At 52.0% G+C, this 142,114-nt stretch overlaps 1 protein-coding gene across 3 annotated transcripts; it reads left to right on the top strand.

The window, feature by feature from the left end:
* The first annotated feature begins 17,256 nt into the window (after positions 1-17,256).
* Positions 17,257-115,491, top strand: PAX7 (paired box 7). Of its 3 annotated transcripts, none has more exons than XM_073233298.1 (9): positions 17,257-17,746; positions 20,248-20,483; positions 21,061-21,190; positions 22,128-22,262; positions 69,367-69,566; positions 75,591-75,756; positions 75,919-76,121; positions 104,586-104,832; positions 111,531-115,491. In XM_073233298.1, exons 1-9 carry the CDS (start codon positions 17,662-17,664, stop codon positions 111,644-111,646), a joined length of 1,518 nt encoding a protein of 505 aa, XP_073089399.1. In that variant the 5' UTR covers positions 17,257-17,661; the 3' UTR covers positions 111,647-115,491. The 3 variants fall into 3 exon arrangements, with proteins under 3 accessions (XP_073089399.1, XP_017498426.1, XP_073089400.1); XM_017642937.3 differs by having other exon boundaries at positions 22,134-22,262; XM_073233299.1 differs by having other exon boundaries at positions 21,064-21,190.
* Positions 115,492-142,114: the final 26,623 nt, after the last annotated feature.

A 142,114-nucleotide genomic window follows, 5' to 3' on the forward strand; every position in this document is an offset into this window, starting at 1 on the left:
AGCTCCTGGGATTATGATAAGGGCGCACAGGCCGTTTGGTATGCCAGCCCAGGCCACGCGCTCTACCTTCCATATTGGGGTGATAAAGATGATTTTCCATGCTGGTCCCTATCTCCTATCAAGACCAAACATTCAAATGCAGCCCTACGCTTTAAATCCCCCTCCTCCTGCAAGATAATACCTCCTCCAAAGGAAACTGTACCTTATGATTTGAAAGGAAAAAAAAAATTAATTGAAGTAGCCAGGTCATTCCCTCCCTATGACTCGGATTTAATGAAAAAATGGAGCCGGTTTTGAAGCCAGGTGTGCTTCTGGGGTGTGGAGAGAGAGAAGGGGCCAGGGGGCATTTACTTGCCGGTTCTGGGGAGGCCCCACTCCATCAGGAGGGTCCCAGACAAGGGCACCCCATCCTGACCCACTTGCCTGGTGGGGTGACGTCAAAGTTGTGAAATCGGAGATGAGTTCTCAGCACAGGAGGGGGATCAGGACCCAAGAAGAAGGGCCGGGGGTGGGGAGGTGGCGGGCGGGCAGGGGGCATGGCTTCCCTTCTCATCTCCATAAAATTTTACCAAAGGAGAGAGAGACTTCAGGAAGGTTTGGGTTCTTTTTCTTTATTATTATTTTTTAGGGTTTTGGAATTGTTTCCCGGGTTTGGAGTCTGTCAGCAGAATATTTATTGTACCTTATGGTGCATTAGTAAGGAGATTGTCTTCCCCTTCCACAGCCGACTTTAATACCCCCCCCACCTTCAGTCTACCTGGAAGGAGAGTGTATTCAGTGGGAGGATTTCCTTTTTGCCAAAGTCAGCAGCCCTGGCAGACCTGCCCCAGCTCCCGGAACTGGGCTGCGGTGGCATCGCCCACAGGGCCTTGGGGAGGCGGAGGCACCCTGGCTGGACCTGGCACCCGTCGCTGCCCCGGTTCCTCCCAGCTAGTGGCCCCCCATCCCAACACCCCACCCTGCACTGCCCTAATTCTTCAGGTGGCCCCTGAGAGCCTCTGCCCCTCAATGCCTCCCACCTCCACAGCAGGGCACCACACCCCAGAACAGCCGCAGCACCAGCCACAAATTACAGCCCAGACAAGGGTGGATTCCTGGCGAGCAGGAGAGGGGGACAGCGGGCTGGGGAGGGGGCCCTTCCTCCCCTTCCCAAAGGAGCAAATGGACACAGGGGCCAGAACAGAGACGCTGGCCGCCCAGCCCACTGCCCTGCCCCACAGCAGCTTCTCATACAGGTTTTACAGGTCTGCCACGGAGGCGGGGAGAAAAGTGGCTACAAGCCATTAATTACAAATTGGTTCAGGGACAGAAAGGCTAGAGAGGGCGTGTCCATATTCCCACTCCGACCTCAGGTGGAAATTCCTGCCCCTTCCAGGATGGGCCTCCTCACTGTCTCATTCGCTGGGCAGTGCTGCCGCCTCCCTGGGCCTCCCTTCTCCCCAGCTGCCAGCCAAGGGGTTGAACTAGGTCCCCTTTAGGGATATTCCTGATTCTGATAATAATGACGACAGGGCCAAGAACCAACGAGTGCACAAAGCTGGCTGACGGATGGCCAGCCTAGGCTGTCACATGTATTATCTCATCAAGGCGTCCCAACACCGCCACGGGGCGGAACCGTGTCCTCTTGGTGTGGAGGGAGGAGGCTTAGGGACAGCGGGTGCCCTGACCCCGGGAGGGCGGGAGGTAATGTTATCGGCCCGGTAGTGGCAGTGACTGGACCTCATCCTGCCAGCCGCCAAAGCCCTTCTTGTGACTCGGATAACAACCTTGGACGGTTCTGCAGGTCTAGGATTAGACGTTCATCTTCCAACTTCTCCTCATCAACTAAAAATAAAGAAAGAAACGTGTCTAGAATCTTAAAGACGCTGGTCGAGTCTGAGCTGCAGCAGCGCCCTCCCGCGCCCGGTGTGGACGTCAGCTGAGCGGGGAGAGCCGGTGTTTCTGCTGGGAGGTGGAGAAGGCTGCTGAGCCCAGGTCTCCGAGGCGCCTCCTGCCCACAGCCCCTATGATGGCACTCGCTGCCCTCCCTCCTCCTCAGAAGCCCCCACCCCACCAGTCCCATCTGCCCTCCTTCTGGGCCGCAGACCGGGGTTGTGCTGCTCAATCTCAGCACCGCTGCCACGTTGCACTGGTGATTCAGGGTGCAGGAGGGGGTGTCCTGGGCTTCATAGGATGTTTATTTAGCAGCATCCTTGGCCTCTGCCCCCTCGATGCCAGTAGCTCCCCCAGGCCCTGGCAGTTGTTTCCAGATATTACCCAAGTCTGCTGGAGGACAAAAGTGTCCCCAGTTGAGATCCGCTGCTTTAGCCATTAAAAGTACAGGGACACGGGGACCTGGTTCAAATGTCCCTTCTTCCATGGAGAGGGTGGCATTTGGCAAGCTGCTTGACCTCGTGAAAGCTCAGTCTCCTCACCTGTGAAACGGGGATGATAATGATATGTGCAGACATGACCTAAGGGTTCCACGAGATCGATAGAGCCTGTGGGGGTCAGCTTCCTTTTGAACTGAAAATGCTCCAGAGCTAGAGAGTGGTGAGCGTTGCACAACATTGGGAGTGTACTGAATGCCACTGTATTGTACAGTTAAAGCATGGCTTGCTTTATGTATGTGTATTATATACATATATATAATACGTAGGAAGGGAGGGAGGGGGGAAAGCTACCAGAGCGGAGCGGGTCTGGTGCCTCTGAACTGGGGTGCGGGAGCATCCTTTCCTTCCTTTCCATCCCATCTCTCTAATATTGGAATATTGTTTGCACAGAAAAACAACAGGAAGAAGGAAAAGAAGAAAGAAACAAACAAACGAAAGCCCAGACCAGTGGAACAGCTGAAGCCTCGCTGACATTGTAGGGAATCAACAGGTCAAAAAGGTGATCCGACGGGTCTGTCGAAGGGTTATTTTGTCTACACAACACAGCACAGCTGGTCCCAAGTTTGGGGTTTTGTTTTCTTTTCCCTCGCTTTGATTGGCTGCTCTAACTTGGTGAATAAGCAATCTGAGAATGACTGGGGAAAAATAATATTTTTACTCAAGCCCAGGTTTCCAAATTGCCCAATTAACAGAAGAGGGGAAAGCCCTTTCTTTGACGGAACTGGCCTCAGGCATTTGGAGCCACAGTGAGTTTTGGTCCTGCTCCAAGCTATGGGAAAATGACCCACAGCAGCCGCTGGGGCTTCAGTCTTCCCTGGAGCTGAAAGGGGAGGTTTTAATTTCACAAGTGTTGCTGGGGTTCCTAGTAGCATTACCTATCCTGGGGGTCAGGGAAGCAACCCACAGACGTCTCGTTTGGGAATGGCTAAGGAAACTGGGGTCTATCCCTACAGTGGAACTCTGCACCTACTACACATGCTGTCTGCAAACAAAAACTACGGACATGACGGTGTATTTCCATACAGATTTGAGTAAAACAGCACTTGAACCCATAGTATCATTGCAAAGGTAGGTGCAGAGAAAACACTGGAAGCAAATACAGAAAATTGCAGTGAACGATTGCGTGATGTGCAGTCTCTGTGTTGTTCTACGCACCTTGCAAAGAGTGACTGTCACTTTGATATACCAAAAACCTTTTCCTTCAAATATTGTCAGAGAATATCAAGGACCAGCCTTCCCTTTGAAATGACTTCTAGCTTGCAAATGGCCTAAACTCTTCTTTGCTCGCCACTGGTCAATGCAGCTGCAGTGGGGGAAAATTCAGATCACAGGCCGAGAAGCTTCTCGGCTGCTGGCTGCTCCTGGCCCCTTCCTGGATCTGCGGCCTCCATAGAGAGCGGTGGAGAAACCCAGCCCTAGAGAGGCTGTGGGGCTCTGGGGGGACACAGCCTCCCTCCAGGAATGCTCTTCTCATTTCCTGGTCCCCAGGATGGACCTCTTTTGCAGAGCGTCAGGAGCATCCTCTTGGACCCAAGTGCAGGAGTTCCCGCCCTGACTCCTCTCTCTGACACTCTCCACTCCTGCTTCCGCCTCCTAACTGGTTGTGGTCCTTGGGCAAATTACTTACTCACCAGTAAGAAGAGACGGTTGTTCCCATGGATTCCAATGAGCAAGTCCTCAGGATTTTCACCCCCACCCAGGCTGCTCTGGCCCTGTTAGTCCCCCACCTGGACAACCCTGGCAGTGACACCACTATCGTTGAGGAAGGAGCTCCCCAAAGTCACACAGCTGCCAAGAGGCAGAGCCAGGCTTTGAGCCCACATCCCGGCCACGGGACCCAAGCTCCTGAATTGTTCCTCATTTCTGTGTCCATTGTCCCTCTGGCTACAGAGCAGCTTGAGAGTCCTCGGCACATCTGGTTCCATAAACATTGTGAAAAATCTAAATAACAATGTATGTTAACGGGGTGGCACGCTGAGTGCAGGCCCCTGTCCTGGCTGCTTTTCAGACCTCACCTCATTTACTCTTGCATCTGTCCCTAAGAGGTAGCATGATTATTGTCCCCATTTTACAGATGTGGAGATGAAGGCAAAGAGAGGTGAGCTGACTCACCCCATGCCACACAGGTGATAGGTCAGGGGTTCTAAACCCAAGAGTATCTGATGGGTTGAAGGTTAAGATTATTGGCTCTATGGTTTAGGTATTACAACTGGTATCTATATAGGACCTGGGGTATTGGATTCTAAACTGTCCTGCATAGATTCAGCCAGTAAGGCCACTGGAAATCTTAATCCATGGCTCTGGTTTACTGCCTGGAGACAGTGCTCTGGGCCACGAGCAGCTGATACACTGAATCTCCCTTTACTAGACAGACACTGTGGGCGCAGTGAGCATGCACTCGTGGGCATTGTGACCCAGCTGTAAGTCAGTGGGCATTTCCCAGCCAAAGAGGTAAGATTAGATGCTCTTCTTCTTGCAGACCATGGATGTGGCCCACTGAGAAGTGTAGGTGTTCGCTTCCCGGCCTGTCATACATCATGACATACACAGAAACTGGAAATATTTGGGATAAGTAGATGAGACCACTTGCAGCTGGAGGCAACTGGCTCAGCTCCCCACACCCCTACACTTGGGGGACCCAAATCTTGGCACACAAAGTGGGAGGCATGGTTCAGGAGGCTTCCTCCACCGCCCCCTTCCATTGCCACCCTCTAGGATTTACTTTCCTCTTGAACAGAGAATACGGGACCTGCCTCTGAAGGGTTCTAGGGTTCTTAGAAGACTCCCAGTTCATTCCAAGGAAGCTCTGCTCTAACGCAGCTTCCCAGCTTTCATGCAAAACCACTGGTGCCCCTGAGTACTTGAAAAAAATATTTTTCTTCCAGGGAGCGCGTTTGAATGGCTTGTATTCAGCAATTCCCGGCAACCCAGGATCAGTCAACACTTTTTGAACACCTCTTTCAGGAAACAGAGAACACTGAGATCTGTTCTCTTTATCCGTATCGGTCTTCATCTTCCTTTCTGTGGATTTCTTCCTCAGTCTTTAGGGCCAGACCCACATGCATGCACACAGGCACACACGTTCCCTACAGTCCCATGGGTTTCTTCCCTAAAATTAATCGACATGAAACACATCTCCGTGAGTCCTCTCAATACTGCCCCAGCTCTGGAAATTCAGAACAGAAGAAAATTTCCAGGTTTCAAATCATGGATGCAAGCATAGGGGCCATCTGGCCCTATAATGAAACAGAGCAGCACGCTGAGACCCAGAGGGGAAGTGACTTGCCCAAGGTCATACAGCAAATGTCGGCTGGAGCCCAAGTGGGTACCCAGGCCCCCGGGGCTCCCGGTCCAGCACCGCCCAGAGAGGTTTGAGAATGGAGGTCATTGTCTAAATTGCGAGGAGACGAGTACCACTGCTCTATCCCCGAGGAGAGCCAATGGAGGGAATCTTGGCTGGCACAATTCCCACAAAAAGTTTTCAAAGCCTTTCCTAACCTAATATATGTAAAGAAATCTTTGGAGAGTCATTCCCCATTAATCAGCTGTCAGCAGTGTTCGGAGGGAGGGGAGGGGAGGGGAGACTGGACACGGCTAACTCATTTCCCAGAGCCTGTCTTTAAGATTTCAAAAATGAGTTTAGCAGAGCCAGTCACTTTGGGGCATCTGAGAAGAAGAGAAGTGCCTCCCACACCCTCAAATACTCTAAACCTGTGTGATGATCCATCTGATTTAGTGACTCTCATACCTTAGCTGCGCCAGAATTATGGGAAGGCTGGTAAAAACACAGACCGCCCCCCACGCACCCACACAGAGTTTCTGTTTCAGCAGGTCTTGCGCGGGGCCTGAGAAGTAGCATTTCTAACAAGCACGTAGGTGATGCTATGTTGCTGTCCAGGGACCACACTGAGAACCACCTTCTGTGCCACTGAGGCTGTTCGGGTGGTCCAGACCAAAGGGTGAAAGAGTCATTTTGTTCATCAGGGAGCAGAATAATTGGTGGTCGGGCACAAGACTCAAAGTTAAGCGGAGATGCTGGCCCCTGAGCTCTGCCGTGAAGTCCAGGAGCACCGGCCTTATTTACTGCTGCCCCCAACGCCTGGCCCTGGGGCCGGCACATTGTGGGTTTCAGATAAATGGGCTTCACACCGGTGGTCCTCACTGCCTAAGCAGAAAGGAGGGAGAGATGGCACAGGGTCTAGGGGAGCATCACGGGAGCCTCATTTCTTTGTCTTGACTGGGTTGGAGCATAATTAGGTGCTGAGACATTACGGGCCCCACGTCTGTTTCTTTCCACTGTAATAACGTTCGCACAGATATCCTGATTTTTAAAAAGTATAATCCTCACTACAGAAAATTTAGAAAATGCTTGGAGGCAAAAAGAAGAAAACGATCACACATAATCTCCCTTAGGTTATTTATTCATATTATTTGGGTATACATTCTTCTGGGCTTGTTTTTCTATCCATACCTATAATTTTTTTTTTTTTTTAAGTAGGATCGGACTTTTTTGGATGCTGCCTTTTTCACTTCATGTTTCACGAACAATTTGCCAGGTCATTGAAAGTTCTGAGAGGTAATACAGATAATACAGTTCAGTTAAGAACCCGACCCTGGAGGCTGATTGTCAGAGTTTACGTGGGTATGTGCCACTTACGGGGTCAGGGACCAAGGACAAGTTACTCGACCTCTCGGAGCCTCATTCTCTCAGCCAATGCAACTGGGATGATACTATTTGTACTTATATCAGACTTGTGAGGATTAAATGAACTAAGCAGTTAGCATGGTTGCTAACATGGAGGGAAACAATCATTACGCAAGGGTTACCTCTTAGGTGCTTGCAAAGGTTCCAGAATAGTCCATCATGTGGATGTTTCCTAACCTATTTTTCAATATCCTATTGTTAAAGTTTTCCCCCCAGTTTTCCCTCAGATACAAAGTATTGTAATGACATACTTTGCACATGTGTGATAAGTTCCTAGAAAGACAGGGCAATAGCCCAAGGATGGTTCTAAACATCTCTAGAGCTCTTAGAACATACTCTCCAAGTTGCCCATCAGAAACCTGGTACCAGTTTACTCTGCCACAAACAGCATGAGAGTTCCAGCTTCTAGGAGCCTAAGCAACCCTGGATAGTATCATTTTCCCCCTCATAACTGCCACTTTGGTGAGGGACCATGGCATCTCATTGTTTTAATTTGCTTTACTTGGGCATCTGGTAAGATTGACAGTTTTTCATACGCTTCTAGCCCTCATGTATTAAATATCTCTTTAATAAATTATCTGTCTGTGTCCTTTGCCCAGGGTTGTTCATCATTGTTATTGATTTGCAAGAACTCTTTGTATAGAAAAGACATTAACCCTTTGCAGCAGAGATGTTGAAAGCATTTTCTCCAGTTTGTCATTTACTTCTCAATTTTATTTTTGGTGGGTTTTTTTTTCCCTGTGTGCTACTTTGTTCCCCTCAGATCCTTTTGGTAATCAGCCAGGGGGCCATAGTTTCCTCCCCCATCAGCATTTTCCCTGCCAGGTTCCATCAGCCTGGGGCCCTTTTAAGTTTGTAGCCTGGGGCAGTCCCTTTGATTTACTGCCCCCTACATAATGACTGGAAAGAGGTCTATCAGGTCTTTCCAGAAGTCCTAGATGACCCCAAATCTGCTGGGCTCCTACCCCTGCTGGCTGCACAGGTCACAGGTCATCACGCCCCAGTGACTCCCAAAAAGGGATAACTCAAGCCCCCTGGTGATAACAGTTGATGCCAGTCAACTGGTTTGGCTGCTTGCTTCCCTAAATTTCCCTGATTATTTTTGATGGAATGTAGGTTATAGCCCAGAACTGTTCTCACTAATGCACACACATGCAATAAGAAAATAATATTCAACTGAGGATCACTGGTAAAAGCTGCCCTTTGTGAGGCCTGCTAGGCGCCAGCCACTGCACATGCATTAACTCTGCCACAAGCTAACTGTTACTGGATTCATTTCTTAAATGAGGAAACAGAAATTCAGAGAGGTTAAGTAATTTGCCCCAGGAAACCCAGCTTGTGAGGACTGAAGCCAAGATTAAAATGGACCTTGTCTTACTATAGAGCCAGACTCACTGTTGGTTCTGACATCAGGAAATCCACCCCACCACTCCAGGCCCCAGTTCTCCTTCATTTGGGGATAATAATACCCTGCCTCTATGCCACATGACATTGAGACGAGAATCAAGTTTTTAAAACATAGAAGTAAAAAACCTATAAACAGTAAAAATATTCAACAAAGGAGCAAATGGCACCTTCTTAGATGAATTCACAGAATCATTTATTCACTCACAACCTTACAATTTATATCAATTTGTATTAGCTGGCATCAATCATGTGTAGCCAAATAGTTATACTTACAGGATGGATCACCAACTCTTTCCCAGACTGACGATCACACTTGTTCATTCGCTCAACAAATATTCATTATTTCCACCTCCTGGAGGGAGAGACAGACTGTGACCTCAGGGAGTTCTCACTAGTGCATACTCATGCATACACCATGCACATGCACATGCGCCACACATTCTCGTCTCCATTTCAGCTTTCCATTTGAGGGTCTTTCTCTTCCATGGCTCTGAATGCTTGACTCTCCCAGGTCTCAGCGACACCGAATTCTGAGTTCACTTGAAATCAGGTTCCGACACCTTCCCCTGTGCTCCAAAGAGCCCCACTTTTCTGTCACATGGAAAATCCATGTTCACCTGAGTTCCCATTCCTGGAAGAGAGGGAGAGCAAGTGGGGCTGCCCTTTCAGAACGTGGCAGCCAGGGGCACCTCAACTCCCACCCCACAAAAAACAAGGCCATTCAAGATCCAGCTGAATCTGCCCAGGAAATGAGATTCTTTGTTTTGCCTTTAAACCAACATTACTCTATGTCAATAAGGGTAAATCTCAAGAACATCATGCTGGACAAGAAGAGCATGTTTCAAAATGATACCCACAGTATACGTTATAGTTTATTTTTTGTATATTATACAAACTTTTTTATATTTACATAAACTGTAAAAACAACATATTTTAATGAAAATATGTAGTAAGATTATAAAAGCATGTGTATTAGTTGCTCGTGGCTGCCATAACAAATTACTGTGAACCTGGTGATTCAAAACAACAGAAACTTAGTCTCTCACAGTCCAGGAGGTCAGAAGTCCTAAGTCACACTAGCACTGGGGCCAAATCAAGGTGTCACAGGGCGTGCTCTCTCTGGAGGCCTTAGAAGACAATCTGCTCCCTCTTTCAGCTCCTGGCGGCCGCCAGCATTCCTTGGCTTATGGCCACCTCACTCCAATCTCTGCCTCCGTGGTAACAGCGCCTTCACACACACACATACAGCTGTGTGTGTCAAATCTCCCTTTTCTTCTCTCTTATAATGTTGCTTGTGATGGTATTTTGAGTTCACCCAGGTAACCCAGTATAATCTCCCCATCTCAAGATCTTTAATTAATCCCCTCTACAAAGAGCCTTTTACATTTTAAGATAACATTTATAGGTACCAGGGATGAGGACCTAATATCTTTAGCAGATATTATTCAGCCAACTACAACATGTAGAGAAATGATACATGCCAAATTCCTGATGGTGGTTTTTTTCAGGTAAAAAGAAAGGGAATGATATAGGGAGCGTACATGAGGGTTAGCAGTCTGTAAGTGCCCATTCTATTATACTGTTGGGGTGCAGTTAATTTTTTTAAAGCCCTGCCACCTCCTAGCTATGTGATCCTGGGCAATTTGTTTCACATTTCTGGACTTGTCTCCCCTAATCTGTGCTATACAGACACTGGCATACCTTCTTTATGGATGTGTCTGAGCATTCAAAAGTATAATGTATGTGAAGTGCCCAGCAAGCGTGTGGCTTGCTCATTTTTAGTACTGGTCACCATTATAATTACTGTGGCTGTTGTTGCTTTTCTGAAATTGAGCATTTTCTACAGCACACCCATGCACACAAACAAACACGCACACACCAACAATCCTTGCCAAGCAAGAGAAATAAGTTTTTCTGCTCCAAGCTCTGGTTTCTGAAACTCAGCATTGTAGGGAGCTGGGGTGAACAGGTAACTAAAAATGACAATGGTAGAAGCAGGGGGAGCCCCTTTGCAAAGGCACTTTTTTGATCTGCTCTAACTGCCACTATACAGAATTAGATGGAATTCATTTCTATGATGAAGGAATTAATGGTTATGGAGAGAATCGGGTTCAGGTGGAAGACTTGAATCCAAAGAAGGGAATAAAGCCTTGAAATTCAAATGAAAAATTATTATATAAGCATAAAGGAAACCTATTTTACACCTGTAAGACTGAATGTATAAATATGAACCCACTGCTCCCTCTGGGAAATGGGGATTGTGCTTTTAATTCACCTAGACAAATACGCAGTGCACTCTGCCTCCCACCTATACATTTCAATGAAGACCCGGCACCCTCGGGGCTCCTGAGGACCCTCAAACAGGCCACCTCCTCCCTCAGGCTAGGCACCTTCCCTGCTGGCCAGGCAAAAGCTCTTTTGGCTTCCCCAGTCTCCCCAGGAGGGAGGTGGGCTCCTGAAGCTATAAACTCCTTGGACAAGGTCATCTCAAAGACTCCCACCCAGCCCTGGCATTCTCTGCAGCCCCCACCCTCCAACCGGCCCCCAGGGACTCCCATGGCAGGACAAAATCCAACGGTGGTTAGAATGTTTCGGCTTCACTCATTCATTCAATAGCACCTTCTGAGTACTTGCCATGTGCCAGTCTCTGTGCTCAGTGCTAGAGATCATCTGGTTTACAAAAGGGGAAACTGAGACAGCAAGAGACGAAATGGGAGCCAAAACATAGGGTAGGCTTTGGAGCCAAGGAAGCCTGAGTTGAGTTGCTGTGACATGCCTGGCACAGGGTAGGCATTTCAAAAATTCAAGTTGTTAATATTCATGCCCAAGGGCAAAGGGTGATCTGATCACTGAACCTAGCCTTTTGGTGAACACCTTCTGTATGTAGACACTGAGCCGGCCCTAGAACTGCAGAGATGAATACAGAAAGGCCCCAGTGGCCAACCACAGAGGAAGCAGAAGGCAAGGAAAGCAGCAGGCACTGAGTGCCAACCGCAGACCAAGCACTAGGCTCGGTGTTTTCACCCAACTCATAGCTGCTTCTTAAGACAGTGCAGGTGAGCTACGTTGTGAGTTCCATTTGAGGAGCATCGTTCACCAGGAGTCCACGGCTGTTTGTCCTCCCGATGCTCCAAGGGGTTGAGCAATCTTAGCACAGGGAAGGCACGCCAAAGGGTCAGTATCATGGCAAATTGCTGGCCTCATACGATTCAAGCCCAGGTCTCCTGCCATTTTCCTAAGTCCCCCTGTTTAGGCTAGAATCATTCACCTAATGAATATTTATTTGTGCATCTATCACGGAACTTAGGCTACAGCAGTGAATACACAACAAAATGCTCTGCACCCAGGAGAGGAAAGACTGTCCCTGTTTAGTGGGCTGTGATAGAGGAAGGGGCTCCCCAAGGACAGCAGGAAGGAGAGCCCGGGGGCCAAAGGAACCCAATTCCATCAGCTTGCCCTTAGCACCAAGCTGATCTGAGGTGCGGACCAGGCAGCATCTGACCTTTTTGTTCTTATTCCCATCCCACCCCACCCCGAAAAGCCTGGGGCCCGGAGGGAAAGTTCGTCTGGCTTGTGGCCTTCCCTGGAACTTGTACACAGCCACGAGCTCCAGGCCAGCCAAAGCTGGGGGTCATCATCCCCCTTTGATTTCTTTAATGAAAATGCTTTGTGATTCCCTAGATGAGCAGCTCTGATAAGGTAATTGTCCAAGGGTGCAGTCTACAATCCATTAATGCTAGACTAGGGGCAAACTGAACTTGGAGCAGTGATCTAAAGGTATCAGAGAAGGCAGCCCAGCGCCATCCCACACTTGGTCTTTTGTTCAGGCAGCTGAGAGCTTAGGACGAGACTTCCCTCCCCAGGCTCTCCAGTGGTTCCAAGAAACAGAAATTCCCACTGCAGGCACCTCTCTACCTCCTCATATCCATGTGCACGCACATACATACACCCCCATATATGCACATGCATACATGTACATGTGCAGGCACACTCACATGCTCTCCTATACTCTTCTACAGGTACCCACATGCTCCAGCCTCACCTACTTCTACATGCACACCCTGCTACACACCACATCACATCTGTCCCTCTCCAGTCCCTTGGGCCACTGGACCAGATTGGAGAGGCATTCTCCTATTCCTGAGGATGCCCTTTTTCCACCCTGATATGGCAAGGGAAGGGGGATACTAGGCAGAGGAAATATTTTTACAGATATTGGGGAGCTGTTAAAACAGCCTTGACTTCATCTCAGAAAGCTAGTGGGAAGCAGTTAGCAAGAGAGGGAAGTCCAAAGGAGCCGCAGGAGGAGGAGGAGACCCAGGAAGAAGGGGAGGAAGACGCTGGCTGGGATTCTCTTCAGCAGTGGGCCTGGGAGAAGCCTGATCATTATCCCATCTTACTTACCTTGAGAAGTGGAATTCCTTCCACCAATACTGCTTTATTTGAGGGGGTGGGTGGGTGGTGGTGAATAAAAACATCAAGCAAGAAAACATACCAGTTTTCCTTCCCTTCCTCTTCAGGTTTGGGCATATATTTATTTCAAGGTCACTTTTAGAAAGTGCTACTTCTTAAGAGGAAAAAAATAATCAATGATTGGGGAAGAGGGAAATGTGTTCTTTTTCAAAGGTGCCTCTCCAAATGCAGCCGCTGAGGAATTTCGATCCGGACCTAGTCTCCAGCCTCCACAGGGGCCTTTGTTCCGGGATATTTCGTTTCTCTCCCCAGTCCCTTCACGACCGCCCCCCAACTCCTCTCTCCTCTCTCATTATCAAACATTTGAAGACTGAATAATTCCATTTGTCGATGTCTTTGGCCCATGCCTCTGAAAATGTAAAAGGCCCCACCGAAATCAAAACCCCTGGTTTTCAAGGTGGATTTACCACCGTTTAAAGGAAGATTTCTTGGGTAATCGCTGTCAAAAAATACTCATCGCACAGGGATCTGAAAGAGTCCTCTCCCTTGGGCTGGGGAAAGGGACCATTGACCACTGGGGACAGGGAAAAGGGAATCCAGTTGTGGTCCTAAATCTCTGGCACTTGCCATCAATTCAAAGTCTAGATTGGAGGCAGCCAGAAAAAGGGCATCTTCCCCAGCCGATGTCAACCTGAGCTCTTGCTCCGGATCTTTAGGCCTACGGCCTTTCTTTCCCATTTTAACTGGGCTTGGAGGGGTCCATCTGGGGACTTGAGAGGAAGAACTCCTGTTAGCATTGTTGTCACTGTAGGGGAGAGGGGATCTCAGACGAGACAGGGGGAGGTGGAGCTAAGGGACAGTTATCCATGCGCCAGGACAGGGGTGATTTCTAGAGAGAGGCAGGTGGTGGAACCAGGCGGGGCTGGGCCTGGAGAGGCTCATTTAGGGAGAGCCCCAGATGGATGCAAAGCAGAGGAGGAGTCCTTCCAGAGGATCTTGACCCAACCCCATCAGGACCAAAGGGCTCTCCCAGGGCTTCAGGTCTGAGTTACAGCCCAAAGAGCAATGGGGACTGCACATACTTTGGGAAACCATGGAGATGGGGGAGGTGGTGGACAGGATGGACAGACTAAGAGGAAAGCTACTGGGGAGAACTCAGAACGGCCAGGAAGAAAAGAGTGAGAGAAAGAAAAGAGAGACAGACTGAGGGAACAGAGGGAGACAGAAAAGTGTGTGTGTGTGTGTGTGTGTGTGTGTGTAACAGAGACAGATGCAGAGAGGAGAGGGGGAGGGGAAAGAAGCAGGGAGAGAGACAGACAGAGATTAGGGTGAGGGACTGGAGGGAAGCTTTGGAGGCTCCTCCAACCCAGCACACAAAAAGCAGACCAGAGCAACTGGAGGCCTTAGCAGCTGATTAATGTCTGCATGGGGACTGCATTTCGGCAAGGAGGTTAGCAAGGGAAAACTGACAGGGCCACCCATTTTCCCCCCCACCTCGGAGGCAGCTTCCTGTGTTCCCAGGTAAACCCCTTTTGCCCTGCTGGATGTGAAATCGCCATTTCACCCCGTCACACTTCTTAATTGTTGCAAAAATCATTTGTGAAATTAGTCTCCAGCAGGCGAGAATGGGCTACACTCATTCCGACAGACACCAGCCTTCCTCTCCTGCCAACTGCCCCATGGGAGCCCACGGAATCCTCCAGCTGCCAAAACTCAGGGTTGGTGCTGCCACACGGAGTTGAGGGGATCCAGCTCCAGGCCTCTTTTCCTACTAGACTCACCACTCAGTCTTCTGGAGGGGAGGGCGGAGACCATGCCAAGGGTTAGGTGGCCTGGGCATGGGACTCCTGGGGTTCCAATGACTCCAGCAGCAGCCAACTGGTGGGCCCTGAACGGAGGGGTCCTCTGACTGTGTGCTCGCCCCACTTGGCTCCAGGGACGCAAGGGTGCCCACTGCAAGTCCGTGAGGAGGGATGGAGCCTGCCAGTGCCCTCACTGTGCAGGCTCCAGAGGGCTTCTTTAGCCAGGGAAGTGACCAAAACTCATACTTTCCTGACCAGCGCTTAGATCTCTAAGGCTACATGGAAGCAACTCCAAAATATGAACAGACACAGACCCTCACTTAGAAACACACACATATTCAGACTGACTGGCAAGCCTGCAACAGACCTACACACACACACACACACACACACACACACACACACACACACACACACACACACACTCAGCCACACTGGCCCATTCCACCCACAAATACAAAGGTGTCTTAAATCCTTCTAGCCAGGAGAAATTAGAGAGGAATGAGTAAATGAATGTACAATATATATAATGTATGTGTATATATGATGTGCATATTTCTGCATGTGTGTATCTGTGCATATACATATATAACATATAGGCACCTCTGGAGGTCAAGGCAGGCCAAACCCTCCACCAAGATGAGATGTAAAAGGGACTCAATTCTAATTCATCCTCCACAAAGACATGCACTGCTCCTTAAAACTTCATCTCCCAATCTCTCCTGGTGGCAGTGGAAATAGTGGGATAGAAAGGGACCAGAGAACCTTGCAGGGCTCCTGTAAATCAGGCAGCCTGGCACACTAATCTGGGCAAGGCAACACCACCCCTCCCCTTTTCCAATTCTAAAACGATTTGCCCTCCAGCTTCCTCAATTTAGGACCACTGATGGGGGCGTGGGTTTAACAGTTTTCCTGTAGGCCCCCATCCCCAGAGCACCTCCTCACCAAGAGCCTGAGGAGCCCCTTGCGCTGGCAGAGGGGGAAGGAGGGAGTCTGTCACATTCTGAGCAGGGCAAAGGTCACAGGTGAGGAAAAGGGGAGGAGAGGGAGCACACTGGGGCCAGCCAGAGGAGAGACCCCTAGGCCAAGACAAGGCTGACCCCAGCCCCAGGGAGAGGGCGGGCTGGAGGTGGGCTGGGGGGTGGGGGCCCAGTTTGAGGGCTGGGTTTATTTTATTGTATTTTGCCTCCAGCGCTGGCCCGGAGACACTCTTTCCCCGGGGAGACAAAAGGCCTGCGGTCCTGGCGTCCTGTCCTGCTGGGAGGGCGTTTCGCCCCTAGGTCTCAGTGTCCCCCAGGCAGGAGGGTCTGGTCACTCCATCTGGGGAGAGTGCAGAATTGCAGGACCTGCCCCCCGCATGCCTGACTGTTTAAACGGGGGCATTCCCACCACCACCACCACCACTGCGAATTCTGAGCGGAGGCGCTCAGAATGGAGGAGCTCAGGATGGCACCGAGTCCTGAGCACTCCCGCCTCCTACCCTTTTGGACCCCCAGATCTCGGGCACCCAGTAGCTGTACTGGCCTGGAAGGGGGTCTGAACTGTGGTCTGGGGGCCTTAAGAGGAGAACGGGTTTAAGCCTCTCTGGAGAGGGGCCAGTGGAAGGGGGTGGGGAAGGGAGGAAGAGATGGGTCCCTAACCCTTGGCACACCCGGTTCCTAAGCACTAGACCCCACCTAGTCGCTCAGGGCTACTCAGAGCTGCAGGAGGCCGGGCAAGAACCGGACCGGGGACTCACATTCTGTCATGAAGTCACAAATCCCTCCCTCGAAGTCACTCTGGGCCGTCCCCATGGGCCCCACTGGTGGGGATTTCGGAGCGTGTGAAGGGGATGAAGAAGAAGATGTGAAGGACAGCGGACTCTGACCCTGAAAGGCCAGAATCCAGGGGGGCCACCAACCGGAGGCAGACGCTCCCAAGCATCCAGGTCCTGGGCAGGGGCGGTGGGCGACCAGGGGCTGGGCACGCCGCGGATCCGGCCCATTCGTCACAGAAGACACTTGGGAAAACCTGGCAGCCCCCCGCCGCCCCCCTCAACCCATCCTCTGCTCCCTCTGTTTCACGGACAGTTCAGATTCTCCCAAAATGAGCGAGCCACGGGTTAGAAAAAAGAGGGGAAAAAAATTCGTTGGCGGTTTCTTTTCGTTATGGGTCCTCGGCTCCCTTCTGCCCTGGTCCCCCGTCCCTCCTCATGAGTAAAAGAAAAGTCCGAACCTCTCAGCTGCCCCCTCCTCCTCTTCCCTGTACTCCAGTTGGGCACTTTTGCACAACTTAGCCAGCGGATCACTCGCCCCCTCGCTTTCCCTCTTCTCTTCCCAACCCCGTCACCCGCTGTCGCCTCCCTTCAAGCCCCGAAACCCGAGAGGCACCTTCTTCCCTCCCCCGTCTTCTGGGGGGCGGGGGTGTGCAAGCTCGTGTGCAAGGGAGTAGCGAGTGTGGTCTGGAGAGAGGCGTGGAGAGGAGTGCGGAGGGGGGAGGGAGGGAGGGGAGCGCAGCGCGAGCGAGAGAATAAATATATAAATACGAAAAAGAAATCCACTCCGCAGTCTCCCGGCCCAGAAACTCGGGCCGCGATCGCCCGTCCGAGGCCGGGGGCCCTGCTCTGGCCGCGTCCCCCGAGCCCGCCTCCAGCGCCCGGCCTCGCCTCCGGGGTCTGCCCGGCGCATCCGCCCGCACAACTTCTGGCTGAGCGGAGCGGGCAGAGGCGGACTTGGGGTTGGTGTGTTTGTTTGTTTGAACTTCCTTGTCGCCACCTTCCCCCCGCCTCCGCCCCCACCTCATCCCCTCCCCAAGCTTCTGGACGCGTCCGCCTGCAGCTGGGGGGGGTGGGGTAGGGAGCGTGTGTGGAGGGAGGGGGGAGAGGTTAAAAAAAAAAGGCAAGAAAGAGATCGCAGCAGGGGCAAAGGGAGCGGACGGGAAGCGATTTTTGCCGACTCTGGATTCGTCCCCGGCGTGCGCAAGAATGGCGGCGCTTCCCGGATCCGTGCCGAGGATGATGCGGCCGGCGCCCGGGCAGAACTATCCCCGCACGGGGTTTCCTCTGGAAGGTAAGGGCGCCCGGGCTCGCTTCGCTTCCCTCCGCCGGGAGCTCCAGGTCCTCGGAGAGGTGGCCATCTCCGGGGCGGGGTGGCGGCAGCAGGGGGGTCCCCTTCTCTCCCGGGTCCAAGTCCGGGCACAGGACCCTGGAAGTTTCTGGCACCCACGCCCGGGTTTGCGGGGGCTCCACGGACCGGCGGCCTCAGCCTCACAGGCCCCCCGGCTCCAGCCTTTTCTCTCGGGATTGAACTCCGAGTACATTCCGGCTCCTCGTAAATTCTGGGTCCTAGTGAATTTCAGCTCTTTCCACTATTTTCCGATACTTTGCCCCTGATACTTGCTCGGCTTCTGCGTTCGCCGGCTGCGCGCTTTTTACTCGTTTGAATTGTTCTTTTCACCCCTGGGATGATCTTCCAATCCCTTGTATTTCGAAAAACCAACAACGTGTGATATTTTATGCATCCAGACAACGAAGGCTATCCGCCTCTTCCGAAGCAACACATAGAAATTCCTGCTTTTTGGTCTAGAAACGAACTAACTTGAAATAATAAATAGTAACGATTTTTCCTGCAAACTTTTCACTCGGGCTTCTGAACTCTGGAAATGTCCCGAGAGAGAACCTCAAGACGAGGAGAGAACACCGCAGTGTCCGGACAAGAGGAAAGGGTTGATTTTGTCATGTGTCCTTTCTCACTATTCAGCACCCAGGGTGAGCAGAGAGGAAGGGCGGCGAACCGGTTCCCGACTCGGGAAAGGGCTGGGCGCACGCCGCCGAGACCCTATCCCGCGTTTTTGTTTTTGATTTGTTTGTAAACGAATGGAAGGCCTCCAACCTGTCAGCGGGGGAATCATTCAGGTTCCGGGGGGCAGATAGCTTGGGGTGTCAGAGAAAACTGATTAGAGCTCGGTGCGACTTTTATTTTTTAATTACTCTTGTAATTGTGAGTCCCTTGAGCGTGAGGAAGGGCGTAGAAGGCAGGGAGGGGATGGACGGGCAGGCGGCCTGCGATCTGGGGAGGGGGGTCCCTCTGGCAGCGAGGCGGCGCAGGTCCCTGAATTAGACAGAGGCGAAGAGACTGGCTCCGTGATCAAGTGCGCGCCAGCAGCCACGCAGGCGGGAGAGCGCACAGCCCGGGGATTTGCCATAGCACTCTCCTGTAGCGAATGCAAGTAAAACCGGCGGCCGAGGACGCGCAGCGGATTAGAACAATATTTGCCCAACATGACGGAGAATACTGAGGAGAGCCGAGTGCCGGTCGCTAAAAAGGCTCTTGAATATAAAGTTGGGCTCTCGAGAGCTCTTGAGCGCTAATGGCATATCCCGCCACGGAGACCGAGTGACTCTGACTTGGCGACGCACGATTTCTGATTAAATCTGAGGGTGGCTTCAGACACCTACTTTTATAAAGAGAGGTGGGGGGACTGGGAGCGTGAGGGAGGAGGCGATAGGAACAGCTCGGCCGTGGAGCCTCTTCTCGCCTCCTCCCTTCCAATTATACGTCGGCTCCCTCCACTCCGGAGGCTGTGAAATCGTTCTAATCTGCCAGATCTCCGCAGCCGCTGAGTCCCTAAATTGGGGGGATCGAGGCCGGATTAGTGCACCGGGTGTCCCCCAGCCTTCTGTGAGGAAATTGTGTAGACTTTGCATTAAGGCTTCCCAGGCGTTCCCTCCTCCTCAGCGTACACCAGGGGTGACCGTCTTCCTGGTTCCCGAAGTCACCCAGACTCTGGGGCTCGGGTCCATCTGTGTGCCAACCTCTCAGACCCTGCAGGGACAGCTCATGGATTTCTGAGGCCAATAAGTATTTGATTTGGAGTTTGCTAACAACAGAGCATACCCCCAAATCGTTCCAAAACGAAATTAGAACTTTGAAAGAGGTTGGAAGCTAGAGGAGTCCTTCGAGGGACAGCCAGGTGTTTCCAGAGGCAGCAGCCAGCAGCATTATGTCACCTGTCCCTTGGCTGTTCAGTTATAGATAGGAAGTTCTGCTAAACCAGTCAGGGCTGTAAGTACTAGCCACCTACCAGCCCTTTCTAGCCCCCAATAAAATGGATCAGTCTTGGTCACTTGGCCCATGGAACTGACTAGATGGTCCACATCTCACCTGCTTCGGCAGCTCTAAGAGGCAGGCAGCCTGGGGCACGGAGAGCCATTGGTCCCAGAGTCCCCCAGGCTCCACAGACCCTCCCGCCTCTGTCCCTCCCCTTCTCAGAGGCATTCGGAGGTCGGTCTGCATTACTCACAGTGTGGCAGGAATGGGGCACATAGCATCTGAGGGACTCTACCAACCAGCGGTAACTCCTCTCTCTGTCCCCGCAGGATCCTCCCTTAGCTTCCAGACCGTTTATCCTGACCTCTAAACTGCCGCAGCTCCATGTGTGGGCAACTCAAAGATCTGCTGTCAGTGGTCTTGGGGCTCAAACAAAATTGGGATCGAGGGGTACACTCAGTGTCCCTTCTTCATCCTCACCCTGTGCCCACCTCTTTCCTCATCTCCCCTCCCTTCTTCAGTGTCCACCCCACTTGGCCAAGGCCGGGTCAACCAGCTTGGTGGGGTCTTCATCAACGGGCGACCCCTGCCTAACCACATCCGCCACAAGATAGTGGAGATGGCCCACCACGGCATCCGGCCCTGTGTCATCTCCCGCCAGCTGCGTGTCTCCCATGGTTGTGTCTCCAAGATTCTCTGCCGCTACCAGGAGACCGGGTCCATCCGGCCTGGGGCCATCGGCGGCAGCAAGCCCAGAGTGAGTGTCTTTGCTGCAGAGCTGGCAGTTGGCCTTCCCAGGTTTGGGGGTCCTGACTGTAGCCCCTCTCACTACCTTGTGTTATCCAGTAGCACTGGGGTGTCTATATGCTTCCTATGGAAAGTACAGTAGGAGAGTGTCCCCACTTCCATTTAATTCCTCCATTATTTGAATTTCCCAGGGATGGGGATAACTGAGGTCCAGGTTGTCCAAGACTTTGAGGGCTTCCTGGGTTGTCCCTATATCTGTCCCAACCCCTGTCACCAGCCCAGACAAGAGAAAATCTCCTCTCAGCCTTGCCTGAAATACTAATGGTTGATGGGGAAGCTGGACTCCTAGGGGTTGTACTTAAGTTTCTATTTTATTACCTATCACTACCCGACCCCCACCCCACCCCAGCCGCCTTCCTGGGAGCCAGGAACAGGTTTCTTGAAAGACTAAAGTCAATCTCAGAAGGGGGACATGGTGACCAGGGTCACCAGGCTGGCCTGGGGCTCTTGGGAGGTTGATATTAAAAGTATTTCCCTCCTCCCCACCCCACCTTTCCATTCCTACTCTCCCACCTCCATCCCTGAAGCAGGTGGCGACTCCGGATGTGGAGAAAAAGATCGAGGAGTACAAGAGGGAAAACCCAGGCATGTTCAGCTGGGAGATCCGAGACCGACTGCTGAAGGATGGGCACTGTGACCGCAGCACTGTGCCCTCAGGTGAGAAGGCAGCTGGGCCAGCGGAGCCTGCCTGCCCAGAGCCAGCCAGTGCCCTCAGGCTGGGTGGGGCCGAGGGCAGGAGCGGAGGGGAGGTGATGGATGCCAGGGAATTGGGAGAAAAGTTGGGAGAAGAGTGGGTGAGAGTGCAGAGGAAGGAACAAAAACCAAAAGGAAGATGGAAGGAAGGAAGAAGGAAAGGAAAGAGAAAGTGAAGAGAGGGGAGGGCCAGAAGGAAGAAAGAATGGAGGAAGAAGGGAGAGAAGAAGGAAGGGGCAATAAGTTCTTCTCTAAGGCTGGGTGGTGAAAGCAGTTCCCTGGGTGCTTTGTCAGAGAAGTGACCTAGAGAAGTAGGGCGTCCTAGGAGGGCTGATCTCCATGGGCTCCCTGGACCCCTTCCCCAAGTCACTATTTCTATTCTGTTGCTGTCATCCGCCCCCAGTATGTTCTAATGCGGAGGCCCTGCACCATGCTGCCCATGTTGGGAAAGTGGCCTGGGGCGGGGCCGGCGGGTGTCAGAGTGCCTGTGTTGGTGGCATTCAGGCTTGCCGGGCTGGGACACACACTGATGGGGCGATGGCAGCTTCAGAGACTAGAGGGCATCCAGGGAGGTCCTGGGGAAGTGGTGTGTGTGCACCTCAGGTGTGTGAGAGTGTAAGGCATACGTGTGTGCAAGGTTGCATGTAAGAATGCACCAGGTGGATTCCTCGGCCACAGTCTTGCCACCAGGGTGAGTGCCCCAGGTGTGAGTCAGCTTCCCTACCTGGTTTACTGCGCCTGGAACAGGTGTTAATACTTAAATGTGGAGCGGCAGTGGGTGTGAAGGCCCTCGCTGGTGTTGGGCCAAAGGGGTTTCCTGACTCTCCCAGGGGCCCAAGCTCCGCTGCGCATTCCCTGCCCCAACAACTTATACCCACTCTTTTGCCTTTGAATTTCTGAGGTTTAGTGAGTTCGATTAGCCGCGTGCTCAGAATCAAGTTCGGGAAGAAAGAGGAGGAGGAGGAAGTGGACAAGAAGGACGATGATGGCGAGAAGAAGGCCAAACACAGCATCGATGGTATCCTGGGCGACAAAGGTAGGGAAACTTCCCGGGCCGGACCCCGAGCCCGCGTTCCCGGACGTGCTAACGTGCTGGCTAGGGATTCGCTTCCGCCGCCCAAGGATGGCGAACACAACTTTAGCGGGAGAACTGCAGCGTCCGCGGCAGCCGGGGCCTCTCGGTTTTGCGGAGAGCGCCCCCTCGGTATGCCCTCCGCCGGGGCGTCGAGCCCAGCTGCAGGTTAGAGTTGCTTGCGCCGCTAACTGTGCAACCCCGGCGCGCGCAGCCTAGCCAAGGACTCCGGCGCGTGTGTCCTCCGGGGCTGGCGTTTTGGCTGCCGGTCCCGGGTGGATCTATTATTTATAGGAAATTTGGGCATGGAGGAGGGGGGCGAGGAAGGAGGAGCTGGCGGGCGGCTCCCTAAATGAATTTGTTAACCAGACCCGCACACGCTCTCTAAACGGTCCCTTGAAACCCCGCCTGACAGTTGACTGACCGCTGCAATCAATAAAAATTAGCGAGGGCCGCGTGGGCCGCCTCCTAACTCAGCCCCGCTTCGCAGTGCCCGAACTGAGATGTTGTGGAGTCGAGGGGTAGATGGGTGCAAAGGTGCTTTCCTCCAGCGGGGCCGGGAGTTGAGGGCAAGTTTCCAGCTGCCCAGGGTAGGAGGATCCGAGGGGGTGAGATATTCGGTCTCTGCCCGCCGGCTCCCCACTTTGCGCGGCTGCCGAGCCAGCTGAAGTCTGAGCCCCAACGCCCTGTTTTTTCTCACCGTCATCTAGAAAAAGCATTTATCTTTCAAGCGCCTGCACGCCCGGGGAAAGGGGTTGTGCTTTTGTTTATTAGCGGGGAAGTTTCAGGAGAAGGGAAAGTCCTTCCTTATTGTACCCCCACCCCTGGAAAGTCTCTGTGAGACTTGGTAAGTGTGCGTTAAGTCGGGGTGGGGAGAAATAGAAACGGGAGATCCAGAGTCCAAAGACAAGACAGGGCAAGAAGCAAGCCCCCAAACCCACGGGCAGGGAGGCATAAGGCAGACAGGAAAGTCAGTGGCTACGAGAACCTGGCAAAACGGTGACTTTGGAAATAGTCGGGGAGCGCCTTGAACCTGGAAACTTGCGAAGAACACGTTTTGTTGGCGTTTCCTTCCAGAGGTTTCTGAGGCACCCCCTCTTCATGCCTCCCCAGAACATCTAGCCCAGGTCTCACCAGCTTTCGTTAGTCTCTCCCAACCTTGAAGATGAACTTCACAGACAAAGCCCGCTTCCAGAGACAACTCCCAGGGAGGCCCAGCCCCCGTAGGCTTGGTTGGAGGTAGAAGGATGGAGGAGGGGCATGGGCAGCTCCCTGTGAGAGCAGCTAGAGCTGGGGAAAGGGCGGGTGATTAACGCGCAGGGCCCCAAGTGGAGCCCAGTCCCGCCAGGGACAAAAGGGCCAGGGAAGAAAGGGAGTGAGCTGTGCTGGGCACCCCGCTGTGCCGGGCCAGCTGAGGGGCCTCCGGTCTGAAGAGGGAAGCAGCCAGAGCTGCCAGGTAGCCCCTGGCTCAGCTGAGGCAACCCAGAGCCCTGGGACTTCTGTAGGGGGATCCAGTTCACAGTGGAAGGAGACTTAGTTGGGACTCTGTGGGATGGGGGGGGGGGACACAGAACTTGAATAACCTTCTGCCAAATACTGCAAGCAGACACCACTTCTGAGAGGTACCCCAGGAGAAGCAGAAGGTTTGGTTTTATCCGCAGGTGTGTGTGTGTATGTGTGTGTGTGTGTGGCAGGGGTTTGTCCAATTCAGTCAGTGACTGTGCACAATAGATAAATGTATTCTGGCAAAGAAGGAAAGGAAAGTAAGAGGACACAAAGATCGATTGTGTGGTTTGGGGATCCCTTTGACCCGAGGGGATTCAGGGCTTCCAGTGCTAGTCAGGGCTTACAAACCCAGCCAAGAGGCACCTTCGCTGGATGGAGGTTTTTGCTGCAGCAGAACCAGGAAGCTACAAGTCTCCAGGGGTTTAATGAGGAGCCTGGCAGTCACAGGTGGGAGGCTGAGAGCATAGGCACCGAGGCTGAGAGCATAGGCACCAAGTCTGGAGAGGAGTTGCAGAAATAGAATGAAAGTCCCCTGGCTTTTGAGTGACAAGTGAGCATGTTGGATACTGTGACTGCTGGGTGGCCATAAGTACATGTGTTTCTCGGCTGGGCTGTTTGCCCACAAGTCTTTGGATCAGAGGGCCAAGGGTTGTATTCTGTGCGAGTGGGATTCTGCGTGGATGTGCAGTGTGGCTGTAGATGGATGCGAAAGGCAATATGACAGAGGGAATGAGCGAGGGTTATCTATCCATCTGTGGACAAATTAAATCAGCTCTCCAGTCAGCAACCCTGGGAACTCTCATCTCTCTCCCAGGCCCCAGACATCAGTTTTGTGACCAAGTTAAAGGTGAAACACCTCCCAATCTCCACCCAAGCCAGCCAGGTGGGGAGAAGCAGAGATAAGCCCCATAGGGCAGAGCAGGGGCAGGTTGCACACCCACAAACTTTGTTTTGGCTTCTTGCTCTTGACAAATGTGTTCTCTGGGGCTTGCCCCTCTCATGGCAGGGAGCCTCCGAAGAAGGGGTTTAACAGCTCTCCTTTCTAAGCGCTAAAGAGAGATCCCTCCCTGAGTCCGTTTTTCCCTATCGTCCGCTTGGCATTTAATAATGTTAAGACTTATTAGAGCTGGTAATGAAAACTGGGACTGCTGAATAGGAAACTGTGTTGGAGAAGGGTGTAATAGCTTCCAGGCATGGTAAGAAACTATTTATCCGCAATCAGTTCTCACTCTCAGAGTTTGAAGCACAAACGTTAAGTTGAAGGGTTTTAAAGCAGATTAAATTGAGCTTTTATTTCTGTGCACTTTCATCTCTGAACAGCTCACTCCTGCTCCCCTTGGGCTGATATTCATGAGGCTGTTCATATTTTTTTCTCTCTTATCCTTGTTAAGGACTGAGTTATTAGGATTGTTGGTGGTGGGAATTCTCAGACCACTGTGGACAGACCACTCTGGCCATTCTCTGCTCACCTGGAGAAGGAAATGGGCAGTTCCTCGCTCTCCTCCCCTTGGATTCTCCTCGCTCCTTCTCGGGATGGGAGGAGAGACAGGCAGGAAGACCTAACTGGGAAAAGAAAAAGATTTTCCCAGCCTGAGCCTAGGGAGTCTCTTGTGGGAAATTTGATAGGGGTTTGCAAAGAGTCAAACCCATTCCTCTGTGGGAGCTGAGGAAGTGAGTGAAAAAAAATTAGCAATAATTTTAAAAAATCGATCACAACAGTAATAAACAATAAGAACACCAAAGCTTCCTGTATTTGACAATGCTCAAATTTAGGCTGAAACTGACCAGATCAGACCTGGGGCTCCAGGTTTGGTCTCTAGGAGAGAAAGCCCAGCAGGGTCATGATTAATATGAAATAAATAAAAATGTCACAAGATTAAAAAGAAGAGTGTGCGTTTTCCTCTGGGGAGAAAAGTGCTGGTGTCAAGAGTCCATATGAGAATTTACTGACTTCCCGGGTATGCAAGACCAGCCGAGGCGGGGGGATGGAGGGAGTTTGTGCAAGACAGGTTTGTGTTTGCCTTTTTCCTCCATTTATTTTTAAAGGAGCAAATTTACAGGTGTGGAGTGGGAAATGACGGAGAAGGATGGGAAAGGAGGGGAGAGCCTGAAGTGTCGGTTCTAGACACTTGTAAAAGGAGGTGGGAAACAATTTAATTTGGCAGCGGCGATAGCTGCTAATGCGGTTTTCGGTCGTTTGCTACACTGGAGGAAGCTGTTTTGATTGTGTGTACAAGGACCTGCCAAATTTAATTAGGCTCCGGGGGAGCGAATGAATAGGGGAAGGGGGGCTGGTTGCCCTCAGTCCACTCCGGTTTTTTTTTTTTCCGGCTTCACACCTGGAAGGGGCATTGTTTACCGGGTAGGCGAGAACTGGGAAGGGGAGGAGGCGCAAAGGGAGTAGGGCCTTGGGAGAGCGAGGGTGGGGACCGAGATAGTCCATTTATCAAGAAACAATCTGCATTGATTTAAACCAACAAGTTCCCTCCTCTGTAAATGTGTGTTTAGAGAAAGGTAATTGACACTCCACCAAATCAAAGGATTACCCTGGGTTGGCAATCTAATCAAACAGAGTCCAGGCGGGATTTGAGGCTGTTCAGAGTGGGATCAGCTTCGCATAATGGGGGCTCGGAGGAAGATGGGAGGGTGTCAGGCAATTCGCCGGCTTTAGGCAGCGCTCGGCGGTGGATATTCAGAGGGAGAGTGGGAGGGGGCGAGGGCTCCGCTATGCACTGGGGGATGGGGTGAATGGAGACGGGGGTGTGCAGGAGTAGATCCTGGCGTGGGGGCGAGCCCATCCTGGGCTGAGACTTCCCCTTTCTTCCCTCCATTCCCCCAACCGAAGAAGGGAGAGGGGCAGGAGGGAGCGAAGAACAACAATGAGATAACTTATTACAAAGGCAAACACTAGCGCTCGCGCGCTCGCGGCCCCAGAACCCGCGGTAAATAAACAAAGTCGACAAACTGGGTGCCAGATAAACTCGTGCCTAAATCGAGTGTGACGGGCAAGGAGAGAAGAGACAGAAGGAGATAAGGTTGGAGGGGGAATGAACGAACATAATCTAATAGAAGACATTTAGAAAACAAACTTTAAACAAGGGAGAACAGGCGAGCGGAGGGTAATTATCCGCCCCAGAGAGCGAAAGAAGCGGTTGGAAGGCTGGGGGCGGGGCGGGCGGACGCGGGCTGCGGAAGGGATGCTTTTAGGGCGGCGGGGCTGGGAGTGTCCTTGGGACTCGATAGGGAACCGGGAGCGGGTCCCCGGGGCGCGCGAGGGAGGGGCTCGGCCCCCAGACAGGTTCGCGCGCGGCTCCAGTCCCCTGAACAGGGTGGATCCCCCGCTGCGAGGGCGCGCGGGTTTTCTGTTCCCCTCCGGGCACGCACCGCCGCACACCGGCTGTTTCCAGGCGTTTGTACCTAAAAGACTCGTGTGTGCGGCACAGCCGTGAAAGGAATTAGATATTTACCAGTTTGAAAATAAGCCTGGCTAAGAAGAGAGAAGAGAGAGACATTGAAAAGATGAGGCTGGGGGAAGACTTCAAACGAATTCATCATTTGGAATGGTGGAGGAGAGATTTACCAGACAGTATTGGGAAGTTATTTAGATATTAATAACACATTTTCCTGAGGCGCGACCACGGCAGCCATCTGTGCTGTTCTTCGAGCTATTTGGCTGGGTGAAATATGGGCGTCTCAAATGTTGGGAAGAGATAACGCAATCAGACTAACCCTGGTCCTAAGACGGCATCGCAGCGTTAAACCCGGATTAACCTCCCCCCACCCCCGCCGCCCCCTCCCCTTTCACAGCTCTCCAAATTTTTCAGTAGAATTTACATGGGAGGATTTAAAAGCACATATAACAGTAGTAGTAAAGCAGTAAGGTGATTACTTGGGCTTTTTTTTTTTTTTAGAATGTTTTTCTGAAAATGATAGTTGTCACACACTGCATTTTATATAATATTATACAAAACATTTTTATATAGGGAAAGAGGGCTGAGTAAATTAGATTTCCTTCAAGGTTGCCCCGATTGGAGTTCCTTGTTACCATCTTCAGCAAAGTTGAGGCTTCATTCCAAATGGGCACCCGAGGATATAAACATGAAGTGTACATGACCTCAGGTTCTGGCCCCGGAAGTCCATAGTCTAAAGCCAGTACTCACACCGCGGAAGATACAGTGCCTGGTGAGGGCAGGCCTTCCTGCTATTAAGATCAGAGAAGAGAAACCCCAAAGGAGAGGTTCTCCGGGGACTTTGGAGCCTTGAAGGCCATGACTAAGGGGGGGGCACATTCCAGGAATTCCAGAAAAAGCTCTTCCCCCTCTCCCACTCTAGACTAACGAGGTAATTAGGAAGCCCAGTTGGGGATAAGAGAGGATCGAAAGGCTGGGATGGCCCCCTCAGTTTTTTGCTTCCCTCTTCTTTTCCCCTTCCCCCAACTCTCGCCGAAAGAGGAAAAGGTGGAAATGGGGTCAGCGCTTTCTGACCTACTCTGGAGCAATCGGCCCCGGCTGGGGTTCGGGCAGGGGGAGGGAGGGAACTCGCCTTCCCAAATCGAATCAAGGCAGAACGGTGACCTAAGGGGGAAACTTCGCCATTAGTAGATACATCTCTCCAAAACTTCAAACAGAGTGTGTTGCGGGGGTGGGGGTTGGAGGGGAGTCCGGAGAGAGAGCGCGGGGGTCGGGGGACGGCTACGAGTCCGCGATGGGGAGGGGCATCGAGGAGGAAGAATGGGGTCGAGGGCAAAGGGGAGGCGGGGGCCGAAGGAAGGGGTTTAGGGAAGGGAATGCCGAAGAAGGGTCGGCTGCCTCGGAACTTCAGCCCCGGGAGAGAGGAAAGCGTTTTGGGTAGGGCAGCCTCGGGAGAGACGAGGGGAAGTTGTGTGCGTCCCCAGGTCGTGCTCCGAAGAGGCCCCGAGGGCGTGCCAGGGCACCCCGAGCTCCTGCCCGGCCCTCTGTTCGGCAGCTGAGCGAGAGGGTGGGTAGCAAGGGACCGTGCAGCTCTGCAAGTTGGCTGAGGATGGATTGGCCCCATTTCCCCGAGACTGCGGGTCAGCTAATGGACCTTTCCAGATTTGGTCGCCCGGGGGCCCTAGGGGTGAGCTGGGCCTGAGCCCGGGTCAAGACCAAGGAAGGGGTAGGCAGAGGCCGGAGAGACAGCCCGAGGGGACGACGGAGAAACAGAAAAGAGGAGGAAAGCATCAGGAGAGAGCGCCCAAAAGGAAATTCGGAGTGTGAAAGAGCGCGCGGTACAAGAGAACCTGCCTAGGGCGTTTGGGGAGAACGCGTAGGGACCGAGGGACGCGCGGAGCAGCAGGAAGAAAAACAAAGAGGAGACGCGGAGTCACCGAAAGGCTGGCCTGGGGCGGGCAGATCAGGAGACACCCCAGGACCTAGGGACAGCGCGGGCGGAGAGGGCGAGCGCGCAAAGCCGAAGGCGGCGGCGGGAGGCGGGCGAGCTGCTGTCGGCCTTTTGATCCTCGGCGGCTTCCCCTTATCAGAAGCGCTTTTGGTGACACTGGCACAAAGGCAGTTCATCATATTACAGCGCGACCGGGCGGCTCGCTGCGATCCCGCCACTTAATTAGAGGCGAGCGATTCAGGCCGGCGGGACAGGCGGGAGGCCGACCCGGAGGCGGGGGTCCGGGCTTCGCGCCCCGACCCGGTGCACTGGGAAGGGGCCGGGCGCGCGCCTCTCCCAGTCGGGACTCGGAGCAAGGGGGGCGTGGAGCCCCTAGTCAGCGCGTCGCTAAATGAACAGGCCAGTCGGGGTTTCACTGCCAGGAGAGTGAGGCTCGCCGCCCTCCGGCTTTTAGCAGCCGCCCTCTAAGTTCTCGGCTTTGGGAAGGGATGGTGCGGCAGACCACCGTCCCCAGTCCCCGACTTCGGACGCCGCAGAGTGCAGAGCGAGTAACATTGGGGGAGCTGAAAGCTTCATGCTGCTCTGGATCCAGTTCACACCCACCAGTTCCCAATGGCCTAGTGCTGGATTCCCACCTCCTGCCCAGGAAGCAAGGCTTCTAGCGTCCACCCTGCCACCAGCTCCCTGGCTTGAAATCTTGGACAACCCGCCCAACCTCTCTGGGTCTCAGGGTCCTCCCATGAAAAAACCAGAGAACTGGACCCCTTTGAGAATAAAACCTGAGAAAACTCTGACAAAACCTAAGAAACCCGATAGTCACACAGGTTCATACAGGCAGAATTTGCAGACAGTATGAAAAGATTTCTGGGCCTCTAGAGGCCACACCCCATTAAGACCTTCACGTATGCTTGTTTCCTGGGGACTCCAGTAATCCCTAGGGAGCATCTGATTCTGGAAGCAGGAGCCCAGGATGAAGAGATGGAAGGGGTGGGGATGAGGCTGTTAGCCTGCCTTCTGCCTGGTTCTTGCTCATTCCTACCTCTGTCCCTTTCCCAAACAGGCAGAGCCCACACTGCACCCCCGCCCCCCACATTCAGTTGTGGGAAGGGTCGTTATGTGCAGAAATAAGCACGGATGCTGTGCTCCCCTTTTGTCCAACAAAAAAAAGAAAAAGGACAGTATTTTTTTTTCAGTTGGTGAATTTATTCATTCATTCTGTGAAAATTTGCTGAGCACCTACTACGTGCCCCAGTGTTAAGTGCTCAGGAATACCGGAGACATCAAAAGGCTCCTGCCTTCATGGAGTTCTGAGTCAGGTGGTGGAGACAGAAAATAAACAAGACCAGGATAAACAGACATGCCTCAGTGCGGGAGTTTGTGTGCCTGTTTACCTGGATCTCCGCCTGCTTGCCTCCTTGCCAGGCTGCCTGTGTGCGTCTGGGTGTTGGTGAATGTTGTGTGTGTTTGGGGGGGCAGGGAGCGGGTTTGTGTGTGTGTTTGTGCAGGCTTGTGTGTGAGCACAACAGCAGGATGTGTTTGGGGCCCGGACTGAATTTGGCAGGCAGCCCCCAACCTGACCTCGGCAGTCAGGCGTCGGCCAGGGCCTCGAAACTCCACGGGTTCGAGCCAGAGGAGGAGGGAGGAGCGGCTGCGGGGCTCCGAGCCTCTCGCCTTCACTGCGCTCTTTGTTTGACGCCCGAAAAAAAAAAACACCGAAGATCAAAGAGGCCTCCGGACCGGGACAGAAAAAGGGGTGGGGCGTCCAGCGCGAGAGAAGTAGCTTGGAAAACTCCACCCTGAACTTTTCTGGGGTCTTTTCCACGGGACCCAGACCCAGCCGAGTGGGCGGCCGCCTTTCCGCGGAGCCCTCCCCAGGGTTCCAAGCCTCTGCGCGGTGGCAGGTGGAGAAGGACCACTACCGCCGGCCGCGGGTTCGAGCTCCAGGCGCGGGTCTCTAGGTGACTGGGGAAAGGGAGGAGAAGGCAGTGTGCGGGCAAATTTTTGTGGGGTGTATGTGTTCGGGTGGTGTGTATATATACTTCTGCGTGGCGATTATAGGACCTGGGGGCAACCCTCCGATTCCTTAAAAATTTGTCCTAGAGTCCTCACCGGATTTATCTGGGCTGCATAAACATGAAAATGAGATATACAAGCCCGAGTTCTTATCCAGAGTGACATCTCCGGGGTTAGTAGGGGTCATGAGGAGACCTAAGGAACCTTCTGGAACTTTTTCATTCCCAGCGGAAGCCTGCAGAAGCGCCTATCTCCAGTGCTGTCTTGTAACCACAGACCCAACTCCCGCTGCTGGTGCAGCCCCAGGACGCCCAAACTGGAGCTTCCCCAGCCTCCGACTTTGCACCGAGGACCGCTCCCGCCCCTCATCCTTACGGTTTCCCTCCTCGCCTGGCCATCTGCAGCTCCGACTCACTCTCCGGGAGTCTAAAAGTCCCGATAGACAAAAAGAAATTACAAAGTCCGTGTGTGAGAGAAGGGGCGCAGCTAGGAGAAACCCTATTACTCTTCAGCCGCCTTTTGCCCCTCGCCACCCCCGTCTATACACCTTCCTCTATTATCTTCCCTCTAGCTTCCGGCAAGCACCCAAATTCAAAACCTCTGCCCCTCTCCCCCATCTTTGGCGATGGGGGAAGATTCTGAGTTACTGTGCAGGCATTTCTGGGATTTATTGGAGATGGTGGGAGTGAACCCTAAAAAAAGAGGCTCTGCAACTTCCTTTAATAAACGGAGCTGAACCTCCCTCCCTTGGGGGGTCAGACTGTTCGGGTTGGGACTTTCCCTCCCAGGGCCTGTACAGGCGACCCCAGGTATAGCTGGTGCTCTCTGAGCTGTGTGCCAGGGCCAGCACCGCTGTCCGTGTTCCTTTGGGCCATCCCCCCCCCCAAAAAAAATCCCTACTTCTCGGCTGCGGGGTCGGCTTGGACTCCTGGAGCCTGTCTTCTGGTGTGGGGTCTTGCCTCCGTGGCTTCCACGGCCCGAGCCTCAGTTTCCCTATCGGATGAGTGGGGATTAGAGCTCCTCTCTCCCTCCGGGGGCAGGAGGAAATAAGCCCCAGGAAAGCTCAGCATGTCGGTCATCGGGTCCAAGGAGGGAGAGAGGGAGGCTCCACGAGCTTCTCCCCCTCCCCCTGGCCGTCCCCTCCGCGCAGTCCCCGCTCGCGCCTCAATGGCCACTTTAGAAATACAAACAACTTTAGAAATAAAGTAACCAAACCCCCGAAAGGGGCTTTGAAGGGGCGAATGCCTGGTGGCGCTTTACTATGGTGTGGGCCTAGGCCCGGCCTAATCCCGCTTTCATTTTCACCGACGGCCGCGGGGGAAGCGCTCCCGGCCTCCTGGCCCCTCAGGAGGCTGATTAGGCCACAAAGAGCCCCCATTATCCCTAGAAGAAAACCGGGGGGCGGCGGGAGCGGGGGAGCGGGCCGCCCGCGCCGGGCTATTGACTTAGTGGATGAAGTCAAGAGCGGGCACGCTGGGAGCAAGGGAGGGGGGCGCACGGGGCGGGGGCAGGGCCGGCCCCGCTCGGAAAGGGGCGCGGAGACGAACAAAACGGGACGCACAAAACCCCACAACAAAACCCGAGCTCCGGGCGAGGGGAGCCAGGCCGGGTGGAAGGCCTCGAGCGCTGAGTGTTGCTGGGAGTGGCGGAGCGGAAGAGCTAGCTAGGCCCGCTGCGTGTCCGCCTGGGGTAGCGGCTTTCTTGAGGGAAAATAGGAAGTCACAACTTAGGTGACTGTGCGGTGCTGGCGCAGGTGTATCAGTCTCTAAGTGCTGCGTGGTTTGGACACTGCACTTGGGTTGGGTGAACCCAGCAAGTTGGGTCCCGAGGTCCCCAAAAGTCATCCCCAGCTGCCTCCTGTAATCAGTGATGTCTGGTGGGCACAGGCCTTTCCTCTGAAATGTTCTAGAGTGGAGGGTCAGTAAAGCGGAAGAGGAGCCGCCCCCCCAAGCCTGAAAGATCTGAGTAACTTTGACCCAGAACCTCAGTGTCCCCATCCGCAAAATGGTCCCATGGATGACAACTGCAGAGTGTCTTGGGAAGAGTGGACCATATACTTATGTAAGGCACGGGGCAAATGGGGAGGCTGAATAAATACTAACTTTCTATCTGTTCACCTCCTCTTCTCTTCCAAGGCCTCTTTCAATCCAGAGGCCACCCCCCAGGATTTCAGAGATAATAGGGGCTGTAAACATTTAAGTGGGCATCATATTTGGGCTGGGCTGGGCTAGGGGCAGGTGCTCAAGCCATGTGCAAATGAATAGTGTCCTTCTGTATCTAAAAGAAATAAGCAGGCCCCTGTGAGCAGCTCCTCATTCAACAGGAGGTCAGAGGAAGGGGCAGAAACAAACAGTAAGTTCTTGGGGACCAACAGACACAGTCAGATGTGGGGAGGGACTTCCCTTCCCTGGTGAGCTGTGTCGTCTCCCAGAGAGAAGCTAGGTGGCTCTGGCTGGCAGGGTGGGGAGGTGGCGGTGAGCACTATTGGGTGATCCAGGGAGAAGGTAGAAACATTCTCCAGGAGGCAGGTGAGAGAATGTGGCACAGGCCCCCATCCATAGCTGTCCCACAGCCCCTTGAAACAGGGTGGGTCTAGGCCCCGACCAGAATGCCCTGGAAACTCTTTGAAGGCAACTGAGTGTTTCATCTGTTCATCTCACAGCTCTTCATTAAGCCCTATTTCCGTGGCATCTGCTGGGGGTGATACCCCTAGAGTCCAGGTCCTGGGCTCCTCAAGGCTGATTTACGGAGTTGGGACTTATTCTGAGACCAGCAGGGAGCCAAAGAGGGGATTTGGGCAGGGGAGTGATGGACTAAGCAGAAATGTACCAGAAGGTGTGGAGAGGCCAGGAGGTTAATGCTGTGACAGAGGAGCAGGAGAGGATGGAGAGCAGAGGGTGAGTGCAGAGATGTTTGTGGGGTGGCGGTGGGACTGCCACAGGCTGAGAGGGAGGAGAGGGAAAAGTGGCCGCTCCAGGACCTCCCACCTGGTGCCCCGGGTGCTGAGCCTATAGCTGGCTCCTCTCCAGGCCTTTTCCAAAGGGTGAGTCAGAGTTGAGCAAGGCTTCGAGGCCATCTGGTTATTTTGCAGATGGAAAAGCTGAGACCCACAGGGCGTGGCATGAGTGAGCCCAAGGGAGGGAAAAGTAACCCTGGTTGGCTGGCAGTTACGCAAGGAGAGGAGCAAAATAAGCTGGTTGAAGTCTACTTCTAGGAATTCAGAAGGCATGGGGTGAGGGTGTGGGAAATGGCCCTTTCCCATCTCAATATGGCAGTCATAATGTAACTAATGTGATACATGCTTGTAAATTTTCATTTCACAGAGGGGGAAACTGAGGCTCAGAGAGAAGATTAGCACAAGAAGGTAGGGAGAGGCGGCTTCTCTTCTAATAGGGTCTGCAGGATCCTGATACTTTACCCCAAGAGGCCTGAAGAGCAGAAATCCAACTGCTCTTCTTGCCCCATGTGGACAATTGCAGCCCCAGCACCCTCCCTATTCCTCATGAACCCCAGATCCTCTGGCCCAGGGGAAACGGGGCACTTGAGACTCAACAGATGCTGCAGATGAGGCCCTCTGAAGGGTCTGTTGGTCTTCCTGGGAAGAATCCTAGCAGCAAGGAAAAATGAAACCCAGGGGGAAAGTGACTGCCCTGTCATGGCTAGGGTTGGAATTCAGGTCCCCATGTGAATGGACCCCCAGAGGGCCTGGAGGGGACACTGCTGTGTCCCTCTGGACAAGCCACTTACTTTCTCTGGTCTTGCCTTTTGTCTGAACAATGGCAATGCATGGTCAGCCTAGTGGTTTTCAAACTGAATTCCGTGGAGCCTTGGGATTCCTGGCAGGAGAGCTTTAGGGTGATGTTGCAGGTAAGGGTCCTTCAAGCTCTGATATCCTGGGCACCGTGCATTGGAAGTAAGAAGTCAAAAAACAGTGTGTTCCCCACTGATAGAAGAAATTCTGGTGAGACAGAGCTTTGTCCTATGGAAGAGCAGGAGCTACCTCCAATCCCTGGAGAAGAGGGAGGGGGAGAAGCTCTGTTTACGCCTGGAATTAGAGCCCCCGGGCTGTGGTTATTGGTCTTCAGAGATAAGCTGATATTGCTTATCTGGTGACAAATGATTCCCCTCCTCTTCTATTCCCCTGATTAGGGAACTTTCTCTCTCCCTGATTAGGGAAGGTTTCTTTGGGAGAACAGGCATGGCTGCTCTCTAGACACTGAGCTCTGTCTACCTCTTGAGTCCCTGCCCAGCTTGCTGTGTGACTAGGGGAGGCAGTTACCCTCTCTGCTTCACTGGGGAAGACTGGTGGCCTGGCCTGGTCGCAGCACCATCCTGGCATGGTCCTAGAAGAAAGATTCAGTGCAGTGTGGGACACGGAAAGACCCATGGTCCAGCAGGGCAGAAAGGTGTCAGAGCCACCTGGGTGCTTTTGCAAAGCATGCACACACGGGCACGTTCTCGATTTGGGATATCTGAAGGGAGTGGCTTATTTGGTAAGCTGCCCTGGTCATACTAATGGCCATCTCAGTTAAGAACCACTGGTCTAGTACCACACCTTATTTTACAGATGAAGAGAAACTGAGGCTAGAGAGGGGAGGCAATTATTTCTTGTTGCCCAGCAAATAGATAGCGAAGTCGGAACAGGGACTCTGTCTCCAGACTGTTAAACCAGACACCATGAATGGAATATTCCTCCGAAATCTCTGGGTCCCTCACCTTTTATTAGTGTTAGCTGCCCCTATTGAGGGCCTGATAGCAAGGGCACCCTGCTCCGAACAACGGGGCTGACAGTAAGACCCCTGCTTGTCCTGCTGTCCGCAGCTCCTGCTCACACCACAGGGATGGCCTCCCAGATGCTGATTTTCATTTCAGCTCTGGGCCCTCAGCTCTCATATCCAAAGGCAGCCACGGGGCCCCCAATATAGCACTAGGCTCAGAATCAGTGAGACGCAGACACAGACTCCCTGCTGTGGGTTCCCTGAGCAAATTGCTCCACTTCTCTGACCCTCAGTGTTCTCATCCATTCAGTGGGGATAAAAGTCATGAAAGGAGTAAATGAGTTGATACAGAGGAGGTAGCTGGTGCATGGGAAATGTGTGATTAAAATGAAGTAAATGACCTGAAAGTGGTTTTGGAGTAGATGATCCATAAAGGTTTCTAAAATGAGAATTTCCCAAGTCAAACGCACATTGTTTTATCAGGGGATTTAAGATACATACTCATATGTCTTTTCATATTTTTTGAAACATTTATAACAAAGTAATATGTGCTTGTAGAATTTCAAATTGTAATAAAATATATAAAATAAAAACTGAGAATCCCTCCCTTTCCCTAGAGATAATCTTGTTCAGTTAAGGAAGCTATCTAGATTGTATACCTGGATCATATAGCTCAGTGTCTATGCATGCATCCATCTGTCTAGATAGATTTATATTCAAAGGAAAGTGGTGTCATGTCACCTTAACCTGAGGACTATGTAAGGCTTCAGGGGTGACCATGAAGTCCCACACTTGAATTCTGAATAGCGAGTACACGTAAGTGTGTGTGCATTTCCCTGGGGAGGGATCCTTAGCTTTCCTGGGTCTCCTACGGCTCAGGGTCCCCAAATGTTTAAGCAGCCTGTGTTAGGAGATTTGCAGGTGTTTGTCTTCTGTGAGGAGGGCCTGCAGAAGCCTCCCCCTCTCCTCCCCTCCAGACCCCTCAGTGCCTCCCCCTCTTTCTCCCCTTCGTGCACCTGCCTGGGCTTCCGGCTTCCTCCGCTTCAAAGCGGTAGGCTGGGCTTTACCTGCTGCACCTCGGAGAAAAGCGGCCTAGTTTGAAAGGGGAAGTGGCATTTCAGGCACTTAATTACACCCAGGACAAGAATGGAGGCTGACTCTCGGGTCAGGCCAGGGGGCATTGTTGGGGGATTAACATCCAGGTAAACCCTTCAAGGCTCACCAGCCCCTTGGCAGGAGGCATCAAGAGAATCACAGGCCACAGCGGAAAGGCTGAGCCAGTACCTGGAATCACATTCCCAAGGGGGTGATGTATGTGCAGGAGGGTAGGGGTAGGAGGAGAAGGGAGGACCTCTCCCTGCAACCTGCGTCATCCTTCCCCGCCCCTGCCACCAGTGCCCCAGGAAGGTGGAGCTAGAACTACCAATTGATGCCCACAGTAACAATGCGCTGAACACCTGGTATGTGCCGGACACAGTTCCAGAGGCTGGGTGGATAGCCTCAAACTTGCATAAGGCCCTGGAAGTCATCCAACTTACACGCTGGATGCAGGGAGGCAGTGAGCAAGTCTGTGAATGAGGAAATACTTTCAGAAGGTGAACAAACGTTCGCAGAATATAAAGCAAAGTCTTAATAGAAAGTGGCTGACTGGGGAAGTGCTGTTAGATGGGTTATCAGGGAGGCCTGCCCTGAGGAGGTGATACTGACTGAGGCCTGGATGGTGGGAGAGGAGCAACCATTGAACATCTACCACTTAGGAGAATAGCCGGCTGACCACTGACTGTGTGCCAATCTTGGGTTAAGCACTTTCTGGGAAAGAATCCATGAATCCTCCCCAAGAGTACCTTGAAGGAGGGATTCTAAGATGCCCACTTATAGATACAGGAACAGGTGCTCTGGCCCTTCAGCACGGACAGGTATGTCCCATCAAAAGCCTGTGCTCTCAACCTGCCCACTTCTTGCTGTGTGGCAGGAGCTGCTTTATGAGCCTTGTGTTCCCTAACCCCCAGCCTGCCCTATGTGTATTTATTATTCTAATTTTGCCAATGAAAGCAGAGCTCAGAGAGGTTTGCTCAGTTTCCTAGAGTCACAAAGCCAGCAAGTGGCAGAGTCAGTAATTGAATGCAGGTGCCGCAAACCCTTTCCTCTGGGACCCCAGGCTTTTTGGCAGGCATCTGGCTTTGGAGTGCCCTCTGCTAATTCACAGGGTCCTGTGTGCATGGGGATGGCTTCCCCTATCTCTGGAGCAAGGGGCTTATCATTAAGAGAAGATTCAGCAAGAAGCCTTCCTGACTTTTCTGTCATGTGGTGCGTGCCCACACTTTTGACTTGCATTTGGGGTTATGAACTGAGAAATTCTGGTTGGCCTCAGGGCTGCGTTGGAAGGTAGGTGTTGGGATCTCTGTTGAGGAGATGCTCTTTCTTGTGTGTGTTTTGTTTTTGCACCTGTACTATGTTCACATGGCTGCAGATGGATCCTATCTGGGGAGTCAGGAAGGAAGTAGAGTGGGTCCTGGTTCCACTGGGTGGGAGCTTGGTCTTTGTTTGCTGGTGTGTGTGTGTGTGGGTATGACCTTGCCATATGAAGTGTGACCACTGAGTGGGGACATTTTCAGGGGTATCTGGTTGTGTAGACATGGGTGTGCATCTGTTGGTGTTGTGGGGTGGCTGTCCCAGGTATGTGGCTGAAGAATAAGGGACATGTACGGGTGGGGCCACTATGCACAGTGCAGGTCAGTGCATTTGTCTGTGGTCTAAATGCACCTGCCCCCATTTTACAGATAGGTTAGGTTGTCAGCCCATGTCAGCCTGCCAATGAGTGGCTGAGCCAGGAAGGAAGACCAGGGAAGCCTTCTGAGTCCAGCCTCTTCTACCTGCTCCCCAGGAAAGGTTGAAGTGACAACAAAAGGTTTAAATGCCCACGTGAGTCTGGTGGACATGTGCACGGTCACATGCATGTCCCCCTCTTCATCCTGGCATCTCAGCCTCTGCCCGTTCCAGGCCCCTGGCTAGTCCTGTAGCACGCAGGCCTTTCTTTCTTGGGATTGCAAATAATGCCAAAGATTAACGCCTGCAGCTGGCTGCAGTCCTGAACAATAGCAAGACCTAGGAAGTGAAGAAATTGCCAGTGAGGCACCACAGTGCTGTCCAGAGAGGCGGTTCACAGGGTCTGCCCACCTCACTTGGCATGAGACTTGGCACGACCTATCCCCCTACATACACCACCCTCATTTCTTTCCCCATCTCCTCCAGCTCCATACTCCCAGCTGGAAAGGGAAAACAGCCTGTAAAGAGATTCTCACTAGAAAGAACACTTCTCACAAGTCTACACCGCCTTAGACCAGAGATTAGAGGGAGTTAGAAAGGGAGGGCTATCCCCTCCCGGGAGTGGGGGGAATAGCCAATAAATAATCCAGAGAGAGAAAGAGAGAGTTGGGCAGCAGGGGAGGGGCCCCAGAATCCCAGGGGAGGGGCCTCAGAATCCCAGCTGGACACTGTGACCCAGCCTGACATGTCAGCTCCAACACTGTTCTCCTCAACAGATGACAAAACGTGACATCATTCAACAAAACCAACACACAGGGATGTTGCGCCTTTCTCCTTCTGAATCTCCACTCACTCACTTCCTCCTGGTGAGTTTCAAGGGTGACAGATGGCACCTGAGAACCTCAGGGGTAGTGCCCCGGCTAGTGGAGAGAAAAATCCATCCAACACTGGGTGGGCTGGAGGTAGCTTGTACTAATTTGCAAGGCTGTAATAATTAGAGATGAACAGAGCATGCTCATTTCCAGCTGGGATGATGCTCTGGAAAGTGCACTTGGGATTGGGAAAGACTTACTGTGGGCCAGGCAGAGCCCCCTTAAGCCCCATGTCCCTGTGAATGTCACGGGTCCTACTAATCCCATTTTATAGATGAGAGAACTGAGGCTCAGAGAGGTAAAGTCACTTGTCCAAGATCAGGGCTAGAGAAGGAGGCAGAAGGAGTTTGAATCTGGTCCTCTCCTGCTTTGGGTCCAGGATTCCTATCAGTCCCTGGGTGGCTCAGGGGGGGCCATCTTGCTTTGCATGCGCCTATAGTACCACAGTGACATCAGCTCCTAGGCCAGGAGCACGTATGTATTCCTTTATTTTTGGCATAATTATTATTTAATTTCAACTCTGCTGCTTCACCTGGAGCTGCTCAGGTTTGTGCAAGCTCCTTCCCAGTCTATCTCATTCCTCCAAAAAATAAATAATACTATTTTGAGCAGACAACATACTCCTTTCCAGCAGCCAGAAGCTGGTCTCCCTGGATTCCAGTTTCCATGGTCAGAAACAAGGGCTACTGCTGGTCCCAGCCCAGGACTGGGAAGCTTAGAAATGCAGGTGGCGCATTCCCTTCGCAGATGAAGCCACTTAATTACCACGCAATCAATATGCAAACAAGTGCCAAACTGGGTTTGAATCAAATTTCTCATTGGGGACCCAGTGGGGGAGGAGAGTCCGGCAGGAGGGGGGCGGGCCAGGGGTGGGCTGGCAGGGAGGAGGCTGCAGGATGAAGAGACAGGCTTGGGCTGGGACTCAGGCACTGGAGGACCACTCTGAGGCCCCCAGGGCCTCCAGGGTCTGGCGTGGGGCCCTGCTCCCCTTGCAGGGAGCCAGGGTCCTTGGCTCGAGGCTGCCTGTTGGCGTGAGGGTTTCCAGGCCTGTCAGCTGAAGTCTGGCGGCCTCCGCTAATTCATTTGACTCGGAAATCTCAACTTGACCAGATTCCCCCTCCCCTCTTTAAAACAAACTCATTAAACTTGTCAACACTCATTAGGTCTGTAAAACATTGAACTGGAGCCACTGGGGAGACTTGGAGAGGGTGTGCGTGTGTTGGTGTGTGTCTGTGTCTGGGAGCATGCACCGCCTAGCTGAACGGGGCCCCGGGAGACCCACCTCGGAGGCTTGGCAGGGGCAGAAGTCAGACTCGTTTGTTCATCCGCTTCCTCCTGCATCTGCCTTTGGTCCAGGCAGGACAGTGTGGGGGCCGAGGGGCAGCTCCAGGGTCAGACTTGAGTTAGAGCCCACCTTTGTCTTTCTGGCTGGCCCGGGTTCCCTAGGCCCCAGTCACCTCGTCTATAATATGGAGATTTTCATAAGACAGCCCACCTCATTGGGCTGTTGGGAAAATAATGTGAGTAAAGCGGTTATAACACCATTTTAAGAGCACGACTACGGGCGGCTGTTCTTAATAATACCTTAGAATGCAAGAGGCAGCTTCCTTTAGGAACTTTGACCTTTGGATTTGATGAGACTGGGATATGGACTTCAGCTTCCCGCTATGGGGTTCTAGATTAGAGATCATTTCTCAGTTTCCCCAAGTGCAATAAAATGTATGGTAAAAAATAAGATTGTGGTGAGCAGTGAGTTGACACATATAGTGCCAGACCAGAGGTATGCCTGGCACTGTTGGAATAGCAATATATTCTCTGCTTTGTCCTCGCTGTGATTCTCCCCACTGCCCCCACCTTACCGTGCAGCATGGAAGGTGGGGGGCATGTCCAGAGCTCTCTCCTTTGGGGGGACCATGCAGGAACTTGTCTAGAACCTAAAACAAAGCTGAAGGGGTATAGGCTTCCTGGAGAGGAGCTGGGATTGAGATCCCCCACCCCACTCAGGGGTCTTAGAGGCAGAAGCCTCCTTAGAGAAACAAAAACTGCTTAGATGAGAAAAACTGCATCCCTCAATTTAAAAAAATACCTCGAGGTTTTAAAAACTGCCCGATGGGCAGGCAACCAAGTGACCCTGGATCTAAAAAAATAAAGGAGCTGGGGGGAGTGTCCCTACCTGCTGTTCCTTCAAGGCCACACTTTCCTTCTAAGAAATTCCTCTTCTTGTCCCTGACTCCGTACAGCTACCAGCTCAGCCTTGTACCTTTGCCGAGAGGACCAGCTCCCGCGGGCCCAGAAACCCCACGATGGAGGCCGACTTCAGGGCCTCAATGAATAGAGGTTTTGTCTGGGTTCCCATTTAGGATTTGTGGCTGTAGTTGTGATGTGCTCTTTTTTCCCTTTAAAGTGGGGTGTCTACAGGCTTTCTCCCTTCTGATTGAGAATGCCTCCTTAAAAAAAAAAAAACCTACGCTGGCCTTCTGCTATTTTTCTTCTCTCTCTGAAAATGAGAACATCAGCTATTGAAGCAGATTGATGAACTCTTCCCAAAAGTTTATTAAGGGAAGGTTAGACAAAGGCCCCAAGGCCCGCAGGCAACTGAGCAGTCAGTATATATACTGGGCCCTTTTGTCCCCCCAGGGCCGACGCATGAATACCTCTCAATGGCCCTCTTTAGAGTGACAAGATCAAGCCAGACAACGGCTTGTTAAAAGAAACTGCGAGCGGTTTCTCTTTCCCCAGCCCAAAGCTCAGTCCCCCGCTTCTCCTGCATTAATGTACATCTGCAGCGGGAGGAATAATCGGCTGGAATTCTGTCGGTTTTGTGTGGGTTTTTCTTTTTTCCTAAATACACCCTTCCTCCTCCTTTTCCCTGCCCCCACCTGCCCCTCCTCCCCCCAGCCCTGCCCCCTCCCTGCTGTGGTCCTGCAGCCATATGTTGCGGAGCCTGGCCTGCTGTGTCTTTGAGGGACCCAGGGTGGGTGTTTCTGGAGAAGAACGAAAGAATGGGGTGCTTGAGCCTCTGTCTCTTCCTGTTTCTACTTGGTGATAACCACCTTTATTGAACACTTACTATATGTATGTCACATATATATGTATATCATCGCTTGTGTGGACTTTTGCATCAGGGCACATGCTATGTTCCCCAAGTTATAGATAGAACAGGGAGGCCAGAGAGGAGGAGAGCCTTTCTCAGGGAAGCATGGAGCTGGGATGTAAGCCCAGGCCTGACCGTCTCTGGAGGCCCCGCAGCTGTTTTTCAGCTGCGGCATTTCAGGACAGGGTTAAGGCCAGAAGCAAATCTTAGCCCCAGTTACATGGTGGGCTCCTGCATATGCTGGCTCTAGCTCAGACATCTCAGAATCAATGCCTTCTGAGAGGGAAGTTGTCTGCAAGAGGCCTGAACCCCAGGACACAGGCAGGGCCAGGTTTTGAGGGAGAATCTTCCTGAGGTGCAGGGCTTGAAGAGGCCTTGAGAGAATCCTTTCGAGATGGTGGCTGTTAAAGGAGAAGGTGGTACTGTGGCTCAAATAAGCCGCAGAAGGGAGAAAACCCAGTTCCCTCTAACTGGGACAGGGTGTGTGAGTGTGTGCCTACATTTGTATGCATGTGCATGTCTGTGCATGCATGTGTCATGTGTGCATGTGTGTATGTGTGTGCAGACACTGTGTGGTGCATGTGTACATACGTGTAGCACATACATGTGTGTACTGCAGATGCACTGTCCCTGTGAGTTTAGGTCTGTGCTTCTGTCTCTTATGCCAGATGAGAACCTTCTCTGAGAGCAAGGACTAGTTAGCTGCATTTTATGTTGTGCTGGACCTCTCTACTTAGTGCCAGTACAATGCTGCCTGCAGAGTAGGTGCTCAATAATGTTCCCTAAATCTAGAACCTTCCTGAACATGTGAGCAATGTAGGGAAGAGGGATAACCACTCCTCCCTCCCTGCCCCTTTCAATCTCTTCTTCTCTTTTTCCCCAATCCACACCTGTTTTAATTTGGGTCCTGAGGGGGCCTGAAAGGGGAGCGTCCCTAATGATCATGTGTTAGAGAATCAGAACCCCCCCTATCCAGCGCCTTCACCTTCTGAACAGCTTCTCTCAGCAGGCAATGCCAGGGAGGGTGTCTGAAATCATCCCGTCCCCCAGGGTTTTCCTGGGGAAAGCCACAGCAGGTGGAGGGAAGGGGGGCTCCAGCAAGTAGCAGGTGGGGGGAAGATGCCTCTGGCCTGAGAGGTAGGAGCCTGGCCTCTGCATCTAACCTTCCCTCCCTCCCTGGGGGGATCACCGACTGCCGGTTTGCCTAGATCTGTTCTGGTGTTAGAGTCCCATGTCCCAGAAAACCCTCAGTCCTGGGAAAACTGGATAGTTGGTCACCTCACTCCCTGGGAGGTGAGGACAAGTCCCTTTGGCCTGTGAGGCTTAGGGATGTCACCGTCAAATAGGGCCGTCTCAACCTCTTCCCACGTTTGTTAAAGGGCTGGGTGGGAAGGCAGGGGGACTGCAGAGGGACTTGAGAAAGTACAGAGTGCTGTGTGCTTGGAGCAAGTGTCTTGGGGAAGACTCTAGGGTATCTGGACTTTTGACTGAGCGGCTTAAGGGAGTCCTGCGTGGGTTCAGGGCAGGAACCTGGGTCCAGAGAAGGGCGCCACTGTGGCACCGGATTCCCACTTGTTGTCTTGACCCTTTTGGAGGGAGCTTGGTCCTTTGCTTTGGACTAACTGAATTCCCATCCTGGCTCTGCCACTTGCCAGCTGGGTGGATTCGGCTGAGTCAACACCCGCCTGTGACACAGAGGTGATGCCCCTCAAACCCCAATCTGCTCAGAACAAAGCAGGCCTTCAGCAAACATGTGAAACTCCTCCCATCCTCTCTGCTCATCCCCCAGACCCCCTATTTTTTTCTGGCTTAAGGACAGAAATTGAGGGAAGAAAACGGGAATTCCAGATGCCAAATTTATCCAAAGAGACCAAAGCTGGGGGTGGAATTGGGAGGATGAGTGAGGCAGGGGAGGCAGTGGGGAGGGGGTGGGAGGTTCTTGAAGAATCATCATTTAAGATATATGCTTCTCCCCTCTCCCCACAAGATAAGGGTCACTATTTCATGGATGATTCAAGTCGAACTTCCCCCAAGGAAGGGCTGTGACCCCCGACCCCTGTAACCTGTATTTAGCATGTTCAAAAGCCCATAGTAGCCCCAGAGAGCTGACCTGAGCTGGGACTAAGGTAACAGGGCAGGCAGTGCTATAAACACACCAGGCGCTTCGGGCTCAGGAATCCTGAGCGAAAAAACAGAAGGGAGCTCAGAGGTGGGGCCCGGCCAGCCCGTGAGCACGAGGCCCGCCCGGGAGGCTGATCAGAAGGTGGAAGGAGCTAGCGGAGAAGTGAGCAGCCCACCCTCCATAAGAAGGCATTTCTTCTCTCCAACCTTCAGTTTTCTCACCTGTAAAATGGAGCTCAAAATACTGTACACAGGGCTTTTGTAAGGATTTGGTGAAATAGTGTGAGTGAAAGCAGCTTGCATGAACCTAGCATATAGTAGGGGCTCACCAGGGCTAGAAATTGAAGAGAAAAATGTGGTGAAGTCGGGGCACAGAAGCGGGTGGGGACTAAGGATTTAAACAGGTAACACTGTTGCCAGTCAGTCAACAAGTCTTTGTTGGATGCTATGGCAATGCCAAGTGCTGGGCTGAAGCAGAGAACAAGGGAATTTACCTGCCCTCAGGGTCCCCCTTTTTTGGTGGTGGAGGCAGACAGGCAAACAGGTCTCACCACTTGGTGTGGAAGGTGCCTGCGTGGGACACAGGTGTGGCAGATTCAGGCTGGGGTTCATGAGGTGGAAATGCCTTTGACTTTATTTTTTCAAACTCTTTTATTTCCTGTACATCTTTCCAGAGACTATCCGATCTCTGCTTCCGCCTGCCATCCTTGCCCACCCCAACATGCCACAGTGTACTCACGTCTCCTGCAGCAGGATATAATCCACCCCCTTTCCGGGTGGGAAGCAGAGGACGGAAGAATGGAAACGGTCTGTCCCTGCTTTCCTTCCAGAGCTTCTGGAAGCCGGCATGGGGCTGGATACTGTGTCAACTTAATTCTTTCCCTTGCTTTACAACCTCTGGCAAGAAATGCCTTCTGAGCCTCAATCTTCTCATCTGTAAAGTAGGGTGAATGACACCCAACACAGCGTTGGAAAAAGCTGAGTGCCTCATGCAGCACCTGCCCATAGTAGGTCCTTAAAGCATGGGCCTGGGGCCCAGGCTGGCTTCCGGCTGCACTCAATAGCCAAGCTCTGGCTCCCAGGGCCTGGCCTGGCCTTTGAAACTCAGTGCAGTTCCTTATTACCGCAATTAATTACGAGGGACAATGGCTCTCAGCCCTGCCCTCTGCCTGTGCCTTAGAGTTGCAGGGGGTGGGCGGAGGGCACCGGGAGGAGGGAGGTTAAGCGGCTGCCTGTTTGTTTATGGGCATAGGAGCCTTTATTGGTTTTACACTCCAGCCAGTTTGAAATCAAAGAACGTTTCCAGGGAGGAGGGTGGAAACCAGCCTCCTGGAGCTCAGAGAGCGAGTGGGGTTATTTATTTTTCAGTGTCTGGTTGAGTGCAGCCTGATTCCCCCCATCGCCTGCCCTGGTGTCCTCAGAGGTCCGCTGTGGGGCTGGACAAGAGAGCTGGTGCTTTGCCAGGGCCAGGGCAGGCTCTCAGGGGCCAGGGAAGCAGCCTGTCTTCCATGAGCTGCTGGCAGGCTGGGGAGGCCCTGGGGGTGGGGGGGCTTTGGCTTCCCAAAGCCTGAAGTGAACACTGAGCTTGTGACCAGGGCCCTGGCCAAGTAACTGGTCCTCTCTGAACTTCTGTGATCTTGTCTTCAAAATGGGCTTGAAGATGGTGAGCCACGGCCCAGCAGCCTCCCAGGAAGCGCTCGCGGAGGCTCAGCAGTGTAATCACATGAGGTGACCTCTACGAAGCCATGGCCTCTGCCCCTATGTTCCCTCTTCAGTCATTCTGTTATTGACATTCTTGCCCTACAAGGGAGGCGGCAGCTTCAGATCAGACTTCTGCTTGGCATTAGAAAAAAGAAAACTGGTCTCTAACATTCAAAAACATTTGTTTTCTTATACAAGAGTGATGCTTACTGTATGGAAAAAACAAGTTGTATGCTAGGTGAGTATAGAAAGTAAAAGTTTAGCATCCCCTCCTTTCCCCACCCAGTTAAACATTAGGAATTTGGGAGTTTGATCTTCTAGATATTTCTGCAGGGAAATAGGCACATCCACAAACGTTTATTTGGACAAAGTGGGCTTGTGTAATATGCACTTTTCTAGATTTAAAGACGCGTTTAAGTTAAACAATGCGTCGGGGATATTGTTTTCTGGAGGCTGGCACAGAGCTTCTATGGCACTGTCCTGTCTCCCTTGCCCCTCACCAATACTGGTTTTCCTGGATTGTTTTAGTCCCTGTCTGTCAGACAGGTGGGCCCTCATGTACCTGGCTCTGTGCCTGTCACTTTCACCTGCTAACTCAAGGAGTCATTGCTGTCCCTATTTTACAGATGACAAAACTGATGACTGGAGGAGTAGAATGATTACTCTAGGCCTCTCTGGTGTAGCCGAGCTGAAATGTGAATTTGGGTTTTCCAACTGTGACTCCTCTGGAATATTCCCGGGTGTGTGGAGGAATTGGCCCCATCCTAAAATACAGCTGCTACGTCCCAAGGACAGACTCCAGATAAGAACAGCAGCCTGTCCCCGAGAAAGATAAGCAGTGCTGACATTCTCCTGACAGGCTAAGTGACGTGGACGTGGACTTGGAGTTCAGGTCAGCTGCTACTGTCCCAGCCACGATGGCTCCCTAGTACCACAGTCTTCCCTTGTCCCTCCTATTGGGAGGGAACAGAGAAGATGGGAAGCTTGGTAAGCCCACACCCCATCCACTGGCATTAAGAACAGGGGATCCCAGGGCTGCAATCCCTTTTCCCAGTCTAGGACCTTGGAAGTCACAGCTCCCCAGCTCATTGTACTCATATTGGGATTTGGAGCTAAAAAAAAAAGCTTCCCCAACATCAGACCCTCCTCATCTGTCAGCTCAGTAAGCATCTAGCATGACCCTCTCACTTTCACAGATGGAGGGGCAGAGGCCCCAGAAAGGTTAAGTGACTTGCCCAAGGTCACACAGCTAATTAGTGGCAGGGCCAGGACAGATTCCCTCTCGCTGGAAAGATGATCTCATCCTCCGAGGCGGTGGTGACCTCTCTCCTGGCCCCCACACGGCCTATAGCCACATCTGGGGTTTTCCTTCCCAACTGTTGAGAATCTTCCAAACCCGGAGGAGGCCAGGAGGCATAACAAATGGGGAGCTGGTGACCTGGAAAAGGGAAGACAAAGCCTAGAGTGGGGGAGGGTGGGAGAGAGGAGCTGCTCCCAGGGATGAGGGTGAAGCAGCCATGCTGGAAGTCCACGGAAGAAGTTATCACAGCCCTCTCATTTGGCCAGCACTTTACAGTTTACAAAGTTCTTCTAAGACTGTGATAGTAGCCTTGTCAGCCCTGTCTTACACGTGGGGAAACTGAAGCCCAAAGGGTGACATCAATAGCCCAGGGTCACACAGTAAGTGACAGAGTATCAGACCTGGGGGAGAGCTTTGGAACCATCTAGTTCTATGTTCCCATTTTACAGATGAGGAAGGTGAGATCCAGAGCAGGGGAGACCAGAAACTCCCTGTTCCTCTACATACCTGCTTTCCCCCTAGACATACAATGGGTGAAACTTTCCCAGGAAACATGTCAGCCTTTGACCAGACCCAGCTGGAGACACGGCCCCTTGGTGCCCAGTGCTTCTACCATGGCAGCATAGGGCCACAGCTAAACTCCCAGATTCCAGTCCTGCTCTGCTGTGTGTTCTTGAGAAAACTGCCTCCTCTCTCTGGCAGTATAGGGCGGCAGCTAAGCTCCAAGACTCCAGAGTCAGGGAGATGCGGATTTCAGTCGTGCTCTGCTGTGTTCCTGGGAAAACTGCCTCATGTCTCTAGGCCTCAGTTTCCTCACGTTCAACCTGTGGTTCCATTACAGAGTGGTTTGAGCAGCTTAGATGATGTTCTGCTTGTGGGCAGCTTAGCAGAGAGCCTGGTCACTGCATGTGCTCCATTACCCTGGGCAGGTTGAGAGGGGTTGAGATTGGCCCAGCTTGAAGCCATAGTGGCGTATGTCCTTCACAGGTCTCTGGCCAATGTAGAAGACAGAGGAACAGCTGTCTTGGGCCTGGAGCTACACAGACATGGGCAAGAGCAGGTTCGGGTGGTGTTTCAGCTGCAGAAGTGGTGGAGTTGCCTATAGAAGAAAGAAAGAAAGAAAAGGGGCGGTTCATTTGTACCTCCTTTCCCCAGAGACTGTGCCAATTCAGCTCATCCTGTTTCAAAACAATCATTTAATTTGGAAAAAGCCCAGTTCTGCAACCCCAAACCTCGAGCCCATCCTCCCCCCTACACACAATGGTCTGGTTGTGGTCTAGGGGAGACCCTGCATGCTCTGCCTGTGGGGATGGACCTCATGGGCTCTCCAGAGAGGATGCTGGCTGGGAGTGACAGACTGACCCCAGAAGAGCTGAAGGTGCAGGTGACCATACCTGCAAAGTGCCACCTTCTAATAACTGCCCAGCAGTGTCCTCAGGGCTCTCAGGGGGCCTGCAGCCTCCGTTGCCCATCTCAGCTCTAATCTGAGCAAATTCCATGCCAGCCAGTGACTGTGGGACAGGCTTCAGGGTGGGGTTGGCGGGGCCCAGAGACTGTGGGAGGCACCCGACCAAGTGCGGAGCCCAGACACCTCCCCATTCATTCCCTGGCAGGGTCCTTGGGGTTCAGCCCTTCACCCAGGTGGTGCGTGGCAGTGTTCCACCCGAAGACAGGCTTTGAAAGTCAATTTGAAACCGGGGAAGCCAAGGCCTCACGGGCCTCTCAGAGCAAACAAGCTTTTGGCACATACAGAGAAAAGGAAACAGTATTGAATTTCCCCTCCAGCTCACCTGGGGAAAAACCCAGACTGTTTGGTGGTGGGGGTATCTGGGAGCTTGGCTCCAGTGGTAGGCTTAGAGGCTAGGGGTTCTTTGGGGTCATCAAGAAAGCCCCCTGAGATATTCTACAGCTTCCCCATAGCAGCTGGTTCTAGGACTTAGGACTGTTAACATTGGGCAGTTCTTCCTTGGGTCTGACTTTATTCCCTCCTGCTGCAGATCTAAAGATGACAAGACCTCAGCTTCTTGCTGCTGGCTCAGCAGGTGAGTTGAGGAGCCCGGTTCAAGTTCTGGCCTTACCACAGCCAGCTATGTGAGCTGGGGGCAAGCTGCTTTACCACTGTATGCGTGTTCCCCATCTGCAAAATGGGGGAAAATAATAATACCCACTCTGAAGTTCTTAGGCAAGTAAAATCCTACAGAAAGGGAAGGGGTGGGGAGAAGCTTGCCCTGGGGCCAGGTTTCACCTACATCCTTCCAGGACTGCAGGGGGAAGAAAGGATGCTTTGGTCTGCACATACCCCTGACTTTGCAGTGGCCCCATATAGGGAGATGTTTTTCCAAGAGGTGAGATCCTCACATGACAAGGGAGCAGAGAAGGAGGACAAACACCAGCAGATGGATTCTGAGGATGCAGTTAGAGGGACTGAGACTAGGTTTAAAGAAATGCCCACCTATTAGTCTCTACAAATCCTATATCCTGGGGTGAGGAGGAGGGTGAGAGTTGGGAAGAGGGTAGATTTGCTCCTAGAATGTGGTGGGGGCAGGGGGGTGGTGTAAATGACCCCCCCAGCCCTGTTCCAGAACCCCTGCCCACCTGTCAGATTTGTCTGAGCCCCCAGCCCGGAGGTGGCCCAGCTAGCACCAAGGGTTGGGGAGGGTCCAATCTTTGCTCAGCTCTTCCCCGAGCCAAGGCCAGTGGGACACATGCCCCTTCCCCAGTTCCCAGTGCTCCCCAACTCTGAAATCTTGACCCCTTCTCCCCACACGTGTATCTGAGCCATGCTGCAGTGGGAGCATAGAGCATGCCTTGAACATGGAAAATTTGGAGCAAAACCCAGAGTCCTAGAGCAGTGGGTCTTAGCCCTGGCTGCCCATGAGATTTACATCCAGTGCCCAAGTTGTACCCTAGCCCAGTACCTCAGAATGGGGAAGGGTGGCAGGGGCAGTAGTTTTTAAAGCTCCCCTGGTGATTCCAATGAACAGTTTAGGTTAGAACCCCTGGTCCAGAGTCAGCTGTGTTCCAGCCACAGGGATGCCTGAGCCTCACCCACCCAGCTTCCAAGTCCTCCCCTGCAAAACCTGGACCTCCCCCCACCCCAGCTCTCTCACAGAGCTGTAGGCAGATTGGAAGGGAGACCAGGAGACAGCACCTGGTACCTAGTAGGTGCTCATTAAATGCTTGTTAAAATAATAATGGCTTCCATTCATGGAGTGGCCTGCTCAGTGCCAAGTATTTGCCAAGTATTTGCATGGAAATGCCATGCATTTCCATGAACTTTTTTCTGGACCTGGATGATTCCTGGATTGGCAGGTCTTCCCCCAGGAGGAGGGTTGCCTTTGTCCTGGTTTGGGGCAGGTAGGTGTGTCTGGAGGCCCTGGAGAAGGACTCTGGCTGGTTCTTGTTTGGACACATCTTAGGTAACCTTCGGCAAACAGTGACTCAGCCTTCGCTGACACCTTTCCCAGGCCAGGCCCGTCTTCCTCAAGTTTCTTCCTGCAACAAGTCAGGGCCTACGAGGATGTGGCAAGCGGTTGTGTCGGTTTTCCTTGGGGGCCCTTGGACGGGTTGGGGACTAAGGGACAGGGGTCTCTCCTTTGCCTCCCCTTCCCCAGACCCTTGCTTTGCCCGAGCAGCCACCTGTCTCCCAGATGCTGGGGCTCAGGAAGGCTAAATAACCAGCCAGAGGCCACCCAGGATTCCAACCCACAGATCTGGGTCTCCAAAGCAATACCTTACAGGCAGCCTGTAGTCCCAAGCTGGGAACAAAGGCACGATGCTTCCGGGTCCCCAGCCTGGTTGGACACGGCTCCGCTCCTGGCACTTGGCCTCACCCTGCCTCCTCCTTTCCCCTCCTCCCAGCTCCAGAGCACCTTCAGACTGGGGGCAGCAGCTGCTCTGGGGCTGGCACGAGAGGCCCAGGAGGGATCTAGGGCATCTTCAGAGCTCCAGAGCCTGCTTCCCCAGTCAGCCCAAGACTTCTCTAAAATGGTGTTAGTGACAGTACCCTCAGCCAATCCCTGTCTGGGGAGGCTGCTGCCAGCTCCGCCTCCCTCCTCTGCTGACATACCCAGAGCACCTGCAGGTCTCTGGGACTAAACCAGTACCTGCCCGCCCACTGACCTGCTGGGTGACCTCCGGCCAGTCACATCACTTCTCCGGGCTCAGTTTTCTCATCTGTAGGACAATGAATCGGGACTAAATTCTCTCTCAGGTTGCCACTAGCTTGAGCCAACGGGCTTTCCTGATAAAAAGGAGGTCTCAGATCTTAGAGACGAAGCCCGTCCTGAGAAGCCATCCTCAACAGGGAGGCTGGTGGTGCCTGCACCAGGCCTGAGATCAACCCCACACTCTGCCTCTCTGAGCCTTGGTTCCTTAATCTGTAAATGGGATGATGGCACTTGTGACACGTTGCAAGGGGTAAATGAGCTAGTCCACAAAAAGCAGTGCCCGGGACAAAGGAAGAGCGCCTTTGAGTGGTAGTGACCACTGTTAGGGTCTCTCTGCATTCCAGGGTCCTTGTCTAAAAAGTGGTGGTGCTGTTACCAGGATGAAATGAAATTAGTAAGTGCCCAGACTTTGGCACCTGGCTAAAAGTTGTTTGTCCCCGTGTGGCTGAGTTTTTCTCCCACTTGCAACCCTCATCAGAGGAGCAGGGGCAGTAGGAGCTGGGAAGCAGGAGAAATGGGAAAATGGAGCCAGGATGGGGGGAACCTTTGGCTGCCCTGCTCAGGGTACCAAAGACATGTTCTCCCACCTGTCCTGAGAGCCCAGGCCCGGGGACCTGCTGCGCGCCTCCCCACCCGCTCAGCCCGTGGCTGTGGGCACGCCAGCCCGGGCCCTTGTTCCCAGCCAAGCACCTCCTCCACCCTCTTGCTTCCCCCTGGGGAGCTCTCAAACCCTAATTCATGAAACCTGCGACTTGCAGCCCAGATCCGCAGTCCCCCAGGGCATCCGTCTGTCTGTCCGTCCAGTGGCCCAGGGCCTGGAGAGTGCCGGCCAGCAGGGGCTGCAGGCTGTGCAGACCACAGCCCGCGCTGTGCCACACCGTCCACCTGGCTCCTGGTCCCATCAGGCACCACTTAGGGGGATGTGCCCTGAAATGCGGAGGCCAAGGCAGGGCTGGAGACGCCTTCAGAAATGGAAATAGGACCCATTTGTTTATGATTTACTCCCTGACACTTAACGGGAACCCGATGGGACCAATAAAGGCTCCACCCTCACCCAACTCCTACCTCAAAAGTGCTGGAGCCAGTCCAGTTCTCTGGAGGCAAATGCATCTCCGAGTGGAGCAAACCGCCTTGCTCCCCCACCGCATGCCTCCCCCCTCCCTCCTGCCTGCTTTCTCAACTTTTGAAAGGCTCCTCACTGTTCCCAAGATCAGCTGGGGCTGCCAGCCTTTCCGAGCTGTGGGGCAGGAAGGCAGGGGGCCTTGCTTTCGAGGTAGAGAAGGGCCAAGGACTAGAATATTCCAGGCACAAGATAGGCAAAGAGAGGGGGCCAGTGATGGAGGAGAAATCCAGTTTTCAATTTTCCTCAAGAGAAAAATGAGTGCATGAGAGACAGAATAATTTTCCAGTGTGCAGACCATAAGTAAAACCTCCTTGAGACATTGCGAGCTATTAAAGAGGAGGAAAGAAAAGAAATTGTAAAATCAGTTTGCCTTTAGCAGAACTATACAATGCGCTCTTATTTCCAGGGGAATCTAATTAGAGGGCGGGCGGCCACGTCTGGGAGGGAGGAAAGCCGGAGGCTGGGGCTGGGGGCGGCAGGCCCAGTGGGAGGAGGTGTGCAGCGCTGGGCTTGCAGGGGGGTGGGGGCATTTCTCCTTCCAGCGTCTTGGAAGGCTCAGCTGCCTTGGATTCGAATCCTGAATCTCAGCTCTGCCTTACATCTTGGAGTTGGTGGCTTAACACGAGCCTCTGTTTCTTCGTTTTAAAATGGAAATGATAACATTCTTACTGGTGTAATTGTCAGGATGCAGTGGGGGGATGTATGAGCAGAGCTCAGCACACACTAGGTGCTCAGTATTTGCTTATATCTGCCTACCTCATCCACGGCGGTTGCCAGCTTCTGCACCTCCAACACCAGCACCCTCCTCATCTCCAGACTCCCTTGATCATTCCCTCACTTTCAGAATCTCCTCTCCCCATCGCCCCTCTTTCACCCTAGACCTCCTGAATCTAGCCCCCAGGTCTTCTAGCTCCTGGCATTATACATCTAGCTCAGCTCCCAGCCTCTGAGGCCCCCAAGCCGTCCCCTCCCCAACCTCTTGCAGGACAGATCAACTTTTTCTTTCGTGCAGAAATATAACAGACAGTAAAAGTCCTTGGGACTGTAATAGATGTTCACACACATGCACATACACAAGCAGGACCACGGCTAACGGTAGCTAATAAGTAGCTTCCACACTTACTTCACAAAGCACAGGACCCAGAGCTTTCCCATGGCAGCCAGCCGTGCCATCCGTATCTCAAACGCTGCATCCCTGCTCAGGAAAGGCAGCCGCAGGCTGGAGAGTGCTGGTCTTGCCAGCAGCCCCTATCAGGCTATTTGGAAAAAGCTCAGAATGGCACTAGAGGGAGAAGGGAAAAGGGCAAAAGAATGCCCTTGAAAAAGAAGCATTGGCAGGTGGGTTCTACTGAGTGAAGTGAAAGGTAGATAAAAGAGCAGAGGGGTCTGTACATAGGTTCAGGTTTCTGAGGGACCTGGGGTCAAGTTCTGGCACAGCCACATACAACTGTGTGACCTTGGGTAAGTCATTGCCCCTCTTCGCTGAGTCTTATCCTTACAACAGCTTTATGCTTTAATGCTCATGCCTGCCCGGCCTGAGTGTTGGAGGATAATACCAGTTAGGCATGCCAAGCACAGTACCTGGAGCCAGATGCCCACAGATCACAGATGCCCGTTATCACTGCTTTTTCTCCATGGAGAGGAGCACTTGTTTTCTAGAACTTGGAAACCCAACCCCTCCCCATCTCAAAGCATGACTTTGCCCCATATGTTTTCAGATTCCACCCCCTCCCCACTAGTTTAATAGAAGTAACCCATGGCTGGCCACATTTGGGGAAAATAACATTATTTATTCTATCAAGATTCAGCAAACTGGGCCCAGAGCAATAATTGCCCCAGGCTGTCCGTGAGTAACAGATTTTATTTTTATTGATCAAAAAAGAATTTTTTTTAATCAAAAATACATCCAACTAGAAAAGGCGTAAGCACCAAGATCAAATTGGATTTTCACTCCTTTAAAAACTGGCTCCCTCCAGCCACCCATTTCCCAAGATGCCTTGCCTCTCTGCAGTGAGGTGATCACAATGCAGTGGGGCTGAGGGATCCCACGGGCAGTGGAGGCTGTTTGGCAGCCATCGTTAAGATCATTAGAATACCACATCTGCATTTGGGCCACCTCTGAGTGGACCAAACATCTGGATGCAGATGGGGGAATTCAGTGGAGTACCTGTGGGTAGGTCTTACCAAGTGTCCATCTTCCAGACCTCTTGGAACTGACTGGTCCGCTGCTAGCTGGGGCTTTCAGCGTGGCGCCCAGTGTCTGGCACTGCATAAATCCATTCCTCATGAGATGAGTGCAAGATGATCCTAGCATACTCATCAATGGTCACGTTGGCTGGAAGAGCACATTGTCATAGGCATCTGTTGGAACATTGCAAGTAATTGCACAGATCCGGGCACATAGAAAGAGGTAATTCATTCATGCACACATGCATTCACTCATTCATTCAACAAATGTATGCTGAGCTTTTCCATGGGTCAAGCCCTCTTCTGGGCATTAGGAATAAAGCAAACCAAACACATTAAAATGTTTGTCCCCCTGGAGTGGAAACCTTGCCCCTCCAAATAATGCAAGCTGCAAGACAGAAGTAGGGCATGGTCCCTGAGTTCAGCATTTTAAAGGCCACTCCCCTGATACTGTAACAGCTCTTCCCACTTGTGAATACCAGTGACACAATCTGTTTGCTGACCACCAAGGGAAGATGGTGGGAGAAGGAAAGAGGACTTAACATAGGAGCCAGGGTGGAGAGAAGGGTGGGCAGCTGGGCCCTGGTTAGGACTCCAGGCATCCCAGACTGTGGTTTGTCAAGAATCTGATGGCCCAGCCACGCTGGCACGCCGCAGGAGCAGGGACCACAGAGAAGGAAGTTCGCATACGCACTTCCCCTGGCTGGGCCAGGCTCGGGCTGAGCGTCTCCCCTCCCACACCCCAGTGTGAAGGAGATCCAGGGTTTTGGAGACACGCGGGGCTGAAGGCTTGGCATCTTCCTTCAGTCCCTCTCTTTCCATCTGATAATAGGGAGGAAGAGTTGGACGGCTTTCCCTTCCCATAGAGCAGCATATGCTTTTTTGTTTTTTGCTGTTGCTCATTTTCTCTGAATTTCTGCAGAACACTGGTTCGCCAAGTGCGGCATCCTGCCGCAGTGTCCGCATCATCTGGAAACTTGGTGGAAATGCCCCTTCTTGGCCCATCTCCTGAATCAGAAAGGCCTACACAGCGCCCAGCACTCTGTGCTTCCACAAGCCTTCCAAGGGATTCTGGTGCCCTAATGCTTGAGAACCCCCGGTTTAGAAGATGCTGTGGAGGTGTCTTGACTTAACTTAGAATGCATCTGTAGGCACGAGTGTGGGACCCACCTGGGTTTGAATGGAGGCTTTACCACCCAGCATCTGAGCAAGTCTCCCCACCTTTCTGAGTGTTTACCAAGGAGCACTGGCCCCTGAGATGCTTGTGAGCATTCCATGGGGGGACGTAACGCATGTTGAGTTCCTGGCACATAAGGGACCCTCAATAAACTGGACCCTGCTTTTCCTTCTATTACTGATTACGTGACAGCAGTGAAGCGTTAAGATGAAAGTGTAATACAGGACAAGGCCTGATCACCTTTGAAAAATCAGCCCCGCCAACTCCAAGAGCAGGAGAATCACAGCGTCTTAGAATCACAGACCCATAAGATGTCAGGTGCAAAAGGGGACCACTTAGTACCACCCCTTTTTTTTACAGAGAAGAAGAAATAAGCTCGAGGACACCGTGTACCTGGTCCAGCCGACACAGCGTGTCGCAGCCATCCTTCTTCTCACCCCCCATTCTCTAAATGACCTGTCCTCCCGGCATCTTCTTTCTGTCCTGTCCTCTGAGTTATTTTGCACAGTCTCAGAGTGAGAGAGCCGCAAATGAGCCTTTTGTAAATATATACATATATCTATACAAATATATTTTGCAGCTGCTTTTGCACACATCTTTTGAAGCCAGACATCACGTCCTTTTCATTCTCTGCTGTATCATCACATCATGTCCTTTTCATTCTCTGCTGTATCATCCATAGCTAGCTCAGAACCTACATGTGTTCAACACCTATTTGTTGAGTGGATGAATTAATATGTGGGGACAGGAGTCTGGGCAGGGGAGAAAGGGCAGTAGATCCTGGGGGCCCCCTGCCCTAGATGGGTACAGGTGACGTCTCTGCCATCAGCCCACAGCATCCCAGCACCGGAACCTGGCTTGTAGCCCATGTCTGCTTCAGGACCAAGTTGTCCAGGACTGGGGCGTCCGCCTGACATAATACGTAACAGTAATTAAGAAATAAGCCGCCTTGCCCAGCTTCACAGCGATCATTTGGCTAAGTAACTACCATGGTCCAGTGCCTCAAAAATCACCATTAGAGTACGCTCCTTATGGCCATAAAATTTCTCGTTTTCTGCCTTTCATCAGCCTCCCCCTGCAATCTTCGCCTTGCTTTCTTTATACATTCGTCCTCAAACAATGGCAATAAACTCTTTCCCAGAGTGTTGCAAATCAGAAATTTGTCCACATTTTTCCACCACCTTCCACTATGGACCTGCTCTGCCTGGGAACAGCCCAGCCAGGCCAGCTGGAGAGGCTGGGCTGCCATAGATTGATGGGAGCACCACAGGACGGGGTTGCTGGGGGGAGAGGGTGGGACAGGGCAGCGGGAGAATGCACCGTGAAAGGCCTCTGGCTGCCCAGCAGCCAGCCTGAGACACCAGGGGCCCAGGACCGGCCAGGGGAGGGGAGGAGCAGCCTTCCCCATCCTTTTCCCCTAGGAGAGGAAGAGGGGCCTGTGGCCTACTGGATAGCAGGGCTGGCCCCAGGCACAACATGAAGGTCAGGAAATCCCTCCTTCCCTACCCCCAGAGGAATCAGATGATCTCGGGCTGTCCTGTAGCCTACACTGTATTCCTAACTTAGAATCCCAGTCCCTCCTGGAGCTCCTTGCTATCCCCATCGATCCATCATTCTTTCATCGAAAAATAGGCTTTTATTGAAAGCCCTACCGTGTGCCAGGAACTGTACTGGGCTCTGGAGTGTAAAGTAATGAGTAAATCAGATACAGCCGATGCTCGCTTCTCAGGGTTATTCTTAAAGTTCCAGGAGGATCTCTGGGCTTTAGGAATGGTGGAAATGGGCTCAGAGAGGGGTTTAGACTTGTCAAAGGTCACACAGCAAGTTGGAGGCAATGTCAGGCTTCCAATCCAGGTTTCCAACCATCCATAAGCTCCCCAGGGACCTTCCTCTGGACAAGGTAATAGTCCCTTCATCTGGCCAGGGCGCTGGGGGCCTGAGCCAGTTTAGGGACAATTCTGTGGTGACTATTTGCATTTTAATGTAGAATTGCTGGAGGTAGCAATAGGTGGAGAAGTAACTCAAGCTGATGGCTTTGGTGTTCATCTGCAGAGGGGAAGTCTATCTGTTGGGTCTGTTTCCCAGGCAAAGCTCTTTGTTCCTGAGGAGGGAGGCTGGCCTCCATTAAAGCAATTCACCTGCTGGCAGGGAAGTTCTTGCTTGCTTTTCCAAGGATCCAACTTGGCTTTCCCATCCCTGCCCTGGGACACGAGCCGCAGCACTGCCCACCTCTGAGGCAGTGGTTCTCTTTAAAAGGGGCAAGAATCTGAGATGCCTGCTTGTTTCTGCTGTGGCAGACACTAAATGCTGTAGCTTTTATCAGTGTGGATCTGGGGGTGCCTGGTAGGTGCCTAGTAAATACCTGTGGGGGCACGTGCGTCTCTGTGCACCTTGATATGCAGCATAATGTTAGGTTTTGGAGTTTTCTGGGAGACCTATTTAAAGAAAGATGGGGGTGGGGATAGATAGCAATTGGATGGATAGAAATGACTCCTGAAGGAAAAGAAATCAGCACAGAATCCTGAGAGAGAATCCATAATTTTGGGGAAACTCGATTCAGTTCTTACTGTGGTCTTGACAAAGTCCATAGTTTTTTTGTTAAACCGGTGGATACCTATTAGAGACCATCACTAAGAACATTCTAAAATGATGGGTACCACAGAACTGTTACCCGGGGCAGGGTCATGCCCAGTTATAATAGAGAAATATAGTTTCGATCCTCAAGAAACTCCCAGTCTGACTGTTGAAAGCACAATTTCTACCCTAGGGGTGGGGTCCAGTTCCCACACTCCAGGAATTCAAATAAACCTTTTTCAAACTGGATAATAAGGTGTATTTGGTAAACAGAACATGTACATCAGAAGTTAGATGTCAGTCCCCAGCAGCAGCTGATGCCAAGTGCTGAGAGGGCGGCAGATGCCACAGGGGTTCAAGGCGAGCTCTCAGGGTGTGGCAGTCACGGAGAGCTTCGTATCTCGTGGACTCCGCATGCAGGTTTAAGGATGGGGGAAATAGGAAGTAGTTTGGAGAATCATCCAGGCTGTGGCAAAGGTCAAAGGCCTGGAAGTGGCCTGCAGGGCAAGGCACATTTGAGCCAGCGCAGGATGACCTTGAATGTCAGGCTCACAAGTGTCCCCTTGATGGTTAAGAGCCTGCCTCTGGGGCCAGCTGCCTAGGTTTAACTGTCCCTCTGCCATTGAGTTCGTTAACCCCTTTGAGCCTCAGTTTCCTCATCTGTAAAATGGGGCAAATGATAACACTCTCCCCTTAGAGTATAGTGGTGCAGTGAAGGCACGTAGTAAGCTCAAAACACATCAGCGGCTACTTTTGTCTTTTCTCCTGTGGCCTGGATGCCCAGTCCCGCCGTAGGAGACCTTCTGGGATCACAGAGCCCAGTCGTCAGGATACAGTGAGCCCCAGATTGAAGCCCTTCCTCAGGACTGAGCCTGGAGGTAGAGGTTCAGTGGATGAGGGAAGCAGGGGCCAGGGGTCCTGAAGCCATTTTCCATCTCCGCCTCCTTTGATGACTTTCCGACTGGCTACAGCCCCTGTGCCTCCCAGGGCTCCAGCCCTGAGGAGGGGTAAGGGAGGAAGAGAAGGAGGGTCGGGGCAGGCTTGGCTTCTCGGGCATATGGTCCTTTCACTGAGGCTTTGTGGGGTGCTGACGGGTGGTCCGGCTGCCCCGGCTGTCCTTTTCCTTACCACCACCAGGGCAGCTTCATCTGGCCTCAGGGACCCCAGCTGCTGCTATTTCCTCTTCACTGGGTTTCAGTCCTCACCCCAGGCCTCCCCTGGCCTAGCTTCTTGAGGGCCTGTGTCCCTCTTTGGCCTCTTAGTGCCTGCCAGGACATGTGTCCCAGCTGTGTCACTTACCTGAGACCTGCCCCGTCTGTGGGCACCATCTACATCTGGGATGGCTTCCCCTGGGGAGAGGATGGTAGGTGGGGGTCTGTGGGCATGGCTGTGTTTGTGCAACCCTCCCTACCATAGGAGAATAAGGAAGGGATGAGAAAGGGGTATTCATTCATTCAATCATTTGTTCATTCATTCATTCACACATGCATGCATTCATTTCTTGCCTTTGCATTTTGTGCCAGGAAAATGTGCTTGTCTCTGGGGGTATAGAAGCAAGTTAAGTTCTCATTGTATGCAGGCACCAATAATAATAACAGCAATAATAATAATAGCTAACGTATACGGAGCACTTACTCTATACCTGGCACTGTTTATAAGCCCTCGCCTTGTAATAATTCACTCAATCTTTACATGATGACTCCATAAGGTTGGTGCTGTTCTTTTTCTCATTTTACAGATGAAATTGTAGCTCAGAGGAGTGAAGTAACTTTCTTGAGTTAGGATAGGGAGTAGACTGTGGTAAGTGTATCAGAGACACCCCTTAGTGTTTCTCGAGGCTTCCATTTGTGTAGCCACACCCCATCCTACAGAATAGGCAGATGGCAGTTCATATTGCCAGTGGGTAGAAGTAGAAATGCAGATTTCAAGAGGACAAGCAACATGTTCAAGGTCATACAGCAGGTCATGGACTGAGCCCAGAGTGCCAGCTCCCTACCTGCCAGGCTTCTGTCTGCGTGAGAGGTGCACCTGGGTCTGGGCATCATAGCTGGCTGCTCAGTCAGGTACCCAGTAGCCCTCCCAGAGGTCAGCCTCCAGTTTTCTTCTCTTCCCTTCCCCTTGGGCTCCCAGCACTGTCCCTATTTTAGAAATGAAGGCAATGAGGCTCAGGAGTTAAACACACATCTAGCATATATAGCTCATGGAAGGCAGAACCAGAATTCAAACCCAGGTCTTTCAAGACCCCATGCTACCCTCCACATCCCCAACCCAGTCAGTGCCTCAGTGGCTGCCTGGGCCAACAGGCAGAACCCGGGTAGCAAGTACCCTTTAAGGAGCTGACATAGTGAGCTCTGCTGTCTGCCTGGCACCAAGCATTGTTCTTTCTGTCATTAAATGAGTTTGGTGGGTAAATGACTGAACAGCCCCATGAAGAAGTAAAGGGAACACTGGTGATTATTTTCCAGACTGTCTTAAAGTTACAGGCATTGTATAAAGGGGGAGGGTGAGCTGAGTTCCTCCTACAGTGGGCTTACTACTGTCTTCAAGGCACCTGCATGAAATGTCCTACCTTCTCCCCACCCCTAATCCATAGCTGATGTCCCCTTGCAGAACTTCACATTTGCTGCATGTTACACCAGCAGGTTAGAGAGCCCTAGTTGGAAGGGCCCTCGTGACAGCTTGGCCCTTCAGGACTTGCCTTAAGGCAGGGGAACGTTAGTTTTGAGCTCTCTGCATCTAGACAGTTCCGGCCCTCTACAGACCCTCTCTCCTCATCCACATGTGACCTGTGCTTGTCCATGATTCAGTGCAGAAAGAGCTCTGGATCCGTCATGAGAAAACACAGCTCTGAATTCTGGAAATGCAACTATACAGTACCATTGCAAGCAGTACTACTTCCTTCTTCCTAGATATGCCCCTTTCTGGCAGGAATGTATAAAGAGTGCCCTCTAGTGCCGGAGAACAGTACTGTGCTATTGCTGAGAAGCCACATCAGAGATCTTACCACATGGGCCCCGTGTTTTGCAATGCAAATTACCTATACCTTTGGTTCAGAGTTTAAAGAAAAAAAGAAGAAAGGCAGCCTGGTGGGGTTAGAACAGGACTTCCTGGAGAAGAAGTTTTGTCCAGTTTAGGTTGGGACTGAAGTGAGTCCCACCTTGGCTTTCTAATGACACTCTGCCCTGAGTTGGGAGGGTAAAGCTGGGCCCGTTGACTCATACTCATCTTGGTCGCTGAGCAATAGCACAGATTTAGGGTCAGACAGAACTTATTTGGATCCCATCTCAGCAGGACCTCCTGACCCCCAGGGAGGCCTCCAAAGAGCAGTAGACAGTTTTGCTGAGTCTCAGCAGTAAGGACACAGAGGCGGGGACCTCAGGCCCAGATGGAAGAAGGTGCCTCAGAGAAGGCTTCTTGGATGGGAGAGGTGATCCCAGGCGGGGCCAGAAAGGTTGAGGATAATGGAAGCTCACATTTACTGAGCACTTCTTCATGTATCTTAATATACTCATTCATTCAACAAATACTCGGGTGTCCACTTTGTGCCAAGCACTGGCAATTGTGCTGTGAACAGAAAGGATGAGAACACCCACCCTCGTGGAGCTCTAGGGATGGCCAGGACGTTGAGGGGCAGACAATAAAATATTTAGTATATCTGATGGTGATATGTGCGGTGGAAAAGTGCAAAGCAAGGGAAGTGGGTGGGGAGTCTAATATTATACCTATCTTACGTGTATGAAATCCACAGAACTGGGGCAAACTGCATCAGGAGTCTGTGCTCTTAAATGCCCTACTCTGCACATTGGCCTGACCAGATGAAACTGGAGGCCAAGAGGGACACAGGAGGGGCTCCAGGCAGAAGGTATAGTCCATGCAGAGGCCTACAGTTGCTAGAGCCCAGGGAGAAATGCCAGCAGAATGGTGTGGGGCTTCAGAGCTCACAGGGATTCTGAATCTCCCCACTTCGGTGCTGGGCTGGTTGAAGGGAGAGACGGGTACTAAGGACCGGTGCCAGGTCTGAGGTCTGGGCACATGGGTGGTGCATCCAAGACAAGTCCGGGCAGAGGAAGTGGACAGAAGGGGTCACTTTCAGGAAGGTTTAACTTGGGGAGTGAGCCCCGCCTCCCTGTTCGATCCCCCATTCCCAGCCCTTTTGTGCAGCCAACTCCTGCAGACATTACCACAGAGCCTCACGCACCACTCACTGGTTACAGCTGAGCAGTTCGCTTTGAGGGGCTGGGAGGACTCCCGCCTTGGCCCGGCTCCCTGGGCCCCCAGCTGAGCTGTAAATGACTTTTCCATTTTCTGAGACCTGCGCCCAAGCCTGTTTGGTATTCAGAGACGCCTGGCCCATACTCACCAGCTCTCTGCTCTGCCCGAATTACGTGATTAAAACGCATATCAACTATTATGTGATTCGTTTCTCTGCCGCAGCTCAGAGCTGGGCCTATGTTAAACTGTAATAAAGGCTGGGTTGGGAGGCAGCAGGGGGGGGGTAGCTCAGAACAGGGGTGGAGGTGTCTCTGAGTCGGAAGAGCTGAGAGAAGGACCTCACACATCTGTTAGCTTCCCCAGATCTAGGAGGACAGGATTTGGAGATGAGTCAGCTCCTTCCTGCCTGCTCAGAGGTCAGTAGGTCCAGAAATTGTGACCATCTCATTGCAAGGCTCTTCCCCTATCAAAGGGAGAGTGGGGAAAGTTTGGCGGTGGGGCTGGAGAATAAGCCACCTTCGTTTTCATGATCAGAACTGTAATTCTCCAACACCCTGGACTTCACATAGCAAAGTTGCCCCTCACTGGGCTGGAAGTCCTAAGTCCTGGGTTTTCTCTCCAGACTTACTGCCCCAGGACTGCACTAAACATTTGTAAAAGGGGGCAGACTGCCTGCTTGACCCCCCAGGGTTATCGGGAGAGACGCTGCTGGAACAATGGGTGGGCTTGGAGACTGGAGAGTGCTGTGTGTGCATCAGTATAGGGCGATGATCATTTCAGCGTGTGAGAGCTCAAAAGGAACTTCAGAAGTGTTTTGCCAAGCTCTTTTCATCTAAGAATTCTTGACTGGGCATCTGCTGTGTGCCAGGCACAGTCTCTGCTGCATTCAGGATCTCCTGGTCCAATGGGACCGAGAGATTCAGAAACAGGGAAGTTGGGTGTCCCCTGATGAGCTTTGAGAGCCCAGAGAATGGGCACTGACTCCAGCCTGCGTGGGCCCAGGAAGCCTTGCTGAGGGAGGCCGCCCTTGAGTCAGGTTCTGCTGGCTGAGGAGTGAGCCCCGTGAGAGGGCGTGAGGCCTTCCCAGCAGAGGAAGCTCAAGTGCAAAGGCATGGAGGTGTGAGACAGCCCGGCTGCATCATTTAAGGGGGCCGAGAGCGGGACAGGGAACTGCGTGGAGTGGCGCGGAGTGGCGGGTGAGTGTGAGCCTGTGGGCAGGGCCCCTGGGGGCGGAGCCTCACTGGGGTGGCTGAGGCCCCCCAAGTGGGCGGCCCCTGAGAGCTGGCGGGCTTGGGAGGAGGGGGCAGGGCTGGGTCAGGGTCAGCCATGGCGAGAGCAGCCCCCCAGCGATTTTCTACCTTCCTCTATCACCCTGGCCTGGGTTGGCCAGTGAGCTCATTCCTGCCCACCTGGAAGCTTTGACAAACCAAATTGCTCCTGTCACCCCTCCTGTCTGTCATTCTGTCCTCAGGCTGCCCTCTGTCTCTTTCAAGTCTTTAGCTGTCTTTGTGTTTTACTCCTGTCCTGACCTCAATTCACCTGGAAGCAGTGTACCCTCCATCGGACTGGGAAATGCCCAGGACAGGGGTACCTCGCCCAGCAGATCGGGAGCCTCCTAGGACGGAGGCTGCTACTCCCCCATAAGACCGGGACGGCCCCAGCATGAGGCTGTGTTTCTTTCTCGCTCTGTATCGGGCTCCCCACAAACCTACGCGGAGACAGGATCCGTGAGCCCAGAGATAGGCCCCCTCACCTACCTCTCTCTCGGGGCTGTCTCCAGACCAGCACCAACGCTGTCTCACCCACCTTGGGACCTTTCCATTCTCACAGCTGCCTGGAAGCAGGAAGCCAGGAGCTCCTGCTGGCCAGGAAGCTGCTCCCCCACCACCCACACGAGATCCTGCTTTTGTTTAATGAACGTGCTTGCACGTCCACTGTCCCCTCATGTCCCCGTCCTCACGCTGCTCGGGCTTCACCAGGAGACAGCCAACTTTCAGCATGTGGAGGACTCAGCCCCAGCCAGCAGGGCCTCTCTGGGGCCAAGTCCACTCAATCCTGTTGGTTAAGTTGACTCTGAGGCTGAGGGGTTCCCAGAGCAGGTGGGGAGGGGGACATCACTAGGGAAACCAAAGTGAGGGTGATGGTGGCATCACGGAGCTGTGTGAGTCCCCTCTCACGTGCTGCTCCGGTCCTGCACCCCCTTCCCTTTTCCATTGCCTTTGTCATCTTCCTGCGTGTGCCCTTTGCAAGTTCCAAATTGCTCCTATGCTCTTCACTGCATTCCATTCTCACAGTGGCCCAGCGAGGCATGCAGGGATGTATCATTATCTTGCCATTGACTCGTCACTGACTTGTCTGAGGCCACAAAGTGGGGGAGAGACAGAGCCCAGAACCAGGCGTCAGGCCGCCCAGACCAGGGCTCTTGACTAAACCAGAGCTGCCTGAGAGGGTCCCCAAACTCCTTCCTCATCTTTCTCCAGGAATGAGCGTGGGCTCGCTGGCTGTGTGGCCTCCATTAACGTACTAACGCTCTCTGAGCCTTGTTTTCCCTATTTGTGAAAGAGCCAATAGCTTCACAGACCTTTCATGAGGTTGGCATAGGGCAGAGTGGCACAGACCCAAAAGGATCTCTTCCTCTGGTCTGGGCTGGGTGGGGAGGCAGGAGATCTTTGTCAGGGGCCTGCTGTTACAAACAGACTGTACTCCAGGTCTCCCAGCTAGTGGGACAAAACCGTGTGCTCCTCACTCAGCATCCAGAGCATTGTCATAGCAACTGCCAACCTCCTGCAGGATCATTCCACATCTTTTCAAACAAGAGAGGCCTCTGCCTGCCCCAGTCTGGGCTTCGGTCTGAGCACCTCTCTGGGCCCACAGAATTCCCAGATCTGAGCAGGAAGCACAGACGAGGGAGGCAAAGAGGAAATATAATTCCATGATGAGTCTAGAAAGCTGTGAATAATTTGGAGGGCAAGGGCATGGATGGACACGTATGGGGCGTACGTGGACACCAAAGATGGACAAGATCCCATATCCAAAGCTCTCTGAACTTTATTTGTTAACTGCATTCATGATTTTGGTTGCAGTCCAATAGCCTGTCCTATTATTTCCTTAATATTTTACTTCATACAAAAGCACCTTAAAAAACTGACTTCAAGGAACCTAATGCTCTTATAAATGTATGATGAGTATCACATCCTATAAATGGATGGGAACCATAAAAAATACCACAAAAAACTTTTGTTAGATTCTACCCAGAAACTACTGTGTGCAGAAAGCTCTGACTTGAGGCCTGCCCTCTCCTTGTTGAAAAGGGAGACCAGCGGTGTTAATATGCGCTATTCCTGTCCTGTGTGGCAGCCACCAGCCACGTGTGGCTGTGTAAGTTTGAATTAAAATGAAATAACATGAACAATTCAGTCCTTCAGTTGCAATGGGCACATATCAGGTGCTCAGTACCACATGTAGCTGATATACCATATTGAACTATGCAGATCTAGAACATTCCCATCATCACAGAAAGTTCTATTAGACAGCACTGCTTTAGAACCGAACTGAGGTTTAATCAGACTAGGGTTTTTCCCCAGGACAGAGCTGTGTCTTTGCCCTAGCCTGAGCCCACAGCCCTGAGGACAGTCTCTGCCATAGGCTCCACTACCAGCAACCGTGATCCCCATCTCACTCAGGTTCTGTCTGAGCTCGAGGGTCCCCAGTGGAGGGCAGAGCCTGGTGCCCCATGCCCCATCTGCAGGCTGGCCGCCCTGCCTGCCTGCCAATCCCTGCTTCCTCCTCTTGAGGCCCCAAGAGCTTGCTCTCCTCGTCACCATCAGAATATTGAGGTTATGCAGTGAGTTTCAGGACGTGAGCCCTTGGGATTAGTTGTATTTGGCTCTGAGCCCCAGATGTGCTGGGGAAGACACCCCAGGATGCCAGCTGTGCCCACCATGGCTTCCTATCAAGGAAAGGGAGCTGGGCAGCCAGGAAGGGCAGAGGAGTGGGTGGATCAAACCCCAGGTGTCTGCCTGGAGGGATGAGGTAGGCCGTGATGGAGGGAGGTCTTACTTTTCATTGATTCCCTTGTTGTGTGGCATCATCATGGATAGCCTGGCAGTGGCCAATAAAAAGGGATGACCACCCTATAGCCCAGTAGGTGTGGTGGTGGGAAGGGACCTGGGGCAGAGGGCATTGCCCAAGACAGGATGACCTCCCAGCAGTGGATACAGCCCTATGATACCATTACCTATCATGCCCTTGACCCACCAGGCCTTTGCATGTGCTCTTCCCATGGCCTGACATGCCTTTCCTTTCACCTCCACTTGACATCTAAGAGGCTGTATTAGGTGGTTTTGGGGGGAGGGGAAGGTGTGGGAGATTGTCCCCTATGGGAGGGGCTTAGACCTATTCATGTAACAGACATTTGAAGCCATTGAGTAAGAACGGGTGGGAACAGGACAGCAGGGTCTGGGCACAGGTGTGGACACTTCCTGAGGGACTTTGGGCACTTCCTGGTGCCTCCCTGTGATTCAGTTTCTCCCCTCCGTATGGGTGTGAGCACATGATCTCTGAGGTTCTTCCAACTTGACTCACACCGAATGCTCTGAGCACAGAGTACTCGCCCACACATGGCACATATAGATGCTCTATCAGGGCTCTGATGAATGAATGAATGACAAAGCAGAAGGGCATCCAGGAATACCAAAGATGGATATAGAAAGGTAGGGAGAGGTGGAGATGGAAAGGTGGGAAGAAAGAGAAATGAAGGCAAAGGAAGAAAGAGGGAGAAAGCAGGATGTGGGGGAAGGAAGGTAATCTGTGCTTCCTCTCCTCCCTCTCCCTTAGTTTCTCTTCTCACTGGCCCCCCCACTATGAGCCCCACTGGCCCTGCAGGGACTGCTGAAGGTGTAGCTTCAGAGCCCTGGCTAGGGGACTCCTTGCTGGCATCCCCTCTGCTGAATCAGAGATGGTAAGAGGCACAGGATTGATGGGGATGGGGAACCAGTTCAGTCCTCAGGATGTCTTCAGCCCTGACTACCAAGGAGCTTGATCAAGACCTTCCTGCAAACATCCCTGGCCTGAATCTGGGACAGAAGCAGATTCCTGACCTTATAGCCCCATCCGGAGCTGGGAATGAGCTGGCTCCAGACTCCTGGTCTCTCTCTGCACAGAAAGCAAAGGCCTTTGCCCACCTGCAGGCTCCAGGGTGGAAGTTAAGGGATTATAGGAATGGGGCCATGGCCACAACCAAGGTCATCAAATTAGGTCTCCTCTTCCAGGCTGAAAGGTTACTCAGAGATCCTGGAACATCCCGGGAAAGGCCTTTGTGTGGAACTAAAGTAGTCCAAACCCTGCATGTGATAAATGGGGAAGCTGAGGCCCAAGATGGGAAGGTAGCCTTCCTAGGGTCATAGTTTGGGGCATTTAGGGGCAGAGCTAGGTCTGGAACCTAAGCTTCCCAACTGCCAGCCCTGAGTATATGCATTTGCTCTCTTCCTCCCTTCCTTCTTGCCTTCTTCCTTTCCAGTTGTTGCGCTGTTTTCCCAAAATGCAATAGCGTCATTGTTCAAATGTCATTTAAATCATTTTTTAAATGTTTGAATTATTGTCATTTAAAAAATACTGAACTGTAAACAAGTGTGAAGAAGAAAACAAAAGTTCTATCACCGTGAAGGTTAAGATTCGTTAATCTTTTGAGTGTAGTGTTCCATTAATATGTCATGCATGCTTTTTCCAAAAGTGGGATTTATTTTTGTACAGTGGTTTGTACCTTTTTCTTAAAGTCAGGCTTATTGAGACATACCAAATATACAGTAAGATTCTCCCCTTTTGGGGGAATATGGTTCTAGGAATTTTGAATGTATTCAGTCATGAAACCGCCTCCTGAATCTTATATCATGGACATCCTTTCATGTCAGCAGAAATAACCTAAATGCCCAACTATAGGGGATTTTTTAAATAAAAGGAATAATTGCGCCAGAAAGTATTTAACCAGTCCCCTAGGGCTAAGCATGGAGGCCGCATCCCACCCTTCACTCTGATAAACAGTGCTGTGGGGAGCACCCTTCTCCTTGTGCTGAGGGGGCATCTGATCCTCAGTGAAGTGATGGGTCTGAGGGTGGGCACAAAGCACCCCTCTATCTCACTAGGACCCCAACTTCTCCTCCCTCTCGCTGGCTGTAGGGAACCGGCTGGATGAGGGCTCAGATGTGGAGTCAGAACCCGACCTCCCTCTGAAGCGCAAGCAGCGCCGCAGCCGGACCACGTTCACGGCTGAGCAGCTGGAGGAGCTGGAGAAGGCCTTTGAGAGGACGCACTACCCAGACATCTACACCCGCGAGGAGCTGGCGCAGAGGACCAAGCTGACTGAGGCGCGCGTCCAGGTGCGGAGGAGCCTCGGCGTCCGTGCTGGGGGCGTGTCGCAGACTTCTGGACTGAGAAGGTGGGGCGGCCAGGGATCGAGACCTTAGTGGGCCCCAGAGAGTTCTGCAGCAGGTGCTCCGGGAACCTGTAACGACAAGGAATGCCACCAGCACTTGATGCAGAGTGAGTGGGCAGTCGACTGATTGGTGGGCAGCCCCAAGGAAGCCAGGCTCTGCAGGATTACATTCATCCCTCCTGGCAACAAGTGCTTCCGGAAAAAGAAGGAGAGGGGAGAAGAAAAGGATGAAGAAGGAAGGAAATGGGAGAGAGAAGGAATGGCATTGGTTCAATGGGAGATGAGAGGGAGAGAGGAAGGAAGGGCATTGGTTCAACTGGAAGAGAGGGCTCGGGGAGTATAAAAATCTTCAAAGCTCTGATGAGAGAAGGAAGTGGGTAGGAGGAAAATGTCTGAGAGGCCTAGTCTTCTAAGTTGGGTAATGAGTTTCCCCTTATGGGAAGCATGCAAGCAGACTGGGTAGGCACATGCCTGGTAGGTTAGAAGCATCAGAAGGAGGATGGGCAGACCTCACACACCCCCTCCACGCCCTCAGGTGAGTGGTTCCTAATCAGGGGGGCAGGGGGAGGGTGAGCAGAGAAAGAGCAGCCCCTGCCTGGGTTTGTGGGCTGCCCCCATTGCCTGCTGGCCTGTGGTGGGGAAAAGGGGCTGCCTCCTCTCCCCAGACTGAGCTCAGATTCCCTGAGAGCAGAGAGGGTCTTTGGGGGCCTAGCTGGGAAGGGCTCGGGCTGGGCAGGAGTGGGGGAGGAAAAGGTCGTGATGAGTAATAGCTCCTGTGGGGATGCATTCCTGACCTGTCTTCTCCAGGAGCCAGGGAGGCAGGTCTGTGGGAGGGGCCGCCCCAAACTGCTCACCAGGGGCACTTCCATCCTAGGGGAACCAGCCTCTGCTGGGGACCCACCTGTGCCAGCCACGGCACTCAGGGTGTCTAACACATGACCTGGTGGGACCTCAGACCACCTTGTCAGGCCAATGTGGTCCCCAAGCCACAGATGCAGAAACTGAGGTCCAGAGAAGCAACATGCCGAGAGTCACAGAGCTTCGTGGGGGCTGAGCTGGGCCTGGAACTAGGGGAGGCAGATGCCAAAGCCCAGGTTCTTTCCATCCGGGAGAAGAATAGAGCTTGGGATTTGAAAGCAATAGGGAAAGTTCTAGAAGCAAATTGGCATTTCAGCACTCCAGGAACCAACCTACCTCCCTCTGCCCTCCTCACCCCCACTCCCAGAGTGGGGGGGTCCCTGGCTGCCTTTGAGGGAGACCCCAAGGGGCAGGGGGCAGGCGGCAGCAGCCAGCTCAGCTCATTCCCTCCCCTCCTGTCCCGTGATATCCGAGCCTGCCCAGCCCTGAGCCTCCTCCCCCGCCGACCCTCCTGCAGCTGTTCCCCTGGGCACATTCCTGGGTGCTTTCTCATTCCCATGTCTGGCGGCCACGGCTGCTTCCCACCACCTTGAAGCCTGGCTGCTCCTTGTAAAACTTCCTGGCTGTCAGGACAGGGCTTTTATTGGCCCAGGGGACCCAGAAACAGGTGTCACTCAAGGTCCGAGGAGGGAGGAGGGCTAGGAACAGGGAGAGCAGCCGGGGCCCTGGCAAACCCACAGTGAGGGGGCCGAGGCAGACCTCCTCCAGGGGGTCTCCCCTGTTGCACTTTGGGCTCCTCCAGGGCAGGGCTGGGCCTCCCCCTCCTCAACTTAGTGTAAGCATTTAGCCTGATCCCAGTGGAGAAAGAATCAGTGTATGTTGAGTTTTTGGAGAATGAACAACGGCTGACCAAAAACATCAAGACAGGAATAATGGAACATTTGCCCTGGAGAAGAGAGGACTTGGAAGACGCAGCTGCTCCGGGAGGCCCAGAGGGTAGGACCAGGTTGAAGAGGGAATGTCCCAAGTCCCGTAGAAAGGTCTGCAGGGATAAAAGCACAGTATGGGAGCCACAGGCCTGGGTTCCCATCAGACCCTGCTTCTGATAAGTTGTGTCACCTTCCTTTCGTGGGACTTAATTTCTCATCTCTAAATGAAGGGATTGAACTAAGTGCCCACTGAAGCTCCTTATTAAGGCTCCATGAGCCTTGCTTATTGACAATCAGAGCAGCCTTGGGTGGTGATGAGATCACCGCTACAGAAAGCATTCGAGAAAAAGTGCTGTGTCCGGGAGACCAGAGACCCTGGTGAGAGCCTCCTGCTGTGGGCAGTGGGGCGGAGGCCACAGAGCCCCCCTGAGCAGGCTTAGAGTTTATGGCCCTACACTTTTGAGGCCTGGATCTCTGATTCTAAGAGTCCGTGGTTCTGGGATTTTGCAATCTGATGCCTCCTCATCTCAGCGGCCCTGGGAGATGGTGGGATAGTGGAATGCTTCAAAATGGGCCCAGAGCCGGATGCCCAGGTGTGAATCCCAGCTCCATTGCTTAGCCCTTCTGCCCTCAGTTTCCTCGTCTGAAAAATGGATATGACAATAATGGGATCTACCTCAGTCTGAAGATTAAATGATGACATGTAAAAAAAACCCTTAAAATTAGGAAGTTCCTGGCACATAGAAGTGCCCTATGTGGGGGCTGTTGTTATTAAAACTCCAACTGTTCTTGGTGGTTCTGATTCTGGCCACCCTTGAAACTCCAGGTTCAGTCATTTGACACTCATTTATTGAACACCTACTGTGTGCTAGACACTATTCTAGACACTGGGGCTTCAACAGACAGAATCTCTGCTGTCTTGGAGCAGGTGTTGGAATAAACAAGGAAGTATATGTCAGACAGGGTTCTAGTAATACAAATGTGTTACCTCCCTCTGATTCCCCCTCCAGTCCTGCTTTTGAGGCCTACAGGGTGCTAGATGGCACCCCTGTTGTTTAGCAGAGACACCCCTGTCTCACTTCCAGAAAGCCTGAGCCGCCAGAAAGGGTAGGGCACTGTGTGTTAGGCAGGAGGACACATTCTAGAAACAGGCCATCCTGAATAGGATCCCATTTTGGAGGCACTAGAGGGACTTGTTAATTAGCACCTTCCACTGAATCTTTTCATAACACTAGACAATATTTATAGTATATTTTTTATGTGCCAGGCATGATGCTCAACTTCACATACTTTATCTTTATCAACCTCACCATAATCCTAGGAGGCAGGTATGATTCGTCTCTCCATTTCCAGATGAGAAGCCTGAGATTTAGCTAAGGGAAGTAATTTCCTAAAGACACAGCTAATAAGCCACAGTGTTGGGGCTTGAACCCAAGTCTGTCTGCCATGTTCTTTTCCTCAGTATCCCACTGAGAGGAGGGCCAGGAGAAATACTCAACTCAATAGAGACTTCCTAAGGGGTCCTGCTCCCAGTGCTAGGTGTTGAGGGAAGGATCAGAAATGAATAATAAGACTCAGCCTCTGTTTTTGAAGAACTCAGCCCTGATCAGGGATTCTGGGTGGGGTCCTGGGGCCACCGCTGTCCCTCCGGGACCCTCCTTTTCTCACCTGTACATGGGCAGCGTGAGCTAGATGCTGACTGACAGCTCTCCCACCTCCACCCACAGAGGGTTTCCAGCAGAGTATAACAGTTGTAGATGTGGATCTAAGCCCTGTACCTGCGTTGACTCACTTGAGGTCCAGAAACGCCCAGGAGCTGTTATTAGCCATTGTGCTATTATTAGTCACAAAGAAACAAGAGAGAGATCCTGCTCAGTCTCTCTGTCTTAGCACCTTGCTTGGCATAGAGCAGAGCCCCAGTAAAGGTCTGAGATGAGCAGAAGTGAAGGACGGAAGGAGGGAAGGGGAGAGTCGGAGGAGGTAGAATACTCCCAACCTTATTTAGTGCTCTGTTTGGGGGAAAAACCCGCACCTGCAGACCAGCCAACTCTAAGTCACTCCCCAACCATCTTTAAGAATTTTTGCCACATTTGCATATCATCCATATTGTTAAAATTTATTATTTAATGAAATCGATAAATTTGAAAACAAAAGTGTATATCGCACTCATGAAAGGCTGGCAATTGGAGCTGCACATGCAAGAGACAGCGAGGCGACAGGCGAAGCCCAGCAGGAAACCCCGCCTGCAAGGGCGTCCTCTCTGCGCGGAAGGGGAAACCAGCCGGGGTTAGAAGAAGCCATCAAGGACGCACGCGCCCCAGGCTGAGACTCAGTGGGCCTGGAGAACATCTGTGTGAAGGGGTTCAGAGCTACTTAACATGGATCGCTCTCCATCTCAATGTCTCCCCACCACGGAGTGGTAGGAGGCCCAGCCTTTGGGAAACACCGAATTCAAACGAAAATACCTCCCACACCCTCCGAGCAGGGAGTGAGGAGACTCTGCCCAGTCCTCCCAGTTCAGAAGCACCTCAGTTTGCCTGGCGGCCTCCTTCCCACCCAGGACACCCCTGGGGAAGCCCTCAGTGCCTGAGGGACGTGGGTAGAAGCCAGAACTTTAATTATATTTGGGAGCCAGTTTTCGCTCCGGATCTGGCTGCCTTGCCTTCTTTCTTCGTGAGTCCTAAATGGGTCACAGCCACTCTCCTGTTCCTCCATCTTGGAAAGTTGAACGTGGTTCCTCCCCTGGCGAAGGACCCGGAAAAGACAAAGGACACCAGGGGCACCAGCCCACATCAGAGGCATGGTCTGAGGTCTGGGGGTCCTGGGCACATGCCGGCGGCGGTCAGGGTCTTCACCCCACCAGGAGGGGCTCCCTGCGGAGCCATGTGGCCTGCCCTAGCGAAGACGCACCAGAGCTGTCTCCACCTCCCCTTGCTTGGTACTTTATTCATGCACAAGTGCTCAGTGAGCCCCTGGAACAGCAAGCATGAGCAGGAACTCATGGCCTCTGCCATGGGCCTGGAGCCGGAGCGGGTATACAGAGAAGCAGAGCCATGAAAACACGCAGTAGGGTAAGTGTGGGTGCAGGAATCTCACGAGGAAGCCAAGGCCTCTGGAGAGAAGGCAGGGGACCTGCGTGAACTACCTTAGATGCAATGATGAGGGAATAGGAGCAGGATGCATTTCAGCTGAGCCTGCAGGCAGAGGAGACAGCTTCTGGAAGGGTGTTTAGGTTTGAGGGAACAACATGTGCAAAGCCCAAAGGTGGAAAAGAGCCCCTCTCAAAGCAGCCCCTCTTTCTCACACTCGGTCACCTCTTCCTCCAGCACATCCCAGGGAAGTTGTTGCAAATTCAGACAAGCAGGTTCTAGAAAGCCAGAGTGATGTAAGAACTTCAGAGGCATACAGACTACTTGGATGACTTGGGCAAGTTATTTGACTTCGGTGAGCCTCAGTTTCGCCTTGTGTAAAATGGGAATAGAGGACATATCTCATGGGTCTACATATGGACAGACATGTGAAGAGTTAGCACAGGGCTTGGGGAAAAGGGAAACTCAAAGATGTTTAATAAATAACATTCCACTGATGTTCAATAAATCCCTGTGTCCATGTGAGGTGGGCTTTCCTAATCAAGGGGCCCGTGCTGGGTAAGCCAAGTAGGGCCTCAGGCCCCAAAGACCGTGCTTTCACATCTATGTCTGGCCCTTGGGTCTCATTCAAGTGGGGTCTGGATGTGTGGCTTCCTCTTTGGGGGCTTCCTGAAGGAGGTGAGGGGTGAGCAAGTACCAGAACAATGACTGTCACCCATCGACATCACTGGGGACAGGAGCAGCTACAGTGGAAAGAGCACTGGACTGGGAGTCCCCGAGACCTTGCTGTGCCTCTGACTCACGTGGGCAAGTCACCCACTCTCTCTGCATCTCCATTAGCTCATCTGTCAACACAGGGGATAAGGATGACAGCTCCCTCCTGGGGGGGATCGTGAGGACAGGATGGGGTCATTCCTATGAAAGCACTCTGCAAATGGTCCAGAGCTGCAGGAAGGTGGGAATCTGCTCCTGTGGCGGAGGATGCTGAGGATGCTGGCTGGACAGAGGGGGATGGCTCAGGGGATGGTGCTACCTGTGTCTCAACTCTCCACCAGGAGCCAGGCTGAGGGCTCTCTGTTCTTTTCCCCCCAGGTCTGGTTCAGTAACCGCCGTGCCCGTTGGCGTAAGCAGGCAGGGGCCAACCAGCTGGCAGCGTTCAACCACCTTCTTCCAGGGGGCTTCCCGCCAGCCGGTATGCCCACGCTGCCCCCCTACCAGCTGCCGGACTCCACCTACCCCACCACCAGCATCTCCCAAGGTGAGTGCCCCTTCATCCTCCCCCCGGGCCCCGCCCCTCCTTTCTCTCCTTCGCAGAGGACTAATAAGGGTTATTATTTTTATGACCACTTGTCCACTTTCATATGGACAGACTATTAAGACAAGGCCACTGACTCAAGCCCTCCCCTGGGTGTCTCCTCAGATGGGGGCAGCACCGTGCACCGGCCCCAGCCCCTCCCACCATCCACCATGCACCAGGGGGGGCTGGCTGCGGCCGCTGCCGCCGCGGACACCAGCTCGGCCTACGGAGCCCGCCACAGCTTCTCCAGCTACTCAGACAGCTTCATGAACCCGGGGGCGCCCTCCAACCACATGAACCCCGTCAGCAACGGCCTGTCTCCTCAGGTAGGTGGCTTTGCCGCCCTGCCCAGAGTCCCATCCCCAGGTGACGCAGGCTGGCTCTCCCTTGGGGAAGAATTCACTGGTCTCCACAAACTGCTGGCCACTGATACCTTGAGAGAGTTGAAGGGGGAGAGGGGAACCTTCTTCCACCTTCACTTGGCTGTATTCTGTGATGCTTCACGCAGAGTTTATCTTCTTTGAGCTGCAGACCTGGGCAAGCCAGTGGGTGGCTGTGGAGAAAGGATTTCCATAGCAAGTTTCCATACTTCTTGCTTCCCAGACACAGCAGATATTGTAAGGCTGTAAGGCTTGCTCCAGGTCCAACAGCCACCCAGAGCGTATGAAATGGGCCCACCACCCACCTTGTAGCTGTTTAGTCCAGAAAAGTCAGGCATTTTCTGACATCTCTTTGCCAGAAGCCTCGCCTGGGCTGTGGTTGGGGCTTTGTTCTAGAAGCCGAGTCCTTCCTGGATTCCATCCCGTGCTCTGTCTCCCACATTTCACCAGGAGTTGGACCAGCAAGCGAAAGGCAGGACATGTCCTGCTGCCATGGGGAAAATTGCAACTGGGGTTCTAGACCCGAAATTCCTCCGGTGGGTTTTGGAGCCCCCCACTCACGTGTGGCTGGCTGCAGGTTAAGTCGCTCACCGCCTGATGGCGCTGTTGGAAGTTGTGGGACCTTTAGGTGAAGTCAGCAAAACAGTGCCAAGAGGGGTGGTGATCCCTGGAGGGCTTGGGGGAAAGGACTTGGTGGTGCTGGAAGTACCAGGGAGTCTGAGGAACTCATGGGTTCCTTTTCGTAGCTACAGCAGACTCCCATCTATCTATGGAGGAAGGACTTAAATCCAAGACTGGTCTCACCCTGCTCCCCACCCCCACCTTCTGTGACCCCTCCCACCTGTCCGCGTGAGAATGCCTGTGAAGCCAGCTTATCAGAACAGCTGGAGTGCAGTGGAGAAGGTGAAGGCTGGGACGGGCTGAATCCCAGCTCACTGCTCACGGTGTTAGGCAAGTAAGCATCTCTGAGCCTCAGTGTAACCCCCACTAAACAAAAGAGAATTTAAACAAGAGCGTCACTAACCTCCTAAGAAGGGTGTTCTCTGCATTCAACATACTAATAGGCCTAAGTGCCTAACACACAGCCTGACACAAAATGAGGGCCAAATAAACATTCATTCTCTGGCCCCATCCCTTGCCAGGACAACATAATTAGTATGAGAAAACTGTCACCTGAAGATAAGAAGGGAACCAAAGGGAGGCATCAGCTACATCCAACCCCCACAACCCCAGCCATGTCTATCCAGCTACCTGTTTTTATAAATAAAGTTTTATTGGGACACAGCCATGCACATTCACTTAAGTGTTTATGGCTGTTTTTGTGCTACAACAGCAGCATTGAGTGGTTTCAAAAGAGACCATATGGTCTGCAAAGCCTAAAATATTTACTGTCTGGCCTTTATAGAAGCAAACTGCCAATGCTGGCCTACAGTATTCCCAAGAATGTTGATTCTGCATGCTTTGGGTTGACTCCTGTTTGCCACTACTAATGTGTGCAGTTGAGGGCTAATTGCATTTCAGTTCTATTATTTACTTGTGGTTAGATCCTTTCCACTCTCTATGCCTTGATTTTCTCATCCATGAAATGGGGGTGATACAAGCACCCACCTCATAGGGTTGTTGAGGATCCAACGAGATGGTCTGGCCCAGGTCCTGTGCAGAGGTGAACACCAGGTAGACATAAGTAGCTGCATGCAGATGTCCTAGCTGTTTTGCACCATGTCTTCTCGGAGTCCACATTATGCAGGGAGATGCAGCCTACAGACTAGAATGTTTTCCCAGTGGAGCCTCACTGGCCTCTTTGGGGTTCAAGGCCATGCCCTGGTCCTGTCAGTGCTAATAACTAACTGAGCCAACCTTCCAGAGTCAGATGATAGACATGACAGGATCCCAGAGCTGGCTGGGTGAGGATGGCTGCAAAGACCCAAGGTGTCCACACCCGACATCATGGTCCAGGCCTGGCCTTATGGTATGAAACAAGTTGGAGGAGTATCACCGGAGATCTGAAGAGGGACACTGAGGTTATGTGGGCCAGCTGTCTCCCTTTACAGATGGTGGGCAGGTGCAGGACCTACTGGCTGGCTGGGGCCAAGTGCAGGGCACCTGGCTCCCCAACCACTGCTCTTCTCGGCCCACCCTCTCAATGCAGGCCAAAGCTTATCCCCAGAGCAGGGCTTTTGCCACAGGCAGAGAGACTAGCAAACAAGGGGCTTCTGGCTTCTGAAGTGTGGCTCAGCAACAGGATCAGAGTGGGGATGTTCCCTGTACCGTTTGGGCCCCGAAATGAACCTGAGGGAGGGAAGAACAGAAACTGACTCAAGTAGCCAGATCAAGCCCAAGCCTCTTTCCACCTGAGCTGCACCCTCACCCCTCCTCTGAGAGACCCTCCAGGGCTTCCTCCCCATTCCTTAGGGCGGCGAGAACAGGAGGGCATGATGGATTGGGTGAACTTTGGAGACTTGCCCAGAGGTTCCCACCAAAGGTGTGAAGACAGATGGAGGGTCTGACAGGGGCAGAGGGGCCCGGGCGGCGAACAGCTGCTGGAGGGGGAGAGGGGCCATGCACAGGGCAGACTGGAGGGCAGGCTGTGTGTGCTACTGTGCGGGTGACCCGCTGGGGTTAAGCTGAGAACGCTTCCTGGAGGAAGGCGGAACGGAGGCAACGGGGGCTCCTGGGTCCTGTACAAAAGTTCCTGGCACTTCTGAGCCCCGATTTCCTGTGCGCCCACCACTGTCTGAGCAGGCCTCGCATGTTGTCGCACATCTCTGCTCGATGGGAGTTGGGGGTGGGGCTCCCAACAAGACAGGTTCATTTCCCATGTCCTCAGTCTGACTGGGGGACACAGTCCCTGGCCTGAGGAATGCCCCATCTGAGACGTCCCGTGTCCCCAACAGCAGGGGTTTCTCTGTAGCTCACCTGGGCAGGGGGGAAAGGATGAGGCTTCCTTCTGGGCTAAAGGGCTGGCACACAACCCTCACCTAGGATTAGAGGTCCTGCCACTGTCACCTGGATACCCTTCGCCCTTGTTCTTACAAAAGCCCAAGGGGATGATGGTGGGGGTGACGTTGGGGCCCCGCTGAGCACTTGCTTGTCACACTGGTGGCCTGCGGCTGCCTTGGGAAGTGCCTCCTCCTGGGGTTGACCTGGATCCTTGTCTCAGACCCGGCCTGGCAAGCAGGTGCTGCGTAGTCTCAGCAGCTCCAGGGACAGACTGTCCAGCAGAATCTCACAGAAAAGCCATTTATTCATCTCAGCTCTGTGCCTGCTCCCGGGCTCTGGTATAACAAATAGTCATGGAGTGCCTACTATATGCGAGGCACTGTTCTAGGCACGCAGAATAAAGCAGTGACCATAAAGGATGAAGAACCCTGCCCTAGTGAAGCTGGGGGTTTGATAGGACAGACAATAAACCATACAACGTATCTAATTCTGATGTTGATAAGGACAAACTTTCTGGGCCCATATGTATCAGACCCTGTTTGGAGGGTTTTCTACATGCTAATCTATTTGAAGGGTAAAGCCAAGGTTCTCGAAACCCTCATCTCTAAAGCCTGAGATCTTAACCACTCATGCTGCCTCCTGCCTAAGCAGTGCCCACATTTGCTCTTCTGGTAGCAAGAAGTCATCTCAGGAAGCCAGACCCTTCAGCTCAACGGAGGGGAAAGTTCATTCAACCCATGTCATGGATGAGTAAACTGAGACTGTGACCTCAGATTAGGGGCCAGTGAACAGAGCTGAGTCGTACAGGCAAAAGCAACTGTTTAGATACATTTCGGTAACCATGAGGCTTGCTTCCCTCATAGCCCAGCCCCTCACGCATTCCCACAGTCCAGCCTTATAGGATCAGGGACTCAGGACTCAGGACGTGGACATTCCCAGCTTTGTGCACTGGGTCCTTCTCAAGAGCTGTAAGGAAACAATACTGCCCAGGGGAGCTCATCTCTGATGGCTCAGGGGGCTAGGACTCGCAGACCCCAGCCCTCTCTCTCCCCTTCACTCCAGCCTGAGGGCCAGTTACTTGAAAACAACTCCTAGAGAACAACTCAGGACAGCTTAGGACAAAAGAAACCTTTTGTGACAAGAGCGTCTTTGATCTGGTACCTGCATGCCAGCCCATGTCTGGGGATTGTAAGCAGGGAACACCTTCACGGGTAGTGGGCAGAGGTATAAATGGACACCCAGGCCTGCCCTTAGGAGTTCCCCAGTCTGATAGGGAGACACAGCCCCTGCCCCGAGAAGCACCCTGCCTGAGAGGAAGGACCCTACTTCTGTCTTCAGGAGCTCATAGTCTGATAGAAGAGGAAAACCCCTTATCCTTAGATGCCCCAGTCTGATAGCAGAGGCCAGCCCTCTCCTGCAGACTCCCCAGTGTGATGGAAGGGACGGGCCTCCGAAAGTGATTCACAGCCGCACTGCCTGCCAGTCCAAGCACCCACGCGAAGCACCGGGACCGAAGGGCTGTCATTTTCAGGGTCATTTGGGTGGAAGGCTTCAGACAGGGTGCCCTTTGCAGGGGCTTCTTCAGGGCCTCTGTTGGGGTATCCCTGGGGCAGCTGCTAGCTCCAGCTTCCTGCTCCCCTAAGCCTTTTTAGACACAGACTCTACCAGAGTTGGAAGTGGAAACTGAGGCCCAGACAGGGTGAGAAGCTTGCCCAGTTGGGTGCAGAGCTGGGACTAGCACCCAGGGCTCCCGACCCCAAGCAGAGGGCTCCTGGCACCGCCTCCCGGAGGGGCTGGTTCTGTCTGGCCACCATTGCTCATTTTGCTCCTTCCTAGTGTCCCACTTTGGTGTGTCCTTGCTCCTTTGCAGAGCTTAACACGGAGGAACCTGTAAAAGGGATTGACACATTTGCAATTCCCCCCACACTGAAGTAATGAAATATTCTCTAGGTGTGCAGCTAACCACAGGGCCACCATCACAGGAAACCAAGCCTTTTTCGTCCTTCCTGTGCCTTGATTTTCTTTTCTCCTCTCCCTCTCGTGTATGTAGTATTTCCCGTGACAGCTAACGTGGAGTAGATGCTTACGGTGGGCCGGCCTGGACAGGGCCACGTGCCGTACCAGCTTCCACTCACTGAATCTTGGTAGTTACCTTGTGATCTTCATTGTACAGAGGAGGAAAGTGACTTGCCCAAAGCCACCATCCATCTATCCATCAGCTCTTTGTTAAGCACCTACTGTGTGCCAGGCTCGGTGGTAGGTTCTAAAGCAGCAGAGCTAAGATTGGAATGGTCTGGCTCCAGAGCCCACTGTGCTACTGTATCTGGTGTGTCTGCCCTGTGAGGTTCGTCCTGTGGTCCATATGGTGAGGCTGACATTTGCAGCCATAGGGGCATAGCCAGGTTCAGAGTTTGTACCCTCAAATGTTAAGTTTCCCCTCCTGAATGCCTCTCAACAGCAGATTCTCAGTGCTTCTCTCCTGGTATCATCTGAGGCCTCCAGGAGAATCAACCCAGCAGGGAAAGAAAGACACTCCATTCCCTGAACACCTTTGGAGTGCTGGATTCCTTGGAAGCCCTTTGGGGTCATTCACGTTCCATGGAAATTCTGTGTACTTGGGGTAACAGGCTCAGAGAGGTTAAGTAACTTGCTGAAGGTCACAGAGCAGGTGAGTGGCAGAGATGGGATTCTAATGCAGATCTGCCTGATGCGTACACCGCACCTTGCCATGACCTTCAGCAGGATAAACTGAGAGTTCACTTGCTTGAGGGAACTGAGCTGTGCCCCTCACATGGTGGGCATGGGAAACTCCCTTTGCCTCTTTCTCCTCTCACTTCCTCTTTGTGTTTTTTTTTCCCCTTTTATTGGTGACACTGCGTTTATAATAAGCATTTAAAATGAGTCTTGCTGGACCAGGGACAAGGAAGGAGGAGGGGGTGGGAGACTTGTAGGGAGGAAGATGGGGAGGGGGCTTGTGGGGTGTTAAATAGCCCAGAATTTTTAAAAAACTGATGCAAATCACTGGTAGGAGAGAAAATTATGTGCAATTACGTCCTGATATTGGAAGGTTTTGCCTAGCCCAGGCAACAAGATCTCATTAACAAGCAGAAAATAAGATTGAAATGGTGTGTAAAAGAGCTGAAAAATGAATTTGAATGCTGCGTTTGTCCACAATTACCCCCTCCTTCACACATATTTTATTGCAATTTTTTTATTATTCTTAATCTCTCCATTCCTCAAAGCAGATTGGGGACATCCTGGCATTACCGGGGCATCGGGAGGAGGTGTGGAGGATTTCCTGCTTCCCTGAAAGGAGACCCTTCTCTCGCACATTTTCCAAGGTTGGGTTTTGGAGGGATCAGAATTCATTTCTCCGGCTTAGCAGGTTGTAGGAACATGGGGCTTTAACCCCAGCCCCCAGCTGAGCAGGCTCTGCGCTCCATCCGGCCCTGCCCAGGCCCTCCTTCTCCCTTAGGCGCATCTTCGGGCTCCAGATTCCTTCCCTTTGCCTCCTCAGGGTGTCTTCCAGGCTGGCCCTCTCCTGCGAGGTCTCTCCCACAGCCACCCCCCGACCCCAGCCCAGTGACGGGAAGCCCGGGGCAAGAGCAACTGCATGGCCTTTGCCAGCAAGCAGCCCTGGGTTGGAGTTCTGGTTCTGCCTCTTATTAAATTGCTGTGTGGCCTGGGGCAGCTTGCTTAACTTCTCTGGGCTTCGTTTTCCTCATCTGGACATGGGAGTGATAATCCCTATCTCTCAGGGGTGTGCTCTGAGGACTAAGGGAGAATTTGAGTGAAGTGCCTGGCACATAGTAGGTGTTTAACAAATGTGCATCCTCAGCCCCACCATCTGTGTCCTGGCCTCCACCTCCACCTTAGTCTCATCTCTTCTGTCTGTCCCCTTCCCTTCCCTCCCTCCTTCCCTCCCTTCTGTTGGTTGGAAAATGCCTGAGTTGATTTCCAATCCAGGACAATGTAGCGTGTTCTTCTGACCACAGTCTTCCTTAGGAAGAGAGGACGCTGGGCACAGGAAGCTTGGGAAAGGCCATCTCGCACCCCCTTGGCCTGGGCAAAGATGAGCTGGGGTGGAAGGGGGAGGGGTAGCAGGCTCAGGTTGGAAGGACACTGGCTCTGGTCCTTGTGGTTTTCCCCAGGATTAGGGAAAAGCTAACTGAGTCACCCCACACACCCACACACACATGTCTCATCATGACCCACGGTGATGGTCGGGGGTTGGGGGTCAGCTGATGGAAAGGACCAAGAGTCTGGCCCAGTTTTCTTGGACCTGAAGCCAAGTGCCGTTTTGCAGCATCTGCCCTCCCCAAGTGGCTTTCAACATACCCAGGGATAGCCCGGACCTCAGCGACCCCCCAACCCCCACCACAAGTCCTCTGCCAGCCTCCCAGTATAGCCCAATCAGGGTACCAGCTGGGGGCTGTGGGTAGGGTCCAGTCAGCTCATCACACACTCCCCAACCCCTTGTGCCCCCTCTCCTTAACTCCCAGCAGGCCAGTCCCAGGGCAGGAATGAGCCACAAGGCTGGGAATTGGCCATGGGACCTGGGCATCCTCAAGCCCTTCCTGCCCCTGGGGGGACAGACCCTGCCAAAATCCTGCTGTCACATCCAGTTCTGCCTTTGTCCACAGTTAACCTACCTCAGTGGGAAAAACTGAGTTATTTTCTCCCTGGCAGCTCCTCGCCAAACGAAACCACCTGCTCACATCAATCAGAGGCCCAACTCCAGCCCACAGGGAGAGGCCTGGACAGAGCCTCGTCTCCTGTGAAAACAGACCCTTGTTTATGTCTCTGTCTTTCTCGCCCCTTTTTCCTGGGTGGAGGGGAATGAGGGGGCTGGGAAGAGAAAGGTGAGGCTGGGATCAGGAACTTTCTAGGCTGCTGGTGAGGAGGGTAGCTCTGGCTTACGTGCAGGCCCTGCTAGGGACTAGGGGGCCTGGTTTATTGCCTGGCTCCTGGGTGATTTTCGGGTCCTTTTTTCATTGACGGAGAAGTAGGAGGGTGACCTTGGCCCTTTCTTCTTTCTTAGAGGACTGAGCGGGATTCTGGGAAGATGGCTTCTTAAGCCCGCCTCTCTGAGTCTGGACAAGAGATGTGGGTCAAGAGCTCCCTCAAGGGCCACCCTGGGCCTCTTTTTTGTCCAACATCAGACACCTGCAGCAAGCTAGACTCACGCTGAGAAGGTGTGGGTGGGGGCTCACCTCTGCCCCTTCCCATTGGCAGAGTAAGGCCTGGCATAAACAAGAGGTTCGGGGAGACCTAGATGTTTCCGTGCACCCCTGGTCTGCAGGAGGACCACAGAGGAGGCAACAATACGCAGTACATGGTGATTCATTTCAGTAACACACACAACTCGAGATCTGACACATAGTAGGCCTCCAACCACTGTTGGTGAACCAGAAACAGGCTGCTTATTGCAGCCTTTTTTACACACAGCTGTGGTCTGTTCCCAAGCGGTTTTTAAGGCAGCCGATCATTTGGTTTGCACTTGAATGTCATGACACTCAATTCCCTTCAGATTCATTCATCCAGCTCCTGTTATTAACACGGAATACAGGGAAGCTCCAAAACCGAAGAGACACGGCTGTCTCTATTCTTACCAAGTGTATTCTGGGGGAGACAATATGCCCCGCCCCCCTGCTGCCAAAGAGCAATGAAAGAATCCGTTGTTCACAGCTGAGTGGGATTTCTGGTCAGATAGGATAGGAAGAGCAAAGGAGTTTGGAGAAGGGAGGGCGTGGTCAGAGAATCCTTCCTGAAGGAGGCGTCCTCCACGGGGAGGTAGGATTTGCTCAGGGGAAAATAAGAGAAGAGGTAGAGGGTTGATGCAGACCAGATAGCAGCAAAGGGTATGGCAAACCCTAAAATAGCATCCAGTCAGATACATCGCGGGCACAATGGAATGATCATACAGACTAGGGTTCAGATCCTAGGTCCTCTGCTTACTTGCTATGTGACCACAGGCAAGTTACATGAACTCTCTGAGCCTCAGCTTCCTCAAATGGGGCTGATACTACTCACCTTGCGGGATTATGAGAAATAAATGAGACTATTCAGGGAAAACACCTACTACCATGCCTGACATGAGTAAGAGCTTAGAAAGTGATAGATTTTTCCTCTCTGCTTCTCCCTGCCCCAGTTAGAAATTGAACTGACAATGTCCTGCTAAGCTTCTCTGCTTAGGCCATTTCTCTTCTGAGACTGCAGATGTGGCTCAGCCCAGGCCAGGCCTGGTCGCTGGTTAGAAAGTCAAGAGAGCCGAGTTCCCTCCTGGCTCTGCTTCTGACCTACTGTGTGTCCTTGGTAGATGACTCCCTGCTCTGGGCCTCAGTTTCCCTATCTATGCAGTGGAAGAGACGGACCAGCTGCTAGCAAGGCATCTCCCTGCTCAGAGTCTGTGATTTTTGCGGGTTCTTTGTATGAGCATGTGAGTCATAGCCTGGAGGTCTGCAGGCAGCTTCCTCTCCATCCTGCACCTCCTTCTCTCCCTCCTGGGGCCCCAGCCTAGACCACAGGGCTTCCCAGCAGGCTGGAGGTTTAGCCATCCAGAGCTGCCCAGTTTGGTGGGAAAGAATGCAAATAGCGGATTTGTCGTCTCTCTGATTAGCATGGGGGCTTGGAACAAGACAGTCCCGACAGATAGAAAGGAAGAAAATGAGGGAGATTAGCAATTAATATAGCAGGCAGACTCAGAGCAGCTCAGGTCCGTCCCTGGGGTCCCCAGCAGGAGGGAGGCCTCCTAGACGTCTGGGACTGGACCCGAGAGGCCAAGCAAGACCCCAGGTGGGAGAGAAAGGGGTGAATTTTTGAGGGTTCCCAAAGGACAATTCTGTCCCCTGCCTCCAAGACCCACTGCTTCCTCCGACCAGATCTCCCTCTTCTCCACCCCGTTGTCATCTCAGGCCCACTCCTCTCCGTTTTTAAGACTCATCTCCTTTCTGGGAAGCCTTCCCTCTCCTCTCATGTGGGTTAGTTGTGCTTTCCCTGAGCATTCATCACATTCTATCAGTACATTAAAAGCACCTGTATTACTAGACAAATATTTAATAATAACAGTTCGATTTTTTTAGCACTTACCACAGGCTAGATGCTGTGCTAAGCCTGTTACACGGATTATCTCATTTAATCTTCATTTAATCTTCATAACATCTCCTTTGGAATGGGAGAGCCTCAGTTATTTCCATCTTTCAAACTGGGGGCATAGAGGCACCAAGCAGTTTACATAATTTGCCTCAGATGAGTTGCTAACAAGTGGAAGGTTCTGGACTTGAAGTCAGCCTGCCTGGTCCCAGAAACCATGCTTTTACCCAGTACATGTCATAAAGATGGTGTTGTTCCCATTTGCTAGTGAGATCTTTGGGACCCCAAGCATGACCCTTGACCTCAGCTGTTCCCAGTGCCCAAAGAGGCTGGAGAGCGGGGCACCAGGGCTTGGGCTCTGGAATCTCTGCGCCTGGGCCCTGTCCTCAGCACCTGTGTGGAGACTGCAACCTGGTTCTTCTCCACTCAGCTTTCCCCTCTGCCGAGTGGGGCTAGGAATAGTTACTACGCCATATGGCTAGCCTGAGGAATAAGCGTGGTGATGCTTGCAGAGCACGCTGGCATCTGGCACAGTGTGGGGACCTATTTGCAGATGGGGGCTCCCAAGGCCACACAGAGAGTTGGTGCCTGGCCAGGCCCCAGACCTCCTGTTGCAGAATTCATTTTCCCCAGTACATTTTCCCCATGCTCCTTCCCCCCACTCCTTGCCTAGGCTTCTGCCCTACCCCAACCTCAGCCCCCGGGGCTCCCCCGCTCCCCATCCCCTCCCAGCAGCCCCTTCCCTCACCTGACCCTCTCCTCAGTGTGACTAGTTCTCCAGCACCTTTTGGTGGGGAAACAGGTGCTCTGAGCTGACCTGGGAGGCCCTGGGGTGGTAGCTGAAAGGGAAGGAACAGGCAGAGGAGGTTCCTCCCTGGGGCTTCTGGGCGCCCCCAAGATCTCGGCCAGTATACCCCAGATACTGTTGGCCACCTGTGGAAGGTCAGGTCTGAGTGCCACACCAGTGTCTGTGCAGCCTGGGGCCAGTCATGGGCCCTCAGCTCCTGTTTCCTTGAGTGATAAGGGTCAGAACTTCCTCTGGAGGGAGGACAGCCTCCCCAGGCCTCAGCCCAGCCAGGCTCTCCTCCCGCCCCTCCCTCCCCCAGCCCAGTAGCCCCCCGTGGGGTCTCCTGCCTCTCTCCCCGAAAGCCCTCTGGGCCCAGCGGACGGGAAAGCCAGCCCTGGTTTCTCACCTGCACGCTCCGTCTGCGTCCTGCGTCCCTCTTTCCCCACTCCCTCCCTCCGGTCCTGGGGCCCCCTTTGCAGACCCCATTTGTGGGCCTCTTCTTTCTGACCCGCTCTTCTCCCTCCTCCCTTCCCTCCTCTCAACACCTAGGCCCCCTTCTCCTCCCTGATCCCACACCCTCTTCTCCTTCCCTCCACCCATTCTCCATCTGCAGCCCACCCTCCCCAGTCCCCCATCTCTGCCTCAGCCCCTCCATCCCTCGGAGCTGCGGGCCGGCGGTGGGCGGGGAGGCCCGGGCGGGGCGGGGCGGGGCGGTGGGGACCGGGGGTCGGGCGGGAGCTGCGCGGCCGCCCCTCCCTGCGCTCCGTGCAGCCGCGCCTTTGATCCGTGGCCCGAGGCCGCCTGACAGCGGAAAATGCGGGGAGACAAAACCACTCAGTCAAAGTGATTCCCAACAACTGTCTCCCAGAGATAAGGACGCGCTCGGGCTCGCGGCCTGCTTAATTCTTGCTGTCCGGGCCGGGATCGGTAGCCGCAGCGAGCTGGGCCGGGCGTGGGCCGCGGGCCCAACCTCCCCGTCCCGCCGGTCCAGGCGCGCGCAGGGCGGGCGAGCAGAGAGCACGCACTTGCGCGGCCGCCCAGGGGCTCCCTCCCCTCCCCAGGCACTGCTCTGGCGCCCGTGCACCTGTGCACTTGTCCCTTAGAGCATTCTCACCCTCCCCTCCCTTCACTTAGCCAAGCCCTGTGCATCAGTCTGGTCCCAGCTCAGAAGCCACTTCCTAGGGGAAGTGTCCCCTGACCCTCCAGTCTGGTGGCCACACTCTCTCCCAGGGTAGCAGTGTTCCCTCGGACTTCTACTTTTCTGGATTTCCTCTCCCTCTAAAGCAAGGACCAGGCTATCCTGGTGGCCGGTGTCTCCAGCCCAAAACCTGGCACATAGTAGGGGTCCAACAAACAGCCATGGGCAAGCACTGGACACCGTGAGCATTCACTCTATGCCTGGCCCTGTGGCCCCGGCCTTCAAGGACCATCCAGTTAGTTCAGCCAGAGACAAGCAAGCAAACCCAGTCAGAAGCCTCCAGAAGGGAGGGGATGCCCCAGATAAGGTCAGGAATGGGGAGGCAGAGAATCCATGGCCCAGCACCTTTGACAAGGGAAGTACCTTCCTTAGTGCAGGCCTTGCTAGGCTGGATGGACCACCTGGAGGTCCAGCTTTGCTTTCCAACCCTTCCCTGGCAAGCTGGGGTCCAACCTGGAGGTTCAAGAGGTGGCAGCAGGTCAAAGTATGTAAACGTCAAAAGGGACCCTTCACAATCCCACCCTAAACCTCCATGGGGCTATCTGTTGGGGATAGTGCCAGTGTGTTCCCAGTGCTGGCAGTGGGGACAGAGGTCACTCTCCAGCAATCTCAGAGACAGAAGGCACTCTAGAAAGAGTTCACCTAACCCACTGTCTCCTGCTATAGGGACACACACGATGGCCCTGCGCACTTTTCACTGCCTAGAAGACTCTGGGATTAGCAGAGCTTTTCCAAGGGTGTGGAGGGTGTGGCAATGGCCAGGTCACTTTAGAAGTGGGTCGATGGGCAGCATTTACAGTCATCGCTGCCTCTGCTGACTGGTGTAGGCACCCCGCCCCCCTCTTGACATAAAGCCCTGGGAAATCTCAAGCATTGTGCACTGGACAAGGAGCCCCTGGAGATGCCATATGAGGGAGACCCACCCTGCCTGGCTCCTGTTCCTCTATCCCGCTGGTCTATTGGAGGTTTGCAGAGAGCATGAGAACTCAGTTCAACCTTCTCCCCAGACGGGCTTGACCTGGGGGCAGTGGAGGATTAAAGTCCCAGGTGGGCCCTGGCAAGCATCTTACACAGAGGGGGCACGTCCAAGCTGCAATTGAGATGTGATGCCCAGGGCAGAAGTTCCTGAGCCTCCCCCAAGGGCTGCTCCCCTTCCCCACCACAGACAGTGCTTCCCCCACCCCTGACTTCCCTCGCCCTTCCCTGAGCCCCTGAGTGCTGACCCTAACCCCAGCCGACTCCAGGCCTCAGAGGGAAAGCCGCTATCCCAGTCGGGGTTCTGACCTGCTTTGGCGCCTGAAGAAGCGGGGCTGCTCTTCCAGCTTTGTTACTGTCCCTGGTGATGGCAATGACAGCTTCTGTTTGCTCAGGACCTGGGAGTCCACGAGGTGCCTTTGCCCTATTAGCTCTTTGGTCCTCACTGAGTCCCGAGGGTCTGGAGTTGCAGTGCCCACCGTGTGGACTCAGAGGCAAAGCTCAAGGTCAGCTACAAGGGGCAATGTCAGAATCCAAAACCCAAGTCTGCCTGATGCCAGAGATTAAATTCTCTCCTCCATGCTGGGTTGCCAGAATGGAAAGGGATTGGACCAGATCCTTGCTACTCCAGGTCCCCTCTGCACTTACCAAGTTCCCAGGGGATTCACATGTGTGAGGGAGTTTGAGAAGCACTGGCTGAAATGACCTCATCGTGGCCTTACCAAATCCCCAGCTCTCAGAGGCCCCAGAAGCTCCCTACAGCAACTCAGGGTGGACCACCCTGAACAGTAGAGGAAGGAGAAAAGAGAGGGCCTTGGAGGGAGGCTGACATCCCTCAGGTGCTCAGAGGAAGAAGCAGAGGAGCAGGGAGGTGGGCTCAGGGTTCCTCCAGCCCTGCAGGCCTATATTATGCTGACAGCCAGCTGGACCAAGGTACAAGCTCAGCACCCTGGCATGGAGGGCTCAGCTCTGGTGCACGAAGCTCCGGGGCTGATTTGGGGGTGTCTCCTGCTGGAGGTAGGCAGAAGCGGTGGGCAGAGGGGCACGGAAGCTGATAGACCGACAGAGCCATAGAGAGCATCAGGGCGTGAGATGCTGGTGCAGAGAAGGGAGATAGGCCCAGAGAGACACTCAGATGCCCAGGGGAAGGGAGGGCAGAGGGACAGTGGGGGCAGAGGGACAGAGGGCAAGGCAGGGGGAGATGGAGGGAGTCTGGGAGAGGAGCACATGGAGAGAGGCAGACAGGAAGAGAGACTCCCAGAGACTGAGAGACTCAGAACAGGGAGAGAGAGAGAGAGAACAAGAGACGGAGCAGCACAGAGAGAGGGGTGCAGACAGGGACAGGAAGAGACAGCAAAGCCACGAGACAGCGCAAGGGGCCAGGATGGGAGCGAACAGTGATGGGGAGTCAGACACACCGCTGGAGGGTGATGAATGTACAGGAATGGGAGGGGCAGGGTGCTGGGCAGCAGGGAGCATCCCCAAAGCTGGAGGGGGTGGGTGCAGAGACAGGCCTGAATTGGAATCCCAGCCCCACCCCCTCCCAGCTGTGTGGCCTTCGGGAGGGAAGGAACTCTGTTTTGGGTCCCTCCATCAATAAGAACAACAGCCCCAGAAAGTTCTCTCCACTCCTAGCCCTTGGCCACGACAACCTGCCAGAGCCCAGCTACTCGCCAAGCGCCCCTCACCCATCTACAGTCCAGGTGTCTGTGGCAGGACCCTTCTCCCAAGCAAAGGGGGCTGCCCAGACCTGAGCCCCAGAAATCCCTCTCCCAGCGCTGGCCTCCTGGTGTGGCAGGGGTTGGTCTCAGAGCCCCAGGAGCCTGGGGTGAGAAGTCTTGCCCTTTTGACGACTGTTTCCCTTTAGTTCCAGATGCCACCCTGACAGGGGCTTCCCTGTGATTAATGTCCCCGACCTCTAGGCTAGGACCAGCCCCTCTTCCCAAAACCAGAGCTGGTAGGTGTATGGGTCGCACAGGACCCGAGCCTTCCTGAATCCTCTCCTGGCCCCTCCCTCTTCCTGGACCTTCCCTAGCCACCCAGAGCAAAGACCCTTCTTTCCTCAAAACTACCCTCAGATGAGCCAGTTAACTGTGGCTTTTTTTTTGTTCAAATCTCTGTTCTCCCATCTGTGTGATGGTGTCAGTGATCCTGCTGCCATGGTGACAAGGTGGTACCTGGAGCCCCTGGGGCACTTGGGGGTCAATTGGGAGACCCTTCCATAACTGATGACAGTCACTAATGGTGGATGTGGTGCACAGAAAAATAACTTTGGCTCTGGCAGTGAGGCAGGGAGGTGAACTTGGCAGTCATCCGATCATGTCGGCAGCATGATGTTCAGCCACTTGAAGGCCCTGTGCAGAGTGGCAGAGGAGGAGCCATGGATAGCCAGGCATTCAGCCAGTGTTTTGAAGGACCGGTATCCGAGCTGGGGTCCATGGTTGGAGGTGCAGGCTGAGTTTGAATTGGTCATGGCTTAATGGGAGAGTTTTGGATAAAAACTCTCCGGTTGGGAGCAGCAGTTACCAGCTGCGTGATATTGAGCAAGTGATTTGACCTCTCTGTGACTCAGTTTTCTCATCTGTAAAATGTGGATGACAGAAGTGCCTATTTCACAGGAATCCTCTTTGTGACTCAGTTTTCTCATCTGTAAAATGTGGATGACAGTAGTGCCTATTTCACAGGGCTATTGTAAGGAGTAAATGAATTAATACACAAAATGCTTAGGATCCTGCTTGGCATGGTAAGCAGTGAACAAACGTTGCTAGGATGACGCATTGACTACCTTTGGGCAGCACAGGGTCATGGAGTCGGGCTGTAATGGGAGCTGGGGACCTGGGCTGCAATGGGGTGCAGTTTAGGATGGAGCAGGGACTCCATTCCAGCTCCTTCCCCGACTTTGCCCAGCCTTCTTCTCGGATAACCCGCAGCATCCAGCATCGGCTTCCCAGCCTGCAGCGCCAGGGAGAGCCAGCTATCTCCTCCCGCATCTCCCTGGGCTGAGGACTGAAGAGAGACAACATCTCTCCGCAGCCCTCCCCAGCCTCTTGTTTGTTTGGTACGTCGCAGCCGTGGGCACGTTTTTGCTAATTTTGTGCCTGCCTTTATCAAGTGGGGATTCACAGGCGCTTTATCCTTGATAAGTGGATTAGTCGGTGAACTAAATAAGACGGTGTGGGACGTGGGGCTGCTCTGAAGAAGATATTTGTTTCGCAAAGAATGGAGCCTGCGATCCCTGCCCTGTGCAGGGGAGGCAGGCAGGGCGGGGAAGTGGCTGGAGGGCCTCTGTGTTCCTCCTGGGGCAGGGGAGCCCTGACTCCTGGAAACTCTCTACAGTGCAAGCAGGACATTGGGAGGGAGGGGGTTGGCGTGGAACCCTTAACTAAATCCGGCTATCTGGCATACCTGGGCTTGTTTGGAGAGTGTCACCTCCCTGGGCAGGAGCTCCTCCTCCGTTGCCTACCTTCCTGTGCATTCCCTTCCTTCCTGCCCTTTCCTCCCAGGCTTGCCCTCAAACACCTCCAAAGGACTCATGCTGAGTACCATGAACCCAAACAAAGATCAGACGTGGTCCTTGCTGTTGCAAGCAGAAGCACAAAACCAAACCAACAGGCCCCCAAAACAATACTACTCCAAACTTGACGCTAGAGGCAACTGTGGTTACACACTGGGCTTAAACTTCTCTCCAAAGCACCCCGATGATAGTTGAGTGTGTTGCGCCTGGGGCTCTGAGGGGCGGGGCATCACAGACTTCTGTGTATTTATCTTTAAAATGCATGTGCATTTTTCTTTCTTCCCCACTGTGAGGTCATATGTATTGGTCCTAATAACATGATAATCCAGCATTGTATCGAGTTGACTTTCCAGGAAGTTGTACCATGTTTAGCTTGTGAGTTTGCATGGCGCGGGAAGTTGTACCGTGTTTAGCTTGTGAGTTTGCATGGCGCGGGAAGTTGTACCATGTTTAGCTTGTGAGTTTGCATGGCGCGGGAAGTTGTACCGTGTTTAGCTTGTGAGTTTGCATGGCGCGGGAAGTTGTACCATGTTTAGCTTGTGAGTTTGCATGGCGCGGGAAGTTGTACCATGTTTAGCTTGTGAGTTTGCATGGCGCGGGAAGTTGTACCATGTTTAGCTTGTGAGTTTGCATGGCGCAGGAAGTTGCAAAGCATCGTGGATGTTGGGACTGGGCTGGGAGGTGGAGATGGCTGGGCTGTCAGGAATTTGGGTGACCAAGGGGGTGGTACAGTCATAGAAACAGGGAGTGCAGGAGGAAGAGCTGGGCCAGGGGTGGATGTGTGAAAGTCAAGACCAAAAGGGTGCCCAGGAGGAAGGTCGGCAGAGATGTGGATTTCAGAGGCGTTTCTCTGTAAGACCTGGAGATGGAATAAGAAGCTTAGGGAGAGAGGAGAGACAGAGGCTGGGAGGGTGCCTGGACTAACTGTTCCCCCACAGCTGGATGAGAGCACAGGGGGACCCAAATGGTTTCTTTTCTCTTCCATTTTTAATATGAGTGGCCAGAATCTCGAGGTCCCTGTTCTGTGCTGTAGCAAGAATTTGGTTGAAGATGAGAGGGTAGCAGAGACTCAGAAGGAAAGAAAAAGCTGGAGCGGATCATTCCAGGTCCCCAGCTGGTCCTTAGCAGCGTCTGTCCTCCCCAAGCTGCCTCCAGCTGAGTGTGATTTTGCTATTTATTTACATGTAATTATTGCTATGAGGTGCAGATATTAACGCTGTCAAGAGCAATTTGCTCTGACATTTTTCACTCGCTCAGTGCCCCCGCCACTCTTGATGGAGCCCAGGGCTCTGCCTGCTCTGGCCGCTGTGCACTCGGTGGCCGGCCCGGAGCCACCCAGCCAGCAAGGAGTGGCGTCACCGAGCTCACCCGGCTCCTCTGCAAACTCATTAAGCTTTGAAATTGAATTTGGTCAGGGAGAGGGCTGGCTGGGCCCTGCTCCACCCCACCAAGGCTGGCTCAAGGCCTCCGTGCCCCACCTTCCTTGGAGAAAACTGGGCTGGGGCTGGGCTGGCAGAGGGTGGCTGGTGAAGACGGTGGAGGCTCATTGTCAGAAGGTGGGAGTGTACACAGCCCCGTGGCACAAAGGTCAGGCATGGCAGTTGTAACCCACAGGAAAACCAGGCAGCTCTAACTTTGAGGGACATTATTTCAATTGACAGCTGTACCCACCTAACAAAGAGGCTTCCCTAGGGAGCCAGCAAGCATCTTGGTCAGCCTGCAGGAGATGGTCCCATGGCAGTAGGAAAGGTGCTGAGCTGGCCCTGCAGTAGGTCCCTTAGGTGGGTGCTAGGAAGAGAATCAACTTTGGAGTTACTTTCTGAGTTCGAATCCCTGCTCACTACTTACTAATTGTGTATGTAGACTTGGGCATTAATTTAGCTTCCCTGAGCTTCAGTTTCCTGATCTGTAACGTAGAACAGCCTATGCCCATATCACGGAATCTAAGATAATTGGATGCCGGCCCTTTTGTGAGGTTGTCAGAAAGTGCCAACCAAAGCTTTGCACACACACAGCTCTGCCATCATTGCTGCCTGGCAACGATGCTGCCTGGCTGCTGCTGTAGCCATAGCAAGGCATTATGGATGGTGAACTGCATCCCAGCTTCAGAAAGATTAAAATACATCTCCATCTGACAGCTACTGTAAGGAGTGGATGGCAGTGCTGCTGGCACGCAGTAGGCGCTTGACACATAGTAGGTGCTTAATAATGGGAGGCTGTGATCATTTTTCCTTTTGAGCCTCTTGATAACCAACGGCCATGTTTTGGAAGGGGAAAATGAGGCTCATTCATTCATTCTGATTCAGGGCTTTGATCCTTGGAGAGGGCAGCAGGGCCTGAGCTATCATGGCTGAGAGTCCTTAACGCATTGTGATATGTGCCAGCTTGTCTGCCCAGGTACTAACGAGGCCTCCCTGCCACCACTCACTCCCTGCCACGGCCAATCTGTATCCTTGTCTCCAGCAATTACCAAGGGGGAGCACCCCCCCCCCACGCCAGGGGGCCGAGAGCCCAGGCCTCCCTGTCCTCCTCTCCCAGGCTGGGCCGGCCCAGAGTCAGGAGGCCCCCTGCAGCTCCCCCTCAGCCCTCCCGCCTCCCCGCCTCCCCTCAGCTCAGCCAATTAGGCCTCTGACACCTGGAGCCACTGACAAACTGCTTCTGTCACTTGCTCTCTGTCTTTCATTAGGGCGGCAGAGGAGGGGGAGCAGGAGGGGAGGAGGGGGAGATGGGATCTTTCATGCTCAGTAAGGCCAGATACATTAATTACAAAATGGCCATTTGCCGCGTGAAAGTGTGCTAATTAAATTTATGCAATCATTATCTTTAAATAGTCATATCTTTCCCGGCGATCGGCCCCTTCCTTTTCCAGCCCTGCCACCACTCTGAGCAGAGTTGCTCTAATCCCCCATCTGCCATTATCGCGCCATCAGAGATGGTCTCTGGATCCCACTGCACCCCACTAGCGCCAGTACCCACCAGGGGGCCCCAAGTCCTTGGGCCCGTGCTGGCATGAACACTTCAGACTTGGGCCAGCCAGGATCCATCAGGTGCAGGAAGCCAGAGACAGCTCCCCTCTGGTGTTTCCAGATATTTCTAGATGTTTCCAGGTATTTGGAGGTTGACGTCTTGCAGACCAAACATTGAAATTCGTGTGTACAGGTGTGTGAGAGAGAGAGAGGGAGTCTTAACTTCATGGACAACGAACGGCAAGTCATTCTGTCCATTCCCTGACTCCTTGAAAGCCTTTAGCTGAGTCTCCAAAGCCCCCCTGGGTGGGAAGGGGGCTCTGGAATCTGCTGAGTTGAGGGGTGGGTGTGAGCCGCCACAAGACCCTCCGTTTATTCTTTTCATTCAACCAACTCTGTGCCGTGATCTGTGCTGGGGATAAACAGATAAATTCATTCGTTCGTTTGTTTATTCATGAATTCACTCCTTTTTCCCGGTGAATGAACATTTGTTGGACACCTGCTCTGTGCTGGGCACTGGGAATAGGACACCAAGTCTGCCCCCAGCATCTCCTGGCCAAATTCAGGGACAGGGTCAGGCTCAGGGTCAGTGTGGGCCCAAGACAGAAGGTTTTCTCCATGTGAGGCGCAAACCCAAAGCTTCACAGCCTTTTGGGGGGCCGGCCTTGCAGTCTCCTCCCCCACGGGCTAGGCGTTCTCACCAAAGCCGAGGCCGAATCCCGGCTCTGCAGAAGTCCTCCTCCCTGCTGTCCTCTCCAAGCAGACGCAGCCTGTCTCTTGAGTCTTTTCGGGTCGGTATGTTGAACTCCATGGAAAGAACAGCTAAACTGAAGGAGTTTGAGAGTGAGGTGTTCCCCTCCCAGTCGGAGATGGCTGTCAGTGATCAGGGGGTCCCCAAGCCCTAGCAGGTGCTCTTGGTGAGATCCGCTAGAGGGGCAGCTGGGACATGTGCCCATATATATGTGCAGCGCTCACACGCACACACATATAATAGACCCATGTACACATGAACTCATGTACAAAACCCACACCCACACACATAATACTCCTATGTGCACATGCATGCACATACACACTAGTGTCACACGTGTGATACTCCCATATGCACACACACATACACACACTGAACTAAAAATGGCCCAGAGCTATCTGTAGTGAAGACCACAGCCAGGTGGGGCACAAGAGCATTGCACTAGAAGTCCGGGGTCAAGGGTGTTGCCCCAGTGCTGCCACTCATCCTCGAGGTGATTCTGGGAGAGGTCTTATGCCTCAGTTTCCTCATCTGAGAAATGGGGTAACAACGCTTCATAGAGTAGTTAGGAGGCTTAAAGGGAAATACTTTGGAAACTGTAAGATACCATGCTGTTCAAGACAGTGGCAGTGTCGAGGCTTAGAAAAGCATTCATGGAAGGCTGGGTGATAACATGAGGCTGGGTGGGCGTCAGGGAGTTAGGGTGGAGGAGGGGAGGGAAACTTGCTGCCGTGCCTGGGCACCAGCTTTCCTGGGTGGTGGTGGGGGCTTGGATGTGAGATGTGGCTGGGGGTCGGGTGTAAAGGCAGTAAACAGAGATACGGAAGGCGAAAGGGGGCAGGTCCAGGGAGACCTGCAGGAAATCTTGTTAGGAAGCTCAAAGTCAGCACCCGAAGCCCATTACTGCTGTCCACAGGGGGCAGAGAGACGGGAGGGGGGCCAGATCCTCTTAGCTGAGAAATGAGAGGGAGAGAGGGGAGCGGGGGCTGGGGGTGGAGGGTCAGCTGCCTGGGTGGGTGATTTCCCACTTGCGCTAATCCCAGTGTGGAGCTGGGGATGGGCAGCAGATAGGCAAGCTGTGTTTGTGTGATGTGTGTCCATGTGCCCACTGGGGGCTGGAGCAGGTGAATGTGGGCACGTAGGCTTGCATTAGTGAGCCGGCAGTTACAGAGTTGGGAGGCTGCAGTGTGTGTGAACGTGTGTGCATCTGCTTGCCTGTGTATCTGTGAAGTGTATGGATGGTGTGTGGACTAGCAGTGTGCATGCAGTTTTTCACGTGTTCCTTCTTTCTGTGTTCCTGTTGGCCTGTCTGTGTAATGCTGTGTGCATTCCAGTGTGAGCGTCTGTGTGTATTTTGTGTGCGTGCCCATGTCTTCATCCTTGTAGGCGTGGATGAGAGCAGTGGCTCTCAAACTTGGCTGCACTTTAGAATCAACTAGTAAGCTTTAAAAAATCCTGATGTCCAGAACTTCAGATCACTAACCAGAATCTCTAGGGGGTGGGATCTTGGCATCAGCATTTAAAGACTTCCCAGGGATGCCAAAGGGCAGCCAAGGTGGAGAAGCAGTATTTGAGCAGACACACCCCAGTGGAGCAACTCTGTCTCTTCTCCATGGCCCTCAGCCTGCCCCCATGGGGTCCCTCCGGACACAGTGATGGGCTCCAGGCCCCAGACCCTTAGGGACCAGAGCAAGCTGTGATGGGTCTTGGCCCACGAGACATGCTTCATGAAGTTCAAACACTATGTTCCATTCCCAGCAAGCTGCACCCAGGCCTTCTCTCCCTGACAGTGGGAACAGGTTGCTCCCCAGTTTTGTGTAAGTCAGGGGCATGAATTAGTAAGTTGATGGACCTGTGCTGGAGTTGGATCCGAGGGCTGGAGATCAAAATGCTCAGTGCACCAAGCCAGCCGGTCCTTTTGGAGCCAGAGACTGGGAGCAGGAGAGTGGCAGTGAGCCCCTGCGTGGCCACACTCACATTCCTTTGTGGTGACACTCCTTGCAGGTGCAAGTCACTACTCCCTTTGAGCCTTAGTTTCCCCACCTGTGAAAATGTGCCAATCTCTGAGGAGCCTCCCAGGCTTCACCTGTATTTAGGTGTGCTCACAGGTAAGCGGGTGCGTGTGTGCTTAACTATACTGAAGACCCTAAGAAAAGCAGGTGTGCGTATGTGAAGGCTTTTCATGACAGTTTTTTGGGGTTTTGATGAAAAGCTACGTGGCAATCCAGACAAGAGGCGTTGCTGAGTTGTCTCACCTTCCTGGATTCAAGGGGTCCCTGTGGAGGTGTGGTGTGGGCTGCTCTGTGCCGTGTGGGCATAGTGTGGGTGTGTGAATTGGGGGCCTCCCTAGGTCTGCATGGGGGACTTCACAGACTTGCTGTCAGGGCCCTGAGCCCTTTGACGCCACCCCCTCACTGCAGGTGAGCACATTCAAGCCGGAGATGGAGTGTGACTGGTCCAAGGGACTTACGCTGGCTCCCTTTCCAGAGTGCGGGCTCCGCTTCTGCATGGGGGCAGAGCAAGTCTCTACTCAGAAAGCACCCACTGTGTGCCAGGCTCCATGTGGAAGAAGAGATGAAAAAGTCCCTGAGAGGGAGGAGTTCCATGAGTCACCCTCAAGCAATGGCCTCTGCCTCCGGCCAGGGGCCTGCTAGTCCAGGTGGGAGAGGAAGGGGGACCTAGCGCGTGCTGAGTGCAAACCGGGTGCCAGGCACTCTTAAGTGTTTGGTGTGTGTTCACTCCTTTAGTCCTTAAAATAACCCTATATAGGTAGCTACAACTGTTCTCATTCCCATTTTACAGATGAGAAAACAGAGGTACAGAAGGTTAAAGAAATTGCCCAGGGTCATGGCTCTTCAGGGAGAGAGCAGTTGTTCTGGCTCCCCAGTGCTGCAGGGAAGTCCCTGAGGGTGCTGAATGGCCCGGTGCCCTTGGTGGACAGCTGTCCCTCTCGGGTCTCAGGGTCCCCTCTGGAAGTGCTGAGGTGGGGCTGCCTGACCTGCCCACTGGTTCAGGGGGTCCTTGGCCTCCTTCCAGCCCCCTCCCATCTCAGGTCCCACCATCCTGACCTCACCAGCCCCTGCCCCTCTCTCCCCTCTGCTTCCTGCCACGGCCCCCAGCCCCCACCCCAAGCCCTGCCGTGGAGCCCCAATGATGGCGATCACCCCTTCTAATTGCAGCCTCGCTCCCAAAGCCATGTTTGGTTATCACAGAGGGTGCAGATCTCCCAGCTCAGCCTCCTCGGTCCCAGGCCCTCGGGGCCAGCTCAGGAACGGAGGGAATTAATTACATTTTTCCCATCCCTTCTTTTAAAGTACGGGAGCGTGCCGCAGCATCCCGGGGGAGGGGGTGGCGACTGGAGGATGTGGAAGTGGGGCTGGCACGGGGCTCCCATGGCCCCCACCCCCGAACCTGCGAGCCTCTCCCCAGCGGCGGAAGGCCAGTGAGGCTGGCCCCTTATTGATTTAGTCTGGTGGAGGCTGGGACTGATTTAGAGCAGAGAGAGGAAGGGGCTGGGGGTAGGCGGGGGCCACGGCGGGTGGGGGGAGAGGAAGGAATGGCTGTCACTCAGCCTGATGGACAGCCCGGAGATTTGCCTTCAGATAAAACCTTACAGATGTGGAGGTCGGTATTGATTTTGAGTTAGTAACGGTAACGTACCAAGAAGTAATACATTAGTGAAAGCAAGGTCACCGGGAAAAAAGTAAAACCCACCGGGGGAGAGGCCTTAGCATTCTTGAGGGGGATGGATTACCGCATCAGACTAGGACTTCCTCAAGTTCAAAAGTTTGCAGGCCCCAGACCTCAGCTGGGCCCCTAACCATGGGCAAATGCTTCCTGCTTCTGTGGGCAAATAAGGAGTCCCAGGGGTCCATGAGTCAGCCAGAGGCTGGCGAGGGCCACTGGGGCCTGCAGGGCTCCCCACAGTGGGGTTGCCTGGTCCCCATGCTCTCAAGCATGTCTCTTGCAGGTAAGGAACACAGCTAGGAGTCAAGGAGATCTGGATTCAAATCCCACTTCTGCCGCTTGGTGGCTGTATGATCCCCGGTGTGCTTTTTCACTTCCCCATGCCTCAGTTTCCCCACATACATTGTAGGGGTGATGATAGCCTATTTGCTTGAGGAATCCACACTCCCCCACTCCCATCTTTCTTCAGCTGGGTTCTGTCCCATTTGCTGGCAAGCTGCCCAGAGATGGAGGGTTGAATGAAATGGAGGCCTTAGACTGCCAGGCTGCTGGTGACTCTGGGAGAGAGTTAGCAGGGCTGTACCCCTCTTCCCACCTATCCCAGATGTGGATTTGATTTGATGTTCCAGGGCAAATCCCATTGAATAAATCCCATTACAGGAAAAGCTCTCTAAGCCTGAGCTGATTCTGAGCTGTCTGTTAATGGCCCCACATCCAAGTCCTCCTGAGCTACTGGGCACCACACAAGCCCCTCTGACAAAGGACTCCAGGAAGCCTTGCAGCTCCTGGGATTTTCACTCTCAACATTCACCTTGTAACATGACCCCTGGGCCTAGACCTCACTGTCCATCTAAAGTAAGAAAATTGCTGCTCATCCCTGCAGCGCGTTCCTGCCTCAGGACCTTTGCACTTGCTGAGTCCTCTGTCTGGAAAGCTCTTCTGCTGTATCTTCCCATGGCTGGTTCTTTCTGCTCTTGCTGGATATCACCTGTTTGGGGAGGTCTTGCTTAGCTACTCCATTTACCCTGCTTACTCCTTTCTTTGCCTCTCTCTAGCACTTATAAGTATCATAAATTATAATACTTACTTGTTCATGTGTTTGTTGTCAGCCTCCTTCATTAGGCCGGTGGCTCCAGGAGGGCATGGAGTTGCTAATGCCCATCGCTATACCCTCAGTGCCTCACTCAGTGTCTGGCACTTAATAGGTGTTCAATAACTATTTGTGAAGTGAATATACATTAATTCAACACAGTATTTTCCATCTCATAGTATGTAGCAGGCACAGCATAGGCACCAGGTCTGCAAAGACAGCTGAAGCACCATCCTATCCTGCTCTGAAAGAGCTCACAGTTTAGCCCTACCTCCATCCTGGCATGTGTAACACTCTGTGAAATATTTGTTGAATGAATAAATGAAGGAAGGAAGGATGTCTTCAGCAAACACTGTATCGTTTGGTGCAGTTGAAATGTAAAGGGCAAAGTAGGAAGGTATGGGAGGAGTTAGGACGGGCAGGTAGTGTCTGATCACAAGAAACCTTGGCCCTGTTGACCTTGGAGGTACTGAGGAGCCACTGATAATTCTTGAGTAATGTAGCTAGATTTGTGGCAATTCTCCAAAGGTCTCTGTTTTGCAGGATGAGCACTGGGTCTATGTGCAGCTCCCAGCGCATCCAACACATGCTCGTAGTCTCCTAACCCCTGCCCCATCCCTCCCCTCCCACTCCATAATCTGTTCTGGGCTTGGAACCCTGGTGGTATGCGAGAGGAAGTGTTAAATTGGGGTCCCACCAGGGCTGACAAACCCTCCTTAGAGTCTCCCCACCCCCTCAGTTGTCCTTCTGCAGGAAGGATGTGGAGCCTGTATGTTTTCCTGAGCCTGAGACTATACTTGGGGGCCAGGCCTCCTTTGAGGGGGGAACAGGGTTAGAGTTTGTGGGGGGAGATTGGGAGGAATGGGATGAGCAGCAATTTTCTTACTTTAGATGGACAGTGAGGTCCACGTCGGGAACTGGGCAGGCACCTGGAAGGGAGCGGGTCCTCACGCTTGGGGCAGCACTAGATTCCCGAGTGGGCCCTGAGCTCTCCCCTCCCGCCCACCAGCCCCCCTCAGCAGCCAGAGTAGCACACAGTCCACGGTGGCAGAAGCCCTCCCACACCACCCCCTTCACGGGGTCCCTCTCTCTGCCCACCCAGTGCTAGGTGGGCCTGCCATGACCGAGGCCTCTGGAGCCCATTCAGGGCTGGGGGAGTTTGGGGATCCCCCGTTCAAAACAGTGCTGCTGCGTCAGAACCTCTCCGGCCCAGACTCGCTCCTTCTTACAAACCGTTCCCTGGGTATCCCGGCCATTTCTGCGGAGTTGACACACCAGGAAGGCCCACCTCAGCTCCACCAGCTGTGGAGACAGAGACCACCCCCAGCAGGCCCAGCACCCTTCACTCCAGCTCAGGAGTGGTTGGAGGAGGGAAAGGATGGAGGTGGGGTGGCCCTCATGGCTGAGGCGGAGGGCTGGGGCCATTGAGGGAAGAGTCGGGGTGCTGTGCCCATGCCATTCAGAGAAGCCTGCTCTCCCGTTCCAGGTAAGGGACCCCAGCCCCACTCACCCTCACCAGCGGTTTCCTGGGAATAAATTGCCGCTGGCCAGGAGTGAGGCCCTCGTAGGGAGTCGGAGGCCCAAACCTCATCCTTGAGAGCCAGTCTTGACGTTATCGGGTGAGTGGGATCAGACCAGGGGGACCCTGAACTGCTCTCCCTCGCAGACTACGAGATGTTGAGAAGCTGCAGCCCTTCGTGGGCCTGTTTCTTCATCTGAGAAGTGGGCCTCGTAGCTCCAGCACCCACATCTCCGTAGGGCCCTGGATGGGGAGTCACATGAGTTTGTTGCCAAGAGGAGGGAAAGGGAACGAGAAGGGGATGAAGCTTAGAGGCCCCAGGGCCGCGGCTGCCTGCGGGCCCGCCCTAAGCTAGGCTCTGTCTGGCCCCTCTCGTGCTCCCGACCCACCTCGGAGTTGGGCACCGTCATCATCCCTTCCTCAGGACTGGGGTTGGTCACAGAAGTTAAGGGACACGCCGAGGCTGCACAGCCAGGAAGTGTGGATGCCCAGTGGCTTCCACATCAGTGGGTGAGGATCCCGCATCTGTGCCCTCTACCCCAACCATGCCCTCAGTGCCTGTGGCAGGGACGAGTCAAAAATGAGAAGGTAGAAGTTTTCCGAAAATGTCTGGTCAGCCACAAGGTCATTGCTCATATGTCCGTGGCCTGCCTTCCCCCGAGGGGCAGGTGGGGAAATGAAAGGACAGTCGTGTGCCCAGCATGGATCACAGCATGATTCTTTAACTCGGTGCTGGGCAGATTACAGGCAAGGCTGTCCCCGCCTGGCACTGCAGCCTCCCTCCCATAGGGGTGACATCACCAAGAGGTCACCAGGGTCCTGGGCCCTGCAGGGCAACCCTGCAAGGACCTGCCCCTCCCTCCTGCCTCTCCATCCTCTCCCTGGGACTGGCTGGGACACCTGTGCTCTCACACTGCAGGGACTCTTGCTGCCTGCCCAGCAGCAGGTGTCACCTCCTCCAGACTGACTGGGTCCCTACCTCTGGGCTCCCTCAGCCCCCTGAGCTGCCTCTCTCATGCCCCTTGTCACTTCATATCTTCATCTGTTCTAAGTTGCCTGCCCGGCCAGACCCAGTCATTGCCCCTGCTGAGGGCAAGACCATGGCTCTTCCTCTGAAGACCCGGTTTGAGGCCGGACCACAATCACTGTCAATGCATGTTTGTTGAATGAATAAGTGAACACCAGGTTCCATAAGCTGAGTCTCTAGAGACAAACCTCATCTTGTCCGTCTTGGTTGTCAGCACTGATGGTGAGTTCCTGTTTGCTGAACCAGGCCAAGCAGGGAAGGGGTGATGGGCACAGACATCTGGAGCTACCAGAATCAAAGAGTTCGTTTGAAAGCATCGTCTTTGTACGTTGGTGTCGTAGGGGCAGAAGCTCACAGTCCAGAGCAGAGCAGGCCTAGGAAGGAATGGCAGGAGGTCGGAGGAGGCGTGTAGGGGACGATGCCAGACAGATCCAGAGTCCTCCTCTAACCTTAGGTTGGAAGGCGGGGGCATCCCAGTCTGATTTGGGAAGGCACAGTTCCTTGTCCTGGGGGAGGTCCCTGTCTGATGGGGGCACATAATTAGCTAGTTCAGTCATTCATTCATTTATGCATATATGCATTCATTCAGGGCACGAGGCCCTGCCCTGCCCCCTAGAGCGCTCAGTGGAGGGAGACTCCATGGGTCAGGACCCAACCAAGAGAAACCACTAACCTTCTTACCCTCAAGGGCACGCCACCAGGTACTCCAAGGAGCTCGGTGCTGGAAGAACCTCAAGGGAGCAACTCCAGCAAAGGCCTGTCCAGGGCCAGCCTGGCTTCGTCCCTGCACAGCCTGTGTCTGTGGGCCCGTCCTCTGAGCACCCCCACCTGCTACCTGGCGGCACTGATGGTCTGTCCCCGCAGGTGATGAGCATCCTGAGCAACCCCAGCGCTGTGCCACCACAGCCGCAGGCCGACTTCTCCATCTCCCCGCTGCACGGCGGCCTGGACTCGGCCACCTCCATCTCGGCCAGCTGCAGCCAGCGGGCTGACTCCATCAAGCCAGGAGACAGCCTGCCCACCTCCCAGTCCTACTGCCCGCCCACCTACAGCACCACCGGCTACAGCGTGGACCCCGTGGCTGGCTACCAGTACAGCCAGTATGGCCAGAGTGAGTGCCCGGGACCCTGGGCGGCCCATCCCCTCCCGGCCCGCACCCCAAGGGCTTCCTGCTGCTTCACAGAGAGCTGCAAGGTGGTGGTGGGGTGGGGGGTCCATTTCACAGATGAGGAAACTGAGGTCCAGACGGATGCACAGTGCTCCTGAGATGATACTGAGCAGTGCCCAGCGCTCATGCCACTGTTGCCTCAGAGCACTGCTGTCCCATAGAAACAGAATAGGAGCCACAGCATCATTCCAACATTCACTTTAAAACGAAGAATCAAATAGGAATAAACACATGGAATTATTTTTACTGACATAATTTATTTAACCCAGTATATTGAAAAGATGGTCATTTTGACACGTAGTCCATAGAAAATTAGCAAGGTAGTTTACATTTTTTTCATACTAGGTCTTTGAAATCCAACCCATTATAATTCAAACACTTGAGTTTTCATCGGAAATACTTGATTATGATTTATATTTCATAAAATTTGCAACTGAGAAAGTAGATGTACACACCCAAACTGTTCCAAATATACGGAAAAGATTCCCAACCACTAAACTAAATCCAATTTCAGTTTTTACATTTGAATTAGATAAAATTAAAGTGTAAAACTCAGCTCCTCCGCTGTATAGCCACATTTCAGGTGCTTGATAGCCACATGTCCTGGTGGCTTCCATGTGGGCTGTTAGAGATCCTGCCCTTTCTGACCCCTGGGTGCGGAGGGCAGCTGTATTTCAGGCTCTCTCCTCTACAGCCCCCATCATCAGTCTTTGGTCCCAACTTTAAGCTGGTCTTATGTGCCACCCCAACCGCATCTCCTTGGCACCTTGCCTGGAGGTGGGGCTGGCAGACCCTCAGACCAACGGCTGCACAAGGCAGGCCCCGCCACAGCCCCCAGCTGCCAGCCAGGGCAGCAGGGCAGGCCCATAGCACAGGGAGCAGAGGTCACTGGGCTCCCCTCCTTCCCCACTGCCCTGCAAAGGCCTCACCTGCTGGTGTCAAACTAATCAGAAGGGTGTGTGGTGAGAGGGTGAGACCTCCAGGCCCGAGGGTGTCTTCTTCTGCCCCTACACTGCAGCTCTGCCCAGCCTCACTGACCTTTGCTTCCTGCCCCCAACACCAACCTTCTCACAGAGCCTTGGCCTCCACAGCTAAATGAGGGCCAGCTGTGGCGGCCTCCACCTCCCAGCTGTGTTCATGGCCCCTTCCCCGTATGTGTGTTCATATATGTGCATACGTGTATACAGACACGTATATGTGTGTGACATGCACATGTGTCATGGTATGTTACAGTTTGCACATGTGCCTGTGCATTGTGTATTTTAGCATACATGTGTTAGTGCACACATCCTTGTGTATAGGTGTGTGTATGTATGTATGTGAATGCATGAGTGGCACGTGGGTATATGTGCATATGGCTACTCATATGTTTAGTGGAAATGAGTACCTTATGTGCATATGATGTACGTATATGTTTATGTATGCACACACTTGGTCATGTAAGTATATTGGCTATACCACATATATACATGTTTAAATGTGCATTCAGGTGTGTACATGTGGCTGTCACGTGTGTTCCAGCACGTTTGACAAATGTGATACGTGTATGTCACTATGTGGATGTGGATAATAAATGTGTGCATGTGTACAGGTGTGTGTGTGCAAATGTGTGTGGTTGCATGTATATGTGTATACACATTTGGACATGTACAGCTTCTCAAATGTGTGTGAGGGTGTATACATTTTGGAGTATGTGTGTGGCCATGTAGACTGTGTGCAGTGTGTAAATATGGACACATGTATGCTTGAATTGTGCATTGTGTCCGTGTGTACCTGTGTATTGTGCATCTGGGCATATACGCATGACATTGTGTGTTTCGCTGCTCACGTGAATGTGTGTATACAGGGAACAAGTGTGTGGTGGTATGTAACACGTGTGCAGGTATGTCTGAAAGCAGAGTGCACACATGTGAATGCAGTGCTTCCAGAGGGGCCCAGGGCGACCCCCTGCCTCAGCCTATGTTCCCGGGCATGGAGCAGGACACACATGCTCTTGATAAAGAGTTTAGAGCGGCTCCAGTGGCAGCTGCCTGGGGCAGGCGTTAGTCACACCCGGAGCCCCATGCCCCACTCCAGGGGCGCCTGCCCAAGTCGGAAATAAAATTAACCCCAAAGTCAGCGTGGGGGCGGCAAGAGAGAGGGGATCAAAAGGAAAAGGGCCCAGGAGGCGAGAAGGGGGTGTTTGTTCCCCTTTAGCTCGGGAAAAGCTGGAAAAGCTGGCCGAGCGCTTTCCTCCTCCCCCTGTCCCTCTGTCCTCCTCTCCCTCCCCCTCTAGCTCCCACCTCCTGGCTCCTCCAGGGGAGGCCCAGTGCTCCTTCTGGGCCCTTCAGACAGGTGCCGATACTTGAATGTGCACCGGGCGGTGGTGTGGTCCTACCCACAGGGAATCCCAGCCCAGAACCGCCCCCTCCCACCAAGGTTGGGCTGTGAGGGTCCTGAGGGAAAGTCTGCTCCTCTGCCACCAGTGGGTGTGGTCAAGTCACCCTGTCTCTCTTAACCTCAGTATTGCCATCTGTGAAATGGCGGTCCAGGGATTAGATTTAGTTCCCTCACGGTTTTCCGTTGTACCACCTTCCTCACCTTTGACGTTCTGGGACAGCCCAGGCGCACATCATGCCCCCACTGACCACCTTCCTCATGTGTGTGGGCGACTGAATACACCTGTGTCTTGGTTCTCAGGGTCCACATGCAAGAATGCATGTCCCAAACCATCCCTGAGTATGCCCAGGTGCACCTGTCACCTGTTCACCTCTGTCCTGTGTGTGTTTAGCCATCAGACACTGGGCAAAATGCATGTACCTCATTTCTCAAAAATCCGGCCCAAAGTGGGTGTTATTTATCCTCAGCTTACAGATGTAAGATCTAGGCTCAGAGAGGCTAGGAACTTTCCCAAAGTCACACAGTAGGTGTATATTGGACTATAGGCCTCCTAACTTCAAACCCAGTTCTCTTTTGGCCAAACCACAAACTTGGATAAGACACTCAGCAATGATATATGCGTAGACTCACCTTTGTGGCGTTCATGTTCTCAACTGTGCATAGACCATGCACCTATGCATAGACAGATGCATACACACATTTATTTCTATGTGAGTATTCACTAATGAGTGAGTGTATTGTATACACAGTGGCGAGGTATCATTTTACAAAATGTATGTGTTTATGTGTCTAAAGGTAGGAGAGTGACCATTTACCGAGCATCTACTATGGGATGCGAATTCCATCCTCATGGCCACCCTGTATTGTGTACATGGCTATTCCCACTGGACAGGTGAGGAAATGGATCCCAGAGAGGTTACTGGTCTGAGATCATATACCGATGTGTACAGAGCCACACTACAGCCCTGCCCCCAGAGATCCTAACTTTCAGGTGTGCATGGAATATGCAAATGGGCTAAACTCTTAAGCAGCGGAATCTGCCCCTCTCCCCGGGCCTCTCATATTCCCAGGGACACCTCCACAGTTTCCTTTCCTGCTCCTGGCCATCGTCTGTCCATCCGTCTGTCTCTCCTATCCCTGGAGGGGATGGGGGCAGGGGGAGCAGGGACAGGGCACACAGCAGATTAATATGGCCCTGGTGTTCCCAGAGGCCAGGGCAGTACTAATGATGGGGCTGATAGAACGCAGAAGTGTGAAAAGAATTTTAATAGATCTGACAAGTCTAATAAGAATTTGTGTCTAGAAGGGTCCTCCTCTGGGGCCGCAGGCTGACGAGACGCTGGCGGCTGAGATTTGTTTACTGGTTGGCATCACCGCCACATCTCCTGCCAACTCGCGATTAATCTAATTTGAGGCGTTTAGAGCCCAGGCGCGGGTGCAAGGCAGAGGAGGAGAGCCATGGAGAGACAGAGGGACAGGGAAGGCCATTGACAGGGGCCCTAATGAGGAATGTCACACCCGTGCCCTCACCGGCCCCAGGCCCGACCCCCGGGAAAGGCAGGCTCCGCAGCCCCCTGGTTGCCCTTGAAGTTGGCTGGTGTCAGTCAAGTTTGGCTTCTTGGTGTTTGCTCGCACACCTTGCCAGGGCCTGGGAAGCGCCTACTGTGCTTGGGCCGTGGCTCGTGGCTGGGAGAGGCTAAAGAGGGGGAGATAGGGTGGCTGGAGGCACAAACTTGGCCTCCTCCATCTCACATGCTGTGCATGACCCTGAGCCAGCCATCTTTCGGTGCCTCAGTTTCCACCTCTGTGAGATGGGAACAGCTGTAACCGAAGCAGGAGCTGCTGAAAGAATTAAATGAGGGCGTGTTTGCCGAGAACATAGCAAGTGCTCAATATGTTATGGGATTGTGCTTTGTAGTTCTCGGTCATTGTTGTTCAGACCACACCTTTCCACCCCACCCACAGGAAGAGGTGCAGAGGTCGGCATCTGGGATTGGCATGATGTGGAATGAGGAAGGGTGGGCAGAGCCTTCAGTGACTCCGGGAAGGTCACCCGCCTTGGCCATGTGCCCTTGGGCAAATCACTTACATATCTTGGAGTAGAAAATGGGCCAGTGAGGGCTTTGTGGTATAGAGCACTTCACTCTAAAGTGCTGTGCAGATACCAGCAGTTACTCTGTAGGAAGCTGCTGGGTGAAGCTTGGGAGGGTGGTTAGGAGCTGGCATCAGACCACCTGGGTTTGAATCCCTGGCTCCATAACTTTGGGCCATAATCTTTCAAGCTCTACCATCTCTCAGGGGGAGGGTCTCAATTTCCTCATCTGTAAAATAGGGATAACAATATCACCAGTCTTGGAGAGTTACGAGAACGCTGTCTCCCAGGAGGGTTTCTGGTCATCTCCAAGGGGCTCAGCCCAAGCCCGAGAGCCTGGGAAGCTGAGGAGCACAGGGTCCAGATTCTCAAACCCCAGGGCATTTGCATATCTTTTAGGAATCTAGGGATCCATGCCCTGAGCCCTCTGTGCCTAGCATCTTAAAGCAAGTTTCTCATTTGAGCCTCATGAGAGCCCTTAAGGAGGTTGGAATTTGTTCTACCCACTTCACAGCCAAGGAAACAGGTCTGGAGAGGCAGAGTGATGTGCCCAAAGCCACGTGAACAGGAGAGAGTTGGGACTCTGAATTCCCCTGTTCACTGTTCCCTTCCTTCATGTTCCCATCAAAGGTCACATCTGCTTACTAAATCCCAATCCTAGGAGCCCAAGTCTATTGAGCTCACTGTGTACCAGGCACAGTGCTAACTAACTACTTTATATGCTTTTACTCATTTAATTTTCACAGCAACTCTGCCACCTAGGTGCTATTCTCATCCCCATTTTACAGACAAGGAGAAAAGGCTTGGATAGGTGAGGTGATATGCCCAAAATCACACTTGAAAATTTGGCAGGTGTAGGACTAGAACCTAGGTCATTTGAGCCCCTAGGCAATACAGTCTCCTGTAGCTCAATTACTGATTCTCCCCATCTCGGTCCCCTGAGCCTTGCCCTTTCTCCAGGCCTGTCACCTCCTGGCTTCACCCACCTATCCTAGGCAGGAGACTCCAACTTTGGGAAGGCATGTCGAATGTTACAGGGTCCCTCAGTTGACAGGTGACAGAGAGGGAGTTGGGCCAGTCCTCATGATTCCTAGGGTAACACTCATTCCATCTTCCCCTCACCTCTGGGTGTGAGAGGTCCTGGGGTTGGGTTGGCCTCAGCAGGTGCCCGCTTGGAAGGCGGCATTCCTGTGCCTCAAGAGGCTTTGGTCACATAGCAAATCATTTGGTCAGGGCTGATTTCTGCTGTAGCCTCAGGCAGGCACAATTAGTACAGTCAAGACAGCACACTGGTCCAGTGGTCATACCTGTACACACATGTACACCAACACATGTACCTAACTTAGGTGAAACTCACCTGTGCACAGTTACCTTATACATGCAAAAACATACCCACTGTTCTCCTACTCACACAGGTGCACACAACTCACCCACTTCTGTGCACATGTACATGTCCAAGAACTGCTCATGTGTGAATATTCATGTTTGAGCTGTTTGTACTCACAGAGATTCTTGTTTCCACTGTTCCCGCACATGTACTCACCCTCACACCCTCAGCCCTTTCCTCTGGGTGACCAGAACCGCATGGCTGGAGGTGTCGGCTCCCTGCAGAGCAGGATCCCGGCTGCTCCTGCACAGACCCCTGCTGGTCACTTACAAAGGCTGCGTTGGCTGCTGGGTAGGGGATCTTGCTTCACTTCATCCATGAGGTGGGCCCAGGGTCCACAAAGGTGGAAGGACCTTGCCCTGATTACTACCGGGGCTCCATGGGACTCAACGGATGTCCCCATTGTGGACATATGTAGAGGTGTTTTGGAAAGGGACTGATTCTTCACTCAGCAATGTAGGTACCCTCTGTACCTCCCTACAGAACCCATGAGAGCTGGGCAAATAGTAAGTGTTAGGTAAATATTTGTTGAATGATTGTTAAACAGGTGAGGGATGGATGGCTGGATGGATGAATGGGTAAACGGGTGGGTGGATGGATGGGTGAATGAAGATATATGGATGGAAGGATACATGGATGGATGGATGGGTGAACAGATGGATAGATAGAAGAAGAGATGGAATAATGGACAAAAGAGTGGATGGATGGATGGATGGATGTGGACCAGATGGAAGAAGAGGCAAAAAGAACCTCAGTTTCTAGGAGTTTCTCTTACTTTTCCAGCTGCTGTTGACTACCTGGCCAAAAACGTGAGCCTGTCCACACAGCGCCGCATGAAGCTCGGGGAGCACTCCGCTGTGCTGGGACTCCTGCCTGTGGAAACTGGCCAGGCCTACTAGGGCCCCTGGGGCGCCTGGCCCCAGCCCAAGTCCCAGCCCAACAGCTTTGATCCCTGAGCCTCCCAGCCTCAGTCCCTTCATTGCCCTGGGGTCCCAGGAAGCCAGGAAAGGAGCCCATTCTCTTCTATAGCCAGCCCTCTGGACATGTGCAGCCAGTCTACCATTTGCCCGTGGTCAGGCACCGGGAGGGACCCCTTGGAGTCTGCCCCTCCGCTCTCTCCCAGGAGGGTTTCCGGTCAGCCTGAAGCCTGCCACCCCCCCGCCCACCGCCACCACCCAGTCAAATCCTGTTGTGGCCTCTGTGCCTTCTCAGGCACGGAGATCGAAGCTCACCCGGAATAGAGGACCTTGGGCACCAAAGGGGGTGGTGTCTGGGATGAGGTCCTGGGGCCCTTAGGACCCGACTCCGGTGAGTATCCCGGCCAAGGGTGCAGGGGGAGCTCACAGGGCTGCTCTCAGCAGAAAATGTTTGGGGCTGGCTACCCAGGTGGGTCAGAAGCACAGCCCATTCCTCCCCTAGACCCTGAGACTCCAGCTAGCCCTGGGGTTTTCCCAGGGGAATCACTCAAGAATTCTGAGGGCTCCAGGACCCTTCCCTCATACCTTTGCTGGGTGTAGGGGGAATCTGGCCCAGGCAGGGGTACTGGGAGGGCCAGGAATAGGCTCAGCCAGCGGGGCGGGGCCATGTGGGGATGCGAGGACACAGCCCAGGCATCAGGGGGCAGCAGTTCGTTTCTCTCATCTGCTGAATCAGATGGGACAGGGAGGGGATCCAGTCTTGAGGACACCTGAGTGAAGGGGCACAGGGCAAGCTCAAAAGGAATTTTTTCAACTGGGGCTCCCCTGCCTGCTGGAAGCAAATCTTTGCTGCCAAAGGCTTCAGCTCTATTCCTTCAAAGCTACACCCCACTGAGGTTCTGTTTCTCACAATGCCTCTGTCAGAGACCTGAGCCTTCCCCCTGGAAGCCCCACCCTCTGGGAAGGGGCCTCTGTCTACCTAGGAGTCGCTTTAGGCCGTTGGGGTGCTGGTCTCCCCTTGAGCTCTGGAGCAGGGTTCTGGGGCTGGTGGAGACTGCTTACCCCACAGACGACCACTTAATTCCCCTGGGCATGGGGGCTGGAAGTGGCATGTCTCTGTCACACCCAGAGTGACATCTTTCTATGTTGATTCACTCTTGGCAGTGAGACCTCTGCTCCTGAGTCAGCACAGTTGGGTGGGGGCAGATGTGGCCAGCCTGCAGGCCACCTCTCTGGGGCAGAGGGGCACCCCAAAGGCTCCAGAGAAGAGGGAAAAGCCGTTTTCCTTGGCGGCTCCAGTGGCTTCCCCAAGCTCCCTGCTCTTCAAGAGTTGAGACCTTTGGGGAATGGTTCGAGCCCTGACTGCACCTCCCGGGAATGGTTAACCACCTTCACCTATTTATCAAAATTATATTCATCTTCACCATCCCCGCCATTATAATCTACACTTGGATCCCCTTTATCAAGTGCTGCTGGGTAGAAGGCACTGTGACGGGAGGAAATAGCACTGAATCCACAAAGATCGGGTCAAATTGCTTCTCCCCACATGGGCAACGAGGTGACCTCTTTGCCCAACACATGCCTCTTGCCCTCAGCCAACAAGACATTCCGGGAGGGAAGGGTTGCTGCTTTGGGAGTCCGCCCGATTCCTCCCCATTGGGGAGCAGAGTTGGCAAGATGCTAGGACACGTTCCTGCATGGATATCACAAGCTCACCTGTTTCTCCTCTTCCGACTCAGTAATACCAAGGCTGTCCTGGACTATGGCCAGAGCGGCTTGTATCTCTGGCTTAGAAGAAACTTAATAACTGGGGACAGACTCTTTGGTAGCCACCAACACCCAGCTGAGCACGACCTTGTGAGCTCCACCTCCACCCCTGGCCAGGTACACCCTGGAGTTGGGTCCAGAGGGCCCCAGGACCTCATCCCAGACACCACCGTCAAGTTCAGCCAAGGTTTCAACTGGAGCATCCACTACAGGAGACTCGGTTCTTCAAGCTCTGGACCTAAAAGAAGAATGTGTTGCCCCGTGGTGACTCTGTGCCTGTTTTTGTAGCTGTCACAGCCAGGAAGCTCTCCTTAAGATCAATCCCACAATCTTCATCCCCAGTCTTTCAATGGTCAATCCTTCCCCTTGGAGGCCTGGCTCAGAAATCACCCTTACACCCTCTGTTACCCAGGAGCAGGGGTCTCAGGCAGGTGACATCAAAACCACCCAGCCCCACCCCTGGAAGGTGACATTCCAGTGCTAGGACCAATCCCAAATGTCTTCCCCTTGTGGTGAAATGGTAGTAAACCAAATGATTTCTCATTACATCCAATTTCTATGGCATTCTCCCAAGCCATCATCTTGGTAGAAAAAAGGACTTATTCCCCCCAGGGCCCCAGCCCTCTCAGAAAGAGACCCTGACACCGACAGGTTTTTCCCTAAAACCCCATGTGTTAATGTGTCCAGCCAACTCAGTCGATAAAATTCAGCCTTGTGTTGGCAGCTCAGAACTTCCCCAGAGAGAAGATGTGGAATGAGATGTACAAGGCTTCAAACGCTTGAGGATTGATGACAGCCTGAGAAAGAAGGCCTGAACCCCAGGAGCCAGGCCAACCCAGAAACAATCCCCATCCATCCCTGTAAATAGAGTCCATAGCAAAATAAGAGATGTTTCCTCCAATTTAGCACAAGTAGCTGTTGGTCTTACCTATGGGGGACGCCTCTTCTGAGCTCATTGTATGTTAGTTGGAAATGTGGTGATGTGCTGTTCGTTTATAGGAAGCTGACATTATATATATATATATATATAATATACATATATATATATACACACTAAAAAAGGAAAGAAACCCCCCACAGTGTGTGTCGTGCTAGTGCCAGGGACCATCTGTAGGGATTTATCTGCATAATGCTGTTTCAAATTATACATTCCAGGCTCTATTGGGTTCTTTCATTTTTAACGCTTTGTTTTTTCATTTGGTATTTCTCTCGCTATAAAAAAAAAAAAGGAAGTGATGTGCAAGCTACGCTTTTATACTCGTATTTCTTACTTGATTTACCTTTACTGTTCTTTTGCCAGAGGAACATGCAGGGGAAGAGCAAGAGGGGGAACGAGAGAGGAGAGAGGAATGGAGAGAGAGGTTTGCCCAGAAGAAAGGTGAGGTCGGATTGCTGACCTGACCGTGGCTTGAGGACAGGACAGTTCCCAGACTTTGACCGCTCCACCAAATCCAATGTTTTAGATGGAGCTGCTGAAGCATTCTGAGAGCGGATCCTAGACCTTGGGGAAACTCTATGATTGCCCACAAAGGCATCCCTGGGGCCTGTCTCAGGCTGATGTGATCGACAAGCTCCTGAATGCGCCCTTCACCACTGGACGCTTTTTGAGGTGGCCAAGTCTTCTCTCCTCCCCTCCTGCAGAGGCACCAAGCCAAGACCAAATTGGGGGACTCCAGACGCCATCTTGAAATGCTCAGAAACAAATGCATATTGAATGCTTTTCCTGTCAACTCTAACATTGGCCAATCCCCTACCCGGGACATACCTACGTAGCACTCTAGATCATTCCTTCTAGTAAATGCAACTCGGTTGCTTCTGTGTTTGATTGACTCACAGCCATTTCCCTCCATGTGGAGTGAATGTATGTGCATGAGAGTGTGAATGAGTGTGTGAATGGGGTCATGGGCCCCAGGATGTGTGTTTAAATATAATCGCACCATAATTTATTCAGCTATATGGAGTAGTAGACTAGAAAGAGAAACTGGCATTTGCTTTAACTACCTGCTTGTAAGCGCTTCCTCTGTAACTCAGGCGTAACTGTTATACATTAAAAGAAATTAAAAGCATTTCCAAGGTGCAGTGTACTCAATTGATTGCCACTATGTAGCTGCCCTGAAAGAGGCTGAGGGTTCAAGAAGCCCTTTAGCCTAACTTAGAGGGTCAGGGTAGAAACGGCATTTCTCTTGCCCTCTACCGAGTCACCCATGCCAAGCAGCTGGTAGATGTGTAGTGGGTGCTGAATCAATATTTGATCAGTGGATGCTGTTGCATAAGTGTGTCTCTGATGTAACCTCAGTTCTCTTCACCAGGACAAACTTCCTGCTGCCAAGCTTAGAACCTGCTGTGGCCCTCTGCCAGTACGTAGAATTTGGAAGATGGGAGAGAGCTCAGAGCTTACATATCACCTTAGAAGCAGAGCTCGATATGGGGATTCCTGGGCACGTGATTTATTGAGGGGGACCCCTCAGTAGAAATCTGTATGAGAGTGAAGGATGTTGAATGGGATAGGGGAAGGAGCTAAGCAAAGAGGTTTAACCTAATGTCCAGCTTCAACCTAATGCTGCAGGGAGCTCTGGACTATGAATTGTAGCACGGACTTAGTCTCACGTGGAGGCCAGGGGACTGGACCTTCATTCTGAAGTATCAGTTATTCACTGGCTGCTGGCTGCCCCTGGGGATGTGGGTAGGTAAGTAAAGGGTCTATGGGCTCAAGTATATCCAGTTAAAGTGGCTCCTATGGGCTGAGGGCAGTTCTCCAGAGGAAGGTACAGTAATAAGCCCTCAGAAGCAACATTCACATCAGCTAGAAGACAGTCACGCTGGCCCAGTAAAAGGCATCTGGGCAATCCCAGCAGCGTCTACCCGATACGTTCTCCTGTCTCTAAGCCAGGGTACCCATGTCATTCCAGGGTGCTGGTTTACTTGGATGACCTGAACAGGAAAGGGGTCACGCTGGCCCAGTAAAAGGCATCTGGGCAATCCCAGCAGCATCTACCCGATACGTTCTCCTGTCTCTAAGCCAGGGTACCCATGTCATTGCAGGGTGCTGGTTTACTTGGATGACCTGAACAGGAAAGGGGCAAGGTAGGGGAGCTGCTGAGAGAATTGTACCTGAGGGATTGGTAAGGTGATCCTAGGGACCTGAATCTACCCAGTGCAGCCAAGTTCTCCAGGGCTGGACCAAGGGAGGTCCGGTCTTCCCAGGGTCTGAGACCCATTGGAGGGCTGCCCCAGCATCCTCCTCTGCTTAGAGTCCCTGCAGTGAGGTGAGCCCTGGACCAGCCCCTGCAGAATCCAGGCAGCTTATGTCAAAACCAGGGGTCCCAGCCATGTTCCAGCCCAGGTCTGTCTCCCCACCCCCCAACTATGCATTCATAAATCAGGAGGATGGGGGTGGGAGGGGGGCACAATAACTAGCCAAGTTCCACTCTTAGCTCTGTATTTGACTGTGTGTGTGTCCTGAGATAATTTTCTCCCCATCTCATACCCTATTTCCATATGTTTTTAAACAGCAGGCTGAATTATCTCTAAGGATCTTCCAGATTACCTTGACAATAAACTGAGCCAACAGCTGGTCAGAGAGTGCCTGCCTGGATGGCTCAGAGTTGCCCATCACCAGTGCTGGAAAATAACACAAAGTATTGGGTGCTGTGATGCTAGGTTGCTCCCAGACACAGGCCTGCCCTTGAGTACCCCCAGAGAGCTCTCTGACCCCTGCTCTTAGGGAACTTTCCTAAGAGTCCACCCCAAAATCTTTGTTTACATGCCAAGGAAAGCTGAGAAATGTAGGCTTCTGCCCAGGCACATTAGTGCCCAGAATACAAGGGGTTTCTGTGTCTAAAGGAAGAGGGAAGAGCAGATATTGGACAGCTAGTGAATCAGCTATTGCCACAGTAATGCTGTTCTTGGTCTTGTTGCCCATGCACTTTCACAGTATTTCCTTGAGAAAAATTTACTAGTAAAAGAAAGAAGCTTCTGAGATAGGAGATAAATGGACCCACTGAGGTGGGGAGGTACACACAGGACAGAGAGACCATGCTTCTGAGTATCCTGTCTGTTGCAGAGCTGAGTCTAGAAAATCTGATCCTCCTGAGAGTACACCTTCCAGAACTCCACCCCCTCTACTACCCATTAACTTGCTCTGAGCAGAGAATTGTTTTCCTGCTTGTAATGATGTAAACAGCTGTGACAGGGTGCAGAGGCTCCCTTCCTAGAGGCACAAGGGAGAGTGTGTTCAGGACTCCAGGCACCTCTGCTGAATCAAATGTGCTGCCACAGGTAAGCCTTGACCTTAGTCCCAGGTACCCTCTGTGTCACTGCAGGCAAGCCACTTCCCCTCATCCCTCAAATGCAAATAACGTCTGACCTCCTGTATCAGGCTAGGGTGCAGTGACCAACTCAAATCTCAGGGGCTTAAAACACCAAAGGTCTATTTGCTCTCTTGTTCAGTTTTGTGTCTGCTACTCATCATAGCCCAGTAGAGAATGTGCATCAACTTGAGATTGCTGGTTGCCAGAACTAGAAGGGAAGAGATATGGTAAATCGTGCACGGGCTCTGAAAGCTTCCACCCAACGTGACAGAAGACCCTTTTCTCGCCCTCCACTTGCCAAAGCAAGTCATGTGGCCACACGAAACTTGAAAGGGAGAAAGGAAGTATAATCCGCCCTGTGCCTTGGAGGTGGGAGGCAGGGCCATTGGGAATGCTGAGGACTGCCGTGCCCACCTATGCAGGGCGTTTGCATGAGGATCAAGTGAGGCTAAAGATGGGAAAGTGAAAGCAAGCATGACTATAAGTACCCACTCTGTGCTTCTCTTCACGGTGGGCCCTGGAGGCAGGGCGAGGCAGGGAGTCACACTTAAAACACAGACATACATGAGAGATGGAAACTGAGAGAAAGGGAATACCTTCTGTGAAGCTCCCTGGTAGGCCCGTGCATGCACTGTCATATCACTGACACAACCACCTTGTGATAATGGGAGTTTCACCCTAAATGTACAGGGAAAGAAACCAAGGGTCAGAAAGCTGAAGTCACTTGCCCAAGTTCACACAGCTGCTTAGTGGTAGTGACAGCTCCAGAAGAAAGCTTCAGGGTCACATTTTAATATTAAACTGCTGGAAGGCTGGAGCAGGGGTCTTGTCTAAGGGTATAAATGCTATTGGTCTCTCATAAAAACTAGGCAGGGTTATCTTCCATAAAATGGCTCCACCAGAGAATTCCTGGGTCAGAGAGCTGTGCAGGTCACCCCCACCATCTGGTGATAAGACACCAGCAGCCAGGCAATCCACAGGGATCATCAGTGCAGTGGCACCTCCCAAAATTTGTGCCACATTCACTCTTGAAAGACAAGGGCATGTTGGCTAGAAATAGGAGCTTTAAAGAGAAAAGATGCTAATGTGTATGGCTTCTACTAGGTGCCAGGTGTTCCTCATTCACTTTAGTTAACACTCCCAATATCCACACGCAGTAGGCATCGTGGGTCCCTTATACAGATGGGGAAATGGACCCATAGAGGTGAAGTAACTGGCTCAATTCCCCCCTAACTAGAAGGTGGAGGAGGAGAGATTCAAACCCAGACCTCACTGGTCCCATTGCCCTGCCCATCATAGCAGCCTGCCTCCCTCAGGTGGAGATAGGACACTGTGTGAATTAGGAGGACAATACTTCTTGCAAAGAAGTGCATCAGTCAGTCATTCCTCAGAAGTGCTACCTAATAATGCTCAAAAGTCAGTGGCTCACAACAAGCACTAATTCTCACCTTCACAGGTTTGTAGATCGGTCATGGTTTAGCTAATCTAGGGTTGGGTGGTGTGGTAGGCAGAACCCTACAATGTCCACCAAGGTTCCTGCCCCCTGGTATACACACGCTGTACAGTCCCCTGCCCTTGAATGTGAGTTGGAATTGTGAATATGATGGGCTGGTCACTACCCCAGCATGGTTATGTTGTCTGCCAAAGGTGATGAAAGAGTTACTGTCATGATTATATTATGTTACACAAGACTCCATCACAGGAGACTGGACTAAGATCCTCCTGCAGCCTTTAGAGAAGCAAGCAGCTATGGGATGAAAGGGTCACTGCCAGGATGTGAGGGGCCCCTCTAGGAGCTGAGAGTGACCCATACAAAAACCAGCAAGAAAGCCTGAACTTTAGTCCCACACACAGAACTGAATTCTGCGAACACCCTGCATGGTCTTAGAAAGGGGTTCTTTCCCAGTCAAGCCTTCAGATGAAATCACAGCCCCTGCCAGTAACTTGATTTCAGCCTGGTGAGATTGTGACCAGAAGACCCAGACTTTTGACTTACAGAAACTGTGAGATTACAAATGGGTGTTGTTTTAAGCCAAGAATTTGTGGTAGTTTGTTATACAGCAATAGAAAATAATACAGATGGGCAGCTAGACTTCAGGCTGTAGGTCTGATGATATTTGTTCTGGGAGCCCCATGAAGAAGGCGGCTACTGGACCATGATTACCAATCACCAGAGGTCACAGGGCATTGTGGGAGTCCCATTCCAAGCCCTGTTTCAAGCTTCCCTTGTCAGATCCCCTAACATGGCATTAGCCAACGTAAGTCTCATGGCCAATCCCAAGGTCCAGGGAAGGGGAAGTCCATTCCACCCATCTTGAGGCATGGAAATAGTTTGGATGTCTATTCAGGGGAGTTCAGAATTGGGACCCATTACTCAGGAAATTTAGCAGGAAAAAAAAATCCTTCTGCTTGGCTCTACCTCCTCAACTTCCAAGGGTACACAGATGACTGATAAGCAGTTACTTCCATGGCGCATTTGAAGGCCATGAAGCCCCATTTCCCAGACCTGTCAAATTGGTCCAGGGAGATCAGGCCTCTAAGAGAGGAAAGTGGGAACTAGGAGAAGTCAGAGTGAGGATGGAGTACCAGTACAGGGTTTGTGGGTTATCAGGAACAGCTTTGGATAAAAATGACATGAGCAGGAACATCCCAGGTAGAAGGGCTTAGATAAGTGCTGGGGTACAGGTGGATGGATTCCTTGAGCTAGGCCATACCCTCCTGACCCTCCAGAATTACCTCCTTTTGTGAAGCTAGCCTTAAAGCCAGCCCTTCAGCTGCCCATGCCCTAAGGATGAGTATTTTCTCTATGCAAGGTATTTTACATAAATGATTTGTCTACAGTTTTAAGAGAGGAAATTGAAGTCAAACGGCCTATGTTCCAGTCCTTATACTACTACTAGATAACCTTGGGGAAGTAGTCTAAACTTCTCTGAAGACTCAGTTTTCTCATCATCTATAAAACTGGCATAAGGCTGGTACCACCTTCAAAATAGTTGTGAAGAGATCACAGAATAAAGAAAACTGGTGTAATTTTCTTTACCCCTGTGTCTCATGAACTTATGTGCCCATGGGATCTTTTACTGTAGGAATGCTTATTAACATTATAAGGAGGTGGCAGGAGCTTCCTAGCAGCTGATGGAAAGTAGGAAACCTGATGAGTTACACAAGTACTGATGTCAATGAGAAAATAAGAAACTTGTTAAAGGAAGGTGCTCCCTGGTGTCTTCTTAAATAAGATAATGTAATGTAATATTTAACAATGTAAGAGTAAATTCCTGAAATATATAAAGATGTGTTACTGTTATGAGGGACTGTTTCTCACAAAGGTCTTCAATACAGGTTGATAGTAATTCAGTAAAAGTAACTCTGGTGGCAGGTGGGGAGAGATAATAGGATATGATCTAGATAAAGGATTCCCTGATGACTTCAAGCTTGATGCAAAACATTTTAGAATATCTAGAGTGGAAGGGTAAGTCCATAAAAAAATCATACTTAATGTATCTTTCTTCCAACTGAGCTTTTAATAAATATTGAATGATAAAGAACTGGAAAATAAACATCCTGGAGAATGTTTAGAATATAATTAGATACTTAAACAAGTTTTTTAAAAACAACATTATCAAGAGTCTGACAATGTCTTTTAAGGTCTATGTTTAGACCTTTTATATTTAATGTAATGAATGATGTAGTCGGATTTAGGTCTACCATTTTATTATTTTTCTGTTTGTAACTTTTTTTGTTTCTCTGATCCATTGGAAGACAACATAACCTTTTTTTGTCTCTTTCTGCTTCTGGGTTGAAGGCAGATTGTTTTAATATTTTTTGGTGTCCCATTTTAGTTCACCTGTTGGCTTTCTGGCTATATGTCTATTATATTATTTTTTAGTGATTGTTCTAGAGATTATAATATACATACCTAACTTCAATGTCCTTGTAAAGTTAATATTTCATAACCTCAGATAAAACATAGAGCTATAACCCTTGATATTATAGTTGTCATATGTATTACATGTACACACAGTGAACCCTCTCAGAAAATGTTATATTTTTTTCTTTAAACAATCACATATTTTAAAGAACTCAAGAAGAGAAAAATAGTCTATTACCCAGGTATCTACCATTTCTGTTACCCTTTTTTTATTCCTAAAGTTCCAGGTTTCCCTCTAGTATCAGTTCCCTACAGCCAGAACCTCCTTTAGTCTTTATTTTAAAGCATGTCTGCTGATTAAGAATTCTCTTAGTTTTCCTTTGTTTAAGAATACCTTTATTTCATCTTCATTTCTAAAGGATATTTTTGCTAGGTATAAAATCCTAGATTGACAGTTATTTTCTTTCAGAAAAGATGTTGTTCCAATATCTTCTGACCTCCATGGTTGCTGATGAAACATCCACAGTTACTTGAAATGTTGTTCCCTTTTATGTAACATTTAGTTTTTCTCTGACTAAAGACATTACCTTTTATTTGTAGACGTATGATTTATGTTGTGTTTCTTTGGGCTTATCTTCTTTGGGGCTCATGGACCCCTTAACTCTATATGCATTTTCACTTAAGTTTGGGACATTTTCAGCCATTATTCAATATTATTCCTAAATCTAACTCTTATTCCTCTTATTCATGGATTTCAGTGATAGAAATATTAGATCTTTTCTTATTGTTCCACAGGTCTCTGAGGCTCTGCTCACTTTTTTCCAATCTTCTCTTCTCTGTTCTTCAGATTAGAAAATTTCTATTGATCTGTTCTCAAGTTTTCAGTGACTATTTTCTCTCTTATTTCCATTATGTTATTAAACTTATCCAGTGATTGCTAAAAATTTTTCTGATATTGTATGTTTCAGCTATAAAATTTCCTTTTGGTTCTGTTTTTTGTAGTTTCTATCTCACTGCTAAGAATTTCTATCTTTCTATTTATTTCAGGAATGTTCACTTTTGCTTCATGGAGTATAGTTGTAATAGCCACACTAAGGTCTTCAGTAATTCCAATATCTGAGTCATCTCAGGATTACCATCTGTTGATTGTCTTTTCCTCTGAAAATTGTTTCAGAGTTTTCTGGTTATTGATGTTCAAGTAACTTAGGACTTTTTGAATAGTATGTTGTGAGACTCTGGATACTGTTAAAATCCTCTGGAGAATGGGGTATTTGTTCGTTTGTTTTGTTTTACTGTCATTAATTTAGTAGGCAATCTACCCATTTAAGTTCAAATTTCAAGATGTGTCTTGTCTTCTGTGAATGGTGGTTTCAGCCTAAGGCCAGTTTTCAAAGCCTTTGCTATGCTGTTTGGATCTGTCCACTCATGCATGTGCCATTCAAAGGTTGACCTGGGACTTGGGTAGTGGTTTAGATCATCCTTCAGTCCTCACAGCTTTTGCTATGTTTTATTTTGCATTTTAATGTGTATGTCATGCACTCAAAGCTTGAAGGTGAGCCAGGTGCTTGTGTCAATTCATATACAGACTTAGGAACTCCCCTTCACCTTATCTCTCCTCTGGGGGATTTCTTCCATATCCTCTGGCTCCCAGGGCTGCCCTGTTATGGTACTTCTGGCAGTGTTTAGCTTCCCACACTGTCACAGTTCCACATGACTAGACTGGCCTTTGGGGAGAAGGCACAAGAAACTAAAAAAAAAAAAACCAAAAAACTTCTGGGGCTTTTCCTACAACATGAGGGCCCTGTACCTGGTTCCTCTATCCAGAGGAACAGGTTTTTCTCTCTGGCTCTTAGGTGCCCAGTTGCCACCACTGCCATCATACCAATGCAGCCCTAACATGGGGGGATGGCCTCAGGGTAGGGAAGAAGCTGAAAAATAATAAAAAGAAAGCAGATCTTTTTTTCTCACATGTTAGAGCTTACAGGAACCCTTTTTCTTGGTCCTGTGGCCAGAAAAACAAGTTGTAGCTTTGTCCCACTTGTAGGTAACTAGGCTTCATAGGACCAGTGGTCCTTTGTGTTCTCCATAAAACTCTCAGCTTACTGACCCCAAGCTTCTGTGCCTCCTTGTGCCCCTGGTTCTGCAGGCAGTCCTAATGCTTGGAGGTGTCTGAAATCACCAAAAGAAGCTACTAAGAATAGTTTTCTTTTAATGATACATTTTATATGTGTTCAATTCTAAGCATTCTGCATATAGCATCTCTCTTCATTCTTAAGACAGCCCATTTTATGATGAGAAGCTAGTGTCCTGATTCAGATTTCACCCTTAGGAAATGAAGCCAGCATCAAACATAGACACAAATGACCCCAGAACCTACCCTAACCAGTGGGCGTACTGCCTCAAACCCATCGGTTACCAATAAAGCAGTAGGCTGACAGGCAAGATGGAGGATCACAGCTGTTTAAAACTTTAAAAATATAAAGAAGACTTTTCTTTCTCTGTGAGTAAGAGGCCCACAGTCCAAGTGGGAGTTAGGAGTTGAATTCTGAGAAGGACTGAAAAAGAGTATGATTGTGGCACTAGGCTAAACTGAATAGGAATGCGTGTCTCTCATCTGTTTGAAGGGTTTTAAAACAGTTCATTGCAAAGTAATCTTATCCTGAAAGGCTGGTCAATACCAGGTCCCATTCAGGGTGGTTCAGAAATAGCTGAGCTGGGGAGAGAGACAGCAAACTTCAGTGGCACAAGAGAGCGATTCTGACAGAGGGAAGCCCAGGGGAGGGGCATCCACCCCAGTGATCCCCATCCTGGGGCCATTTAAAAGGCGGTGCCGGACCCCACCCCAGCCAACAGGACCAGTACCATGGTTGGGGGTGGCGGTACTTTTTAAGCATCCTAAGTGATTCAAAGCTGTAATCAGGACTGAGACCCTCTAACTGTCTAGAGGCCGACAGTGTGTCTGGGCTCATGGGGTGCTGAAGGCAGGCAGGAAATAGGAGACAGAGGAACTAAAAAGAACATTGAAATCAATGCTAGCTGGTGTGCTGGCTTGAAGTGAGAGCCAGAAAAAGGGGCAGCACAGTGTAAAGACCCCAAAGGAGATGAGGCAAATAGGCCACGGTTTTGCCAGTGATTTTATAACCTCTGGGGCCTCCCATACTTCTGTATCTCTAGCCAAACAGGAATTTTCATTGTCTTACATTGTTCATCACAGTCTTCATCCATTGGCATCCTCCACGTTGAATGGACAGCCTTAGATTGTCTTGAAAAATAGTATTGTGTGTTATAAAGCTACATGAATATTTTTATGAGCTACATAAATATCAGATTTCCTTGTTTCCTTCTGTTTCTTCTCATTTTCAAGTGACACTAAACTTGCTTGACATGTCTGTATTTGAGCATCGCCTCTGTGTGTTACATAACATTTCATCAGATTTCACCTCTCCAACCCCTGAGGGGTGCATGCCTGGGTGGCCCCCATCTCCCCATTCTCATAAAGAGAATTGAATGAACATCTTTACACCAACCTCCTAACGGACCTGGCAGTGCCCAGGAGTGGGACTGTGAGGTTACCAAGCACTGCTGGATGACACAGTGCTGTCAAGGGGTGATCTCCATTGCCACGTTTGTGATTTTGTCCCCAGAAGGCAGATTGGCCCATGAATCACATCTCCGGGATACACGTGGTTCATTTGGGTTAGTTCTTTCAAAGGCAAAGGCAGTGTGAAGTTAGTGGGGTGATCCCCAAGACTTCTGAACCTCATTTCCATGAGAGTTTGGGGGTTCCCAAGACCACCTTCAGTTTCAATAATTGGCTGGAAGGATTCACAGAACTCATGGGGAATGGTTCATGACAGCACAAAGATGCAGAGAAAAATCAGCCTGGGGAAGAGATGCAAGGATGGATTCCAGGAGGCTCCAAATGCAGAGCTTTATGCCCTGCGGAGTCACAGACAACATCTCGTGGCAATGAGGTGTGACAATACACAGACTGTCACTGACCAGGGAAGCCCACCTGGGCCTTGGTGTATGGAGGTTTCATTGGGGAGACATAGCTGACGGCTGCATGGTTCACCCCTAGTGTCCAGACTCTCTGGAGGTGGAGCTGGTCCTTTAGATGGGCCCTGCCCTATCAGCCAAGTGAGGCTTGGTTCTGCGGCAGAGAGAGATGAACCCCAAATCTCGGTAGCCCAACACAAGAAAGGTTCGTTTCTCCTTGGTGTTCCTGTATCATTTGGAATGCGGGGCCTCGAAGGTCAAAGTAGTTGGGGAAGACAAGGCTGCCAAGGCACACTGGCTCTCAACCCTCCACAGTCACACATATATTTCCTTCCATGGAACTGGCTCCCTGGCTCCAACTTAAACACTGCAAGGCAGTCTGGGGAATGTAAAACAATGCGTGGAATACTGGATGGGTGGAGGCCCATTCCCCAAGCAGCAGACCTCTGTGCATGAGGCTATCCCACCTCTTCCCATCAGCCCAGGGGAAGGGGTTGGGCACTAAGGGGGAGAGCTCACATGCAAGTCCATCCATGCCCTGTACCCAGCCAGAATTCCTGGAGCGCTTCCAACCCTCCATGCCAATTCCTGAGAGTCTGGGAACATCAAAATAATGCAGCCAGCCCAGAGAGCTGAGGAGGGCAAGGGGCCGGGCCCTAGAGAAAACAGAGGAAGGAACAGGAGGGTGCTGAGGAGGGGGGAGTGCCCTTTTATCCGCGGCTTCTGCAAGGAACTTGCTGGCAACTCAGCCCCCTGGGAATTCCAGATGAGGCCTCCTCACAGCTGGAGCCCTGGGGGACAGACCTGCGTGGACTCCGAGTCCTTCATGGGGATTCGGAGCTTTGTCTTCACTTCATTCTCTGGATAATTCAGGGTTAGAGACCCTCCAAGGCCGTCATGGGGACTAGGGCTTCCCTGGTGACCTGGGCTGGAGGTGCACTTAGGATGCCACTAAGATGAGTTATGTGATGAGACTGAGTCTCCCCTTCCCTTGAAGGCAATGAGGCCCTTGCAGTGAAGAAAGGGGAGCTCTGTGACCCCCAGAGAGCTCTGCTATTGACTAGTCCCCTCTCTGTGTGGGATCTGTCCTGCGACCTCTGTTATCTCACTTAATCCTCACAAGAATCCTACAAACTACAAATTATTAGCCCCTTACCTTACAGATGAGGAAACTGAGGTCAAGAGAGGCGAAGAAAATTACCCAAGATTGTAGCACAGATACTGAAGCTGGGATTTGAACCCAAAGAAGGAATCAGTGTCCACACTTCTGAATGCATTGCATGATAGAAAGTTCACAGGAGGAAACACAGCCATCATCCGACTTATTGTCAGCTCACCACCAAGCTTGTTTCTTCTGTACCTTTGCCCACCTCCCCTCCACATCCTGGGCTACTTGGGAGCAAATCCCAGATCCTGTATCATTTCATCCTTCGATATTTCAGCATGTGTCTCTAATAGACAAGGAAGGGCCCACATCCTTAACCACAGGGCCTGGCATGGAGTGGACACCAATAAATATTTGTTGAATAAGTGAACAATCTCTAAGTGTCTGTCAAACAGGAAGTGTATTTTTAAGTCTCTAAAAGGCAGCCAGGAATGGTGGGATGATCACGGGTTGTACCATAAGGTTTGGGTTTCAAATCCTGCCTCTGGGATTCCTACGGCTACGGGACGCCAGGTGAGCTCATGTGAACTGCATGAAACTGTTTCCTCCCCTGGTATCCGAGCTTCCTAACACCGTGGTGAAGGTGCTGGTTGGCTGGTGGGATGTGAGCATGTGCCCACGCCCAGTGGACAGCTTAGCCGGGGAAGGGTGGGCTACAGGAACACCAGTCTGCCAGTAACTCACCTAGCTTCTCTGAGCCTCAGACTCTTCACCTGTAGAATGGGATAATACAAATCCCGACCCCAAGGGCTGCTGTGAGGGTTAAGTGAGTTAGTCTATGTTAGATGTTTGATGCCTAGCACTTAGTAGGTGCCCTACACAAGTCATCATCAGAAACCTGCATCATGACAAAGCACCAGCTAGCAAAATGATTTTTATCCTGTAAGAACTGATAGGAATCAGGCTATGCTTAAGATTAGGGCAGTGGCTCTCAGCTAAGGGGCCCCCAGGAGGCGCTTGGCAGTCTGGAGATCATTTTGGTTGTCGGGCGAGTAGGCTGCTATAGGCATCGAGTGAATAAAGGCCAGGGATGCTGTCAATCCTCCCACATGGTGCAAAACAGCCCCACAACAGTTACCCGACCCAGACATGAATAGTGCCAAGGCTGAGAGACCCCAGAGTAGAGGATGGTCAGGAGGGGGCCAGCTCCAGCTCCATGACACGGAGGCCACGGGACTGAGACCTCGGTCCTCCTATGCTGTGTCTCGCTCGCTCCACTAATGGAATTTTTCCATCTTTCCCAGAGTACTAGTTCATCTAGTCCTTTCCGGAAGATAGCTGGATGCCCTTTCTCAGTCGCGTACACTGCGGCTTATGAAGTGTCCTCTATAAAAAAACAAAAAAGTGCGCAGCTGGTCTGGGAGTGGCTGGGTCCTGGGAGATGGAAGGTTCTGCAGAATGAGGTCCCGAGCTTCCAGACAGAATGGAGGGGCAGGCGGGGATGTTCCAGCAGCAGCTGGGTGTGCCCCTGGTCCCAACCTGGAGACAGAGGAGAGGTCTGGGGCAAGAGACACATTCAGAGCAGAAGCGCAGTGAGAAGTGTGTGAGCTTAGAAACCAGCCGGACCTGTGTTCAGATCCTAGCCCTCCCAGTTACCACTGAGTGACGTTGGCATGGGACTTAACCTGTTTTCCACCTATAAGATGGGTGTACCAATACTGCAAAGGAGGACGCATTCCAATGGACACTGAAAGCAAAGACCCAGAGATGACAAGGAGGGGTGGCCCAAAGTTGCAGAGTAACCAGAGCCTGAGTCTATGTCTTTTCATTCTCGGCCCAACCTCCTCCCAGTATACTCATTCGTTCTTTCATTCATTCGCTCCTTTGTTCAGTCAGTTAATCAATCATCTGGGGTAGGAGATTGCAAGGGCAAAATCATCTGGGGTAGGAGCAGATGATGGAAGGCCTTGTAGACCCCAGCTAGGAAGGAGTGTGGGTTTTGTTTTAAGAGCGAATGAAAGCCATGGTAAAGTCTTGAATGACACAACCTGATTTATGTTAAGAAAAGATTGTCCGACTGCTGTGTGGAGAACAGCCTGTGAGAAGCCAAGGACTGACTCTGAATTATTTTGGGGTTTCCAGGCCCCCAGGAGCCAGCATGGAGCACTGGGAGCCCTTCAGGCATCGGCTGGGTACAGGGCATAGGTGGACTTGCATGTGAACTGCTCCCCCTCAGTGCCTGACCACTTCCCCTGGGCTGTGGGAAGGGGTCGGGTGGCCCCCTGCACAGAAGGCCATTGCCTGGGGAAGGGCCTCCAGCCAACCAGTATTCTGTAAGGAGTCACAGAAGAGTCAGGGAGGGGGGACAGAGGAAGGACCCTAAAACACACAGATGTCTAGGCCCCCCCCAGACCAACTAAATCAGAACCTCTGGGAATGGAGCTCAGGCATGCTTTTTTAAATTACTGTTGTTGTTGTTATTATTATTATTTCAGCTCCCCAGCTGATTCTGCCACACAGCCAGTATTGACAACCAGTGGAGAAACTGAGGCCCTAGAACTCTAATCCTAACTCTGTCCTACCCCAAGTCTCCCCAGGTTAGAAGGCTGGTATTCTCTTCCTTCATAAAATACACCCAGGAAGGAAGTGGGGTAGGTGGCTAAAGCCTGGGTGTCTTCGTCTGCTCTGGCTGCTCTAATAAGTTACTGGACACTGGGGGGCTTAAATCATAGATGCTTATTTTCCCCCAGTCCTGGAGGCTGCAAGCCCCAGGTCTCGGTGTGGGCGTGGTCAGGTTCTGGTGAGGGCGTTCATCCTGTTTCTTCACTGCGGGCTCTGGTGGCCTTTCGTGCGTGCGCAGGAAGGGAAGAGCTCTGGTGTCTTTCCTCCTGTAAGAGCGTTCATCTCATCCTGGGGGATCCACCTTTATGACCTCATTGAGCCCTAATTACCTCTTAGAGGCCCCATCTCCAAAATACCATTACACTGGAGGCACGCGCGTCCACAGAGGACTTTGAGGGGGTGGGTAGGGCCGCAAACACTCAGGACGTCCCCCCAGGCATGGACATCAGACTCATCTGGGGAACTTTTTAGCTGTGCGGTCTTGGACAAGTTATCCCTGACCTGATTCCTGGGGAAGGTAAATCCCTAAAGACAGTTGCACAGCTCTGTACAGTTGACAAGGCATTTTGACACACAGCACCTCTGACTCACCCCCTGTGAACCTGTGAAGGAGAGGGAATTAGGAGCTCCATTTTCTGGCTGGGAAAATGAAGCTCAGACATGAAGTCACTCACCAACGGACACTCAGCTTGGGGTTAGGAGAGGGTTTTCTTTCTCCTTTGCGCCTGGAGTTCAGAGAAACCACAACGAAGCTTCCTCCAAGGCCAGTACCTGGGACAGAGGAGATTCTTAGAAATTCTGAGAAATTGGTGGATGAGTAAAGGAGCTGGACTAAAAGATGTGTAGTAGGTGCTTCTAAACAGGGTCCTGCAATGACCAGGGACCTACCCCAGTGAAAGGAGGGGAAGAAATTAACCATCAGGGCAGCTGCTATATGCCAGGCATGCTCTAACCCCTTACGCATTGCACAGGGCATGCACAGTTGTGCCTTTTGCTGGAAAGGATCGATTTTGCAGGTGGGAAACCAAAGCCCAGTGTAGGTGGGTGGACAAGAGCAGCTAAAGCTAACTCCTCATCCAGAAGCCCTTCTGACATCCTAGGATTTTTTTAATGATTAAGAATTTTCAAGAAACCTGGATGAAGTTTTCTGGAAAGCAAGATCCCCCCCTCCAATTCTGGTTTCTACCCCAAAGAGAAATTCTGTGTCTTTGACCAGTATGTACCAGGTGTAAACCGGCAGATGGTAACTGTCACAGAAATACAGGCTGGTTGATTTTATTCCTGACACCCAGGCTTCCTTAAATCTCTCACCCTATAGTAACTGCTAATAAGAATCGATTATGATATGCCAGACACTGGGTTAAGCACGTTACTTATGTTATTTCAGACACTGGAAAACTTTTTCTGTAAAGGGCCAGAGAGTATATATTTTAGGTTTTGTGGGGCGACAACTACTCAACTGTGTTTTATTTTAGTTTGAGAGCTGCCATATGTAAGCCCATGGGCATATATGTGTTCTAGTAAAACTTTATTTATGGACATTTACATTTGAGTCTCATATAATTTCATGTCATGATATATTGTTCTTCTCTGATTTATTTTTCAACCATTAAAAAAATATAAAACCACTCCTAGCTGGCAGACCATAGAGACAGGTGGTGGGCGAAACAGGGCCCCCAGTTGTAGTTGGCTGACAAGAGCAGATGAAGCAGATTTTGTTGTTACCCCATTTTAAAGATGAAGAACCTGAGCCCCAGAGAGGTTAAGGAATTTGCATAAGATCACACAACTAGGCAGTGGCAAAACCAGGCTCTGGAGCCAGGTTCTTAACCACCCTGCTGCCATGTGAGCACAGAACCTTCTTCACTCACAGGAGGTCAAGCTTCTGACTTTACAGATGGGGGAAACTGAGGCCCAGATGGGGATCGAGGCTGGTGGGAAAGAGCCCTGACTAACCCCCTGACTCAGTCCTAGTCTTTTGCTTTACATTGTTTAGCTTCCTTATTTATTCCAACTAATTATCATTTGTTAAGCAGATGGGGAAATGCTGACATGAGAGTCAGCGGTGGGGGGCAAGCAGGGGGACGAGGAGGCAGGAGCGCAAGAAGGCACCCACACGCATCCACACGCATCCACACGCACCCACACGCACCCACATGCCTGCACACACAGCGGCTGCCATTTCCTGAGATGTCCACCTGCTTTTATGAATATAAGTGGATTTGTAACAAGCATTGCAGCTGCATATAAGGCATTCAGACATGGAGACAATTTTACTAGATAATAGACTATCATGCAGGATACAATTTAAATTAAAAAATGCAATTTTCACCTTGAAATGAACAAATGATTACAATTTCTATACAAATTAAGGCATTCAGCCTCTCTTTCAGTAGTGGCACCAGCCCATGAAATATGACATAATTACCATGAAATACATTTTCAAATATTTTGATTTTTGTCCGCTGCTTTTTAAAAAACATAGGCCGCCTTCTAGGTCTCCAAGTGTGTGTTGGCATTTCCCACCTTCTGGGAAAAACACATTAAAAAGAAAAGCCAAAGTCCCCGAAGATGAAGTTGGCCCCCCTCGCCACCCTCCCCCCTCCCATCCCCTCACCCCTCAGAGTTCCCTGCCCTGCCTGCCCCCTCCCTTGGCTCAGAGATAAAATTGAAAAAAGGGAGATGGAGGCGAAGGGGCGCAGGCGACCGGCTCCAAAGCCTGAGATTTATCTAAATTGCTACGCTTATCTGAAGAATCGCATCTGTTGGTTATCTCAACACCAGCCACTCCAAACCTCCATCCCTGTCTTCTCGCGAAATCGCTTCCCCAGCCCCCAGTTCTCCCCCCTACCAACTCAAACCCCCACCCCCCAACCTCCACCCTTATTTTTTAATTATTTTGCTGTTCTGCTTGTCTCTTTATGGCTGGAGAAGAAAGCATGAGAAGCCACTGCCTGTGGCTTGCTCCACTTCCTGGGGTAGATAAAGAACTTTGGGGTTCAGCAGGAGTGGACAGGGGAGGCGCTCGTGGGTCCCAGCTCTCTGGGCAGAGTTCTCTGCTCATTGGCCAATCTGGGTGACCCCGACGAGGGTCATTCCTGCACTGATCTGTCTCTTCCCTGGGTCTGTAACCCTGCCGTTTTGAACAGCCCACTCCCACGGTCTGGGCTTTGGGTGGACCTCTTGGGCCATTAGATCTGCATCCAAATCGCCTAAAAGCAGACCTCACTTGGCTCTTGGTGCTGGGTCTGAGCCTCCTGCCCTGACCTATCATCCCCTGGGGGGCTTCCCCTCTCCAGTCCCCAGTGGCCGCCCTCAGGACCTGCTTCCCATCTGTTGCGTGCTCCGTCTTGACTCACAGGCCAGCTGCACCGTGTCTTTCCCTCCTTGAGGGTCAGGCGGGCTCTTCCTGAGCTCACTCCGGGCTAGTGGAGATCCTGGCCTCGGTTTCCTCCATGTCAGCATGGATTTCCTCCCACCTTCTCTTTGAGACACCAAAGAACCCTGAGGAGAGGCATTGGTAAGATACAGAGTTAGAACCCCTTGCTTTATGCTGAGCGCCTTCATTCTTGTTTCCCAAGACTTTCACCATCTGGCAACCTTCTGGATAGAGGACCGCACGCACAAGTGACACAGTCAGCATTTTACAGGTGAAGGAGCCAGGCATTCCAGACCACCGCAGGGAATGATCAAGGCACCTTCAGACCCAGTGGCCTGTCTGCCAGCTGTCTGTTTGGAAGGTGCTTCATGGGACTTGGTGTCCTTGGACCACATCCTACCCTGTACTCCACCTGCCTGACCCCTGGGCCGGATGAAGACTGGGTCATACTCCGGCTCAGAACAGGTTATCTTGGTGGGAAAAGAATGATTTTTTAGGATCAAGCATTCAGTTTCAGAATCTAATCACTGCCTCTTTCTTGGTTTCTGACCTTGGCCAAATAAACGGGCCTCTACGCTCAGTGTCCTCATCTGTAAGACAGACGTAATGATACTCCTGCATGGAAGCTGCGAGAATTAACTCTGAGAGCACATGGCAGCCTTCAGCAGGTGTGAACTTCCCCCTCTCATGCTGTGGCTCACAGCTTGCTATGGGGTTTTGAGATATTAAACAAAACAAAAACCTTTCAGTTCATCAAGTAAAGCCCAAGCTCCAAAATGTCTGTCACTTGGAAATTTGTTGGCATTTGGGGGAGTGTCAAGTTTCTGTGCCTGAAACAGACATCGTGGCGTTGAAAGATGAATATGTGGGCATCCGAGGAGGGGCTGGTGGAATGGAGCCGAAGCCCGGAGGCAAGATTGTCATTGTGAAGTACTATTACAAAGTAGCCTTATAAACACAATAATGTTTATTAAGCACTTACTCTGTTACAAGCATTGAGCAAAGGGTCTTTATCTCATTTAATCCTCATGACAATATTATGAGGTTACTATTACCCCATTTAACAAATGGAAAAACTGAGTCACAGAGAGGTCATCTACCCAAGATCACCCAGCTAGGAAGTCGCAAGGCTTGGATTTGAACCCAGGCTTTCTGGCTCTTAAAAACGGCGGCTGTACTACCTCACCTGAAACTAATGTAATACTGTGTGTCAACTATCCTTCAATAAAAAATAATTATCTACAAAAAAACAAAAACAAAACACGGCTGTACTCAAGTGTTCTAGGTACATCGGATGATTGTCTTTTCCCAACTAACTTTCTCACTGAAAAGATTCAATTAAATAACGACGGCCTAGGAACCAAAAGCACGTCAACAGCTAGTGGGTTAAGTATGATGTGTACACAATTATCTTTACCCCAAGGTAGAATTCACTGACGCCGAGTAGAGGAAGCCAGGTTACAAGTATCCATGGCACTGTGGTCAGATCATGACCCAGGGAACAACAGCGGAGGAATATGGGTCGGGGAGAGAGCAGTAGATGTGTGGGCCAGAGGTCAGGTTCTGCAAAGTCCCCCATGTGGCTTGGCCAGACATTTGGTGCCTCTAGGCTTCTGCATTTCACCTGTGGGATGAAGGGGCTGCTCTGCAATCAGTGGTTCACACTTGTTTCCACAAGTCTCCCAAGGAAGGGGAAGGGACTGTGAATGCCCATGTCCAGGCCACTTGGGCTATAGGCAAGCAAACCCCAGACAGCCCACCCCAAAACAACATTCAATTAAATGGCCAAGTATTTTTAATCTTAAAAATGCATTCTAAATGTGCATTCTGTTCCAAAACTCATGCTATAATATAAAAAATAACAATTATATAATCTAAATATGAAAATATGTATTTTATAAATATTATTTTATATGTTTATAATGATAAAAAATATAATAGAAAAATGGTGCCAGCTCAGTTCTGAATTTTCTCCTCAAAATTCTACCTAAAACAACTACCACCACCCCCAGGAGAGTTAGACTGTCTCTTCTGTGACTTTGCGCGTCTGCAGATTCAGCGAAAGACCACATCCTCTTTAGCAGCCCTTCCAAAGCCAAAGTTTTTCTAGTATAATGTTCTGTTCATTATTATAACATCCACACATTGCAGCATTGAGACATTTTAACATCCTAACATTACACATTGTTACCCTTGATTATTACATGATCTTCATGCTCAGGCACTGCCTCATTCCAATGTTCAATCTGTCTGGTCTCCAGTGAAGCCCTAGAATCTTCATTTCACCTGTTCCCAGTGTCTCAGACCTTGGCAGCCTCCCTGCCCCTGGGAGAGCAAAGAAGCCCCATGCACAAGCCCTGGGGAACGCTCCTGCAGGCACCGAGGCACTCAGCCTCTCCGCCACAGCCACACAACTTGAACGTACCTTAGGCATTTGGTCATCCTAAAAGTGAGGCAAAATGCCCGTCTTGGGAGTTGTTTGAGATCCTTTTATACAGTGTAATAACTGTTTAATAATTATTATTATAGCTAACATTTGCTGGCTACTTACTAAGTACTCTACATACAAATATATCATTTAATCTTCACAACCACTTTGTAGGCTACTATTACTGCTCCCAATTAACAGATGAGAAAATGGAAACTGAGAGAGATTCACTGACTTGCCCAAGTCCCACAGCTAATTAGTAAGAGGGGCAGGACTTTAAACCATGACTGTCGGACCCCAGCTCACAACTCCGCTGATCCAGTGAGTACAGATGGAACCATGGGGAATGAGGAATCAAATTCAGAGCCTGACACAGCATTGACTAAATATTAATTAAGTAAATAAATGAGTGAATGAACAGTTCTCTTAGAACTTTTACCCACTTTAGGGCGTCACCAGCCAGCTTTCAGAAGTGTGAAGAGTTAACCCTATTTTAAAGATAATAGAGACTCAGAGAGGCTAACATTTCAAAAGGTCACAAGGTTACAAAGTGACAGGGATGGGGTGGTGGGTGGGAAGGGCTGGAACACGGGTCTGCTGCACCTGGCAGAGTTCTCTGTCCACCATGCTGCTTCCACAGTGGGGCAGTGCCCAGCCTCACATGGCCATCTTGGGTGCCCTGGGAAGTCATTCATACAAGATTCCGATGGGATCTTGCATTCAGGGATTTTTAAGATGCTTTAGGAGAAAGAAATGTGAAATTTGTGTCACTCAGGTCAGAGCCTGTGTGTTACAAAGGCCGGATATTCTGAGCCACATTAAAATAAAGCTGATTAGAGATGATGGGGGCCTGGGGCAGGAAGGAATAAAGATCCTTAAATATCTTCATAGTTGTCCAGTGGATTCTACCCCCAGGAATCCAAGCTTCAGGGAAAAAAAATACCTATGATGGGGCTAAGCTCTCTCCAAAGGGATGCCCAGGATAGTGAAATAAAATAATAACCCAAAGATCCAAAAACAGAAGGACAGCTAAGGAAATGGAGTATTTCCACTCAGTGAGCTTCTTTGCAGCCACATTAATGGATATTTATAGCGCTTTTAATAACACAGGGAAAGGGTGATAATCCAATGGTGGTCCAAATAATTTAGGATAGGAAACCAACCTTATGATATGATCTCCAATATGTTAAAGTGGGTGGAAGGAAGACTAGAAGAGACGGTATGAACGTTTACAGAAATTGCCTTTGAGAGCGGAATTATGAGGATCCTTTCTTCACTCTCCAAATGGACACGGTGTCACTTTGATAATTCACAAAACAAAACCAAAAAAGCAGACAAGGAATAAATGTGAGAATGAAGACTAGGAGAAAAATGTCCTGTTCCACCCAAGAAAAATGGAGATCACATTTCCAGCTAATGGCTGGAAAGCAGACGTGGCCCCTACCAGAGAGAGGAAAATGGGGAAAGGAATTGAACAAAATCCAAAAAGCTTCAAGCCCCAAAGCCTTCAGTGACTAAGAACTAACAAAAGGTTGCAAAGGAAAGCTCATTCTCACACGATGCGGTGGGGTGGCTGCCCTCCCAGGACCCTTCCTGCCCGCATGTGCCAGCCCCACCATTCATGGGCCATCAGTGTGGCTTCTTCTGAACAAAGGATTCCAGTTTCAACAGGATACATGTCACAACCTCCAGCAATCCTCACCTGGCTGAGCAATAGGAACAGGGCAATAAGAATAATTTTATGGTTACTAATACCTGTCATAGCAGCCACCATCTATTGAGCACCTTATGTATAAGGGCTAAGACCCAACATGCATTACCTTTGATCCTGGTTGATAACTTAGGAGGCAGATGCTGGGATTGTCCGAGGTTGTTCTGGTTAAGTGGCTCACTCAAGGGCCAGTGGCAGAGCTGGGATTCAAACCCTGGTCTCTTTGACCTCCACCACCACCAGGCTCAGCTTACTAGACAGAAGCCTGCTAAATACAAACTGATCCACTGCTTGTAAGAAATCACCCCTCCTTTCTCTGTTGCTGAAAGAAAATATATGGATGCTCTTTAGTTATTAGGCCTGGAAAGGTCTCCAAGATAGTCAGTTAGCTGAAAATATAATGATAAAGTACAGAACTGTGTGTACTGCATGCTGCCATTTGTGAATGAAAGAAAAAAAGAATATATATATGTGTTTGCTTATACATACATAAAAAACCTCTGGAAGCCCCATGAGAAGGTGGATACGTTGCTTATCCTTTCACATTTTGAATCATGTGAATGTATATTAACTAAACACAAATTAAAATTTTTTTGAAATGTAAGGAAAACAACATACTTCCAGGAACAGGCATATAGGTGGTTGTCCTCAGCCATATGCTCATTAGAACAAGCTCTGAACCATCTCTCCTGAGCAGCTTTTGGGGTTCACAGGATTAGACTTGCATTTCTTCCCTGGCATTGCCTGAAAAACTTATTTGGACCACCAGAAGATTCTTCAGATGGAGCCGGAGTCAGTGAGAACCGCCTGGCTCCAAGGGCAGGTATGTATTTGATGGTTGAGATTCGAACTAGGGAACCTAATTTAAAAAAAGAGAGAGAAAAAGGCAGAAAAGTTCAAGAACACTGGATGGAAAAAAACCTGTTAAAGAGGATTTTTGTTCATTCAGCAAGTAGACCATGTGCACTTCCTATATCTCAGAGCTGGGCTGAGCCCTGGGGTGCAGCAGGCAACAACGTAAGGAGAGGACAGTAAGCAAATGAATAAGTAAGGGTGGGAAATGAGAAGCACTAAGCATGTGAAGGGGGATGATGGGCTGGGTTAGATGCTTCTGCGGAGAAGGATGCAGAGAAGGCAGCCACAGAGAAGCTGGGGAAGGGCACCCCAGGCAGAAAGAACAGTAAGTGCAAGGGCCCTGTGGTGGGAAAAGCCTCAGCACGTTCTGTTTGAGTCTGGATCCCTTAAGGGAAATGGCTCACCAACCTCTTTACAGGAGAATTATTTTATTTGTTTTTAATACACAGTGAACACTTTGATTCATTCTCTCTGTAATAATTCAAACAAGACAGGTGACAGAGACCCCTTCACCCACCATTGACTGGCCTCCCTGCCCAAGTCCAGGCCTATTATCGCTTTACTATTTCCTCATGAGATTCCTTTCTACACATTCACTGTACTTGGAGAAATACAGTTTGGAGAGGGGGAACACGTGGGACCATACTGTCCCTCTGCTCCTGTCATTTTGAAGTTTCACTCACTATGCCTTGAAGATCTTTATTTGTCAGTTCCTGTACCTCTAATTAATTTTTTTAAATTCATTCCTAATTTTCACTCCAAACATTTATCGAACACCCTTTGAAAGCCAGAGGAGATACATAAGATCCAGACCCTGCTTTCAGGGAACTTACATCCTAGGATTCAGAAGCCAGACATCAAACTAGGCAATTAAGCTCCCAGAGACTGAAGGCTTTGAGGGAGGGGTCACAGTATGTGTGGGTGGTGGGGGGCAGGCAGTTAAGCCCATCAGGCTGTGAATGGAGAAGGGGATCAAGATGGAGAGGGAGGGTGAGCAAGCAGGAGTTTCCCGGGTGAAGAGGAGAAAGCACTGCAGATAGAGGTCACAGCATGTGCAAAGCGAAGGGGGCATGAAAAAGAATGCCAGGTTCAGAGATTCACAGTAGCACAGTCTGGCTCATGGAGGGAGAGGGGAGCGGGTGAGGCTGCGGGTGCAGGTGGTCAGAGCCCAGAGAACCATAATTTCTAACACATATGTGGTGCCTGCTACAGGACAGGTGTTGTTCTAAGCCTTACCTATATTATCATCTCTAATTCTTGCAACCATCCTAGAAATGGGTGTTATCTCTGTGTTTAAGATAGGAAACTGAGACATAGAGAAGTTAAAAAACATATCTGAGGACACACAGCTAGCAAGTGGAGGAGTCTGGATTCACTATCCATACATTAAGTCACTTCACTAGATGAGTAAGAAGGCGGGGGCAGGGTGTCCTGTTGATGGCTGCCAGGCATTCACCACTTACAAGGGAGGTGGGCTGGCAGCTGACCCATCACAAAGATTGGGTACACATACACTGGGGGCAGGGCAGGGCATCTGCCTGCAGGGACCTCGCCAGGGTGTGGCAAAAAGCTTCTGATTCTGGACCAGGGGAGGGCGTAGCTGTTAACACTGTGGAGCCTGGGAAGTGGGAGAAGCTCCTGAGGCCTTGGGCGAGAGGAGGGCACTTGTTAAGGGCAGGTCCCAGAGGAATGGTAGGCAGGACGGGCCCAGGGTGAGGAGGGCGGAGAGGACTAGGAGATGTTCACTGCAAGCCTCCCCAGGAGGGCTTGTGGAAACAGAGCACTGGGCCCCACCTCCAGCTGCAGATTCGGCAGGTCTAGAGCAGCTGGACAATTTGCATTTCTAACAAGTTCCCAGCCTGACCTGCTGCTGCTGGGACCGCTCTGAGAATCCCTGATGGGGCTAAGGGAGGAGAGAAGGCTCAAAAAGGTCTTAGAACAGAGCCTGAGCCCTATGAAGCCTCAGGACTTGGAGCCATTATCATTCTATTTCCAGGGAGGAATGTAAGGCCCAGAGAGGCTGAGTGCCTTGCTGAGACCCCATCCCACCCTGCGGTCAGGGTGTCCTCAACCCAAGCCTCATCATCTCTATTATGTCTCCCAGTTTCTTCTGTGGGGGGGCCTATCCTCCCTGCCCATTACCTGACCCTCAATTCCTCCTCTGCTGAGCGTTGGCACTGACGGGGGTGCTCATGGGGGTGTGGGAAAGGCAGTCCAGCCAAGGAGTCCCTCAGCCATTTGGGGGGTGACAGGGAAGAGGCAAGGGAAGGAGAAGGCCAGTGGGTATGGAAAAGAGGCAGAGAAAAAGGGGTGCAGGGCATTCAACAGAGATTAACTGAGCATCTGCTGTGTTCTCGGGACTTAGAAGAGATCACGTTTCAAACAGGAACACAAGGCCAGACAGGGGAAATGGAGTGCCTAGAGGCAGACCTGGGACACGTCTCTCTGTCCTGAATTCCCTGTTGCATGAGGGGCTCCCCAGGCCAGGCCAGGCCTTCTGAGGCAGACCCCAGGAAATGAATTGTCCCTCCTACTGCCAGTGACACTGGAAGGTGAGAGGGAAACACCTGCCATTTGTTGAACTCCCCGTATGTGTCAATTCTCTCTGAAGCCCCATTTTATAGATGAGAAACTGAGTTTCCAAGTGATGGGGTGACTTGTCCAAGATGTGAATACGTACCACGTGCCAGGCTCCTGTGCTGAATTAGCCCTTCACCTACATGGTCTTGGGGCAATGCTGTGAGGTCGTAGGTGGTAGGGAGGACCAGGCTCAGAGAGGTCTCACCAAGGTCACACAGTCAGCAAACACAGGAACTTCAGCCCTCACCTGGGAGATGAGATGCCTCTGCAGGAGGGTGGAGCTGTGTGCACAGAGGGTGCCTGACTTGGGGCATGTATGTTTATCCCTCCACTGACCCTGGACACTAGGCCTCATCCCCATACCCGCCCTCTATCCCAGCAGCCCCTGCAGCTGTGCCTGCCCCTGCTGGCCCCCTGACTGTCACGGATTATCCTAAGGACCCTGGGGACAGGGGAGGGAACATCTGGATCCCGTTACAGGGCCTGGCTGGGGGTCTGGGGGTGGGGGTGCTAAGGCAGCAGAGCACAGGACCTAAATGAGTTTCAGAACCTCAGCAGGGCCCTAGTGTGGGTGGGTGAGGGGCCAAGGGGCTGCGGGCCAGGCAGAGCAGGAAGGTGGGATCAGAGCAGGCCAGAGAACCCTTCCTGAGCACCGGGGCCAGGCGGGAGGCAGGATTAGGGAATTAGTTCAGGAGGCAGTGCTGGGCAGGGGTTGGCGAAGGTGGCCCCAGGCGGTGGCCCAGCCAGGCTCCGTCCCCACCTCCCAGGGGGATGCTGGGCACTGGGGGCTTGGCAGGAATATGGTTTGGTTTAGGGGGCCAACCCCGTGGAACAGGTCAAATCAAATTCAGCTTGAAATTCCAGGCCAGTCACGGCAGCCCAGGTGAGGACCGGGTGCCAAAGTCAACAGTGAGGCCAGGAGAGGTTGTGCGGGGCAGGGATGGGGGTCCTCACTACGGGGCATCACTGCGGTTCAGGTCGCTACGCGGCATGCCCTGCTGTGTGCTGGGGGACAAGGGGTGGGGGCAGGGATCAAGAGGAGAAACCCCACAGTGGCCACCATTTTCAAAGCACTTACTGTGTCTGAGGTCATTTGGTTCTCATGAGAACACCACAAAACAGTACAGGAAGTGTCCAATTGACAGATGAGAAAACAGAGGCTCTGAGAGGTCCGGTGAAGGGACCACTTCCTGGAGGAGGTGACACGCACTCTGGAAGATGCATGAGACAGAGAGGAGCTGGAGAAGGCATTCCAGGCAGGGGAACCAGCAGGAGCAAAGCCAGGCATGCAGGACAGCCCAGGCATCGGGGGCGGGTGGAGGGGGCGCCTGCCAGGCAGTGGAGGGAGGTCTGCATGGGCCCGGTAAGAGCACAACAGGGCAGGGAGGCCAAGGGCTGTTTCTGGGGGACTTTGAATGCCGGAGTAAGTGGTTCTCTTTGTCACTCAGGCTCTCAGAGATGGCGCTGACCCGACTGGAGGTCAGTGATTTCAGGGGAATCCTCGTGGGCACACTCAGAGAGTGGGTTAAAGAGAGGAATGTGGGAATACAACTGGCCAGGCAAGCATGGACCATATCAGCAGGTCTACTGAGTGAATGAGCTCAAAGATGGATCTGTTATGAAGAGAAGGGAACAAAATAATCTTTATTGTAATTACAGCTTGATGGGTACTCAGAACTTACAGGTGCCAAGCTCTGTCTTGAGCACGTGTAGTATCTGCACAGGAGCAGCATTATTATGGCCCTTTTATAAACAAGGAAACTGAGTCACAGCAGAGCCATTTGCAAGAAGGCCACAGAGCTAGGAAGTGGCCAAGCTGGGCCTGG

Source organism: Manis javanica, chromosome 4, assembly GCF_040802235.1.
Source record: "Manis javanica isolate MJ-LG chromosome 4, MJ_LKY, whole genome shotgun sequence".
Taxonomy (NCBI): Eukaryota; Metazoa; Chordata; class Mammalia; order Pholidota; family Manidae; genus Manis; species Manis javanica.

Bases quoted from the DNA above. Each gene is read 5' to 3' on its own strand.
- PAX7 (XM_073233298.1), top strand. From the start codon at position 17,662: ATGGCGGCGCTTCCCGGATCCGTGCCGAGGATGATGCGGCCGGCGCCC. The intron at 17,747-20,247 runs GTAAGGGCGCCC...TCCCTTCTTCAG, and splicing joins CACGGGGTTTCCTCTGGAAG to TGTCCACCCCACTTGGCCAA. The intron at 22,263-69,366 runs GTAGGGAAACTT...CGCTGGCTGTAG, and splicing joins TGGTATCCTGGGCGACAAAG to GGAACCGGCTGGATGAGGGC.